General features: G+C 44.4%; 3 protein-coding genes and 1 long non-coding RNA gene across 12 annotated transcripts; 2 read left to right on the top strand and 2 right to left on the bottom strand.

The window, feature by feature from the left end:
- Positions 1-64,525: 64,525 nt before the first annotated feature.
- On the bottom strand, positions 64,526-69,672 carry LOC110524517 (biogenesis of lysosome-related organelles complex 1 subunit 2). Of its 4 annotated transcripts, none has more exons than XM_021604245.2 (6): positions 69,619-69,672; positions 66,851-67,035; positions 66,182-66,298; positions 65,906-66,025; positions 65,685-65,789; positions 64,526-65,250 (listed from the first exon to the last, which is right to left on the bottom strand). In XM_021604245.2, the coding sequence occupies exons 1-6, from the start codon at positions 69,639-69,641 to the stop codon at positions 65,219-65,221; spliced, it is 582 nt and encodes a 193-aa protein (XP_021459920.1). In that variant the 5' UTR covers positions 69,642-69,672; the 3' UTR covers positions 64,526-65,218. The 4 variants fall into 4 exon arrangements, with proteins under 4 accessions (XP_021459920.1, XP_021459918.2, XP_021459919.2 ...); XM_021604243.2 differs by having other exon boundaries at positions 65,634-65,789; XM_021604244.2 differs by having other exon boundaries at positions 66,170-66,298.
- On the top strand, positions 67,128-111,821 carry LOC110524519 (ubiquitin carboxyl-terminal hydrolase 24-like). 5 transcript variants are annotated; one of them, XM_036978330.1, is made up of 57 exons: positions 67,128-67,844; positions 76,619-76,787; positions 76,929-76,996; positions 77,207-77,350; positions 77,448-77,570; positions 77,650-77,685; positions 77,807-77,872; positions 78,166-78,231; positions 78,323-78,397; positions 78,622-78,780; positions 78,893-79,007; positions 80,135-80,346; positions 80,434-80,691; positions 80,815-80,913; positions 83,417-83,524; positions 87,879-88,031; positions 88,185-88,316; positions 88,397-88,508; positions 88,817-88,893; positions 89,065-89,205; positions 89,281-89,334; positions 89,468-89,650; positions 89,819-90,028; positions 90,157-90,330; positions 90,422-90,507; positions 90,596-90,704; positions 90,825-90,980; positions 91,068-91,261; positions 91,586-91,808; positions 94,833-94,995; positions 95,177-95,338; positions 99,691-99,761; positions 99,866-100,026; positions 100,279-100,340; positions 100,448-100,639; positions 100,755-101,014; positions 101,364-101,609; positions 101,724-101,822; positions 102,253-102,335; positions 102,431-102,572; positions 102,659-102,987; positions 103,145-103,263; positions 103,780-103,921; positions 104,019-104,169; positions 104,346-104,441; positions 104,556-104,773; positions 104,904-105,111; positions 105,195-105,284; positions 105,443-105,545; positions 105,636-105,754; positions 105,838-105,951; positions 106,049-106,114; positions 106,214-106,280; positions 110,286-110,364; positions 110,559-110,634; positions 110,916-111,113; positions 111,342-111,821. In XM_036978330.1, exons 1-57 carry the CDS (start codon positions 67,572-67,574, stop codon positions 111,402-111,404), a joined length of 7,854 nt encoding a protein of 2,617 aa, XP_036834225.1. In that variant the 5' UTR covers positions 67,128-67,571; the 3' UTR covers positions 111,405-111,821. The 5 variants fall into 5 exon arrangements, with proteins under 5 accessions (XP_036834225.1, XP_036834223.1, XP_036834224.1 ...); XM_036978328.1 differs by having other exon boundaries at positions 67,130-67,844; positions 103,142-103,263; XM_036978329.1 differs by having other exon boundaries at positions 67,130-67,844; positions 87,882-88,031; positions 103,142-103,263.
- On the top strand, positions 96,550-99,673 carry LOC118964641. Of its 2 annotated transcripts, XR_005051855.1 has the most exons (4): positions 96,550-96,894; positions 98,627-98,948; positions 99,283-99,552; positions 99,621-99,673. It is a non-coding gene; the product is annotated as an uncharacterized LOC118964641 (long non-coding RNA). The 2 variants fall into 2 exon arrangements; XR_005051854.1 differs by having other exon boundaries at positions 99,283-99,625.
- Positions 111,822-113,114: 1,293 nt separating the features above from the next.
- On the bottom strand, positions 113,115-121,685 carry LOC110524518. The gene is made up of 4 exons (XM_021604246.2): positions 121,302-121,685; positions 121,054-121,197; positions 120,731-120,939; positions 113,115-116,127 (listed from the first exon to the last, which is right to left on the bottom strand). The coding sequence occupies exons 2-4, from the start codon at positions 121,177-121,179 to the stop codon at positions 115,971-115,973; spliced, it is 492 nt and encodes a 163-aa protein (XP_021459921.2). The 5' UTR covers positions 121,180-121,197; positions 121,302-121,685; the 3' UTR covers positions 113,115-115,970.
- Positions 121,686-124,473: the final 2,788 nt, after the last annotated feature.

A 124,473-nucleotide genomic window follows, 5' to 3' on the forward strand; every position in this document is an offset into this window, starting at 1 on the left:
TGGTGGGGGGGATGTCACTTCTTGTTTTTTGGTGGGGGGGATGTCACTTCTTGCAATGGGGGCAGTAATACATAAAGTGATGGGTCAGGTTAGGTTAGGTTTAAATAATACATTCAATCCCAATGTGACTTGGATTTAAAAGGAATACTGCCAAGACTGGAGCAAAAAATATGGTGGAATGAAACTCTTGCCTATGTTCACATGAATCCAATGCTTTTTAACTTGGCAGAGGCTACAGTTGTGTCAAGTTGGCTGGATGTCCTTTGAGTGGTGGACCATTCTTGATACACACAAGAAACTGTTGAGCATGAAAAACCCAGCAACATTACAGTTCTTGACACACTCAAACCGGTGCGCCTGGTACCTATGTTTCTTTACCTCTACGCACACATTTATGTGGTCACCCCCCCTTCACATTTCTCACAATTGTGAATAATAATTCTTCAAGCTTTACAGGTGAAACGTCCATGCAGCAGCATCGGCATTCCAACCATTTGATCTCAGTCAGTTTAATGGGGATATACATTTAGATCTTCTTAGATATACAGTGCTGTTTCAAAGTAGCCTACAGTATTGTTTTGAATGATGTACAGTGAGAGAATTGTAGAGCAGATGCTGTTAGCCTACCTGTGTTTAGTTTAAATCAAAACCCATATTTTGCCTAGTGGTGCTAGGGCCACATGAGAGAAAATCACCCTGAAATCTCATAAGAAATGAGGTGGTGTTTTTTGTCTTACAGTAACTTTATATATACTATGATATTATATTTGGTTATGTTATGTAGAATACTATCATTATTTTATCTAGCAGAAATGGATTCAGCTTTTATCTACAGTGTCATCAGAAAGTATTCATACCCCTGGACTTATTCCACATGTTGTTGTGTTACAGCCTGAATACAAAATGGATTCAATTGATTATTTTTTCTCACCCATCTACACACAATACCCCATAATGTATGTTTGCCAATGTATGGATAATGAAATACAGAAATATCAAAATTACGACAGCATTCACACAATACAGTCAATACAAACAGTTAGTATCACATTTGGCAGTGAATACAGCTATAACTCTTTCTGGGTAAATCTCTAAGAGCTTTGCACATCTGGATTAAAGGATATTTGCCCATTGTTCTTTTCAAAATTCTTCAAATTCTGTCAAATGGTTGATGATCATTGCTAGACAACTATTTTCAAGTCTAGATTTAAGTAAAAACTCTAACTCGTCCACTCAGGAACATTCACTGCCTTCTTGGTAAACAACTCCAGTGTAGATTTGGCCTTGTGTTGAAGGTTATTGTCCTGCTCAAAGGTGAATCCATCTCCCAGGATTTGGTGGAAAGCAGATTGAACCAGGTTTTCCTCTAGGATATTGCCTGTGCATGGCCCCATTCCGTAAATGTTATATCCTGAAAAACTCCCCAGTTCTTATCGATTACAAGCATACCTGTCACACCCTGATCTGTTTCACCTGTTCTTTGTGATTGTCTCCACCCCCCTCCAGGTGTCACCCATCTTCCCCATTATCCCCTGTGTATTTATACCTGTGTTCTCTGTTTGTCTGTTGCCAGTTTGTCTTGTTAACCAGTGGTTTTGTGTCTCAGCGCCTGCTTTTCCCAGTCACTCTTTTTCTCGCCGTCCTGGTTTTTGACTGTTGCCTGTCCTGACACTGAGCCTGCCTGCCTGACCACTCTGCCTGTCCCTGAGCCTGCCTGCCGACCTGTACCTTTGCCCCACCTCTGGATTATTGACCTCTGCCTGCTCTGAGCCTGTCTGCTGTCTGATACCGTTGCCCCACCTCTGGTTTACTGACCCCAGCCTGCCTTGACCTGTCTATTGCCTATCCCTGTTGGATTATTAAAGCATTGTTAATTCGATTTTGTCTGGGTCTTACCTTCATACCTGATAGTACGAACTGGCCATGATTAACCTAGCAGATCCGGGCAGTGAGGAGCCAGAGTCTGGTGGCGGTCTGCTTGTTGACGATACCTGGAGGTGGTCTTGAGAAGAACCGCCCTAGCTCTTTTCCAGGTACGACCACAGTGGTGGACGAACATCTGGGCTGAAGGTACAATGACTTCAACTTCTTGCTCTGGGAAGAGTAGGGGCCGATACCCCATGGAGCATTCGAAAGGGGATAGTCCATTAGCCGAGCAAGGGAGAGTGTTCCTGGCACATTCCACCCAGACCAGTTACTGACTCCAGGTGGTGGGGTTACTGGCAACCAGACACCAGAGTGCCGTCTTCATATCTTGATTGGCTCGCTCTGACTGTCCGTCAGATTGGGGTTGAAACCCAGAGGACAGGCTGGCTGACTACCCAATAAGAGTGCAGAACGTCTTCCAGAATTGTGACGAGAACTGAGGACCCCGATCCGAAACAATGTCAACTGGGAGTCCATGGATACGGAAGACGTGCTGCACCATAATCTGGGCCATCTCATGGGTTGAAAGTAACTTAGGAAGAGGGATGAAATGGGCGGCCTTGGAGAATCTGTCCACCACTGTCAGAATGATGGTGTTGCCATCTGACGGAGGCAGCCCAGTGACGGAAGTGGCTGTAGGAGGGCAGACGTGGAGCTTGCCACGGAGTCTTGCTTTGCGCGCATACCATGCATGCGGCGACGAAGGCCGAGACATCAGGAACCATGGTAGGCCACCAGAAGCGTTGACGGAGGAAAGCCAGGGTCCGGCGAGTACCAGGATGACAGGTAAGCCTGGAGGAGTGAGCCCATTCCAGGACCTTAGACCGGAACGCATCAGGCACAAACAGATGGTTAGTCGGGCCCCCCCCAAGAGTCCGACTGGGAACGCTGAGCCTTGGGGACCAGAGCCTCAATTCCCCAAACAATTGAAGCCACCAAACAAGAGGCAGGGAGGATGGTCTCAGATTCAGAGGGAGTGGCAGAGGAACTGGATAGAAGAGAGAGAGCGTCCGGCTTCAACCTCAACCACAAATTGATGGGACGGGTCTGGATCCATAAAACTCTCAGGAACACAAAGGCTTTGTTGACAGCTGGAGACCATGTAAACGGTACTTTGGGAGAGGTGAGTACAGAGAGGGGGGCCACCAGGGTACTGTAACCCTGAAAGAAACGGCAGTAGAAGTTAGCAAAACGAGTAAACGTTGCAACTGCACCTTGGATGTGGGTGGAGGCCAATCCACCATTGCTTTCACCTTTCCAGGATCCATCTGGACATTTCCCTCAGCAATGACATATCCCAGAAAGGAGATGGTAGAGTGGTGGAACTCACAATTCTCGGCTTTTACGAACAATTGGTTTTCCAGGAGGCGCTGAAGGACCTGTCTGACATGCAGAACATGTTCTTGGGCAGACCGGGAAAAAACAGGATGTCGTCAAGGTATATGAACACAAACTGTTTTAGCATGTCCCAGAGCACATAATTTACCAGGACCTGGAAGACAGCAGGGGCGTTGGTGAGTCCAATCGGCATGACCTGGTACTCATAATGTCCGCTGGCTGTGTTGAATGCTGTCTTCCACTCATCTCCTTTGCGTATCCGAACCAGGTGGTAAGCATTCTGAAGGCCCAGCTTGGAAAAAATGATGGCCCCCTGGAGAGGTTCAAAAGCCGAGGAGAGGAGTGGTAGGGGGTAACGATTCTTAATCATAATATCATTAAGACCCCAGTAGTCAATGGATGGAATTTAAATTCAGGCTGTAACACAACAATGTGGAAAAAGTCAAGTTGTGTGAGTGCTTTCTGAAGACACTAACTTTATTAAACATTTGCCAGAGTGGCCTGTTTTCTACGAGTAGAGCAGAGACTGTGCGTAAAGTAGAGAAGCTTTGGAACCTTTAGTTGTCAGATCAGCAGCCACTCCGTTTTAGATTTAGTAGTACATTTAAGAATCAAGTTAACTACCTAGATTAGTTTTTGATAGTGATAGTGATTCACAAGCTAGGCCTATTTGAAACATTGCCATCTCCTGGCTGCATTTACCCACCAGATTCAGTTGCTTGAAAATCCCTTTGAAACCCCAATTAGATTTTTGCCAAAGTTTTAGAAAACTAATACTGAACATAATTCATGATGGATTTTATTTTAGTTTGTTTTGGACTCAAAGATAATACTCTCAGAGTTTTAGTTTTTCAAACAGGTTTGTTAATTATTTTATTTCAGTTAACTAAATAGTTTTTTTCATGATTTTAGTTTTAGTTTACTATAATCATTTTGACACACACAAACATTCAACAATCCCCTCTTCCGCTCACTGGCGCAAAACATTTAAGACAGCGTGAGAGAGAAAGACTTCACTTACAGGTGTAGGATCTCAATTTGACCTTAATCCACAGCAAAATAATCCTGCAGCAACAGGATTTGAACTTTTAGTCCATAATGTTGCTTGATCGGTGCTATTAACTGTGCAAAAGTAGGCTACATGAAAAGTTAAATAGGCCTACTGTATAAATAACAGTATGTTAGTGTGGGTTTTCAGTGAATTTATGTAAATCAAGAAGCTCATCTGCATTTCCTGCTGTGCGGGAGAATTCTCAGCAACAAAAGAGTGATCAAATGAAGATCCTACATCTGTAAACAGATTTAAAGGGTTGTGATGTGTAAACAGAATGTGTGGGTGTGAGGGACTGGGAAGGGATGGGGGGATCGTAATAGAGGAGAAGAAGGGATAGGGGATCGTAATTAAGGAGTGTTAATCTCATCCTGCGGGGGAGTTGATCTAATCAGAGATTTACTCTCTAATCTCCTAATCCTGAATCTACGCACACATACACATGTACACAAGCACCGACACGCACACTTGCACGCACACACACCACGAGAGCCGGATAGATTATTGGGTTTGGAGCAGAGAATAAGTATTTCTACAGAAATAAAGAGAGAAATAGCTGTCTATGTTTATAGCTTCATATGCCACACACTTGAGGATTTTATTTGGATCTGCAATGACACATTGCCTACAAGGACAATTGCAGAGGTCTATATACGACATGTACAAACACACACACACGCACAGACACACACACACCAGGCTGAGCGGTGAGAGAGTGGTGAAGGCCGTCCCCCTCTCTTCCTGTTTGAAGCTTCCTGATTCCTGTGTTCTAGGAAATGCCACTCCACTGTTTTACATTTTACACGTTTATATTTATCATGAAATATGGCTCTAATATAAATACATGTAACCCTGGAAGTCTGATCATCCTTCCACTCAACACACACACACACACGCACACACACGCGCACACATATTGCACGCACACACACTTGCGTTCACCATTCATAAAGTGTGATGTGAGAGGATATGAATGCTGGTCTGACTGTCTGCCAGGGTTTGTGTATTTCTGGATGTATCATTCACCTGCCTGACGCCAACACACTCCTGTGCCCTGACATGGGCATCTGACGTTACATTTCTAATAGTGATAGAAGAGTATTATAAGAGGGAGGGTCAGTAAGTCTCCAGACTAGCTGGGGTTGGAGTGAGTGTGGGGACACGCATGCACACAAATCCACATGCTGTAAACATTTAAACACAACCACACTTTTTACAGCCATTTCCATTGAGGTGACATAGGCTGTCTATATGCCAGGACTGTGATTTCCAAAAACATTCCAACAACCCAAACTCTGGAGCTCCTCAGAACCATTGACAGCCCATAAAACCACTGACTCCGGTTGGGCTTCATTCAAACACACAACTCAACAACAACAAGTCTATTTGGTTGGCTAAGAGAGACCGAGTTCAATAATAGTTCTCTAGGCTCACACACTCACACACACACACACATGCTCCAATGCACACACACACAAACACAGACACACCCACACACATTAAAATGCTGGAGCCATTATCATGCATGGGGCAGTCATTTAGATTCCCCCTAATGTTGTCAGTTGCACCACAGAACAGTTTCTCAGAGAGAGAGATTTCTCATTGAAGTTGGAATCCTTAATGGTGAAACTCCAACGTCCTTTTGCGCTATTACAACAACAAAGACGTTACAGCAAACAATGAACACAGTTTTTTTCCATTGGACATCATTGCACGTTAGACAGAACAGCAGAATATGTACTGCATTTTATTTTTACCCAATGCTCCTCACCTCTGCTTTGGTAACAAAAAAAAACAATAACAACGGCCATGGGGCGGACAGTGGTGTAGTTTCCCCGACTGCGTATTCGATCTTTAAAAGGCAACTGCACTTCCAGATTTGGCCTCGTTTTTCATCAATTCTGATTAAGAAATGCTAGCAGACATGACTTAAGGCAAACAAGAGTCGTTTTGAGGGTGTGGGTGTTTCTTGGCTGTGTCTGTCATTCTACCACAACAAACAAGGGCAGTAGTGAGTACAGCGAGGTAAACTAAGCTAGCTTTGCTATGGATTGAACAAAGTTTTGAAGTTGAGGACTTCTCCCCTCTCAAAATGATCAGCTAATTCAGTTCTGTGTAGGCTAAACCCAAATCATGCTGTTTGTCACATGCGCTAAATACAACAAGTGTAGACTTTACCTTGAAATGCTTACTTATGAGGCCTTTCCCAACAATGCAGAAAAAAAATATTAGAATAACAATAACGAGACTATATGCAAGAATATATGCAAGGGTAGTTGAGGTAATTCAAGTAATATGTACAAGTAGGTGGGGGTGAAGGTGACTAGGCAATCAGGATAGATAATAAACAGAGTGGCAGCAGTGTATGTGAAGATTGTGAAAGAGTGCAAAAGTGTGTACATGTGTGAGTGTGTGGCATCAATATGCATGTTTTTATGTGTTTTGTGTGTGAGTGTTTGTAGTCTACACTGAGTGTACAAAACATTAGGAACAGCCTCAATTCGTCAGGGCATGGACTCTACAAGGTGTCGAAAGCAATCTACAGGGATGCTGGCCCATGTTGACTCTAATTGCTTCCCACAGTTGTGTCAAGTTCACTGCAGAGTATGTGTGCGGAGTTGCCTAGTCGGAAATCAGAGTGCTCCACATCCTTTCAAACCAAAACCACTCCTCACTCAAAGGAAAAAGAACTGCTGCTCCAAATATTAAAATCCCAATTTAACCAACACCCATCTATTTTTATGACTTTTTTTATTGAACCTTTATTTAAGTAGGCAAGTCAGTTAAGAACAAATTCTTATTTACAATGACAGCCTACCCCGGCAATGCTGGGCTAATTGTGAGACGCCCTATGGGACTCCCAATCACAGCCGGATGTGATACAGCCTGGATTCAAACCAGGTACTATAGTGACACCTCTTGCACTGAGATGCAGTGCCTTAGACCGCTGTGCCACTCGGAAGCCCAACTACCTGGAGCTACCATTTGGTTCTGAAGTATTAAACCCCTTACCCTACCCCTCTCATAAGCTTCAATGCCATACAACATTCCTTCCGTGGCCTCCGACTGCTCTTAAACGCTAGTAAAGCCAAATGCATGCTTTTCAACCGATCGCTGCCTGCACCCGCATGCCCGCCTAGCATCACCACCCTGGATGGTTCCGACCTAGAATATGTGGACATCTATAAGTACCTAGGTGTCTGGCTAGACTGCAAACTCTCCTTCCAGACTCATATCAAACATCTCCAATCGAAAATCAAATCAAGAGTCGGCTTTCTATTCCGCAACAAAGCCTCCTTCACTCACGCCGCCAAGCTTACCCTAGTAAAACTGACTATCCTACCGATCCTCGACTTCGGCGATGTCATCTACAAAATGGCTTCCAACACTCTACTCAGCAAACTGGATGCAGTCTATCACAGTGCCATCCGTTTTGTCACTAAAGCACCTTATACCACCCACCACTGCGACTTGTATGCGCTAGTCGGCTGGCCCTCGCTACATATTCGTCGCCAGACCCACTGGCTCCAGGTCATCTACAAGTCCATGCTAGGTAAAGCTCCGCCTTATCTCAGCTCACTGGTCACGATGGCAACACCCATCCGTAGCACGCGCTCCAGCAGGTGTATCTCACTGATCATCCCTAAAGCCAACACCTCATTTGGCCGCCTTTCGTTCCAGTACTCTGCTGCCTGTGACTGGAACGAATTGCAAAAATCGCTGAAGTTGGAGACTTTTATCTCCCTCACCAACTTCAAACATCAGCTATCTGAGCAGCTAACCGATCGCTGCAGCTGTACATAGTCTATTGGTAAATAGCCCACCCATTTTCACCTACCTCATCCCCATACTGTTTTTATTTATTTATTTTTCTGCTCTTTTGCACACCAATATCTCTACCTGTACATGACCATCTGATCATTTATCACTCCAGTGTTAATCTGCAAAATTGTAATTATTCGCCTACCTCATGCCTTTTGCACACATTGTATATAGACTCCCCCTTTGTTTTCTACTGTTTTATTGACTTGTTAATTGTTTACTCCATGTGTAACTCTGTGTTGTCTGCTCATACTGCTATGCTTTATCTTGGCCAGGTCGCAGTTGCAAATGAGAACTTGTTCTCAACTAGCCTACCTGGTTAAATAAAGGTGAAATAAAATAAATAAATAAAAATAATTAATGTCTTGTTTAGTCTGATGTTTTGTTTTGACTCCTGTTTTGTTGTTTTCCTTCTTAATTTATTTAATTGTAAAGTGACCATGGGTGCTTGAAAAGCGCTATTTAAGTCCCATTTATTATACTTATTACCAAACCATATGAAATGAATGAAAGACATGTTAATAAAAAACAGGGAAAGGTGACTGTAAAATATCTCATCATTTCAAAAAGGCTACATGTCGTATTAAACAGCATATAAACACTCTAAATAGGTCAGGAGCCGGACAGGGAGCCTAAAAAGAAACAAAAATGAATTATTTAGGCTATATTATTTCTATTATTTCAAGGCTATAAATAAATAAATTGTGAAGCATTTGTGAGTACAACACACTAGGCTGGCAGGGACATTTTGTTGTATTTATCAGGTGTTGAAGTAACAATGTGTATTGAAATAATTTTTAGAAACATTAGCTTGGCCAGAGTACGTTGCTTCAGGCTCATGTGATGGTGTCTGGAGAGCAGGCCAGCAGTGGAGAATACCCTCTCAGCGCTTGCCAGGCTGAGCAAGGATCCGTATTAGTATTTTCTTTTTTATGTAGGTAGGCCTGAAGGATTTTTGGTCAAATAAGGAAAGTTCCTTGAAAGAGGGAATATACCAGGCTTATTGGGCCAAAATCAATGATGAACAAAACTTTTAAGAGATCTAATTTTGTTTATAAATACTTTGCTACAATGACAACATAGCTAGCTACCGGCCTCATTCCTTTCTGTTAGCATGTGCACGTACTAAGTACACCATCATGCTTTCAGGATATCAGTCTTTTCAGATTCCACAATGATTTTTTATTTGTGGACACAACATCACTGCTCTCCCTCTCTTGTATTTGGTCCTCCTGATCTTTGTAAGTCACCTTGATCTTCACCTGTGTGTTTTATCAGTTTCTTTATGAAAATATTTAGCATACTGGATGACAGTAGTTAAAGCAAGGGGCTAAAGCAACACCAGTGGCAACCCGTCATTCAGGACAGGTGGAGTTGTTTTGAGCCCCACATTTTTAGCAAAAAAAGTGTACTTTTACTTTTTGGGGCGCTTGCCTGTTGCATGTTATTTTGGCATTAATACGTGTCACATATCAGTTTGCAAACAATGTAAAAAAATATATATGTCATTGAGTTAATACAGCCGCATAAAAACATCTATTTTTTGTTTTCTTGAGTAGGGCAGCTCCAAAATGTAGGTGTTTCAGCCTAGCTCAGTGCTTACTGTGGTGGTGGGGCAAGTCAGCAGAAAATACAGAACATTGTGCTGTGATTGGCTCAGTGTTCTGTCACTCATGGGGACACTACATCATCGCCAAGTCTAAGGGTAGAGCTAGAATATTAAAGTCCCTTGGGTGCTGCCATGGAGTTACATTAGAAGTGCCCATCCAAGAAGGCTCAAGCTCATTGGCCACAGATAAAATTATGTCAAATCACGTTATATCTACAGTAGCTTTGATTGGACTGATCATGTTAACATCATACTTTCAAAATCTTAGCTAGCAAGCAGTCATCATCATGAATCAAGTAGACAATCTACTGACAAATCCTTTTTAATCCTTGTCATATGGAGAGAAATAATGAAGAGAAATGATAGATAAAACATATCGGTGCTCATCGGTCATTGAACATAAACATTACACAACAAGTTGGAAGTCGCAAATTCAACAATTAGTGGTTTGGAAAGAATCAGTGACAAAGGCTGTGTTGCCCCAAATCTGGGATTAAGGGGGCTCTTTTCCAAGTTTAAAATGTTAAACATTCAACATTGGCCATGCTGTCAATGAAGCATGATTTGTGCCGCGCTCAAAATAACCTTTAACTCGAAGGACCGCCGCCCCACCTTCCTGTTCAAGTGAGCAGAGTACAACAATATGAGTCCAACAATGTATTGTATGCTGCTTCATAAATTATGTAATATGCCAGGGAAATATGTATACTGTAGCTAAGAAAGTAATACTATGTGTATATTGTGTAGTAAGACGTTAGTAGCCCATGTGCCTCAACCTAATAATTTGGTCTATTTACCCCTCTTAATTTCTCCTACTGCTCTGACTGTTCTACTGTAGCCTATAACCTGTTTTAAGGAAATATCATCATCAAATCTTGTAAGAGCTTTCATTGTCTGTTTATACGCCCCCTTTATCTATCCTACGGATACAAATTAAATGAAAAATGCCTTATTAGGCTCAGTCTACAATGCCTTTGAATTCATGCTTCTGGCTTCAGGCTCATGCGATGGTGACTGGAAAACAGGCCAGGAGAGGAGGATACCCTATCAGAGCCACTGGGGATTCTAACACCCTTAAGGACACTCTTGCCAGGCTGGGTAGGGTTGCAGAGTTTTTTATTTTTTTATTTTTCATACTATAGGTAGACCAAAAGGTTTTAGGCAAAATAACCCTATCAAAACGGAAAGCTAATTGAAAGAGGTAACACAGTTGAAGTCGGAAGTTTACGGAAGTTTACATACACTTATGCTGCGTTTTAACTTCCGGCGCCGACAGAGATGGCCGCCTCGCTTCGCGTTCCTAGGAAACTATGCAGTTTTTTGTTTTTTTACGTGTTATTTCTTACATTAGTACCCCAGGTCATCTTAGGTCTCATTACATACAGTCGAGAAGAACTACTGAATATAAGATCAGCATCAACTCACCATCAGTACTACCAAGAATATGTTTTTCGCGACGCGGATCCTGTGTTCTGCCTTACAAACAGGACAACGGAGTGGATTACATGCAGCGACCCCAAAAAAAAAACAACTCCGAAAAAGAGGGAAACAAGGCGGTCTTCTGGTCAGACTCTGGAGACGGGCACACCGTGCACCACTCCCTAGCATTCTTCTTGCCAATGTCCAGTCTCTTGACAACAAGGTTGATGAAATCCGAGCAAGGGTAGCATTCCAGAGGGACATCAGAGACTGTAACGTTCTTTGCTTCACGGAAACGTGGCTCACTGGAGAGACTCTATCCGAAGCGGTGCAGCCAACGGGTTTCTCCACGCATCGCGCAGACAGAAACAAACATCTTTCTGGTAAGAAGAGGGGCGGGGGCGTATGCCTTATGACTAACGCGACATGGTGTGATGAAAGAAACATACAGGAACTCAAATCCTTCTGTTCACCTGATTTAGAATTCCTCACAATCAAATGTAGACCGCATTATCTACCAAGAGAATTCTCTTCGATTATAATCACAGCCGTATATATCCCCCCCCAAGCAGACACATCGATGGCTCTGAACGAACTTTATTTAACTCTTTGCAAACTGGAAACCATTCATCCGGAGGCTGCATTCATTGTAGCTGGGGATTTTAACAAGGCTAATCTGAAAACAAGACTCCCTAAATTTTATCAGCATATCGATTGCGCAACCAGGGGTGGAAAGACCTTGGATCATTGTTACTCTAACTTCCGCGACGCATATAAGGCCCTGCCCCGCCCCCCTTTCGGAAAAGCTGACCACGACTCCATTTTGTTGATCCCTGCCTACAGACAGAAACTAAAACAAGAGGCTCCCACGCTGAGGTCTGTCCAACGCTGGTCCGACCAAGCTGACTCCACACTCCAAGACTGCTTCCACCACGTGGACTGGGACATGTTTCGTATTGCGTCAGACAACAACATTGACGAATACGCTGATTCGGTGTGTGAGTTCATTAGAACGTGCGTTGAAGATGTCGTTCCCATAGCAACGATTAAAACATTCCCTAACCAGAAACCGTGGATTGATGGCAGCATTCGCGTGAAACTGAAAGCGCGAACCACTGCTTTTAATCAGGGCAAGGTGTCTGGTAACATGACCGAATACAAACAGTGCAGCTATTCCCTCCGCAAGGCTATCAAACAAGCTAAGCGTCAGTACAGAGACAAAGTAGAATCTCAATTCAACGGCTCAGACACAAGAGGCATGTGGCAGGGTCTACAGTCAATCACGGACTACAGGAAGAAATCCAGCCCAGTCACGGACCAGGATGTCCTGCTCCCAGGCAGACTAAATAACTTTTTTGCCCGCTTTGAGGACAATACAGTGCCACTGACACGGCCTGCAACGAAAACATGCGGTCTCTCCTTCACTGCAGCCGAGGTGAGTAAGACATTTAAACGTGTTAACCCTCGCAAGGCTGCAGGCCCAGACGGCATCCCCAGCCGCGCCCTCAGAGCATGCGCAGACCAGCTGGCCGGTGTGTTTACGGACATATTCAATCAATCCCTATACCAGTCTGCTGTTCCCACATGCTTCAAGAGGGCCACCATTGTTCCTGTTCCCAAGAAAGCTAAGGTAACTGAGCTAAATGACTACCGCCCCGTAGCACTCACTTCCGTCATCATGAAGTGCTTTGAGAGACTAGTCAAGGACCATATCACCTCCACCCTACCTGACACCCTAGACCCACTCCAATTTGCTTACCGCCCAAATAGGTCCACAGACGATGCAATCTCAACCACACTGCACACCGCCCTAACCCATCTGGACAAGAGGAATACCTATGTGAGAATGCTGTTCATTGACTACAGCTCGGCATTCAACACCATAGTACCCTCCAAGCTCGTCATCAAGCTCGAGACCCTGGGTCTCGACTCCGCCCTGTGCAACTGGGTACTGGACTTCCTGACGGGCTGCCCCCAGGTGGTGAGGGTAGGCAACAACATCTCCTCCCCGCTGATCCTCAACACTGGGGCCCCACAAGGGTGCGTTCTGAGCCCTCTCCTGTACTCCCTGTTCACCCACGACTGCGTGGCAACGCACGCCTCCAACTCAATCATCAAGTTTGCGGACGACACAACAGTGGTAGGCTTGATTACCAACAACGACGAGACGGCCTACAGGGAGGAGGTGAGGGCCCTCGGAGTGTGGTGTCAGGAAAATAACCTCACACTCAACGTCAACAAAACTAAGGAGATGATTGTGGACTTCAGGAAACAGCAGAGGGAACACCCCCCTATCCACATCGATGGAACAGTAGTGGAGAGGGTAGCAAGTTTTAAGTTCCTCGGCATACACATCACAGACAAACTGAATTGGTCCACTCACACAGACAGCATTGTGAAGAAGGCGCAGCAGCGCCTCTTCAACCTCAGGAGGCTGAAGAAATTCGGCTTGTCACCAAAAGCACTCACAAACTTCTACAGATGCACAATCGAGAGCATCCTGGCGGGCTGTATCACCGCCTGGTACGGCAACTGCTCCGCCCTCAACCGTAAGGCTCTCCAGAGGGTGGTGAGGTCTGCACAACGCATCACCGGGGGCAAACTACCTGCCCTCCAGGACACCTACACCACCCGATGTCACAGGAAGGCCATAAAGATCATCAAGGACATCAACCACCCGAGCCACTGCCTGTTCACCCCGCTATCATCCAGAAGGCGAGGTCAGTACAGGTGCATCAAAGCTGGGACCGAGAGACTGAAAAACAGCTTCTATCTCAAGGCCATCAGACTGTTAAACAGCCACCACTAACATTGAGTGGCTGCTGCCAACACACTGACGCTGACTCAACTCCAGCCACTTTAATAATGGGAATTGATGGGAAATGATGTAAATATATCACTAGCCACTTTAAACAATGCTACCTTATATAATGTTACTTACCCTACATTATTCATCTCATAGGCATACGTATATACTGTACTCTATATCATCGACTGTATCCTTATGTAATACATGTATCACTAGCCACTTTAACTATGCCACTTTGTTTACATACTCATCTCATATGTATATACTGTACTCGATACCATCTACTGTATCTTGCCTATGCTGCTCTGTACCATCACTCATTCATATATCCTTATGTACATATTCTTTATCCCCTTACACTGTGTACAAGACAGTAGTTTTGGAATTGTTAGTTAGATTACTTGTTGGTTATTACTGCATTGTCGGAACTAGAAGCACAAGCATTTCGCTACACTCGCATTAACATCTGCTAACCATGTGTATGTGACAAATAAAATTTGATTTGATTTGATTTGATTTGGAGTCATTAAAACTTGTTTTTCAACCACTCCACAAATTTATTTTTAACAAACTATAGTTTTGGCAAGTCGGTTAGGACATCTACTTTGTGCATGACACAAGTCATTTTTCCAACTATTGTTTACAGACAGATTATTTCATTTATAATTCCCTGTGTCACAATTCCAGTGGGTCAGAAGTTTACATACACTGAGTTGACTGAGCCTTTAAACAGTTTGGAAAATTCCAGAAAATGATGTCATGGCTTTAGAAGCTTCTGATAGGCTAATTGACATCATTTGAGTATATTGGAGGTGTACCTGCGGATGTATTTCAAAGCCTACCTTCAAACTCAGTGCCTCTTTGCTTGACATCATGGGAAAATCAAAATAAATCAGCCAAGAACTCAGAAAGAAAATTGTAGACCTCCACAAGTCTGGTTCCTACTAGGGAGAAATGTCCAAATGCCTGAAGGTACCATGTTCATCTGTACAAACAATAGTACGCAAGTATAAATACCATGGGACCACGCAGCTGTCATACCCCTCAGAAAGGAAACGCGTTCTGTCTCCTAGAGATGAACGTACTTTGGTGTGAAAAGTGCAAATCAATCCCAGAACAACAGCAAAGGACCTTGTGAAGATGCTGGAGGAAACAGGTACAAAGTATCTATATCCACATTAAAACGAGTCATATGTCGACATAACCTGAACCTTGCAAGCCAAAGAACACCATCCCAACCATGAAGCACGGGGGCGGCAGCATCATGTTGTAGGGGTGCTTTGCTGCAGGAGGGACTTGTGCACTTCACAAAATAGATGGCATCATGAGGTAGGAAAAATATGCAGATTTATTGAAGCAACATCTCAAGACATCAGTCAGGAAGTTAAAGCTTGGTCGCAAATGGGTCTCCAAATGAACAATGACCCCTATCATACTTCCAAAGTTGTGGCAAAATGGCTTAAGGACAACAAAGTTAAGGTATTGGAGTGGCCATCACAAAGCCCTGACTTCAACCCTAAGGGGCGGCAGGTAGCCTAGCGGTTAGAGTGTTGGACTAGTAACCAAAAGGTGGAAAGATCAAATCCCCGAGCTGACAAGGTAAAAATCTGTAGTTATGCCCCTGAACAGAGAACCCACTGTTCCTATGCCGTCATTGAAAATAAGAATTTTCAGAGTTAAATTAAATTTGTGGGCTGAACTGAAAAAGTGTGTGCAAGCAAGGAGGCCCACAAACCTAACTCAGTTACACCAGCTCTGTCAGGAGGAATGGGCCAAAATTCACCCAACTTATTATGGACGGCTACCTGAAACGTTTGACACTGTCAACGGTTGGATTAGCTGGTGCATGGAAGTTAGACGCAGGAGAGTTGAGATGAGTGAACACAAAGTACTTTAATGAGGCAAATAGTAAGACCAGAACGCAACAGCGTCTCTAACACCAAATGCCCAAAACAAGTAAGACAGTACCACAAAACAAAGTACAAAGTACCAGCTGCCACAAAACACAGGTATACATAAAAACCTGGTGCTAACCACCCGGAAGTGTGCCAACCTCGACAATAAACAATACCCACACAGACATGGAGGGAACAGAGGGCTAAATACACATAGTAATTATGAGGAGACGTAAACCAGGTGTGCAGGAAAACAAGACAAAACAAATGGAAAATGAAAGCTGGAGCAGCGATGGCTAGAAGACCGGTGACGCCGAACACCGCCCGAACAAGGAGAGGGACCAACTTCGGCGGAAGTCGTGACAGTACCCCCCCCCCCCCCCCCCCCCTTGACGCGTCGCTCGCAGCATTGAAGGGTCCAATACGTCCTCCACCGGGACCCAACATCTCTCCTCTGGACCGTATCCCTCCCAGTCCACGAGGTACTGAAGGCCCCTCGAATCCGGTATGGAGCAAACAGAGTACGCCAGGACCCCCTGGATGTCCAGAGTGGGCGGAGGAACCTCCCGCACCTTACACTCCTGAAGCGGACCAGCCACCACCGGCCTGAGGAGAGACACATGGAACGAGGGGTTAACACGGTAATCGGGGGGAAGCTGTAACCTGTAACTCACCTCGTTCAGTCTCCTCAGGACTTTAAATGGCCCCACAAACCACGGTCTGCGCTGGCTTTCTGGCACAGCACGGCCCGCTGAAGGTGAACATGAGCGGCGTCCCATGTCACCTCCACGCGCCTGAACCAGTCGTCCACCGCAGGAGCCTCTGTCTGACCCTGATGCCAAGGCGCCAGAACCGGCTGGTACCCCAGTACACATTGGAATGGGGAGAGGTTAGTGGAGGAGTGGCGGAGTGGCAGAGCGAGTTCTGGGCCATCTCTGCCCAGGGCACAAACGTCGCCATCTCCCCCGGCCGGTCCTGGCAATAAGACCTCAGAAACCTACCCACATCCTGGTTCACTCTCTCCACTTGCCCGTTACGCTTGGGGTGAAAACCAGAGGTAAGGCTGATCGAGACCCCCCGACGTAGTATAACTTTTAAGAGATCAGATTTTATGTTCATAAGTACGTCATCATGCTTTTGGGATAAGTGTATTTTCAGATCCCACAACGATTATTTAGTTGTACATTACCTCACTCCCTCTCTTGCTCTTGGTCCTCCACATCTTCGTAAGTCACCTTGATTTTTCACCTGTGTGTTTTATCAGTTTCTTTATGAAAATATTTTGCGAACTCCATGACTGTAGCCTTAAGTAAGGGACTATAGCAGCACACAAGTAGCCTACAAATGCATGCTGGGCCATGCATGCCGTGAGCTCATGAAATGAGCAGTACGAGAGCTGTACTGGAGCGAAATTGGAGCGGGTGAATATGCAAACGCTCCAAGCTCCAGTCAATTTTGTGTACACACCGCTCCTCGCTCTGCTCCAGCTTCGCTACACTCACATACTCTGGTTCAAACCAAAAGAGTCGTCAGAGACAACTTCTAGTAGCTGGTATAAAAACTACACTCTCAGCCTTTATGTTCACTAACACAGAGTGAAAGCCACTGTACTCCTATGTCCTGTTGCATAACTTACATAGTTTAAGTATGGATGATTGATTTTCTCTGTAGTTGAATGTAAAGCTGCTTTATTGATACGGAGGATGTACATTAGTGTTCTGGTATACGTTCCGGCATTATGGACACAGTGTTTTTTGTCTAGATGTCCCATTAGGGTTTATGAGAAACCAATACTCTCAGCATCTCCATCTGACAGCTGCACTTACTGATGCTACTGTTGGTCTGCCTGGTGGTTCACACATGCACACAAGTACCTACTTAGCACACAACCCATCACAGAGGAGACATAAAGTCGCTCCCATCAGATAGCCCCACTCCTCCACCATCCCACTCTCCATGAGTGTATTTCTCTTGGTGCTAGTGAAGGACCATGGTAATCTACAGCCATGGACAATAGAGTGATATATAGGCTTCTATAAATAATAGGCTCTTGGGCAGGTTAAATACTGTATATCAGGCTAGGAGGTAGAGGGAGAGGAAGTGAGGTGACAAATAAAATCCAGGATCCCCTGTCTTGGCTTGGAGAGCAGAGAGCTGTGCCAGCTGACTGGAGGGCGACATCCTCTTCCTCACTTGGTGAGTGTGTGTTTGCGTGTGTGTGTGTGCATGTGCTTGTTTGTCTATAGAAATAGAAGTGACTGGCGACATACTCTTTCTCCGCTTCCTCTCTGGTCTTCCTCGATAGAGGACAGCTTCCATCTCTCAATGTTGTTTTGTTCCCACACATGTCTCTATAATGAGTCAGGGGTCTGTTCAGGGTTTCCATCCTACGTGCTGAGTTCTGGAAAGATGATTGAAGATATTCCATCAAGTAGAGAGAGATACCTGGATACTCTCGCTCCGCTCTGTCCCTCTCCCCCTCTCCCTTTCTCTCTGCTCTGTTCACACACCCAGTGCCAGACCTCCCTTCCTCATCCTACTGTATGAATGATGAGATATGGAAATACCTGTCAGAGCGAGCGCTGACTGGCTCTTTAATAAAGCTGTCTAGGATAGTGATTTCAACTGGTCACTACACGGTCAATGGAGTTCATTTCAGCATTATTCACATCTGTAACCACCTAACGACCACTCTGATACAACCATAATTATCTTTACAATTAATTAGATAACGAAGAAACAGAGGACTGACCTGAGGAAACAACCTATAGTTCAATGTAGAGGTCAGAGGTCACCAGGATAAGATGTGTCACCAGAAGTGGAGGTTAAATTCTCTGTTGTTCATGTTTAGATTGTAAGCAGTGTTGGTATAGAAGGAGAGAGAGAGGGAGAGAGAGGGAGAGAGAGAGAGAGAGAGAGAAAGTGAGAGAAAAAGAGAGCGAGTAAGTTACTGAAGGGGTGAGTGAGAGTGAGAGAGTGAGTGAGAGAGACATTCTGGGTACACCTGCATTCTACCAGGAACACATCTCTACAGAGGAGACTAACCACAAACTGTGACTTGGAGTGAATAGCACACACAGTTGCTCTCTCTCTCGCTCTCTTTCGTACACTCACACTCTCTCACACACGCACACACACGCACACACAAACTCTTCTCAGCAATGAGTGATGTTCCCAGAACCCAGCCTGGTGATCTGGGTCCAATCAACATGACTCAGTCTTCTAGTGAGATTTACTGATGTTTGCTCTCAGTTCACTCATTGTTCTACAAGATTCATCTACAACCAAAGAACAGTTTTAAGATTCCCTCCCAGCATTTCACAGCAGCACAATGTTCTTCACAGATGCTCACAGCTCTCTCTTTCTTGCAGCAATGTTCTTCATTTGAATTCTAGTGTTCTGCTATTCTCCTATCACAAATGTAGATGTTAATACATGTTGGAAATACAATAATTATACAGTATTCTTGTTTTATTGTAACACAAATTGAATTGTGAAATGTTAAAAATATATGAATTATATTAACACCTGAAAGGCTAGTTTGGGGTACATTTTTTGTTCCTAAATACATGTGTATTGGAAACATGTTAATCAAGTAATTTCACATCCCATGGAACATGAAAGAATTGTAAACGGAATGTGTTACTCTTGTGTAAAAAATCCCATTGTTTCTAGCCGTGTTGCTGGACAGACACAAACCCTGACCCCTGACCTCGGGGGTGGTCAACATTCCTTGTGGAGAACTACCTTTCCAGCAGGGTGGTAGGCCATCCCTGTCCCTGGGGTGTCGGTGTAAGACATTAGATACAGTTCTCTCACTTACGATAGAAGAAAAAAAACATCTGACGCTCTACCACCCCACCTATCCCCTTCAAACAGTATCAACAACCATCTGTTTGCTTAGTAAAACAATTTGAATCCTCAGAAAGACACTGTGTACGTGCTTGTGCATGCCTGTGTATCTGTGTGAATGTGTGCCTTCCTACCTGCCTGGTTGTGTACGTATGTGTGCCTGCCATTCAGCCTGTGCATGCATGTCTACCTGTGTGTGTTTTAGCGTGCTACCTCTCTTTGATCAGGTTCTATGGGTTTCCTAGAAGTGTGGACCTCCCCAGGGGTACACTACACATTACCAACATAGGAAACCAGACACACATGTAGAGATAGAACCTGATTGATTCTGAGATAATTGGCTTTAACAACCCCCTAGAGTCGATGTCTGCGACCCCGCAGAAATCGAATTACCATAATAAAAAAATCCCCATAAAAATCAGTCCGTTTAAGCTACAGATATCTATTTTGTTTGCATGGGCTGTGTCCTAATCCACCACATAGCTGATGGCGGCCTTCCATGTTTGTCAAACCATGAGACATCCCGAAAATCAGTCTTCTCACAAAATGTCTGTAGCGTCTGAACGGTTAGGTCAATAAACTAATATGACCACTAGATGAGACTCTCACAAACATTTTCCGTCTACAACGTTTGAAGTCGGTCCAACTGATCTGCCATCTTCTCTCTGTAGCGTATCAAGAACAAGATGAAACTATCTGAAACGAGCCACTTACGATTCCCCACATGGTAGTTTCTTGTCATTGCTGGTAGCTATCTGGCCATCCAGAATCACAACAACTCATGGACTTCTGCCCCATTGAAGCATGTGCATAGTTTTTGTGACATTGTCTTCTTTCTCTAGGACATCCTCACAATGTCCTAGAGACCTCACAAGACTCGTCTGAAGGTAGCCCGTTTTAAAAAATGATTTGAAGTACACATTGATTATATCAAACATTAGGAACACCTTCCTAATATTGAGTTGCACTCTCCTGCCTATTGCCTTCAGAACAGTCTCAGTTAGTCGTGGCATGAACTCTACAAGGTGTCGAAGGCGTTCCACATAGATGTTGGCCCATGTTGACTCTAATGCAGCTGTGTCAAGTTGGCTGGACGTCCTGTGGTGGACCATTCTTTTTATTTATTTATTTATTTTTAATTTTACCCCTTTTTCTCCCCAATTTCGTGGTATCCAATTGTTTAGTAGCTACTATCTTGTCTCATCGCAACAACTCCCGTACGGGCTCGGGAGAGACGAAGGTTGAAAGTCATGCGTCCTCCGATTGTCATGTATTGTCATGTTGTGTCCTGTTCCTGTTCTTTCTCTTCACCCTGTCTCCCTCTGCTGGTCGTATTAGGTTACCTTTTCTTCCCCTCTTTCCCCCAGCTGTTCCTTGTCTTCTCTAACTACCTCGTTCACCCCTTTTCCCACCTGTTCCCTTTTTCCCTCTGATTAGGTCTCTATATCTCTCTCTGTTTCTGCTTCTGTCTTTGTCGGATTCTCGTTTGTGTTTCTCATGCCTGAACCAGACTATCGTCGTGTTTGCTGCAACCTTGTCCTGTCCTGTCGGAATCTGCCAGTTCATCTAACCTTGTCCTGTCCTGTCGGAATCTGCCTGTCCATCTGAGCCTACGTGTGTTTCGTCATTAAAGAAACTCTGTTTTGTTAATTCGCTTTTGGGTCCTCATTCACGCACCTGACACCGATACACAACCCAAGCCGCACTGCTTCTTAACACAGCGCCATCCAACCCGGAAGCCAGCCACACCAATGTGTCGGAGGAAACACCGTGCACCTGGCAACCTTGGCTAGCGCGCACTGCGCCCGGCCCGTCACGGGAGTCGCTGGTGCGCAATGAGACAAGGATTTCCCTACCGGCCAAACCCTCCCTAACCCGGACGACGCTAGGCCAATTGTGCGTCGCCCCACGGACCTCCCGGTCGTGGCCGGTTACGACAGAGCTTCGGCGCGAACCCAGAGTCTCTGGTGGCACAGCTGGCGCTGCAGTACAGCACCCTTAACCGCTGCGCCACCCGGGAGGCCCATGTGGTGGACCATTCTTGATACACACAGGAAACTGTTGAGCGGGACAAACCCAGCAGCGTTGCTGTTCTTGACACAAAGCAGTGTGTCTGCGACCTACTACCATACGCTATTCAAAGGCACCTAAATATTTTGTCTTGCCCATTCACCCTCTGAATGGCACACATACAAATCCTTAAGGCTTTAACCTGTCTCTTCCCTGTCATCTACACTGATTGAAGTGGATTTAACAAGTGACATCAATAAGGGATCATAGCTTTCACCTGAATTGGCCTGGTCAGTCTATGACATGGAAGAGCAGGTGTTCCAAATCATGGTATCAGAAATGTAATATCTAGTTGTTGTGAAGAGCAGGGTGTGCCCGGACTACACAAGCGGTAATGAGTAAACACACAACAAAAGAGTTTCAGGTGCTTTTACTTTAGCTTTTAGTGTCTCTGGCGTTCTAGTCGACAAGCCGTTCAGGCAATAGGGTGGTTAAAGACGGCTGCCACCTGTAGTCTTTTGAGTAGAGTCAGCAACTCTCCTTCGGAGGAGTCTGTGGAAGAGTAGGCATGCTGAAGCGATCTTCCTAACTGCTCCACTTGAGTAAGGTCCAGCCTGCACTCTTGTGCCAATCAGGTAATTTATAAGTCTTTGCTAGGTAAAGCCCCGCCTTATCTCAGCTCACTTGTAACCATAGCAGCACCAACCCATAGCACGCCCTCCAGCAGGTATATTTCACTGGTTATCCCCAAAGCCAACTCCTCATTTGGCCTCCTTTCCTTCCAGTTCTCTGCTGCCAATGACTGGAACGAATTGCAAAAATCAGTGAAGCTGGAGTCGTATATCTCCCTCACTAACTTTAAGCATCAGCTGTCAGAGCAGCTTACCGATCATTGCACATGTACACAGCCCATCTGTAAATGCCCACCCAACTACCTCATCCCCATATTGTTATTTTTTTTAATTCTCCTTTGCACCCCAGTATCTCTACTTGCACATTCATCTTCTGCACATCTATTACTACAGTGTTTAATTGCTAAATTGTCATTATTTTGCCACTATGGCCTATTTATTGCCTTACCTCCCTAATCTTACTACATTTGCACACACTGTATATATATTTAATGTGTTGTGTTATTGTGTTATTTACTGTATGTTTGTTCATTCCATGTGTAACTCTATGTTGTTGTTTGTGTCGCACTGCTTTGCTTTATCTTGGCCAGGTCACAGTTGTAAATGAGAACTTGTTCTCAACTGGCCTACCTAGTTAAATAAAGGTGAAATAAAATAAATACAAATAAAAAGTTGATTAGGGAATGCCTTGCAGGTGTGCTGATTAGTAATCCTGCACAGGTGTGTTTGGTGAGCAGAGCTATGGTGCTGCCTTTGACTGGTCTGATGCTGAAGGTAGCCAGCTTTCCAAAGTGCTGAACTGAGTGAACTGTGCTGCAACCAGTGCCACTGTACATGGTGCTGAAGTGAGCGTACCTGTCTCCTGTGCTGAGGTGGGTGGGTCTGTCCATGGTGCTGAAGTGAGCGTACCTGTCTCCTGTGCTGAGGTGGGTGGGTCTGTCCCTGGTGCTGAAGTGAGCGTACCTGTCTCCTGTGCTGAGGTGGGTGGGTCTGTCCCTGGTGCTGAAGTGAGCGTACCTGTCTCCTGTGCTGAGGTGGGTGGGTCTGTCCCTGGTGCTGAAGTGAGCGTACCTGTCTCCTGTGCTGAGGTGGGTGGGTCTGTCCATGGTGCTGAAGTGAGCGTACCTGTCTCCTGTGCTGAGGTGGGTGGGTCTGTCCATGGTGCTGAAGTGAGCGTACCTGTCTCCTGTGCTGAGGTGGGTGGGTCTGTCCCTGGTGCTGAAGTGAGCGTACCTGTCTCCTGTGCTGAGGTGGGTGGGTCTGTCCCTGGTGCTGACGTGAGCGTACCTGTCTCCTGTGCTGAGGTGGGTGGGTCTGTCCCTGGTGCTGAAGTGAGCGTACCTGTCTCCTGTGCTGAGGTGGGTGGGTCTGTCCATGGTGCTGAAGTGAGCGTACCTGTCTCCTGTGCTGAGGTGGGTGGGTCTGTCCATGGTGCTGAAGTGAGCGTACCTGTCTCCTGTGCTGAGGTGGGTGGGTCTGTCCCTGGTTCTGAAGTGAGCGTACCTGTCTCCTGTGCTGAGGTGGGTGGGTCTGTCCATGGTGCTGCATCTTGAGTCCTTCAGCCACACCTATGCTAATGCCCCTCACGGTACCACACTTGTATTATTTTGACAACATGAATTGGGGGTATTTAGAGTACTATATAGGTAGAGAACAGTGAACAGAACAAGGCTATGTCAATAACTCAATTTTGACTCAAATGTAGATAAAAGAATTGAGCTGTCGAGATGGTTTACTCTAGAGAGTACACATCTCTGCATTTGATGGCCCAGTATAAGAGACACATATATACCTCTCTCACAACAATTTAACATTAATATATAGCCTGAGCTAAGCTAATGTATTAGTTCTAAGTATTTATTCTGAGAAAGCGGTGAATATTGTGGCCTGGTTTTGATAAGCAGGTGATAATCTGCTAACATCGTTAGCAGCGTGACTAACTGCCCCAACACCCCCCACACCCACCCCATACACACACACACCTCATACACACACACCCACCCCATACACACACACCCACCCCATACACACACACACACACCCCATACACACACACACACCTCTTACACACATCTCTAGTGTGACTGACTGATGAAGACAGTTGGTATTAACATCTGTGACTTAGAGGACTTTACTGCAGAATGACCAAGTCTAAAAGTATTCACTGCTAGCATGACTCATACTAGAGGATGGAAAATGGAAATTAGTCTGAGTGTGTACATGAGAGAAAATGTCAAGTTTAATTAGTCCCTGGGTTGCAGAAGACTGTTTAGGTGGTAAAATGCTACTTGGTTACAAAGTGATAATGTAATAAAGTGAGTTACAGTACTTCTCTTTCATGTTGCTTTTCTTCTCTGAGCCAGAGGTAGCTGTAATCAATTGTACAACACACCCAATGTGCCGTAGCCCAGTTTGGTCTATAAAGACCTGTGTGTGTCTGTGTGTGTCTGTGTGTGTGTGTGTGTGTGTGTGTGTGTGTGTGTGTGTGTGTGTGTGTTTGAAATCCCTTGGCAGGAAGGGGGATCAGTTGTTTCATTTTGCATCGGGAAGCCTTTAACTAAAACCAGAACCTGAGACCTGCAGTATACTTACAGTATGTGTGTTTGTGTGCAAAGATCCACAGCTCCACAGTAAAGTCAGGGAATAGAATGTATGGATGACTGATAAACTCTTGTCTTGAGGACAAACACATGACGCCTCTGACAGAGGTAAACGCACACACACTCACACAGACACACTTGCCTGACAGTGCTTCTAACGCTGGTGAGATCTGTGGTTGGAGAAACACTATCACTTCCTTATGTTTAATATATTCTCTCTCTTTGTGCTCTGGGGTGGTGGGGGGTGTAATTAGAAAGCTTCTGACTGTCGATGCTGTAATGTTTTTTACTTAACCATGCCCTATCCTCTCCCTCCCTCCTTGTCAAAGTTAAAACAGCATTGGTGGGTTTTTTGTGTGTATTTTTACTCATGTCACTGATCTATTGGCATTCAGTATTTTATCCATATTTCTCTCTCTCTACGGGAAACTCTTCAGAGAGAATGGGACCGCTCAGCTTGGTGTTACAGTTAGTTAACAACCTCTCCTCACCTTTTCCCTCCTCCCCTCCTCCCCTTCCCTCCTCACCCTCTCACTCTCTCCTGCCCTACAAGCCATCAAAATCCATAAGTGTTCCAGATGTAAGTTGAGCTGTACTGTTGCTGTATCCCCTCTCTCTAACCCTCCACTCCTCTTATCTAATCTACCCCTCTCCTTCTCCTCCTCTCCTCTTTTCTACCCCTCTCCTCTTATCAAATATATCCCTCTCCTTCTCCTCTCCCCCTATCCCCCCTTCCACTCTAGCCCTGTCCGTACCAGATAGTCTCCCTCCTCTGTATCTCTCTCTCTCGCCCCTCTGCTCCCCTCTCAGCCCCTAGGTTTCCTGTAACTTTAGCCTGTCACATGACTGTTTTTCTCTCTGTAAACTAGATGCATGGGAACAATGAAAAACAAACGTTTGCAATTAGCTTGAATATGTTGATAAAGAAGGAGAGAGAGCGAGCATGTGAGAGAAAGTCAACATTGGAAATTAGAAACATGTTTACAGTTCTCTCAAGAGGGAGTGATGACTAGGCTTGGGTGAAGGGGGGTGGAGATGTAATGAAATGAATAAAGAAAATAGGCTCTACAGTTGAACAAACTCTCCATACAGTATAAAGGATTCTGCCAATCTGGGTTCAAACACTGCTTGTCAGTTGGTATTAGGTATTATAAACTGGGTGGTTTGATCCCTGAACGCTGATTGGCAGATACAAAGGGTATGACAAAACATGTATTTATACTGCTCTAATTACGTTGGTAACCAGTTGATAATAGCATTAAGGCCCGGGGGTGTGGTATATGGCCAATATACCACGGCTAAGGGCTGTTCTTAGGCACGACGCAACCCAAAAGTCGAATTTAAAACGTTATTTGGCATTGCTGAATTTGATTTCATAATAGCAAGCTAGGACTGGTGGTTTGGTTAGCTAAACTAGCAAGTATGTTTGTTTGGTTACCAAGGCAACTACTGTCGCTATCTAGTAAACTTGCAAGCTACTTCAGTGGATGTTGAACACATTTATACCAGAAAATGAACACATGAACATACAGTGCCTTGCGAAAGTATTCGGCCCCCTTGAGCTTTGCGAACTTTTGCCACATTTCAGGCTTCAAACATAAAGTTATAAAACTGTAATTTTTTGTGAAGAATCAACAACAAGTGGGACACAATCATGAAGTGGAACGACATTTATTGGATATTTCAAACTTTTTTAACAAATCAAAAACTGAAAAATTGGGCGTGCAAAATTATTCAGCCCCTTTACTTTCAGTGCAGCAAACTCTCTCCAGAAGTTCAGTGAGGATCTCTGAATGATCCAATGTTGACCTAAATGACTAATGATGATAAATACAATCCACCTGTGTGTAATCAAGTCTCCGTATAAATGCACCTGCACTGTGATAGTCTCAGAGGTCCGTCAAAAGCGCAGAGAGCATCATGAAGAACAAGGAACACACCAGGCAGGTCCGAGATACTGTTGTGAAGAAGTTTAAAGCCGGATTTGGATACAAAAAGATTTCCCAAGCTTTAAACATCCCAAGGAGCACTGTGCAAGTGATAATATTGAAATGGAAGGAGTATCAGACCACTGCAAATCTACCAAGACCTGGCCGTCCCTCTAAACGTTCAGCTCATACAAGGAGAAGACTGATCAGAGATGCAGCCAAGAGGCCCATGATCACTCTGGATGAACTGCAGAGATCTACAGCTGAGGTGGGAGACTCTGTCCATAGGACAACAATCAGTCGTATATTGCACAAATCTGGCCTTTATGGAAGAGTGGCAAGAAGAAAGACATTTCTTAAAGATATCCATAAAAAGTGTTGTTTAAAGTTTGCCACAAGCCACCTGGGAGACACACCAAACATGTGGAAGAAGGTGCTCTGGTCAGATGAAACCAAAATTGAACTTTTTGGCAACAATGCAAAACGTTATGTTTGGCGTAAAAGCAACACAGCTGAACACACCATCCCCACTGTCAAACATGGTGGTGGCAGCATCATGGTTTGGGCCTGCTTTTCTTCAGCAGGGACATGGAAGATGGTTAAAATTGATGGGAAGATGGATGGAGCCAAATACAGGACCATTCTGGAAGAAAACCTGATGGAGTCTGCAAAAGACCTGAGACTGGGACGGAGATTTGTCTTCCAACAAGACAATGATCCAAAACATAAAGCAAAATCTACAATGGAATGGTTCAAAAATAAACATATCCAGGTGTTAGAATGGCCAAGTCAAAGTCCAGACCTGAATCCAATCGAGAATCTGTGGAAAGAACTGAAAACTGCTGTTCACAAATGCTCTCCATCAACCTCACTGAGCTCGAGCTGTTTTGCAAGGAGGAATGGGAAAAAATGTCAGTCTCTCGATGTGCAAAACTGATAGAGGCATACCCCAAGCGACTTACAGCTGTAATCGCAGCAAAAGGTGGCGCTACAAAGTATTAACTTAAGGGGGCTGAATAATTTTGCACGCCCAATTTTTCAGTTTTTGATTTGTTAAAAAAGTTTGAAATATCCAATAAATGTTGTTCCACTTCATGATTGTGTCCCACTTGTTGTTGATTCTTCACAAAAAAATACAGTTTTATATCTTTATGTTTGAAGCCTGAAATGTGGCAAAAGGTTGCAAAGTTCAAGGGGGCCGAATACTTTCGCAAGGCACTGTATCTACCAGCATTCTGACTATGTGTGTTTTCTGGTTTCTCCTCAGAAACATGTGGAGACAATCTTACAGAATGTAGAAACAGAGAGGGCAGGGGGAGACAGTGGAGAGACAGGCGGAGACAGTGGAGAGACAGGGGGGAAACAGTCGAGAGACAGGGGGAGATAGTGGAGAGACAAGGGGAGACAGTGGAGAGACGGGGGGAGACAGTGGAGAGACAGGGGGAGACAGTGGAGAGACAGGGGGAGACAGTGGAGAGACAGGGGGAGCCCGCGGAGAGACAGGGGGGAGACCGTGGAGAGACAGGGGGAGACAGTGGAGAGACAGGGGGAGACAGAGGAGAGACAGGGGGAGACCGTGGAGAGACAGGGGGAGACAGTGGAGAGACAGGGGGAGACAGAGGAGAGACAGGGGGAGACAGTGGAGAGACAGGGGAGACAGTGGAGAGACAGGGGGAGACAGAGGAGAGACAGGGAGAGACAGAGGAGAGACAGGGGGAGACAGTGGAGAGACAGGGGGAGACAGTGGAGAGACAGGGGGAGACAGTTGGGAGACAGGGGGAGACAGTGAAGAGACAGGGGGAGACAGTGGAGAGACAGGGGGAGACAGAGGAGAGACAGGGGGAGACAGTGGAGAGACAGGGGGAGACAGTGGAGAGACAGGGGGAGACAGTTGGGAGACAGGGGGAGACAGTGAAGAGACAGGGGGAGACAGTGGAGAGACAGGGGGAGACAGAGGAGAGACAGGGGGAGACAGTGGAGAGACCGGGAGAGACAGAGGAGAGACAGGGGGAGACAGTGGAGAGACAGGGGGAGACAGAGGAAAGACAGGGGGAGACAGAGGGGAGACATCAATAGCAGTCAATATTCAATCCTCACCTTATTTAGTCTCATGTGAAAGTTGTAAATTCTGAAAAAAATCTTCACGAACCCTGGCTAACAAGTTGAATCAGCAATACAACATTTGGTTTAATTATTTATTTACTAAATACCTAAATAATCACACATAATTACATATACACAGAATGTATCATACATTGATTACAAATTATGTCATAAAGGAAACGTCCCTAGCGGACGGAACAGACATGACAGCTGGCTACATAAAGAAAGGGTGTTGGGTTTTGAATGAAAGAGCGGGAAGACTGGGGAGCAAAACGGTTTTGTGTGTCTCTATCGTGCCGTAGGCAGCTATGCTATTGTAAATACAGTATCTTATGCATTCTAAATTTCCGCCCATTTGGAAAAGGAAAATGCAATAAATATTGACTCTGAGCTGCACTTCGATTGGTTGGTCGAAGATGGGAGGCCGGGTTGTCCTTTGAAGAATGTCTGGTGGTAGAAAGGATACTTGGTAGTACCGTTGTCATGTGGTAGACAGATACTCTGTCCGTTCTCTCCTAGCCCACGTTGTCACGGCTGGCTAGGTGTGTTGCGAGGAGTCAGGAGTAGAGAGCAGAGAGGTCCAGGGGAAAGATGCACTTTAATGCGGCACCAAAATGAAATGCCCAAACACGCAGGGCACAAAACTCTGACCAACCCAAAACAACGGGTAACAAGGTCCAGAGCACTAACAACACCAACGACACAACGTGAACATCAAAATAATCCCGCACAACAAGGGGCAGGTTCCATACACTAAATATGGAAGCAAATCAAGCACACACAAAATAGGAACAGGTGTAAGAAATGAGACAAAACTAACCGAAAAGAAAAAGGGAACGGTGGCGGCTGGTATGTCAGTGACGACGACCGCCGAGCGCCACCCGAACAGGCGGGGGAGCCAACTTCGGCGGGAGTCGTGACACACGTCTACAGTTGCTGAGCTAACGCAACGGCTAGGAGATATCACTTCTTTAGCAAATAAGGGTTGAAAGTTCTTACCAAGTTGCCATGCTATATGCTCATGCTATATTCTGGCTGGTATAGTCGAAATTCATCCTTCTGGCGTGTAGGTCGTCACCTTCACATTGAAATTCGATGCTAACTTCGTTAGGTTCTTGCTGAGGTTGGCTTAGTTCTGTAGGTGGTCTTTGTCCTTTCAACGTGGGGACCTTAAGTCCACACGTCATCGGAACAGGAAGTTACATTTTCGGAAAGGTGCTTAAATAGGGTTGGGAGAGAGGGCTGTGTTTCATAGTTTACAACCAGTGTCTGTTCACATGGGCGGGGCCACTGAGTTGAGCATAGTTCACTCATGAAAACCAATTCTCTCATTTAGGAGCTAAAATTACATTTAATCTTTTCACAAATAGTTTAATATTTAAAATGTTTAAATGCACAACAATTCCATGTGTGTAGACTTGTGTAGAATGTGTAGACTTTCCAAGATACAGTTTATGTTGTCCTGTCATCAGTCATAATGTCTCAGATGACAACTGATCTGACATCATATTCATTAAGTACCAACGCATATTTCCTGGTTGGATTACCGAAATATGGTTCAGTTTCTCACCTTTTGATGTTACCAGAATCTCCATGTTAACAAAGGGATTTTCAATAGTCTCATCGGTAGAGTAGAGAGGAAAAAGAGGAAAGGTATTTATGGGGGTCATAAACCTCCCCCATCAGGCCAACGTCATGACACCTCCCAGACCCACCCATGGCTGTGCCCCTGCCCAGTCATGTGGAATCCATAGATTAGAGCCTAATAAATCTATTTCAATTGACTGATTTCCTTATATGAACTGTAACTCAGTCAAATCTTTGAAATTGTTGCATGTTGCGTTTATATTTTTGTTCAGTATAACTTATGTAGTAACTTTTGGTACTGTTCATGTTTCCACATATGAGTGTGTTTTGCTCTCAGCACATTAAAGGAACACAGAGAGAGGGAGACAAAGAGAGGCACAGAGAAAGGGAAAGAGAGAGCGGGCACACAAACACACGCACACACACACACACACACACACACACACACACACACACACACACACACACACACACACACACACACACAGCGGTAATAGCAGGGATCCAGCTCATGATCCTTACAGAGCCCCAATGTAATCAGGCCCCCCAGGCAGAGAGGCTTCTGGGAAGGAGGAGGACCAACGCAGAGAAGCTGAATGATTCAATGTGTGTGTGCGAGAAAGCCCTGGAGAAAGTGTGTGTGAGAACCCTGGGGTAGAGCTGGTTCTGGGTCAGCCAGGGGCGGAAGTTACCTCCTTGATCCAACTGAGGTTATAGGAGATCTGTGTGTCCAAGTCCAAGTGTGTGTGTGTGTGTGTGCTCCATTATTATACCTACATAAGGTTGTCATAAGCATGACTTAGAGCGCATATTAAAGCTAATGACAGGATATGACACACTGAAATGCCACTAGCACTCAAATAGTCTCTCAATTCGATTAAACTGCTTTGCTAGCATAACATTTAGTACATGCACTCTTTCTTGCTCTCTCTCTCTCTCTCTGAAAGGTTAGAGTGATGAGTGCTGTCGCAGAGTTCTGACTGCATTCAAAAAGAATGCATGAATCTGATCTGAAATACATGCACACTAGCAGTAGCACACACACACACAAACACACAAACACACAAACACACGCGCACGCGCACAGCTGTCATGGAAGCTGTGATATCTAGGAGCAGCAGGTCTCTCCCTCACTCAGGTTTGAAACAGTTACTGGAAGTATCGTCACTGGCACACTAAGACCGTGATGCAACTGGTGTAAGACACGAAGCCAGTAGTTCTAATCAGGAAGAAAAGCAGGAGCTGACCTGTAGAAAAGTACAGAATCTTGACTACGTCTGAAATTAATTATCCCTATTCCCTTAAACACTGTTTATCTCAGTGATTTCTTGGCAACAATCAGCAAGTGGATCAGTTTTCAGACCAGGAGTGCCTGGTGGTAAGGAGAGAGGGTGTGAAGGCTGGCAGATATAGACTGGCCTGGGATGTGTGTGTGTGTGTGTGTGTGTGTGTGTGTGTGTGTGTGTGTGTGTGTGTGTGTGTGTGTGTGTGTTTGTGCGTGTGCGTGTGCGTGTGCGTTTGCGCGTGTGCGCGTGTGTGTGTGTGTGTGTGTGTGCGTGTGTGCCTGCGTAAGCAGGGAGCTTGCATAACCCTCGTTATCACAGTCATATATAGCATGTTTATTTGAGCAGTGTCAGTGAGATGAGATGGGACCTGCACCATGCAGCTTCTTCCTTCTACCTCCAGAGTCTAGAACCCTGCACATACTGACCCTAGGGACCAGTGATGGACTGCACATATAAAAGCTACTTACACAGAAAGAAAGCGAGAGAGATAGAGTAATAGAGAGAAAGAGACTATGAAAGAGAGAGTAATAGAGAGAGTGATACAGGGAGAGGGAGGAAGAGTGGTTCCTGTTGCTTGATGGGTAGCAGGAGGGGTGGGGGGGGGCTTCTGTCTGGAACAGCTGAGTTGGTGGCGTCAGTCAGGACAGGAAGCACCAGGACAGAATCATGTGTAGGTGCAAGCTTGTGTGTATGTGTGTGTGTGTGTGTGTGTGTGTGTGTGTGTGTGTGTGTGTGTGTGTGTGTGTGTGTGTGTGTGTGTGTGTGTGTGTGTGTGTGTGCGTGTGCGTGTGTCTGTGTGTGTGTGTGCGTGTGTCTGTGTGTGTGTGCGTGTGCGTGTTCGTGTGTCTGTGTGTGTGCGTGTGTCTGTGTGTGTGTCTGGTGTCTTTTGTCTTAATGGTTAAACCTGAGAACAGTAGAGAGTGTACAGGACACATTACTTCCTGATTTAAACCTCATAAATTCACAGGGCAGCTTACAACATTACAAGAAGCCAAAAGAGCAGCAGGATAGAAAAGCCATCCTACCCCGACTATTCCTAAACTCTATCCTTGATATTTCAACATGTAATTGTGATAAGGCCATATGTAACTTATTTTGTACATAATCTTGGTTGCATCACTGACTGGTTGCATCACTGCCTGGTATGGCAATTGCTCAGCCTCCGACCGCAAGGCACTTCAGAGGGTAGTGCGTATGGCCCAGTACATCACTGGGGCAAAGCTGCCTGCCATCTAGGACCTCTACACCAGGCGTTGTCAGAGGAAGGCCCCAGTCATAGACTGTTCTCTCTACTACCGCATGGCAAGCGGTACCGGAGTGCCAAGTCTAGGACAAAAACAGTTTTTACCCCCAAGCCATAAGACTCCTAAACAGGTAACCAAATGGTTACCCGGACTATTTGCATTGTGTGCCCCTCCCAACCCCTCTTTTGCGCTGCTGCTACTCTCTGTTTGTCATATTTGCATAGTCACTTTAACGATACATTCATGTATATTCTACCTCAATTGGCTCAACCAACCAGTGCTCCAGCACATTGGCTAACCGGGCTACCTGCATTGTGTCCCACCACCTGCCAATCCCTCTTTTACACTACTACTACTCTCTGTTCATCATATATACATAGTCACTAACCATACCTACATGTACATACTACCTCAATAAGCCTGACTAACCGGTGTCTGTATATTGCCTTGCTACTGTTATTTTCAAATGTCTTTTTACTGTTGTTTTATGTCTTTACCTACCTACACACACATACCTTTTTTTCACACTATTGGTTAGAGCCTGTAAGTAAGTATTTCACTGTAAGATCTACTACACCGGTTGTATTCGGCGCATGTGACAAATAAACTTTGATTTGATTTGAGGTCAATGTAATTTAAGCACATACACACGTATACATACTCATGCACACACACCCGCACACCCTCACACACACTCAGATTGTTACTACAGAATATAATGTGTTCTCAATGACTTTCCTGGTTAAATAAAGGCAACACAATACAATTATAACACACACACACACACATACACAAACACAGCAAGACCACTGAAGCACCCACAGGGAGATCCAATATAAATGTTTGTTTGGCTTGATCCTCTGGAGTTGTGATTACTTGGTGCTTATTTTAGAGAAATGGTCTGTATTTCCCAACAAGCTGCTTTGTGTAGACAGACGTAGTTATACTGTAATATGTGGAGTGGAGTCATTGTGAAGGTCAGGAGACATCCATCATTACCTTCAGGTCTGAGTTGTTTGGCAACAGCTGAAATGTGACCATGCAATTAGACATCATCTGAAATTAAATATTGTCATAATACTGAAGACATAATACTGAAGACCTCCTTTCTAACGTTCAATGTTTAGTGGGGTTTTTTTTTTCATTTGAATGAGTCACACTAAGAAAACAAATAGTATTTCTTAATGTGAACACAATGTAGTGTAGAAACCTCATCTGGGTTACATCTACAATTGTGTGCGCATGTGCATGTGTGTGTGTGTGCATATGTTTGTGATTCCAGAGAAATGTTTCTGAGATGGAGTCAGTTCTTTAGGTGGACAGAGTGTACCCTACGTGTCATACACACACATACATAATGTATATTCTACGTTATGGTGCGATGAGAACTTGGCCACCAGCTCCATTTGGCAACGTTAAGCAGAACTAACCAGCATCATGCAGTCTGACAGCTCTTCTCTTTCTCTGGGGAAGTTGACAGGAGGGATGTGCTCTGGCCTGATTACACTAATGCTCTCACCTCAGACACAGACTAACATAGACACACACACGCACAAGTACAGACACAGGACTTCCTGATCCCCTAGTCGGCGATGGTAGGAAACAACACACCCGCCACGCTGACCCTCAACACGAGGTCCCCTCAGGGGTGTGTTCTTAGTCCACTCCTGTACTCCCTGTTCACCCATGACTGCATGGCCGCCACGACTCCAACACCATAATCAAGGTTGCACGATGGTGGTAGGACTGATCACAGGCGACGATGAGGCAGCCTACACGGAGGTCAGAGAGCCAGGACAACAACCTCTCCCTTAGCGTCAGTAAGACAAAGGAGTTGATCATGGACTACGGGAAAAGGGCGGGGCGAGCACAGCCCCCATTCACATCGACGGGATTTGTTATTTTTCTATTTACTTCTTTTTACTTTTTAATTTTTTTAAATGTTTTACTTCAGTTTATTTGAGTAAATACTTTCTTTACACATATTTTTCTTAAAACTGCATTGTTGGTTAAGGGCTTGTAAGTAAGCATTCCACTGTAAGGTTGGAATGTTTTTTTCAGCTCATGTGACAAATAAAAATGGATTTGATTTGAATCTAGTACTGAAAGCATAAGCTACAGGTAACTAACACTGCGGTGCATAAAATGTGGTGAGTATTTGACTCAAAGAAAGACAACAGTTGAACAGTTTTGAACAAAAAATTAAGGGGAAGCGAGCGAGAGAGTGAGAGAGAAAGAGGGAGAGAGTGCGCTACATTTCATAGTATATATATATTTATTTTACCTTCACTTACTTAGCTAGCGAATGCAGCTAGCTAGTTAGCCTACTCAAACACCAAGTTCAAACAGAGGGATGCTATATTAGCTAGCTGGCTATGGTTATCCAACACTGGAACTCTTCCAAGTCAAGGTAAGTTTTTGGTTTTATAAATGTATTGCCACGGGGCCTGCCGGTGTAACTTCTAAACTGCTTGCTGTACACTGTACTGCATGATTCTAGCGGGTTGACTAATGTGTTAGTTCTAGTAACTATGTTAACTATAACATTAATATGTTGACAATAATGTAGGCTGTGTGTAGATTTTAGCGGTTATGGTAAGAAAGTTTGGCTTGGAAAGTTTTTTTTTGCTTGGTCACAGACAGTTGTTGTATTGTGCACTGAAGTCCACAAGCGAAAGGAAAAGGTGAGAGGAGCAGAGCGTAGATGTGATAAGGAATTATATATACAACGAATAAAGTGATCGTGCGGTTTATATGTGCCTGCTAGTTCTCTGTTTGCGTGTGATCAGGGGTGTATTAATTCTGCAGATTCTTCTCCAAGAGAGCCATTTGAAGGTAAACTTTTTTTTAAATCAAAATGCGTTTTTTTGGCAGAAATGCCTTCTGGAACATGTGAACTTTCAAGTGCCATAATAACAAACTTGTATGCCATCTGTAAATGCAAATAAAAATGTTAAATTACGAGTCTAGTTGGTTTAGCCACAGAAAAATACACCTTCCCGCTAGCCATGATTGGCTGAGATAATGAGCGGGATGGACATGCCGAGAGATGAGTTCGGATTTGTCTGCCATGTAGCTCACATCCGTCTATTTGAGCTGGTCAGTATGTGTAGGTAATCTTGTCTAACGCGGCTTTTTGGGAAATATATTGCGTAGTAGAACTGCATAAGTGTTGCTCTCCACTTTGTGGAGGACCGAGTTTTGAAATCAGTGGAATTAGAGTATGATAGCTAAGGAGATGGAGAATAAACCTGTCTCCGGATTACATCTTCAAACTAAGGGCAACCATGGCATCTGTGACAGAGAGGGTGAAACGTCCATCCATGTATTCAGGTAACATAGTCTAGCTAGCTACATTTTCAGTTATTACACATTTCTAATTTTGTCGGAAAGTCATTTTCATTTCAAGTTAGTGTATTGTTAGCTAGCTAAATAACATTAGCTGGCTCGATAGCTAACGTTACGTGTATGGTTTATGTAGTAATATTATTTGTATCTCAGAGCCATTAGCTTTGCTAGATATAGCCTAATGTTAGCTAGCTAACATTGAACCTGGTTGGTTAGCTACCTGAAGATTCATCCAGGGTAGTAATGTTATTAATAGGGATTATGGTTAATTGTTTAGCTAGCTAACTACATGTCTTAACAAAACACTCCACTATGCAAGTAATAGAATGTTAATGATGTCACTGAGAAAACTGTTGATAGACGTAGCTGGTAAATTCGCTCTGGCTGTCTACTCCAATTTCAGAGCTCTCTCATCTGAGTGTGCCAGAGCGCAGAATAACTGACGAATTTACGAGCGCTCAACACCCATTGAATATGGCCGGTGTCAGTAAGCGTTAGCAAAAAAAGTCACAGTCACCAACGCCCTGGATAACATAAAACAGCCTAACCAGCTCTGCTAGAGCGGATAAAATGGTCAGAGTGAGCTGTTCTCTCATTTGTGTCTGGAAGTAGCTAGCAAGCTAGCCAACGTTAGTCAGTTAGTTTGGGTGTTTGACTGCTGTTAGAACAGAACGCTCGGCTCAAACCTTAAAGAGATGGGTGGGGCTAAAGCGTAAGAGGGTGTGAACGATGTCGAATGGGTGTAGTAGACAAAGAAGAACTCTCCAGTAGTAGTACCAAAACCCTTCAAAGGCCATTTTCTCAAAAGTAAGTTTACAAGTTGATCAACTTTCAAAGCAGAATTACTTTCCCATTGTTCCTCAACTGATGTGTATGATATACCATTATTTAGCTCGGTGTCTCTACTCTTATCCAATGTAATGAACTCCATTTTAAATTTTGGTACATTAGACCGAACCGAGCTGGTCGATCACATATAGAAAAATTTGAGTATCCTCAACCTATCGATGTTACATTGAGCTGGGTGAATGGAATATGAATTTACAGTCTTCCAATGTGCTGTAATAGAAATAAGACCATACTCACTAAAAAAATTGTCCTCCCTAATCTTAAACGACCCCACCCGCCACTGACGTCCACACACACATAACACGGACACACATGCATACTGACGCCACACACACTTTCACACTCACCACATACGATGCTTGTTATTGTCTGTTATGTATCCGGTTACCTAGTCACTTTACGCCTACCTACATATACAGTACATAGCCACCTCAATTACCTCGTACCCTGCACATTGACACGGTACTGGTATTCCCTGCATATAACCATGTTATTACCTCGTACCCTGCACATTGACACGGTACTGGTATTCCCTGTATATAGCCATGTTATTACCTCGTACCCTGCACATTGACACGGTACTGGTATTCCCTGTATAGAGCCATGTTATTACCTCGTACCCTGCACATTGACACGGTACTGGTATTCCCTGTATATAGCCATGTTATTACCTCGTACCCTGCACATTGACACGGTACTGGTATTCCCTGTATAGAGCCATGTTATTACCTCGTACCCTGCACATTGACACGGTACTGGTATTCCCTGTATATAGCCATGTTATTACCTCGTACCCTGCACATTGACACGGTACTGGTATTCCCTGTATAGAGCCATGTTATTACCTCGTACCCTGCACATTGACACGGTACTGGTATTCCCTGTATATAACCATGTTATTACCTCGTACCCTGCACATTGACACGGTACTGGTATTCCCTGTATATAGCCATGTTATTACCTCGTACCCTGCACATTGACACGGTACTGGTATTCCCTGTATATAGCCATGTTATTACCTCGTACCCTGCACATTGACACGGTACTGGTATTCCCTGTATATAGCCATGTTATTACCTCGTACCCTGCACATTGACACGGTACTGGTATTCCCTGTATATAGCCATGTTATTACCTCGTACCCTGCACATTGACACGGTACTGGTATTCCCTGTATATAGCCATGTTATTTTAACTTGTTGTTTTTATTTGTTATTTATTCACTGTGTATTTATTCCAAGTATCACTATTTCTATTTGTTTAATCATTTGGATGCTTTTATTTTGAATTCTGCATTGCGGGAAAAGGACCCGTAAGTAAGCATTTTACTGTAAGTCTACACCTGTTGTTTACGAAGCATGTGACAAATAAAATGTGATTTGACTAACATACGTATTCACCAATTCCCTGGAGTATAAGAAGGAAAACAGTCTAACTTGGTCAGGTTTCAGACAAAACAAGGAAGCAAAGTTCCTGAAGGTTGCGTGTGTGTTTGTGTTCTTAGAGGTTTTGAGGAATGCAGCTTTACGTACCAGAAGATGTTTTAAAAACGTTAGTGTAATCTCAAATGTCCTCCCACTTCCCATCCAAAACACGCACCCTCCCTCCCCTCCTTCCCAGGATGGGATGCTGTCCCCTGCTCTCTCTGCTGGTCCTTTATTGAAAACACAAGACAGTGAGACTGTATTTGTCCTAGTATTTTCAGTGTTGGGAAATGAGAGGAGAAAACTGATCGTGAAGGGAATGACTAACCAGCTGGATGCAGACAGGGAGATCCACCAGGGGAGGGAATACTTATTGACTATTGTTGACTGGCACCTCCTGTTATGTAGCGTTTCCCAAGGGGTGCACATTTTGTTTTTGCACTAGCACTACACAGCTGATTCAAATAATCAAAGCTTGATGAGTTCATTATTTGAATCAGCTGTGAAGTGCTAGGGCAAAAAGCTAAATTAGCACACTTTAGGGTCCCCAGGACCGAGTTTATGAAATGCTGTGTTAAAGGATCCTCTAAACTCTCTGATGATCTGACTCTACAGTGGGGAGGCAGGAGTGGGAAGGAAGGAGAGAAAATGAGAGATGGAGGGGCAAGAGGGAGAAAATGGAGACAGGGCAACAGGGGAGAAATAAGGGAGAGGAAAAGTTCAGTAGAAGGAGGGACTAGAGGATAAGGAAGAGAGAAAGAGAGCGAGGGAGAGAGAGATGGACCCCAACACTTACAGGAAGCTGCTCTACTGCTGGGCTCTTGAAGTTCCCATGAAGATCAGGTCATGACTTGTTCACCTTTCAACCTTGACCCTAACCATAACCCATATGGACCCTCAATGCTAGGAGTGTGTGAGGAATGTCTATCAGTCTGGAAACCCAGCGAGTATCCACAAACACACCACGTCATACAGCGGATCTAAAGAGTTAATTGACGGGGATTAAAATACACTGGGAAACCTGCTGAATCTTTATTAGATCAAGTGACAGAGTTGCAGCTATGGTACTGTATAGTATTTCATGTTGACATTTGCTGATGAAAGGCAATGTGATTTCTTATTGGACGAAAACACTGCATTTTCTCTTTTTTGAGAAATTATTAGATTTTGGGGGGAATTAGTTCCTAGAAATTAGGAGAGTAACTGTAAAAAGGACAGGAAAAAGGCTGTTTGGGCTAAAGAGACAGGGCAGATTTTTAAGGGTTAGTTTAGGGTTAAGATTCAGGAGGTAGTTACAGAGTGAGACTGAGGGGGCTGACGTTTAGGGTGTTAGGTTAGGGGTCAGGTGGTTCGGGGTTAGAGACAGAGTGAGACTGTGGGCTGAGTTTGAGGCCTGAGCGGCCAGATGTAACCAGTGTGCAGGATGTCTGATTTGGAGCAGTCCATCCATCCATGGGCCTCAGGGAGTGAAGTTTCTAAAGCCTCTAAACTGGTTCATTATTTTGTTTCCTCTCACAAAGCCTGCTCTGTCTGTGAAGTCTGCTATCTCTCCCCTCCCCTCCCCTCCCCTCCCCTCCCCTCCCCTCCCCTCCCCTCCCCTCCCCCTCTCCTTCCACTCTCCTCTTTCCTTCTGCAGCAGTCAAGCTCTCTCACTGAGTTCTTTCAACTTCAGGTTAATCCCTTTTTGTCATAATATTAGCCGTAATAGATCATCATTTTGTGGATTTACTGTACATATTGTATACGATGGAAGCATATTGTATACAATGGAAGTTTCCTAACTCATTTTTTCTTCTACAAAAACAAACTAGAAGCCAACTGTCTTACATACACACTCTAATGTCTGTGTGTGCTGCTATTATGAAATGGTGGCTTTGAAAAAGCATTAAGAAATCAAAATAAGTTCTGCAACTATATCAAGTTACTTATACACAGTGAAGGCCTGGACACAGAGTTCCAGAGTTCCACAGGGATTTTATGCAACGGGGTGGCCTTAGTGTGGCCAGAGAAGTGGTCTGTTTTCTCACTTTCAACCAGAGGTTTGTTATCTTTACTTTGAGCTAGGGTGTGTGTGTGTGCGTGTGTGTGTGTGTGTGCGTGTGCGTGTGCGTGTGCGTGTGCATGTGTGTGTGTGTGTGTGCGTGCGTGCGTGCGTGTGTATGTGTGTACGTGTGTACGTGCGTGCGTGCGTGTGTGCGGGTGTGTGTGTGTGAGAGATTGTGTGTGATAATGGAGTTGGAAGAAATGCTGTGCATGTTTACTCTCAACTTCCCCGAGCTCTGTGTCACACACACACACACACACACACACACACACTTACACACTCCTGACCCCCCAGTCCCCATCTCAAATCTTCAAAGGGCCTAAATGTGTGAGGCACACACACACACACACACTTCTACAAAGGGCCTTAGACGTGTGAGAGAACCAGGGGAGCGGATGTTTCCTCTCAGAGCCTGACTGTACTGAGTGATCCCAGTCATTTATAGCTAGCTATATGTCCTCTCTCTGGCCCAACAGAAAAAGAGACATTTTCAATTTTTCATTTACATTTTTCCCAAACTGCTGACTGAGCATGGTAAGAGTCCTGTGTTCAGATGTGTCCTGTGCTACACATTACCTACAGAATGTAAAGTGAATTAGCTGAGTTATGTGTTATGTTGTGCTCATGTCTTTGAGGTCAATGGGTCTCCATGGTGAGGACAGCCTAATTCTCTTCAATGTGCCGCTTCCTTAGTTCTTACTTCCCTTTGGAGAGAGGGTTGTTTGCACACCTTATGTAGTCCGCCATGGCAAAGCTGAACCATGTTATATGTGCAGGGTGCCTCTCTTTAGGTGATTTCCATTGTAAAAGAGTGTTGTTGTCTAATGAAGTTCCACTATGTGTTTCATGGATATGGTGCTGATGAAGTTTGGATGGCTAATTTAGCGTGGTTCTGCTTGTAGCTAAATGTACATTCCCAGTGAGATATACAGTATGACTCTGCTCGTAATCACAGTGAGATATTGTATACTGAATGACTGCTGGTAATCACAGTGAGATATACAGTATGACTCTGCTCGTAATCACAGTGAGATATTGTATACTGAATGACTGCTGGTAATCACAGTGAGATATATATACAGTTATACTCTTATTACTTTTTATTACTTACTAGTAAAACTAAATGCATGCTCTTCAACCGATTGCTGCCCGCACCCGCCCGCCCGACTAGCATCACAAACTCTGGATGGGTCTCACTTAGAATATGTGGACAACTACAAATACTTAGGTGTCTGGTTAGACTGTAAACTCTCTTTCCAGACTCCCAGTAAGCATCTCCAATCTCAAATTAAATCTAGAATGTAAATGAGAACTTGTTCTCAACTGGCCTACCTGGTTAAATAAAGGGGAAATAAATAAAATTTTAAAAAACTCTGCTGGTAATAGCAGTGATATACTGTATACTGAATGACTGCTGGTAGTCACAGTGAGATATACAGTATGACTCTGCTGGTAATCATAGTGAGATATACAGTATTACTGCTCGTAATCACAGTGAGATATACAGTATGACTGCTCGTAATCACAGTGAGATATACAGTATGACTCTGCTGGTAATCATAGTGAGATATACAGTATGACTGCTCGTAATCACAGTGAGATATACAGTATGACTCTGCTGGTAATCATAGTGAGATATACAGTATGACTCTGCTGGTAATCACAGTGAGATATACAGTATGACTGCTCGTAATCACAGTGAGATATACAGTATGACTCTGCTGGTAATCACAGTGAGATATAATGTACGGCTCTGCTGGTAATCATAGTGAGATATAATGTATGGCTCTGCTTTGCACTGCTAATAACCATCATCTGATGCTGTTCTCTCTGTTCCCTCTGAGGAACCGAAACTGATCCGGAACAGAACCCCAGCTGAGTAAGAACAGCCGTGTGTGTGTGATCATAGCGGAGTTAGAACCTCTTTAGACACAGAGATCAGTAACACACACCAGACGCCAAGAATTACACGCCTGCCCCAGCTGGCCAATGAAAACCCAGCAAGGCTTCGTCTCCCACTGAGGCCCCTGACACACATACACACACACACACATTTAGAGCCTTGCAAAATGTTGTTCTCGGCCTCCCGGCCAATGACGCAAGGCAGATCCATAAAAACAAAACCAGAGAAGATCCCACTAATTACACAATCTCCCTCTCTTTATTCTCTCCCCATTCTCTCTTTCCTTCTACCCCTCATTCTCTTTCCATTCCTCTCTCCCTCTCTACCCCTCTCTTAACCCCCAGCCCTCTCCCCTCTCTCTGAGAAAGCTCCCCTCATGGACCCTACTCTGTGCATAATGTCTGGACCCTGCAGTATTTCATCATTATGGCGCCCCCTAGGAAGCTATGACTTATAGCCCCATCAACACTCACTCTGTCAAATATATATTTCAACCTTCTGTCAGATACACAGTACCAGTCAAAAGTTTGGACACACCTACTTATTCCAGGGTTTTTCTTTATTTTTTCTATTTTCTACATTGTAGAATAATAGTGAAGACATCAAACCTATGAAATAACACATATGGAATCATGGAGTAACTAATAAAGTGTTAACCAAATCAAAATATAGTTTTTACTTTAGAGTCTTCAAAATAGCCAACCTTTGCCTTGATGACAGATTTGCACACTCTTGGCATTCTCTCAACCAGCTTCACCTGGAATAATTTTCCAACAGTCTTAAAGGAGTTCCCAGATATCCTGAGCATTTGTTGGTTGCTTTTCCTTCACTCTGCAGTCCAACTCATCCCAAACCATCTCAATTGGGTTGAGGTTGGGTGATTGTGGAGGCCAGGTCATCTGATGCAGCACGCCATCACTCTCCTTCTTGGTCAAATCGCCCTTACACATCCTGGAGGTGTGTTTTGGGTCATTGTCCTGTTGAAAAACAAATGATAGTCCCACTAAGCGCAAACCAGATGGGATGGCATATTGCTGCAGAATGCTGTGGTAGCCATACTGGTTAAGTGTGCCTTGAATTCTAAATAAATCATGAGCAAAGCACCCCCACACCATCACACCTCCTCCTCCATGGTTCACAGGGGGGAACCACACATGCAGAGATCATCTGTTCACCTACTCTGCATCTCACAAAGACATGGCGGTTAGAATCAAAAATCTCAAATTTGGACTCATCAGACCAAAGGACAGATTTCCACCGGTCTAATGTCCATTGCTTGTGTTTCTTGGCCCAAGCAAGTTTTTTCCTCTTATTGGTGTCCTTTAGTAGTAGTTTCTTAGTAGCAATTCGACCATGAAGGCCTGATTCACGCAGTCTCCTCTGAGTTGATGTTGAGATGTGTCTGTTACTTGAACTCTGTGAAGCATTCGTTTGGGCTGCAATGAGACTGGTAACTCAAATGAACTTGTCCTCTGCAGCAGATGTAACTCTGGGTCTTCCTTGATGATGGACTGTCATTTCTCTTTGCTTATTTGAGCTGTTCTTGCCAAAATATGGACTTGGTCTTTTACCAAATAATGCTATCTTCTGTCTACCAACCCTACCTTGTCACAACACAACTGATTGGCTCAGACTTATAGGTGGCTATATTGAAGAATCTAAAATCTAAAATATATTTTGATTTGTTTAACACTTTTCTGTTTACTACATGATTCCACATGTGTTATTTCATAGTTTAAATGTCTTCACTATTATTCTACAATGTAGAAAGTAGTCAAAATAAAGAAAAACCCTTGGATGAGTAGCCGTGTCCAAACTTTTGACTGGTACTGTATGTTTCACCCATTAGATCGACTGTGTGGCAATGTGGGTAGTTTATTTCAGTCTTTTCAGAACTAAGCAACTAACTTGTTGCTGTACCATGTTTGTATCAGGACTAGTTAGCCTACAGAGGTTGTATAAACCTACAGGTAGTATCAAGCCTGATTAGTATGTACATCAGGCCGGGTTAGTTGGTATAGAGGTTAGCCTGAGAGTCTGCAGCAGGCAGGATGTTCCCACTGTTCAGGCTATCAGGGCGGAAAATGTGTGTTTGTCACCCAGCTCAGTCACACAACTCACAGCTCAGTCATGGCTCAGTCATGGTCTCCACAGACGTACACAAATCGCCATACACATCCCTCTGCAGTCAAGAAGAAAGATAAGTCTGTTTAACCAGCACAGCTTTATACAGCCTCCAGACCTGCAGACTACTATGGCACTACGGCTGTTATCATTGTTCTGATCCAACTGTAGTTAGATGATTAGCTGGTGATTAGGTTCTTATACTCATGTTTTTTCTTGGTGTATTTTATGTTGACAGATAGATCTTTCATTTAGCAATGACCTCAGACTTAGTTTGGGAGGAAAATAATGGAGATTTTCATGTCAAAAAGGAAACCCTGTTCCAGCTGTCCAGAAGGCATGAAATATGACTGTGACATTAACAACGGTAAAACGGTGGTGGTAAAGCAGTCACGTCAACCCATAGGCCTAACTCATATCTCTCTCTCAGTGGTGAATGAGTTTTGTGTTTTTCATTCCTGAGTTATGATCGTTCCATGACTCAGAACTCTCGGCTTGGTTCTGTTGTCCTCTCACTGCTCCCTGACCAGCAGAGTAACCCCCTATGGAACCTGGTTCCACATCTACACTCAAATTCAAAGAGAGAGCAAAGAGAGAGAGGAGGAGAGAAGGAAGGGGAGAGACCACACTGGCTCTCCCTGAGACTGGGCACAACATCCAGGAATGTTCTGTGCTGTCAAGTCCCTGACGGCACACACACACAGATCTGTATTGTAAAGTCCCTTGGGCAGGCCTCGCATAACTTTCCCTCTTCAGAGTGTTAAATAATGGTTAAATAAAATACAAGAGAAGAGCAGAGGAGGAGTGGGAGATTTAAAGAGAGATAGTAGACGGAGATTTAAAGAGAGATAGGAGAGGGAGATTTATAGAGCAATAGGAGAGGGAGATTTAAAGAGAGAGAAGAGGGAGAGAAAGAGAGTAAGAGAGTAAGTGAGGAAGGAAGGAAGGAAGGAAGGAAGGAAGGAAGGAAGGAAGGAAGGAAGGAAGGAAGGAAGGAAGGAAGGAAGGAAGGAAGGAAGGAAGGAAGGAACCGAGAAAGAGATAGTAAGTGAGGAAGGAAGGGAGAAATAGAGATAGTAAGTGAGGAAGGAAGGGAGAAAGAGAGAGTAAGGAAGGAAGGGAGAAAGAGAGAGTAAGGAAGGAAGGGAGAGAGAGAGATAGTAAGTGAGGAAGGAAGGGAGAAATAGAGAGATAAAGTGGATATACAGATAATGTATTGTGTACAGAGTAAGAGACGGTGAACCTGAGACTTTAAGACTTGTGTTGGCTTACAGAGTTAATGGCTTTAGTTCAACAGGCTAATACAGTCTTGTGGCACACAGACCTGGATTAACATTGATAAAAAATTACCACAACTATGACCCTTCATATTAATATGCCCAATGAGTTGTCAATATTACTCCCTTCTTCCTCTTCAGACATGTATCTATGGGATATATTGGCTGACCTGATTAGACATTGACATGACAATGATTTGATCTCTTAGAACACAGGTATAATGCTTTGCCAGTCATTTTCCAATGGAACTATGTAAAATTGTCTTGCATGTTTCCGAAAAAGAAACAGTAAATCGTACATTCTTTCATAGATTGAAAATGTTGACAAGACCTGCTCAGTTTATTTCAAGTCATGCATACAAATGAGCTTGCCTTTAATATTTTTTTGTTCAATGTCTGTTTCTACAGGTCGTACCTAGGGTCTGAATTATAGTGAGGTCGGGAGGCTTCGACTCCAGTAAAGAAGTTCAAGCTCATTTATTGCATTTCGATACAACGCAAAAATACTATTTGGAGAACAGCAAAAACAAGCATAAATTACCCTAGCCATTATCACACATTGATTGCTGCATGTAGCTTCATTCACAGTCAATCTCAAATCAAATCAAATTTTATTAGTCACATACGCTAAATTCAACAGGTGTCACCTTACAGTGAAATGCTTATTTACGAGCCCCTAACCAACAATGCAGTTTTAAAAAAGTAAACAAATATGGATAAGAAAAAGAAATAAAAATAACAAGTAATTAAAGAGCAGCAGTAAAATAACAATAGCGAGACTATCCACAGGGGGTACCAGTACAGAGTCAATGTGTGGGGGCACCGGTTAGTTGAGGTAATACAGTATGTACATGTGGGTAGAGTTATTAAAGTGACTATGCATAGATGATAACAACAGCAGTGGTGTAAAAGGGAGGGGGGCAATGGAAATAGTCTGGGTAGACATTTAATTAGGTGTACAGGAATCTTATGGCTTGGGGGTAGAAGCTGTTTAGAAGCCTCTTGGACCTAGACTTGGCGCTCCGGTACCGCTTGCCGTGCGGTAGCAGAGAGAACAGTCTATGACTAGGGTGACTGGAGTCATTGACAATTTTTAGGGCCTTCCTCTGACACTGCCTGGTATAGAGGTCCTGGTCAGCAGGAAGCTTGGCCCCGGTGATGTACTGGGCCGTAAGCACTACCCTCTGTAGTGCCTTGTGGTCAGAGTCCGAGCAGTTGCCATACCAGGCAGTGATGCAACCAGTCAGGATGCTCTCGATGGTGCAGCTGTAGAACCTTTTGAGGAGCTGAGGACCCATGCCAAATCTTTTCAGTCACCTGAGGGGGGAAAGGTTTTGTCGAGCCCTTTTCACAAACACATAAACTATTAACTTTACAATTAGCCGTCACACATGAACTGTGAGCAGGAAAACTGATGTGGAGACCTTGATCTGTTAGCAGAAATGGTACTTTACAGAACCTTTTTTCAAAAACAAAAATCTAACTTACAGAACATTTCCTGAAATTGTACACATTTTGCCACGGGGTGGGGAGAAAATATTGTGCCCTGCGTACCTGATCGGGATTCGGCCATGATTATTACAAGTTTTGATAGCTGGCGAAGTTAACTAACCAATCTAAAAAATGTTAACTGACATGGGCTAATGCACAACCAAGTTTCTAACTCTCAACAGTAAGTTGAGACACCGACTGAGTCCCTGAAAAAAGAAAAAAGATATATATTTGAAAACACTTACCAGGTTCGGACCTCTGTTTACTCATATGTAGCTATGGCCCTGTATTGCTATAATTTTTTTAACTCACTTCTCATTCTGAGGATGAAAAAAATCTACATGTTTGGGAAATATTTGTCAAAGGAATCAGATCCACATGTGATCTGGAAACAAACCGCCATTCATTTTACACTGAGAGGAACACAACCCACGTCTCTTGCGCTGCCTCCCCATCTCCCCCTTTGCGTTACAGTAATGAGTTTATCCATACTGTGGCGTCTAATTCAACACAGATGCACTAATTTCCACATCTGCTTTATTTATACTCTGTCCAATGAGGGCCTGAGGGTGGGTGGGTGTGTGTGTGTGTGTGTATGAGCTAAATACTTGGGTGCGTGTCTGATTCTGCGATGACTGAGAAGCTGACCTACAAATGTAATTGAATTGAAAACATTTCAAACCATTTTTGGAGACAAATACAACACAGCCTCACTGCAACTTCATTCACTGTCCCCAATGGCAGTAGCAAGAGTTCAAGCCAAGCTTTTATCAGGGCAGTGTGTGTTCATTCGTACGTGCAACATGTGTTTGGGAGTTGTTTTTTTGTTCGTTTTTTTGTTCGTTGCTTCAGATATATTCTAGGGGGCTTTTTCACCATATTACCATATTGGTTTGGAGTGTTTTTCCCCATCCCTGGTGTGTTTACCCCCTTAGTTCGGTATGTTTGGGCTGGTGTGAACACTATCCACACTCTGGAGTGCACTAAACAATGCAAAGTGGTTCCCTCAAAATAGGTGGTCTTGGTTCGATTCAATTTGTACCATGGTGGGGTCCACTGTAGGTGAGAACGCTGTCTGGACCAAACACAGGAAAAGAACCAGAGTCGCGCAGTCTTATTGGTTGTTCGACTGGGAGCATTTGATGAAATGCAGCATGCAGCATCAGAACTTGAGATCTGTGCAACATTCTGAGTATAACAACACATTTATGCAGAATAGGGGAGACGGGGGCTATACCGGGGATACAGGCTACTGAATATAGCCTATTCAAGTCACAGGCAGTTTCCTCTCGCATTTGTTGTTTGAAGACCAGAGCCACAGTACTATGAAGATTGGTACACACAAGTGATGCTTCATGATAATCATAGATTATTTAACATGAGCATTTCTGTCCAATAAACAAATGAATTGCATAAACATGGGTTTGTTTAGGCGTTTTAGTTCGTTTGACATTTGGCAATGTGAAATCAACTGGACCAAAAAAAAAAGAAGCTATGTAACAAATAATCTAATTCTGATTCAAACTATAGCTCAAATCTATGTGTGAAAATACACTTAATTCTCTCTATTCCCTTTGCACCCATCTGTCTCTCCCACTCATCCCTCTGCACCTCTCATCCCGCTGTACTCTGACTCATCTGCTGACCTCATGATTACTCATCATACTGTTGGCAGTTTTAACGATCATTTCCAGAAACCTCCACATTACCTCTTCCTGCTGGAGATTCTGACCACAGATCAACCAGTCTCACACTGACCAACATCGATCACAGCCTGGGGAGTGATGAAAGGGTTTGGACCATATGGTTATCAGGGTTAGTTGATACGAAAAAGGAGAAAACGTTTTAAAATGAGGTGAAACTTGTCCAATAAGAAACACTTGTTTTTTTTGTTCTATGTTGTGTCCTGCTGAACACACTTAGGTCAAACAGGACAATGGAGGAGATTCTCTCTGGGGTGGAACAGCAGGAGGAGGAGATTCTCTCTGGGGTGAAACAGCAGGAGGAGGAGATTCTCTCTGGGGTGGAACAGCAGGTGAAGGAGATTCTCTCTGGGTGGAACAGCAGGAGGAAGAGAAGATTCTCTCTGGGGTAGAACAGCAGGAGGAGGAGGAGATTCTCTCTGGGGTAGAACAGCAGGAGGAGGATATTCTCTCTGGGGTGGAACAGCAGGAGGAAGAGGAGATTCTCTCTGGGGTAGAACAACAGGAGGAGGAGATTATCTCTAGGGTGGAACAGCAGGATGAGGTTCTTTCTGGGGTGGAACAGCAGGAGGAGGAGGTTATTTCTGGTGTGGAACAGCAGGAGGAGGAGGAGATTCTCTCTGGGGTGGAACAGCAGGAGGAGGAGGATATTCTCTCTGGGGTGGAACAGCAGGAGGAAGAGGAGATTCTCTCTGGGGTAGAACAACAGGAGGAGGAGATTCTCTCTAGGGTGGAACAGCAGGAGGAGGTGGTTCTTTCTGGGGTGGAACAGCAGGAGGAGGAGGTACTTTCTGGTGTGGAACAGCAGGAGGAGGAGGAGATTCACTCTGGGGTGGAACAGCAGGAGAAGGAGGAGATTCTCTCTGGGGTGGAAAAGCAGGAGGAGGAGGAGGAGGATATTCTCTCTGGGGTGGAACAGCAGGAGGAAGAGGATATTCTCTCTGGGGTAGAACAACAGGAGGAGGAGATTCTCTCTAGGGTGGAACAGCAGGAGGAGGAGGTTATTTCTGGGGTGGAACAGCAGGAGGAGGAGGATATTCTCTCTGGGGTGGAACAGCAGGAGGAAGAGGAGATTCTCTCTGGGGTAGAACAACAGGAGGAGGAGATTCTCTCTAGGGTGGAACAGCAGGAGGAGGTGGTTCTTTCTGGGGTGGAACAGCAGGAGGAGGAGGTACTTTCTGGTGTGGAACAGCAGGAGGAGGAGGAGATTCACTCTGGGGTGGAACAGCAGGAGAAGGAGGAGATTCTCTTTGGGGTGGAACAGCAGGAGGAGGGGGCGATTCTCTCTGGGGTGGAACAGCAGCAGGAGGAGGAGATTCTCTCTGTGGTGGAACAGCAGGAGGAGGGTGAGATTCTCTCTGGGGTGGAACAGCAGGACAGTGTGCTGCTCTGATGGTAATGTCAACATGACTTCATACACTGGACATTAATACACATCACAACAGGCAGGCTGGAGAATGGGTTATTGATAGACATTTGGCTCTCATACATTTACATCATTCCCATTCTCCCTCCCCCAACCCGTTGAAACATACACCCTATCTCAATGGTGAGGAGAGATTGCCCAGGAAATTCAGGGATCAAGGAAGGTAGGGAGAGGCAGATGACTCAGCCTTTAGTGTGGATGAGAGAGAGAAGGGGGGACAAGTGAAGGGAGGAGGGAGAAGGGGATGTTAAATGAAAACCACATGCAGGTTGAATCACTCTTATTGTCTTGAACTCAAACCAGCTGGCTGCTCCTGGTTCATCCTTCAATATAAACATCCCTGCAGTCTCCCACGTGCGCGCGCGCGCGCACACACACACACACACACACACACACACACACACACACACACACACACACACACACACACACACACACACACACACACACACACACACACACACACACACACACACACACACACACACCTCTGATCAATACTCAACCCAAACCCTGCAATGCCAACTTGAACCTCAGGGGCTAGCCATCTTCTGACGTTGGACCCCTGATATCACTATGCAATGCCTCTCTCAAGTCGGTGGGGGGTTGTGGGGGCAGGAAATAGCCTCTCCAGCTCCAAAGCCTCTGCTGTTGATCTTGGAACACTGCAAAGCATGCTGGGGGATACACTGCAGCTGAGTGCACTAACAGGCCTGCCCTGGCCAACACACACACACAGAATGTAGAGTGTTTTATTGATTATTGCTGAGTCACATATCACTATTCCCCTTTTCCTCTTCTCCTTCCGTTTCATCCTTATCCTTTAATGACTCCATTCCCCCTTTCATTTCCCACTCTCTCCTTTTAACACTCTCCTACTCTCTTCCTGTATTCCCACTCTCTGTTTCCTCCCTCTCTCCTTTCCCTTTCTCACAGTCTGCCACGTTGTTACATGTGCCATGAATATACACTGTTCTCCTTTTCTCTTTGTCACTTTTTGTTCTCTCTCCCCCTCTCTCGTTATCTCTCTGTGCATTGAGCTGACACCCCCGATTCCTCCAAGGCTCCAGGTAAACAGCCCTGCCCACAGGACATCCTTTCTGTCAGACACTACAGAGACTGACGTCACTACCCTGCCCCCAGTAGTGACACACTCACGCAAACATGCAACACGCAGTAACACACACTCGCACCACACATTCACACACACACGCACAAGGGACTGACACACACATGGACGTGCATGCACGCACACAAGGAGGCAGGCAAGCATGGACGTGCACGCAAGCGCACAAACACACACACAATAACTTGTGTGTGGCAGGAGTGTGGCCAGAAAGTTGATTGTGGTTTTCCCCATCCTACGGTAATGGTTAGCAGACCGTAATACTGAAAAACTGTGAAAGAAAGGAAGAGGTTGCAGTATGTTTCTGTTGTTGAGTCATTAGACAGCCTGTTGTTTGTCCAGACTGATCAAAGACCAGACACTCTCTCCATTTATGACTGCTGGGGAGTGTGTATGTGCGCGACTGCATGCGTGTGTGTGAGCGTGCGTGTACTGGCTCAATCCTCCTACCAGATGCTGTTGATCTAAATGTTACTGTTAGTACAGCTCTCTGTTTCTGAGCCAGGCACACACGCCAGTTCTCTCTCTCTCTGTCTCTCTCTCTGTCTGTCTGTCTGTCTGTCTGTCTGTCTGTCTGTCTGTCTGTCTGTCTGTCTGTCTGTCTGTCTGTCTGTTGCCAGGAGATGTGACAGCAGGAAGAACCATCAGCAGGACAGAGTAGGGGGCCGGCGATGGTATACAGCTTTCGTGGCCATGAACTCAGCTGTAGACACATCAAGGGTGTTCTCGTTTCCTATATATGATGATGCCCCTTTGAGAGAGTGGGTCAGTTCATGGCAGTGGGTAAGGAGAAGGGGGAGAAAGGTGTTGAGGCTGACAGAGACGTGTGTGTCTGGTGTCACTCTGGCTCGCTCGCACACACGTTCACACACAGATAGGACTGTAAATAGAGCTGATGGACTCTTGATGGTCTTGTTCCTGGGGAGAGAGGAGCAGGAAGAGGAGAGAAGAGAAGATGATACCGCATGAATGTGCTGCCATGTTGTTGGTACTCAATGCCTGAACCTCCACACAAACACACACACAAACGCACACACACACACACACACACACACACACACACACACACACACACACACACGACAGGTCTGTTTGATTAATCAGTGTTCCCAGATAGATCTGTCAGGCATGTGGATTATCCCTGGAGGACGAGTATCAGCACTCTGACCTATGCAAAACTCTGAAGTACCGACTCATGACTCTCTGTCATTGTTGTTCTGCTACTGCAGGCCTGTGCAAAGGCTGGCCCGGGGACTGTATGCGGCAGACAGTGACTGACAGGCTGACACACACCTCACAGTTACAAATTGCGCAAAAATGAGTTTTCAAAGATTTAAAAGAAAAGGAAAGTAGACGATGAATGTAGGTTGTTCCAGTGAGAGTTGACATCCAAATGTTTCTTTATTGAGGTATCAGGGAAAGCTGTGTACTTATCGTGCAAAGAGAGCATCGCTGTCTTGAAAGACTACAACGTGTCCCGAATCTTTCAGACAAAGCATGCAGAGAAACATAGGAATGTCTTCTGAGCAGAGGGCAAGTGCATTGAAAGAGTTGCTTTCTCAGTTGCAAAAGCAGCAAGGACTTTTCACAAAACTGCATTCAGCAAACATCGGAATTGCGAGAGCTAGCTATGTAATGTCCCACAAAATTGCAAAACATTGCAAGCCATTAAATTAATAAAATAACGTTTAATTGACTCTGCAGCAATACTTCCCTGTCAAGACGAACAGTGACGCGGCGTGTTGAGGACATAGCAGAGAATATGGATCAACAGTTGAAAGACAAGGTAAAGGATTTCTCCTTGGCCCTGGATAAGAGCAGTGATGCACGTGACACAGTGTAGTTGTTGATATTCTTACGAGGCATAACCCCAGACTTGGAAATTACAGAGGAGCTTGCTTCAGTGCTGTCAATGAAGAGAACAACCACAGGGAAAGATTTATTGGAGGAGGTTAATAAGTATGTGGCAAAGCTGGGACTGAGTTTTGAAAAGTGATCCAGTGTGACCACTGATGGGTGCCCAAACTTGACAGGAAGTAACCTTGGCCTTTTGAAAAGGATACAAGATCACATAATCTTGCATTGCATTATTCATCAGGAGGTGATCTGTAAATGTGTTCTGAAAATGAGCCATGTTGTGGATACAGTCACTAAAGTGGTAAACTTCATAAGAGCAAATTCTTTAAACCACAGGCAGTTTGTCTCACTGTTGAAAGAGAGAGTTGGGTCATGCAGATCTCCCCTACCACACAAACGTGAGATGGCTGAGTTTGGGGAAGGTGCTTAAAAGGGTGTGGGACCTGAAGTCGGAGATTGCTGAGTTTTTGAAAATGAAAGGAAAATATGTGTATTTCCCTCAATTGCAAGATAAAGAATGGTTGGCTGATTTTGCCTTCACCGTGGAAACCATGGCCCTCATGAATAAACTGAATTCTAAACTACAAAGCCTTCAAGGGCAAATTACTTCTCCTGACCCGCCAAGTCGAAGCCAACAATTTCACCCACCTTCCGAACCTACTAGTCTGTTCGCTATCAGATGACCAGCGGGAAAAGTATACATCACTGCTGTGTGCTTTGAACGGTGAGTTTACTCATCGTTTTGAGGATTTCAAAGTATTGGAAAATGACATGCTGTTGGTTTCCTCTCCTTTCACCTTCATTGTGGATAACTTTCCCACTGACCTGCAACTTGATAACCTGATCACCGACAACGATGAGATAGCCTATAGAGAGGAGGTCAGAGAACTGTCAGTGTGGTGCCAGGACAACAACCTCTCCCTCAATTTGAGCAAGACAAAGGAGTTGATCGTGGACTACAGGAAAAGGCGGGCCGAACAGGCCCCCATTAACATCGATGGGGCTGTAGTGGAGCAGGTCGAGAGTGTCAAGTTCCTTGGTGTCCACATCACCAACAAACTATCATGGTCCAAACACACCAAGACAGTCGTAAAGAGAACACGACAAAACCTTTTCCTCCCCAGGAGACTGAAAAGATTTGTCATGGGTCCCCAGATCCTCAAAAAGTTCTACAGCTGCACCATCGAGAGCATCCTGACCGGTTACATCATGGCCTGGTATGGCAACTGCTTGGCATCCGACCGTAAGGCGCTACAGACGGTAGTGCATACGGCCCAGTACATCACTGCGGCAAAGCTTCCTGCCATCCAGGGCCTGTATACTAGGCGGTGTCAGAGGAAAGCCCATAATATTGTCAGAGACCCCGGTCACCCATGTCATAGACTGTTTTCTCTGCTACCCAATGGCAAGCGGTACCAGAGCGCCAAGTCTAGGACCAAAAGGCTCCTTAACAGCTTCTACCCCCAAGTCATAAGACTGCTGAACAATTAATCAAATGGCCACTGGACTATTTACATTCACCCCTACCTACATGTACAAATTATCTCAATTAACCTGTAACCCACACACTGACTCTGTACCGGTACCCCCTGTATATAGCCTCGTTATTGTTATTTTATTGTGTTACTTTTATTATTTTTTACTTTAGTTTATTTGGTAAATATTTTCTTAACTCTTCTAGAACTGCACTGTTGGTTAAGGGCTTGTAAGTAAGCATTTCACAGTAAGGTCTACAGTTGTTGTATTCGGCACATGTGACAAATAAAGTTTGATTTGAACTTGAGCTTATCGATCTTCAGTCTGATGCAGTGATAGGAAAGCTATTCAAAACAATGTCACTGACGAGGTTCTACGCATCTCTCGATGACCATAACTTTCCAAAGATTAGGAGTCATGCTCAGAAGATGTTTGTACTGTTGAGTCAACGTATGTATGTGAACTGACACTTTCAGTGATGAAATATAACAAGTCAAAGCACAGATCATCTCTTACTGACCCTCACCTCAGTAATCCTGCGCATAGCGACGTCAGAAACTATACCTGACTTCACTGCTCTAGTCAATGCCCATTAGAGACTTCACTCCCCACACTGATTGAGTAGTTTAAATGTAATGTTGAGCTCTCTCTTCTTTGTTGTGTTTTTGTACCCATTAACAAGAGTTCTGTCCGTGGTGCTGAATGCACAGTGTACTTTTCCCTCTGTGTCGTTCATTGCATGTTTAATAATGAAAATACCTACCAAAAGGAGAGCATGGATGTGGTTTATTTCTGTGCATGTTTTAAAAGTAAAATAAGTAGCATATCTGGACGTGATTTACAGTAGATTTACAGTAGATATATCTGTCAACACAGTCATACACATGATGTATAATCCTGTAATCTGATTCTGGCCCACGAGGACAAAAATATACTCTAATGTGGCCCTCCATGGAAAATAATTGCCCAGGTCTGTGCTACTGGCTCAGTGTTTACTGGAAAACTCCAATTTACCTGGCTGAGCACTGAGGAGAAACGCATGTGTGTTTCCGCTGTTGGAAAGCTCTGTGTATGTTGGGTGTGTGTGCGTGTGAGACTGGTGAGCAGTTATTCATAAAAGGCAATCAACCTCACAGAACTGTGATTAACACAACTCTTTCACACTACAATCTAAGAAAAAAAAGTTATATCTAGAACCTAAAAGGGTTGTTCAGTTGCCCCTATAGGAGCACCCTTTGAAGAACCCTTTTCGGTTGCAGATAAAACCCTTTTGGGTTCCATGTAGAACCCTTTCCACATACACAATTATTTCACTACGTAACTACAACGGTTTAACAATGTAACCACAACTATCACATCATAGGAGTAACTACATCGCTTTCACAATGTCAATGCAACCATTCCATAATAGTTTCTAAACAACAGATACATTGTGTTTGCTGAAACGCAGTGAGAACATAACTTCACGGTTGCTAATGACCCCCCAGGGAAAATAAATCCCATAATGCTTGTGGTTGTCTGGGTCAGAGTTTACTCTTTACAGAGGTAAGACCATGCATCTAAGACCTCAGAAATATTTGGGTGCTTTGCACCTGTAATGCCTGACTGCGGGTCTAAATATAGTATTGTTAATGGGTGTGCGTCAATACAAGCTGGACAGACCTCCACGGGGACACAAAGTTATGAAACATGTATAAATACCATATAAATAAAGTATAAATAATATCAGAGAGGAAGACTCACACCCTTCCTCATCCTCGCCTATTTCCTTATGGTTCCTGTTTTCAGGAAGTACTTTATAGAGCATCAATAATGCACACACACACTCCACAGCCCTACTCAAGAGGAAACAGGGCTGTTGTGAACGTTTAAACAAAAAGACCATTTTAGAAAGTTCCTCCTGAGCAGGGAAACAAAGGAGGGAAGAGAGATGACGTCGCACAGCGGGAACTAGAGGGTCAACTTGTGGCACGAACGACACACCCAGGGACTTCACAGTACAAGGTTTACACACACACACACTTAATGTAACCTTTCACACACGAAATACACCCACATTAATAAACACACACACCCAAGGTCTTCTGTGCCGGTCTTCTTATAGCCGTTTCCTTTTCCTCTATGCTTCGGTGGGAAGGATATTTACTGTATTGATCATGAGGATGTTGTATCTGTGTGTATACTGTGTTATTATAGCTATATTGGGATGCATTTACAGTTGAAGTCGGAAGTTTACATACACCTTAGCCATATACATTTAAACTCAGATTTTCACAATTCCTGATATTTAATCCTCGTAAAAAATCCCTGTCTTAGGTCAGTTAGGATCACCACTTTATTTTAAGAATGTGAAATGTCAGAATGATAGTAAAGAGAATTATTTATTTCAGCTTTAATTTCTTTTATCACATTCCCAGTGGGTCAGAAGTTAACATACACTCAATTAGTATTTGGTAGCATTGCCTTTAAATAGTTAACTTGGGTCAAACGTTTCGGGTAGCCTTCCACAAGCTTCCCACAACAAGTTGGGTGAATTTTGGCCCATTCCTCCTGACAGAGCTGGAGTAACTGAGTCAGGATTGAAGGCCTCCTTGCTCTCACACGCTTTTTCAATTCTGCCCACACATTTTCTATAGGATTGAGGTCAGGGCTTTGTGATGGCCACTCCAATACCTTGACTTTGTTGTCCTTAAGCCATTTTGCCACAACTTTGGAAGTATGCTTGGGGTCATTGTCCATTTGGAAGACCCATTTGCGACCAAGCTTTAGCTTCCTGACTGATGTCTTGAGATGTTGCTTCAATATATCCTCATAATTGTCTTTCCTCATGATGCCATCTATTTTGTGAAGTGCACCAGTCCCTCCTGCAGCGAAGCACCCCTACAACATGTTGCTGCCACCCCCGTGCCTCACGGTTGGGATGGTGATCTTCGGCTTGCAAGCATCCCCCTTTTTCCTCCAAACATAACGATGGTCATTGTGGCCAAACAGTTCTATTTTTGTTTCATCAGACCAGAGGACATTTCTCCAAAAGTTTGTTAACAAGAAATATGTGGAGTGGTTGAAAACGAGTTTTATTGGCCCCAACCTAAGTGTATGTAAACTTCCGACTTCAACTGTATGTGCATAGATATAAGCACATCAATCCACTTTACAACGGGTGTAGAGACTAACTGGTATAAATACACAGTGAGTGAGTTTCAAGTTGGGGAAGATCATTTTCACCATAAAAATGCAACTTTATAATAAAAGCATTACATGCATAATATATATATACAGTGTATGTGTGTTTAGTTATAGCTGCTGAGAAGCGGTCTTATTGCTGATATTACCTAACCCTATTGCAACTAGCTATAAAGATGACTGTATAACCTACCGAGTCATGAGGGCAGTCAAATGCCACGTGACCTTTTAGTCACGGTAATTAGGCTTCTCCAAGCTCTGATGCTGCTGATGGTCATTAGTAGCCTACCAAACTTGATAACTGCCTGGTACTCCAGACTCTATTGTCCCTCTAATCACTCTGACATCAATGTAAATGTAGTTGAAAATCTAATCAAACACTTCATGAGAGCCCATGAGCTCATGTTGCGCAACATTTCTATAGGCAATGCAATTGTGTGAGAAAAGAGAGTTTTGATTGTCTCTATTTAAAAGAGGATCCCATCAGCTTTCTATAGGCTTACCTACTATACTTATTTCTCAACTTTCCTAATATTAAGCACATTAATTATATTTACAACAAGAGTATAGCCTACCTGGCTGGTATGAAAATGAACCACGTGAAAAGCGTCCTCCATTCACTATTTAAGTGCATCGATGCCCTGTTTCAAGAAAGGTACATGATAATGGTCCATTCTAAATCAATACTAATTTCACACATATATTATTTAGTATATGTAAAGGCAAGACTAAATCAAGAATAGTGTGATGGGTGACAATATTATATTGTGAATGATATATTATCACTTGTGAATTATATATTATCACTTGTGAATTATATATTATCACTTGTGAATGATATATTATCACTTGTGAATGATGCCCAGCTTAAAGGCAAGAAATTGCGCATGCATTTTTCAAATCATAGTCACACACCTCATGTAGCCTAGCCCATAGGCCTATATGTTTTGATAAGGTTTCTATCACAACTGAAGTGGCCAAGTAACTTCTTTAAAATTAAGCACATTAATCCACTTTACAACGGGTGTAGAGACTAACTGGTATAAATACACAGTGAGTGAATTTAAGTATGGGGAAGATCATTTTCACCATAAAAATGCACCTTTATAATAAAAGCATTACATGCATAATCACATTAGTGGTCACTTTTGAGAATGGTGTTTTCCTGCTATTGGAACATTTGTATTTATAGCCTAATGCATTGCTGCATTTATAATGAGATGAAACAGCCTAATACAGTGTATTCGGGAAAGTATTCTGACCTCTTGACTTTTTCCACATTTTGTTACATTGCAGCCTTATTCTAAAATGGATTCAATTGTTTTTTCCCTTCATCAATCTTTACACAATACCCCATAATGACAAAGCAAGAACAGGTTTGAACATTTTTGCAAATGTATTAAAAATATAAAACTGAAATATTACATTTACATAAGTATTCAGACCCTTTACTCAGTACTTTGTTGAAACACCTTTGGCAGTGATTACAGGCCAGAGTCTTCTTGGGAATGACCCTACAAGCTTGGCACACCTGTATTTGGGGAGTTTCTCCCATTCTTCTCTGCAGATCCTGTCAAGATCTGTCATGTTGGATGGTGAGCTTCGCTGCACAGCTATTTTTAGGCCTCTCCAAAGATGTTCAATCAGGTTCAAATCTGACTGTGGCCACTCAAGGACATTCAGAGACTTGTCCCGAAGCCCCTCCTGCGTTGTCTTGGCTGTGTGCTTAGGGTCATTGTTCTGTTGGAAGGTGAACCTTCGCCCCAGTCTGAGGTCTTGAGCACCCTGGAGCAGGTTTTCATCAAGGATCTCTCTGTACTTTGCTCTGTTCATCTTTCCCTCGATCCTGACTAGTCTCCCAGTCCATGCCACTGAAAAACATCCACAAAGCATGATGCTGCCACCACCATGCTTCACCTTAGGGATGGTGCCAGGTTTCCTCCAGACGTGACGCTTGGCATTCAGGCCAAAGAGTTCAATCTTGGTTTCATCAAACCAGATAAACTTGTTTCTCATGGTCTGAGAGTCCTTTAGGTGCCTTTTGGCAAACTCCAAGCAGGCTGTCATGTGCCTTTTACTCTACCAGCTGACAAAATGTAATGACCGCCACAGACCTAAATCTCAACCTATTTGTTCCTGTATGAAGCCACCATGCTGTGGGGGTCAGAGACACAGAGAGGAGGCATGGAGGTCAATACAGTTGGTCTCTGTCTCTCTCTTTACCTTTTACACAGATATCATCTCTTTCTCTCTTTTATGGCTGGACCAGCAACAGCAACATTACAGTATAGCTGTCCAGTCTAGCCCTGTTGTCAGAGTGCACAAGAATGTCCAGAACCACACACACACACACACACACACACACACGCCCACCTGCACGACGCACACACACACATGCCCGCCTGCATGATGCGCACACACACACAAACTCTGCTTCGGTTCCAAAACATCTTTATGAAGTTAGGAGTCACCCTATGAAGGTGGTTGTTTTGTGGCACACACACACACACGCGCACACACACACACACACACACACACACACACACACACACACACACACACACACACACACACACACTCCTTGCTGTGGCCTGCAGGTAGGGGGAGGTTTTTGCCTACTTCTGACAGAGTAGCTTCCAACTCTAACTCAGGACAGAGAGAATGGAGGGGAGTGTGGTGGGAGGGGGGAGTTATTGGTAAACATAGCTCTAAATCATTTATCACATGTTGGTTTGAGGTCTGAAAACAGAAAACAACCAACAAAGACAAAGAAGAGTTCTGTGTTTCTCCGTCAGCCATATTACGTGTCAACCACAACAATGATGTGACCACTGACTGACCAGCACTAATTATCTGGACAGAAGATGGCTGCTAGAAACTCTAGAAAGTTCTGCAGGCCAAGCAAGGCACCGTACTGTTCACTCTGGGGTTAGTGGTGTTCAGTATTTGTCACCATTGGTTGGTGTCTTGGTATGAGACATTTTAGAGCATTTAATTTCACACAAACATGCATGTGGTGGAGATGAACACTATGCAAAAGTCCATCTGACCCCTCCCCAGTCTCACACAGAGGGACTCAGGTGCCTGTAGGTCTGAAAGACCTGCTGTGTGTGAGATCCTTTCCCAGTTAGACATGGTGCTCGGACCAGAGATCAAATCATATATCAAATCAGAAAACACACACAAACACAAAGAATACAACTGAGCTTTCTAAGAATTCCTCACTTACCCAACAGTGTGGTGTGGGGTCCCTAAGGATAGGTCTGAAAGCCACTGTCCTAGAGTGTGTGATTGTCAGGCTGTGTTGTCTGTCGATGGGTACACAGATTCATATAAAAGCGTAAACTGTATGGGCACTTAAAGGGACAGCCCCGTGGTGCGCAGACAACCGAGTTGAAACCCAGTTGGTCATATATTCTACCCCCTGAAGAAAGTATGTTGTAGCAAAAAGAGAGAATACCATGTTGAAGTGTTTATCAACTAGGAGAGAGAGCAAGAGAGAGAGAGAGAGTTACAGTATGAATAATGAGCTTGGCCTCCACTGCCTAATGATAGAGACCTGCTTTACGTTAAATTAACCCATTCAAAAAACACACTCAATACAGCAAACACACACACAGGATAGCAGTGCAGGAGGCCATATCTGCTCTGATAATCTGTTGCCCCTGGCAATGGGATCAGATGTGCTTTGCTCCAGGACAGCTAATCAACAACAGAGAGAGAGAGAGCGAGAGCGAGAGCGAGAGCGAGAGCGAGAGCGAGAGAGAGAGAGAGAAAGCAACATAGAAAGAGAGGAACATGTATAGTCTATAGAAAGCTTGTCCGATATTTAAGTTCAGCGAGCAGCTGTGGTAATGGTGCAGAGGTGTGTCCCTGTTCTCTCTACACTGTTCTCTCTGCTACTGCACGGAAAGCGGTACAGAGGCACCAAGTCTGGAACCAACAGGACCCTAAACAGTTTCTACCCCAGTTTATAAGCCATAAGACTGTTAAATAGTCGGTTAAATAGTTAACCAAACAACTACCCAGACTACCTGCACTGACCATTTTTGCACTAACTTTGACTCATCACATATGCTGCTGCTACTGTTTATGATTTATTCTGTTGCCTAGTCACTTTATTCCTAATTCCTATTCATACCACTTAAATTCTAAATGGATTACATGTATTTTTTCCTCACCCATCTACCCACAATGCCCCATAAGGACAAAGTGGGAACATGTTGAGACATTTTTGAAATACAGAAATATCTCATTTACATATATATTCACACCCCTTTGCTATGACACTCCAAGCTGAGCTCAGGTGCATCCATTTTCCTTTGATCATCCTTGATACGTCACTACAGCTTGATTGGAGTCCCCTTGTGGCCAATTCATTTGTTTGGACATGATTAAGAAAGAAACACACCAGTCTATATAAAGGTCCCACAGTTGACAGTGCATGTCAGAGCAGAAACTATACACTGAAGTCAGCGTAGATCTCCGTGAGAGAACTGTGATGAGGCACACAGTCCCAGTCAAAACATTTGGACACTTACTCATTCAACAGTTTTTCTTTATTTTTTACTATTGTCTACATTGTAGAATAGTGAAGACACCAAATCTATGAAATAACACATATGGAATCATGTAGTAACCAAAAAAGTGTTAAACAAATCTAAATATATTTGACATTCTTCAAAGTAGGTGTGCCTTGTTAAAAGTTCATTTGTGTAATTTCTTTCCTTCTTAATGTGTTCGAGCTAATCAGTTGTGATGTGACATGGTAGGGGTGGTATACAGAAGCAAGTCCTATTTGGCAAAATAACAAGTCCATATTATGGCAAGAACAGATCAAATAAGCAAAGAGAAATGACAGTCCATCATTACTTTAAGACATGAAGGTCAATCAGTCAAATTTCAAGAACTGAAAGCTTCAAGTGCAGTCGCAAAAAACATCAAGCGTTATGATGAAACTGGCTCTCATGAGGACCGCTACAGGAAAGGAAGACCCAAAGTTACCTCTGCTGCAGAGGATAAGTTCATTAGTTAACTGCACCTCAAATAAATCCTTCACAGAGTTCAAGTAAGACACATGTCAACATCAACTTTTCAAAGGAGACTGCGTGAATCAGTCTTTTATGGTTGAATTGCTTGAAAAAAAACACTACTAAAGGACACCAATAAGAAGAGACTTGCTTGGGCCAAGAAACACGAGCAATGGACATTACACCGGTGGAAATCTGTCCTTTGGTCTGATGAGTCCAAATTTGAGATTTTTGGTTCCAACCGACATATCTTTGTGAGATGCAGAGTAGATGAACAGATCTCTCTGCATGTGTGATTCCCACCATGAAGCATGGAGGAGGAGGTGAGATGGTGCTTTGCTGCTGACACTGTCAGTGATTTTTTTTAAAATTCAAGGCACACTTAACCAGCATGGCTACCACAGCATTCTGCAGTGATACGAGAAAAAGGGGTAAAATTCAAAAAAAAAATGTAAATCTAATTTAAGCCCTAGACAACCAGGTGAGGGGAGTTCCTTAGTGACCTTAATTCAAGGGAGGAGCGTTTGACACCTGTGATCTAACAGAACGTGATTAGAACTACTCCAGGGAGACAAAGCATGGGTGAACTACACGCTAGTTATCTAGCGTGTAGTTCTGGCTGGCTTAAACCTGAACAACCAACTCAGTAGCACTCCAACCTGTCCTGCCCTGCCAGTCACATGCTGTTAAAGGTCCCCAAAGCACACACACATCCCTGGGCTCCTCCTCTTTTCAGTAATCTGCAGCTAGCGACTAGAACAAGCTGCAAAAATCACTCAAACTGGACCATTTTATCTCCATCTCTTCACTCAATCATGGACACTTACTGACAGTTGTGGCTGCTTCCAGTGATGTATTGTCTCTACCTTCTTGCCCAATAATGTTTGAACCATGTTGTCATGTGTTACTGCTATGCTATGTCACCTTAGGTCTTTATGTAGTGTTGTCTCTTGTCCTATATTTTTAATCCCAGCACCCATAGGCTATTGTAAATAAGAATTTGTTCTTAACTGACTTACCTCGTTAAATAAAATAAATACAAGTAGGGTGGTTATCTGTGTGTTGATTAAGTTCCGGGGCATGTTTCTGTGTAAATGTCATGTGAATCAATAATGTTCTCTGGGAGATCACACTGTCTCTGATTAATAAAATGTACCCCGAATCTTACACACACACACACAGAATTGCAGTATGAACATGGAGTACCGCTGCCATCTGCTGGTGAAATGACATCAGTTTCTTTGATAAATGTATTTTCAGTTCAAAGTTAATGTTTTTAAATTATACATTTTACACAAGCTACAATCACGTGTATGACGATCTTAAGAGACAGTAGTATTCACACAAAACATAAAGGTAATTTTGTCATGTTAATTCAGTGATGCCAGCAGCACAGGAAAACATTTAAAGAAGCTAATGTCCTTCAGTCAAAGTGAATTTGGTTGTCATCTGTGTAACTAACTTCTAGGTTAGGAGGGTGGTGATTCTACAGTAGTGTGCACCCAGCAGGGGACAATTCAGGATAAACTCAGTAAATCCAGGAAGTGAATAGCAATTTTGACAGGACTGACAGAGTGACCTGGAATGTTAACAGGAATATGGACACAAACTACCCAAAGCGCCATCTACACCTGGTATTAAGATGCAACTTAAATGATCCAACCAAAATGATAATGCTAGGTGTAACATCTGGGATATTCCTCCGACCAACCCCAGGCTGCCCCATTCCTCTCTATATCAGGCTGATGTAGAGGTGTGGGTCTGCTTCCTCAGATCGTATATGTTAGGTTTGGTCTACAGCTTGGGTGAAGGAGGACCAGTACCCCTATTCCTCCTTCCATAATCCTCATCGCTTCTCCAGTTTTTTGAACTTGGCCTCTGCAGAGAGACAGAAAAAGAGATGAACTCACTCACCTTCCTGCAGTTAGTCACACACAGGAGAAGTGTATTTTTAGCTGTTGATTTGGGACAGTGTGCTAGCGCTCTCTGCTGTTGGAGCTCAGGATGGAGAGGTAAACTCAAATAGCAGAGGGCGCTCTCAGGCTGTCCTAAATCAAATCCCTAACATTAATGTTGAGCTGAACACTGGATCATGGCTATTATTAGTACATCTGCAATAGAGACTAATAAAGATGTCCTAGAAACTCAGAATGAAAATACAGATATTTATTTCTATCGACCACTTCAGTCAGTCTGGTGAAGGTTACACACTGGAACTCAGTAGTCTCTTCTCCCCTTACAGCCCTGGTATAAATATAGACCTGCAATATGACGATATGGCCTGTCTCTCCACAGCCGTGTGTGTGTGTTACCCAGCTTCTTGGAGTAGGTGTCCAGTTTGTAAGCAGCCTGCTCCAGAGAAGACACTTGTTCCTCTATTTGATTTATCTGGTCTAAGTAGGGCTGCAGACTGGCGTCTGCAACACACACAATACCATTTTTTAAAAGTCAGCTAAATTAAGGTTATACTTTGTTTTCGTAAAGACCTACGAGAATTTCGTCCCTGTCACATCTGAAGGACTAATAAACATACACTTATGGTTGAGGTCCTGCAGGTTCCTGCTGATGTTGATGCTGATGTCTTTCATCTCCATGTACTTCAGACTTGTCAGCTTGTTCATGTTCTCCAGTAGATGGTAGTCCTCACAGGTGCCTGGGAATAGGACAACAGGGGAGCATGAGAATGACATTTTCTCTACAACAGGAGATTCTTATGACAGGTGTTGTTGTCCTGAAGACAAGACAGTATATAGTATGTGACTATATAGGCCTGTATAGACAACAAATGGAGACAGACAGAAATTCAGACCAGTGAGTTCTCCTTGTAGGAAGACAGCCATCTTATCGAACATGTCTGTACAGAGTTCATTGATGTCTGGCTCTGCTGGCTCTACGGCCTCCTCTGCAGTCTCCACCCCACCGTCACCTACACACAGACGTATAGTAGTTACACCACTTTCATTTCTGAGAAACATCCCACCTCCTGATGTTGCTGGCCACTCCCTCAGATTTTAACTAACAGGTCTCTAAGTTCTCCAAGGAGGAAGGATGAATTTGCCACTCCCTTAGTAGGGCTACTGCATTCTAATGTGTTGATACTAACACCAAATTCATCTCAGCAGATAGATAAATGGTCACAGAGCTATAAAATAGTTAGATAGCTAAGTTGCTAATCTTCTTCCTTTCAATAACTAAAACAGCGCATCAACTTGCAGTTAGGACTGGTCTTTTCGTCCATTTGAGGGCAAATTTGCTCTTGAAGCCAAAACAGCCAACTCAATCTTTAAACGTGAATCAATTAAATTGTAGTACGCTTCTCGAAACATAAATCCCTCTTTCATATCACATCAAAAAGTAAATGCAAAAACACAATTCAGACCGAGCGTATGTGCTCTTAGCGAAGACCCCTAAATCCAATTACGTATGTGTAATGGAACTGAGAGTCATGAACAAGGGCTAGCTAGCAAGCACCACTCACTGCTGTTGGTGGGCTTCTTGGGCGCCGTAGTCACAACCTCCTGGCCCTCAGAGGCAGTCTCGCCAGGCTCTCCCCGGGGTTCTGAGCTCCCTCCCAGGCTGAGGGCGGTGGGATGGGCCAAGGAAACTCTTGAGATGCAGTCCATCTCAGCAGCCTCCTCTCCCGTGGCCGCCATTTTGCATCTACTACAGTCACATGATACAGAGCTTCACGTGACATTGATTCTTTCCTCCCCCTACAATTCCAAATTCGAGCCACACCCTTTTCCTTGACAGGTGCTTTACCACCACACAAACAATAATACCATGATTAATGTAGCTATAGTGTTCCTATTCATATTGATTGATAGTTTTGTATTCTATTGTTTTCAGATTGTTCGAGTGTAACGTTAGTGAGCTCGAGTTTTCCATGCTGTTTTGCCTGTATTCATTTTGCATTATTAACACTTCGAATCGGTGTGAATCATGTTAGTTTGACAAGTGTTTGCAGAGTTAGTCAACCTTACGTTATATGTTTTGGGCTAAAAAAGGGGGAAAGAGGGCTCTTCTGTCCTCTGGTCTTGTAATGGGTGGGTCAGGGTGGTGACGCTCTACACAGGAAGCGTCCAGTGAACCATCGTGACAGCCTGTGTGTGACTGTAAACATGGCGCCGTGCACGGTTACAGGGCTGTGCTGTTTTACACTCCGTTTCTAGCTAGCCTGAGACGCACACAACCTAACTATGGAGACAGAAGAGGAGCAACACATGACGACCCTCCTCTGCATGGGTTTCCCAGATCCTGTGGCTATACGCAAGGCGCTACGCCTGGCGAAAAACGACATCAACGAGGCTGTGGCGCTCCTGACCAACGAAAGCCCCGGGCTTGGGTATGGATATGAGCCGATGGAGAGTGGCCCTGCCCCGGGCCCATGTGGAGACGGGGAGACCACAGGGCGGACTGGGACTGGAGGGTTCGACCCACCCCCCGCTTACCACGATGTGGTGGAGAGCGAGGTAAGGCTGAGGATGGTAGCTCGCTGGCTACGTTAGTTAGCGAGAACACCAAGCTAGTTAGCATCAAAGCTACTAGCTAGCGATGCCGGCTAAATGGGGAGAAAGAGCTCGCTCATAGCATTCCATAGCGCGCTATACTCATGCCTTGCTGTCAAAATAGGGAGGGAAAACCCGCGGCATGCGGGACGTAATTTCTCAATCTCGGGCTACAAAATTCGACAGACCTCGGCTAGCTGAGTTGCAAATTCAGTACTTTGATGATCAATATTGAAAATGGGTGCACTAGCCAACATCAGGAACGTAGATTTGCCTAGCTTGTTGGTTACTGTATGTAGCTAGCTAGTCCAACGCTTGGGGGAGGGGATATGGTCGTTGCGCGAATCTACATTGGGCAAACCAGCGGGTTAGTTTACTTTAACAACTAGTTAGTGTTTTGCAATAGTTGCCGATAAAGGTCTGCAGAGAGTGAATGTGGTGATCTCCGCACTCTTGGGGAAAATGCACGTCTGCATACAGCTGAGCAGATTGTAATGGAGCTACGCTAGCTGGATATATAGCTGTACTAGTGGAGTGAGACGGTGCGATTTCGCAACCGCCTGTGGCTAACCTGATATGGCCATTTTGTGCTAAACATTTTATAATCAAAGCTCTTTAAATGGTTTGTAGTTCACTGACAACTTGATGTCTCACATACCCGTCAGAACCACAAGTTTAAATGTCTGAACATCAGCTTGCCAGAAGATACCGACCCTACCTTTAAGCTAGTTTACAATGAGTTGCACTGGTGTTGGAACACAGTCATGGTTACATTAAAGTGGAACTGACAGCGTTTTAGCAACATTACATCTCATACCATATGTTAATATAACCCCCTTCTTTTACATTTCAAAAAATAAACAACATTTTCTGACAAGTGAGAACTTGAAAATGACCATATTTAAGTGTTCATAAATTCATAGAATGTTTGGAAATCAAATATAGTAAGACGTTTGTGAAAATTCTATAGCAATATAGAATGGGAATGCGGCTGTGCATTTGTACAATGAATTAATTAATAAATAAAACCTAATAAAAACATCTGTCTTGTCCAGGACCAGAGTTTACGCAGACCGGTGCATCATAGCCAATCAGAGCTACAAGTAGGCCCATATGCAAATAAACCATTTGCCACACAGGCCTGCCATCATTCACTTTGAACTGGACTGTCTTTACATGAAGTTACAACAGCACGATTATAGATCATTAGAACGCATTTGCCAAAAGCCACCTGAATGAATTTCTGCAAATATGTAAATAACACAGGAGTCCTCTTGGGAACTTCAGAGTCCTATTGATCAAACCATGAAAATGTAGGATCTCTCCCTCAGTTGCATATGCACATAAACAACAACAAGATCAAAACTAATGCTAGCTAGAGCGATATGAGGTCAAATCTAATGAGGGAACATTGGATAAACCCTCAAACTTTTTCAGCTAGTTGTCCCTCAAAATTGCACTGATTAACGATGGGGAATAGCCTGCTCGTTCTTCTGCAGCGTGCCTACCAATGCATGCTTGTCCCAACCCACTTTTTGACAACTGAATGGGAACTTGCCTTCCCACCCATTTGATCGATGACAAATACATTTGATATGCTAACTGTGGATAAGTTGTTCAAGTTCAGCATAACTAGCTAGCAAAGTGATTCACATTTCTTGATATCTAACCAAATGACACCTGCAGCTCTAGCTATAGCCACCGAAAAACGATATGAGGGGGAAAAAGTCGCACTCACCCACTCCTCCAATGACATGACATCCTCCCAGAAGCTAACGTTAGGCTCTGGGTTTTTAGCTTGCTAAATAAGTAGCTAGCTACATAAATAAATACGGTAGCCCAGTGGTGTCAAACTCAATCAGCGCATGGGCCATATTTGACCCCCCAAAAAAACAACCCAACCCAAACTGGTCATTGTTTTATTAGAAAAAAATGTGTAGCATTTTAACATATTAATACAAAAGTAGAAATAAATAATATTCGTCCAGCCTTTGCTCCTTTGCTTGCAGATGTGCATAATCAAAAAGTATTTCATAACTCCAAATAGCAAATGTACCTATAGGTTGTTGTAACATTTAAACGTAGTGTCAATATGTAACGACCCAACCAAATTCACATAGAAATGTGAGTTATAGATCTAACATTCTACTTGAAAGGACGTCTAAAATTCTCAACACTACACTAGCTTAGTATAGTACTACGGGCTATAAACGGGACACACTAAAGCAGCGCAATTGAAGTTGAATTCACTGATGCGAGCGCATTAGGCTGTAATTTTAGAAAGTAGAAACTGTTGACTCATTTATACTCACTTTTTTGTCCTATTCGGCCCGTGATCCGTGATTTTGACACATGCGCTAGCCTATTAGCCACCAAATGAATGACTTGTGATTATTGCCCTTGCTAGTTTGATTGTATTGACATTCCCAGCCTTAGTTACAGTCGTCCGTTTTTGTTCAAAATATTGATTAATTGAAACCGTGCATCTCCAATGGGTGGAGGCAGCAAACGATGTACCAGGCCAGCTGTGATTTACAACCTGATAGCAATATTTTTTGGACTACCAAGAAATGTATTGGTGAATTATATTAACAACAATGCCTTACTGTACATCATGGAAGTTTGAGTAAAATCAAACCTATTTTTTAAACCGCTTATAAAGTTTGTTTTGAAGCATAAAGTACATATTTTTGACTGATGTTATGATTGACTGATTGTTTCATATCTGCAAAGTATTTTTGTAACGTTGTAATTTCCGCTTTAAATGCGTGGTTTATCCCATGTCTGCAGTGGCCATACAATGGCCATGTACCATCTCCACCCTGCACAGCCAGAAGAGGACTGGCCACCCCTCAGAGCCTGATTCCTCTAGGTTTCATCCTAGGGTCCTGCCTTTCTAGAGAGTTTTCCTAGCCGCCGTGCTTCTACATCTGCATTGCTTGCTGTTTGGGGTTTTAGGCTGTGTTTCTGTACAGCATTTTATGACATCTGCTAATGTAAAAAGTGCTTTATAAATACATTTTATTGGTACAGTATTTACTGTGATGGGTCCTCCACAGAAGTCAGAGCAGTCATACTTCTTGCGCTACGGGGAGCTGTCATACACATCCAATAAATTGGTCTTTACCGCACCACTCGTAGTGATTCAGGGCTAATCTCTACAACCATCCAGCTAATTACAAGCAACTGGCTAGATGAAAAGACAAGACCTTACCTCTTCTGAGATATTGGAGTCCCTTTCCCAGTGGTTAAAATAGGAGCTCAGCCAAGATAGCATGAAGTAAAAAGACAGCACTGTTTCCCCACCTGCCTCTCCATCCCAAGTCTCCCCATTGCCCCCCCCAGCAAAATTAGCCTACATTTAGGCTATTATTTATGTGTATTTCACACTGTCGAGGTACAAATCAGAATATAATGCTTGTATGGATGTCAACCTCAATACATGTTCATGTCAGCAATCAACTGCATTACAGTTAAAAACTACTTTGACTACCACACCGATTTAATGTATGCTAGCTATGCTACCAGCTTATACAAATGGGAGTCATCATTTAGCAGTCACTTTTTCTAAACCTGAAAAGAGGCAACTTCTAAATGTTATGCAGCAATAACAGCCAAATATATCCAAATCTGAATTCAGTGATCATATTGTGGGCCTGTTACAACGCATCAATCATGACGAATTTGACAAATATCCACTTTGTTAGATCAGATTTGGTAAATGTTCTATCCCCACGGTCTACATTCCATTGACCTCTTTACCACAACTATTCCCGTCACCTCCCGATCTCTTTCCAGGAGTTACCTCATGTAGGGATTTCAAAGACATGAAAATGAGTGATTATAAAGATCTTTTGTTATTTGTGAACTTGTTATGATATCCTGTTGTCAAAGTTCTCCATGTTTGCTGTCAAGGAAGTGAGTTTGTGTTATATAGGATATACCGCCCCCACCTACCGTCTACCAATCATGTCAATGCGGAGCTATACAGAACCCCCTCATTGTTACAAAATTTGGGAGGCGCACGGCATCATTTTGAGCTCATTTTGGCCTTCGCATGCCTCTGGATGCTCCGCAATTGCATCACACCCTTTCTATGGAGCCTCCGGACTGCATTGCAGGATCAAACATAAATTGGCCTTTAGACACGGTGGAGCTGGCGCAAGATATGGGTTGGAAACTTACCTCAATGCAGGAAGGGATTAACCCAATATTGGATTAAAGTGTTACTAGTGTTACTCCTTAGACCATGTTCTGTTTAAAGGGGACATTTCTCTGGATGCCAAAACAGACAAATACTCCATCTAAACATGAATAGATTCTCAATTATGGTTCTAGAGACATAAATCCCTCTACTTTCATATCACATCAAAATTATTTCGAAATACACACTTACTGTGCACTGTTTTCACCGATTTTAACACAGTTGCAGCCGACAGTATATTTCAGTGACAACAGGTTTGTGGCTTCCTTTTTGTTTCAGAGATGCAGATACAGTGCCTTCAGAAAGTATTCATACTCTTGACTTATTCCACATTTTCTTTTGTTACAGCCTGAATTCAAAATGGATTCATATTTTTTTTTCCTACACGTTTTTAGAAATGTTTGCTAATTTATTGAAAATGAAATACAGAAATATCTCATTTCCGTAAGTATTCACAACCCTGAGTCACATGTTAGAATCACCTTTGGCAGCGACTACAGATATCAGTCTTTCTGGGTAAGTCTTTAAGAGCTTTGCACACCTGGATTGTACAACATTTTTCAAGCTCTGTCAAGTTGGTTGTTGATCATTGCTAGACAGCTATTTTAAAATCTTGCCATAGATTCGATTTAAGTCAAAACTGTAACTAGGCGACTTAGGAACATCCAATGTCATCTTGGTAAACAACTCCAGTGTATATTTGGCTTTGTCTTTTAGGTTATTGTCCTGCTGAAAGGGGAATTTTAGTGTCTGTTGGAAAGCAGACTGAACCAGGTTTTCCTCTAGGAATTTGCCTGTGCTTAGACCTAGCCCGTTTCCATTTATTCTTAAAATATACTCCCTAGTCCTTGCCGATGAAAAGCATACCCAAGAGTGGTACTCAGTGACGTGTTCTGTTGGATTTGCCCCAAACAGCACTTTGTATTCAGGACAAAAAGTCAATTTCTTTGCCACATTTTCTACAGTTTTACTTTAGTGCCTTTATTGCAAACATAATTCGTAGGCCGTCAATGTAAATAAGAATTTGTTCTTAACTGACTTTCCTAGTTAAATAAAGGTTAAATCAATTAAATATTTTTATTCTGTACAGGCTTCCTTCTTTTTACTCTGTCATAAGGTTACTATTGTGTAGTAACTACAATGTTGTTAATCCATCCTCAGTTTTCTCATATTACAGTCAACAAACTAACTGTTGTAAAGTCACCATTGGCCTTGTTGTGTAATCCCTGAGCGGTTTCTTTCCTCTCCGGTAACTGAGCTAGGAAAGACGTCTTTGTAGTGATTGGGTGTATTGATACATCATCCAAAGTGTAATTAGTAACTTCACCATGCTCAATTCAATGTCTGCTTTTTTTTACCCATCTACCAATACGTGTTCTTTTTTGCGAGGAGTTAGAAAACCTTCCTGATCTTTGTGGTTGAATCTGTTTGAAATTCACTGCTTGACTGTGTGGGGTACAGAGATGAGGTGTTCATTCAAAAGTAATGTTATTAAACACTATTATTGCACGCACAGTGAGTCCATACAACTTATTATGTGACATGTTAAGCAATTGTTTTTCATTTGAACTTATTTAGGCATGTTATAACAAAGGGGTTGACTCAAGACATTTCAGCTTTTCATTCTTTATTATTTTGTAAACATTTCTTAAACAACTCCACTTTGATGTTATGGGCTATTGGGTGTAGGCCAGTGACCAAATATCTCATTTGAATTCATTTTAAATTCAGGCTGTAACACAAGAAAATGTGTAAAAAGTCAAGGGGAGTGAAGACTTTCTGAAGGCCCTGTATCTAATTGGCACAGGTAGTCCACTCTGTCTCCACTCTGTCTCCACTCTGTCTCCACTCTGTCTCCACTCTGTCTCCACTCTGTCTCCTGTCTGTCTCCACTCTGTCTCCTGTCTGTCTCCTGTCTGTCTCCTGTCTGTCTCCTGTCTGTCTCCTGTCTGTCTCCACTCTGTCTCCACTCTGTCTCCACTTCTGTCTCCACTCTGTCTCCTGTCTGTCTCCTGTCTGTCTCCACTCTGTCTCCTGTCTGTCTCCTGTCTGGCTCCTGTCTGTCTCCACTCTGGCTCCTGTCTGTCTCCACTCTGTCTCCACTCTGTCTCCTTTCTGGCTCCTGTCTGTCTCCACTCTGGCTCCTGTCTGTCTCCACTCTGTCTCCACTCTGTCTCCACTCTGTCTCCATTCTGTCTCCTGTCTGTCTCCTGTCTGTCTCTTCTCTGTCTCCACTCTGTCTCTTCTCTGTCTCCACTCTGTCTCTTCTCTGTCTCCACTCTGTCTCCTCTGTCTCTTGTCTGTCTCCACTCTGTCTCCTGTCTGTCTCCACTCTGTCTCCTGTCTGTCTCCACTCTGTCTCCTCTCTGTCTCCACTCCTCTCTGTCTCCTGTCTGTCTCCTGTCTGTCTCCTGTCTGTAACATGGAAATATGGCCGTGTGGAAATACTAATCCTATAAAAGTGTGTAGCGATTGAACCTTTTTTAGTTTTTAGAAAATTATTTCTCAGTGATATGAAAGGTAAAGTCCATATGCTTCCGAAACCGTACCGCAAGTGATGCTTGGCAATGTTCAGGCCGTAGGGTCGGTATATTCTGGAAAAGCACCAGCATAGGTGCAGTCTTAGCCAGCTAGCATCAAGTGTTTCCCGCTAGCTATTTTCTAAACATTAACATTACAATGCCTGCAAAGACAACTAGCTATCTATGTAAGCGCTGTTCAATAAGCAGCTATCTAGTTAAGATACATGCTGATTCAACACATCACCATGCATTTATGAATCTCAATGGATCACTAGAGTTTTGCATCTAGTGCATTGATTCAGTATCATATACAATATCACTGGTTCATCAATTATGACTTCATTTGATTGGTTGTTTGACACTTGTCGTGTGATGAACTCAGATGGAGGACAGCTGGAGGACAGCTGTCAATCATGTACAGAATAGAGGGAGGGGGTGGGTGCTTCCACAGCAAGTCAACAGTTGTCTGTTTTCACTCAGTAAATGCCGTGCATAGAGAATGCACACCTGGAGATAAAATTATTTGCAAAACTGCATTTCCAAACTGGACTGGTGAAGGTGAATGGTATTGGCTCTCACTATTCCAGTTCGCTCAGATAAGTGCTAATGAAGGAGTTAATGGCTCAGTAGACTATTGAAAAGAAGGAGAGGAGAGGAAGCCACTGTAGTACAGATTAATCTAGGGGAGGATTGTTGAAGGACGAGGTGGAGAGGAAGCCTAATGTGTAGCGGCCACCAGGTGTGTATCTCTCTAGGGTTCGGGTGGGTACGTCTCTGTTCGCTACACACAGTAGATCATGTCAGATGTCTTCATTGCTGTGGGAAATGGTGTGTAGGGTGACGTTGCTCACCAGGGTGTGTCTGGTGTTGTTGATTTAGTGGGATGTTGAGGTGCTGAAGACAAGCGGTCCCTAAGAAGGAACACGACACCGGGGTTGCATTCAGTAGGGCACAGTGTTGCGAAATGTTTTTAAATGTACCCCATTTTCCAGGAACAGTGCACTGACATCAAAGCAGCCTTGTTTTGTTTTTAAATTAAACGTGTCCATCCAGGTTAAAATAATATTTCACATTCAGACCATTGTACCAGACACCCTCCCTCCCTCTATCCCATTCTTTGTCCTCCATCCTCTCCAGCTTGTTATGTGTCTCTGCTGTTTGTGCCTTAGGATGCATGTCACAGGTCTGTGGCCCTGTGTTCCCATCCTAATTATAGCTCTACACACACACACACACACAGCCCTGCAGTCTCATATGCCAGACATACTAGGGGCTCAGTTACTTAGCTGCCCTGTGCAACACACACACACACACACACACATAAAAACACACACACCGGAAAGACACAGACACCACACCCTGTCCCCCTGAGAGAAGCCCAGAGCTCCAGTCCTCCCCTTCTCCTCATGCAGGAAAACAACACTAGTCCTGTTATCATTACTGTGTTAATATGCCTAATGCTGACAGGAAACAGTGCTAACTGTCTATTGGATCAGCAGCAGCTAGTTACTACCTGGAGCTGTTTTTCTATCTATTAACCCAGATCAGTTTATTTCTAGACTAAAACATCATTCTATGGAGATTCTCCTATAAACATGCTTAGTGATCCTGGAGTTGACTCAGTCTGGGGAAACTGGCCACTTGTTAATCCACAGTTATTCTGTAAGTGGTAGGTCAACAGTTGTCCATACTGTCTTAACCTCAGAGGTATCTGATTGGACTGTGCTGTTCGGAGGTTTCTGATTGGTAGGTGCTTCCCAACCGTGGAATGTTTGCCTGTTGACCTTTGCGTCTTAGAGAAAAGCTCATCTCCATCCAGACTTTAACACTTCTTTCTATGAAGGAGGAGCGCTGAAACCTGACGCTTCTCTCTCTCTCCTTCCATCCATCATATATTGGAATGCATTACTGAATGGGCAAAACACACACACACACCCTCCTCTCCATCATCCTGTTAACACTGTCATAAAGCATCATAAGTACAGTAGAACTATAAAGTGTTTGTGTTTCAGAGGAGTAATGATGAGAATGGGAACTGTTCTGGGGGCAGTATGGAGTTCCCCACCACTAACCTGTATGAACTGGAGAGCCGAGTGTTCACTGACCACTGGTCCATCCCCTACAAGAGAGAGGAGTCACTGGGCAAATGTCTGGTCGCAGCCACCTGCTTAGCCAAACACGGTAAGAGAGAGTGATTGTGTGGATTTTGTGTCATGTTGTCCCTGTTGAATGCTTTTCACACATTTATTATTTTGCACCCAGTTGTCAAACAATAACTACAGTCTCTCTCGCTTTCTCTTCCGCTCACACTTTCTCTCTCAGGTCTGGCAGATGCAGATGAGAACTGTAAGCGGTTTATGGACCGGTGTATGCACGAGGCCTTTAAGAAGGTGAGTCGTGTGTGTGTGTGTGTGCATGCATGAACCTTTAAGAAGACGAGGTGTGTGTATAAATATAACACTTATGAGTGAGCGCTGTATAACCTGTTTATAACACCAGTTTCAAGAAAGGAATACTTTTTTTAACAGGACTGTTTAGTGTAATTTTGCCGCTTTCACTGACTCTACTTCCTCCTGCCCTCGCTCTCTCCCTTCTTGTAGCTCCTGACCAGTAGTGCTGTCCATAAGTGGGGGACAGAGATCCATGAGGGGATCTATAACATGTTGATGTTACTGGTGGAACTGGTGGCTGAGAGGGTCAAACAGGAACCCATACCCGTTGGGCTAATGGGAGTACTGGCTATGGTGGGTATACAAACACCTGTTACATATAGTACACACATGCTACTCCATCACATCACACCACCCTTACAAAGGATAACCTCTCTGTCTCTGTGTGCAGGCCTTCAACCCAGACAATGAGTACCACTTTAAGAACCGTATGAAGGCGTGTCAGAGGAACTGGAGCGAGGTGTTTGGAGAGGAAGCCATGTTCGCTGTGTCGCCTAGCAACAACTACCAGAAGGTGAGGTCACATGGTTGTTGCTCTAGGACAAAAACATGACTGACTGATCACCTATGTATGTGTGCCTTTGTTTCTACAGGAGCCTCATGGCTGGCTGGTAGACTTGGTCAATCTGGTAAGCCCCACCTACACACACACACGCACACACACATATCGGTGATAGTTCAGTGTTGCTGTATTTAGTGATGTGACTGTGTTTCTCTCTTCATGTCCTTTTTTTCTTGCTCTCTCTCTAGTTTGGAGAGATGGGAGGGTTCACTGCTATCCAGGCTAAACTCAATACCGAGGAGATAGAGATTGGGGTAAGGACACACACACACACACACACAGTCCTGAAGCCTCGCTCAGATAAATGCTCCGTTGTGTGCCTACTCTTAGGCCTCCTTGTGTGAATCGCTCCTTTTGACGATCCTAACCGGAACCACACACATATTTGATCCCTCTCACAGCCCAGATGATCTCCACCATTAGCATGTTAATCTCTCTCTGGCACCGGAGAATGCAGCTGCCCAAGCCCCCCACCCCCTCGCCCGTGGGAGACGACCACTCTGGTTTTTGAGACTATGTGTGTTTGTAACTGTGTGTGTCTCTGCAGTGTGTGTCTGCTCTGGTCCAGCCCCTAGCTGTGTGTGCAGAATACCTCAACTCCAGCCTTGTGCAGGTAACATCTTTTCCTCCACCATGCGTCAAATGTTACATCCTCAGCATTGTTGATTAGTTAATGAGGCTAATAATTACGTTTGTGTATGTAGCCCATGTTGGATCCTGTTATCCATAAGATGATCACCTACGTTCAGAACCTTGAGGAGAAAGACCTCAAAGACAAGGTACCACAATACCCCCTGCTCTATATACCCACAATTCCCTGTTCTACATACCCTGGAAAGCTCCCGGAAACTTTAGAAATATAAGTGTCCAACGTCCAAAATCGTTCCTTATGCGCTTCCATGTCTGAAGCGAATCTTTGTTTCCCAGACTGACTGTTCAGAGTTTCCTATGAATGCAGTGTAAGGTGATGGCTCATCATTTATATTTCCCTCACCTCCTGTAGAGGCTGGTGAGCATCCCAGAGCTGCTGTCGGCCATCAAGCTGCTGTGTATGAGGTTCCAGACTGCCCTGGTAACTGTTGTGGACGACCTACGCCTGGACACTCTGCTACGCATGTTGAAGACTCCTCACTTTTCCACCAAAATGAACTCCCTCAAAGAGGTGAGAGGTCAGGGGTTACAATGTCAAGAGTTAGAGGTCAAACCGCTCTCCTTATTATTATGTTACTCTGCATGTGGATGTTTCTTGTTATATAAAATGTGTTTGTGTCTAGGTAACTAAGCTGATCGAGGAGAGTACTGTGTCTAAGACGGTGAAGAATGCCATTGACACAGACAGACTGCTGGACTGGCTGGTGGAAAACTCTGTCCTCTCAATAGCACTGGAGGGTAAAGACGATGTTAACGTTAACAATGGAACAACATATTACTATTTATGTTATTCTATTATCTTGACTAGTGATTCCAGGTAACATAGACCAGTAATATAACTGTGGAGTGTGTATTCCAGGTAACATAGACCAGTAATATAACTGTGGAGTGTGTATTCCAGGTAACATAGACCAGTAATATAACTGTGGAGTGTGTATTCCAGGTAACATAGACCAGTAATATAACTGTGGAGTGTGTATTCCAGGTAACATAGACCAGTAATATAACTGTGGAGTGTGTATTCCAGGTAACAGACCAGTAATATAACTGTGGAGTGTGTATTCCAGGTAACATAGACCTGTAATATAACTGTGGAGTGTGTATTCCAGGTAACATAGACCTGTAATATAACTGTGGAGTGTGTATTCCAGGTAACATAGACCAGTAATATAACTGTGGAGTGTGTATTCCAGGTAACATAGACCTGTAATATAACTGTGGAGTGTGTATTCCAGGTAACATAGACCAGTAATATAACTGTGGAGTGTGTATTCCAGGTAACATAGACCAGTAATATAACTGTGGAGTGTGTATTCCAGGTAACATAGACCAGTAATATAACTGTGGAGTGTGTATTCCAGGTAACATAGACCAGTAATATAACTGTGGAGTGTGTATTCCAGGTAACATAGACCAGTAATATAACTGTGGAGTGTGTATTCCAGGTAACATAGACCAGTAATATAACTGTGGAGTGTGTATTCCAGGTAACATAGACCAGTAATATAACTGTGGAGTGTGTATTCCAGGTAACATAGACCAGTAATATAACTGTGGAGTGTGTATTCCAGGTAACATAGACCAGTAATATAACTGTGGAGTGTGTATTCCAGGTAACATAGACCAGTAATATAACTGTGGAGTGTGTATTCCAGGTAACATAGACCAGTAATATAACTGTGGAGTGTGTATTCCAGGTAACATAGACCAGTAATATAACTGTGGAGTGTGTATTCCAGGTAACATAGACCAGTAATATAACTGTGGTGTGTGTATTCCAGGTAACATAGACCAGTAATATAACTGTGGTGTGTGTATTCCAGGTAACATAGACCAGTAATATAACTGTGGTGTGTGTATTCCAGGTAACATAGACCAGGCCCAGTATTGTGATCGAATAAAAGGTATCATTGAGTTGCTGGGCAGTAAACTGTCTCTGGACGAGCTCTCCAAGATCTGGATGATACAGGCAGGACAGTCGTCCACGGTGATTGAGAACATCCACACCATCATGGCTGCGGCTGCCGTCAAGTTCAACTTCGAGCAGCTCAGCCACCTGTTTGTCCTTATACAGAAGGTCTGTATGTGTGCTTAGGAACGTTTCTGTGGGACAGTAAATTGTGTGTGTTTGTATGTGTTAGTAATGTGTGTGTGTGTGTTCCAGAGCTGGGAGGTAGAGAGTGACCGTGTGAGGCAGAAGCTGCTCAGTCTGATTGGGAGGATCGGTAGAGAGGCCCGCTCTGAGGCCACCACAGGGAAGGTGCTGGAGGTGCTGTGGGAGTTAGCCCACCTGCCAACCCTGCCCACCTCCCTGGTACAGCAGGCGTCTGAGGAACACCTGGCCATCCTCACTGACGCGTACGCTGTGAAGGAGACTGTCAAACGCTGCTACATCATCAAATGTATAGAGGACATCAAGAAGGTGAGAAACACACACACTTTCTCTCAAGGTTGAAGCGCCGCTATGTCACTCACAGCTTTCGAGTTCAAGTCTAATATCAATTGAACACACACACAACCTGAATAAGCCAGTTTATGTTTATAGACTCAGACTGAGGAGGAGGGTAAAACCAGCGACATTCAGACCTCATTTCTTACTGGCTCCTGGGGCAAGAAGAAAGCCAAAGAAAACTCATTGGCCAAAGTAAGAGAAGCCCCTCTCCTTAAAACTCTAATGACCAATCAGCATTCACCTACAATCTTCTCACTGCTCACACACCAATCCTGGAGGAGGGCTGGATGGGGGGGGGGGGGGGGGGGTTGATTTGTAACTGAATGATTGCTGTATTGTTGATTTTAAAGAGCTGTTCCAGTACTACAGTGGGTGTCTAATTCTCTGTGGGTTGGGCCAGTCTTCATTGAGGTTGTAAGGGGTATGTGTGTGAGTCAAGGTGTGAGGGGTGAGTTATTGGATAAGTGATGTGCATGTATAGTAGGAATGTAACGACTCACCGATACACAAATGTTAAGATCTGAGTGCATCGGTCCATAGAACCTCAAACCGATCCAAGTGTACCTTGCATCAGTCAGAAAATCCATTCCGACATTATGAATAGTTGGTTCATGTTTTGCTCAAAAAACATTCTTTCTACCTTCCGAAAATATGTGGACACCTGCTCGTTGAACATCTCATTGCAAAATCAGGGGCATTAATGTTGTTTCACATTCTCCAGTCGTTGTTTTCCTTTACACCATAGTCACACACACAGTTCATTCCCTTGTTCTCATGCTTACCAGGCAGGGTGTGCATGAACGCAGCATCACAGAACACAACAAACTGGACAACAACAGCCTGTGGGGGGGGGGGGAAAGACAATGTCCCTGTACTATTAGACACCTTGCTTTATCCTCCTCTCCTTCCTTCATCTGCTCTATATTACAGCAGTCACAAAGGAGAGGAGGAAGGAATGCCTTTGTTTTATTCAAATTGGAATGTGTTTAGTGAAGCCTGCAGAGAAGTTCTGGCCCGACAGCACATCTTGTTGATTCTAAAGTCAATACGTCATGAGTTCTAGCAGACAGTCTTCACGTTGGGTAGCATTTGCATCAGAAAAAGGCTATTCAATGTTTGCCATTGTGATTGTTTCAAGGGTTATAGTATTATATGTGTGTGCACGTGCCTGGCTGTGTGAATATGCAGTATGTTTGTGCCCGTGTGGACATGTCTCCATGTCTTTCAGTGTGCAGAGACTTGTATTTGTTTTGTGTGTGTCAAGTGTTGGTCAACTCTGACTCAGTCCTTCCTCAGCTCTGAGGACATTGATTTCCCCTCTTAATCATCTACAGCTTCTGAGTTCATTCGCTCCCACAGAAAAACTATTCTGACATGCTGGAACACTCCTACACTACATGACCAATAGTATGTGGACACCTGCTCGTCGAACATCTCATTCCAAAATCATGGGCATTAATATGGAGTTGGTCCCCCTTTGCTGCTATAACAGCCTCCACTCTTCTGGGAGACTTTCCACTAGATGTTGGAACATTGCTGCGGGGACTTGCTTCCATTCAGCCACGAGCGTTACTGAGGTCGGGCACTGATGTTGTGCGATTAGGCCTGACTCCCAGTCGGTGGTCCAATTCATCCCAAAGGTGTTCGATGGGGTTGAGGTCAGGGCTGTGTGCAAGCCCATCAAGTTCTTCCACACCGATCTCGATAACCCATTTCTGTATTTCTGTAATTGTCATGCGGAAACAGGAAATGGCCTTCCACAAACTGTTGCCACAAAGTTGGAAACACAGAATTGTCTAGAATGTCATTGTATGCTTTAGCTTTAAGATTTTCCTTCACCGGAACTAAGGGGCCTGAACCATGAAAAATAGCCCCAGACCATTATTCCTCCTCCACCAAACTTTACAATTGGGACTATGCATTGGAGCAGGTTGTGTTCTCCAGCTCCAGTCCAATAGTGGCGAGCATTACACCACGCCAGCTGACGCTTGGGATTGCACATGGTGATCTTAGGCTTGTGTGCGGCTGCTTGACCATGGAAACCCATTTTCATGAAGCTCCCGACTGACAGTGCTTCGAGAGGCAGTTTGGAACTCGGTAGTGAGTGTTGCAACCGAGGACAGACGATTTTTACTCGCTTCAGCATTCGGCGGTCCCGTTCTGTGAGCTTATGTGGCATACCACTTCGTGGCTGAGCCGTTGTTGCTCCTAAACATTTCTACTTCACAATAACAGCACTTACAGTTGACCGGGGCTGCAAGGCAGAAATTTGACGAACTGACTCGTTGGGAAGGTGGCATCCTATGACGATGCCACGTTGAAATTCACTGAGCACTTCAGTATGGGCCATTCTACAATATTTGTCTATGGAGATTGCATGGCTGTGTGCTCGATTTTATACACCTGTCAGCAAAGGGTGTGGCTGAAATAGCCGCATGCACTAATTTAAAGGGGTGTCCATGTAGTTTTAAATATATATTTTGTGACAACTGCTTATATTCATTGGCTATGTCATAGCAAATGTTTTAAGATAAATATTGATCCATTGCAAGCTCTAACAAATGAATTAGTGTGTGATGGTGATTTCTAAACAAAAGTGGGGGTGGCAAACATTGTGGGGTAGTAGATGCCCGGTGGGGGCGGGGGTGCTGGGGGTGCTACTCATCTAGTGTCTAACCTGTGTGGGTGCATGTAGTCTTCTCAACAGGGCAGTCCCCAGGCGGTCTGGGTGGTTCCAGCTCTGCGGCAGCTCCATGAGATCACACGCTCCTTCATCAAACAGACCTACCAGAAACAGGACAAGGTACACACTCACACACACATTACCCCTCACCCCCTATCTCGCAAGAGAGCACTTGTCCAAGATGTCAGCAGTCGACAGCATTAAAAAAACATGAATACAGCACATTAACGTAATGCATTTAAAACTAGCAGACTAGAGCCGGACCGATATGTGATTTTTGTATTCCGGTTTGTTTTTTGTTTTTATGGAAATTTTCACAGATAACTGATATATATATCTGAAATAAAAAATAAAGTCTATATGGACTGTGCTTAAAGCAGCCCTACAAAGATACTCAAAGTTGATTTCTTACATTTGAGGAAAGAAAATGAATGTAAGGCCCACAGAATTTAGGAGCACTGAGAAAGATTAGATGTTTTATTTATTGACAAATTGTGTATTACTCTAGTAAAAATTGGATAAACTGCACGGATTCCAGCTAAAGATTTGATTTGGCTCTGAAGAATGTGCTGCCTCATACTAGCCAGCTGGAAAACAACGACATGGGACACATTTTCAATGTATTAGTATTTCGTGATGTTTTCTTCGATTGTAGGGCTTTAGCCACTAAATTCTGGTAGTTGTCACTTTAAGGAAAAACCTCAGTCACAAAATTACCCGCTAGCACAGCGCTGCCTCTCGCACCAAGTATTGCCTTAGTGCTATCTGGAATCTGTGGGACGTTCCCTACAAATGGTTACGCTAAGGTTTGGGTTAGGGTCCCAAGGATTCTGGATAGCACTAACCCTCCGTGAAAGGCGTCAACTACTCTCTCGCACAGCTAGTTAGCTAGCTAGCACACGTCATGGAAATGGGGGGGATGACTGGCGAAACGTGACTTTGGACCAGTCCCTATCAAGTGGCAATGAATCCATACATCAAAACATAGCTACGAAGTTCTACTTTGTTTCCGTGTCTCTGAAAACATTTGAATGACAGTGGTTGAGGAATAACCTTCGCAATGAGAAAATATAACACCCCAGATTTCACTGGCTTCACTAAAGGGCTGTAACCGCACTTACTTTACATTTGGGCAAAGCATCAATTGTTGTTTCATGACACTCTACGTTACAGTATATGGCCGTGTGCATTTTTGGCACTTTGCTCCGCACTCACAATAGTTCACTCTCCTCCCAGGTTGCCAGGAATAGCTAAAATTTCTAACCCAATGACTACTCAAAACCTGCCCACAAAGCCTGAAAACTAGCCTCCCAAAAAATGTTCCTGCTTTTTCCTGCAGCAAGAGAGGAGTTTTCCACATTTGGGCAATAAACCCTGTTTCCATAAGGTTGATGTAACGACGTAAGAAGCAAAATGCAGTTTTCCATCAAAATAATAATTGTCAGCTAACGTGACTAATAATGGAATTTGAATATGCCGCAAGAGAGAAGATGATTTGCCCTTATTAAACTCGCCAGATGTTTTCCATCAATGGATGTTGATTTAACTTGTTTGACTGATATGATTACGCAATAAGGCCCGAGGGAGTGTGGTATATGAACAATATATACCACGGCTAAGGGCTGCTCTTATGCACGACGCACCACAAAGTGCTAGGACACAGCCCTTAGCCGTGGTATATTGGCCATAACCACAATCCCCCAAGGTGCCTTATTGCTATTATAAACTGGTTACCAATGTAATTAGAGGGGTACAAATAAATGTTTTGTCATACCCATGGTATACAGTCTGATATACCATGGCTTTCAGCCAATCAGCATTCGGGGCTCGAACCACCCAGTTTATAATTGTAAAAAAAATCCCTTATGTGCATGTCCATAACAATAGATATATCCAACCGGAGAGTTTGAGGGATGAAAGTTTGACAGAGGATCTCAAAATCTCTGTTCAAAAAGCACTTTTCAAAATAATGTTTGGCTATTTTCTGACAATTGTGCTGTTATTATGGGTGAGATGTTAAGACTACGAACTGTTATAAATGGCCTATTTGCAAGATTGACTTATGATTTCAATAGGCATAGGCTAGGCCTACTAAAATCAGGGTTCATGATTGTAATTCAACTTGGTTTAGTTATGCTAATTGCAGGTAGCCTATAGCCCCTGATGACCTACATTAGCTTAGGCAAGATGTAAGATGAACGATTTACCAGCTTGCTTCGTTCAAATTGACAGATGTATTTAACATGAATAGTGAGGTGATTTTGAGGTAAGAAGTGCTTCTGTTGCCCAATAGCCTGCTGGAGGAGGCTACTGAGGATGGGGTCTTCAATCACTGAATCGTATATTAATAATATGAATATGAACTGAAAAGGCTTGTCAACAGCCATTGTTTTTAAAAATATTAGTAGCCTAATCTGACTGATTTACCTTCAATCTAATGCATTGTAACAACAGCTGATCTGCAGTTGTGATAGAATTGTGACCCATGATCACAATTGATAACTTCCAATTTCATTAACTAAACTTGGCAATTAATAATTGCATAATAACACAAGGCTACAACAACAATAAGTTAAAGGCTATTTATTAAGTCAGTTTGCCAGCTCCAGGTGGGCTACACAAGTGCCACATTGGTTTGCAACGACTCCAGTGATATCGTCATTTCAACCTAGCCTCCCGGGTTGTGCAGCGGTCTAAGGCACTGCATCTCAGTGCTAGAGGCATCGCTCCAGACCCTGGTTCGATTCCAGGCTGTATCACAACCGGCCGTGATTGGGAGTCCCATAGGGCGGTGCACAATTGGCCCAGCGTTGTCCAGGTTACGGTTTGTCAGGAGTAAGCCGTCATTTTAAATAAATGACTTGCCTAGTTAAGTAAAAATAATAAAATAAAACATGGCATAGAAATGAATGTATCAGATTTATCACTCTCCACATTCAATGTCAGTTTCATTGTGTAGCACTCGAGACCCAAGAACGAAGCATGCATAAAACCCTTCACTTGTAATGGCTTTCCATAAGCAAAGTCAACATTAGAGTGCAGTTTAAACCACTTCCGATCAAATTTATCTAATGTGCTGTAGAAGTATGAATGCCCTGACTTTAGCAGAGGCCGTATCACTGTAAATGCTGCAGGGCCAATGCAGATGTCGGATTGACCATGGAGCACCTTTAAGAAACAGTAGTTAGTTCACAATAGTTCACTCTCCTCCCGGGTTGCCAGGTATTCAAAACCTGCCCACAAAGCCTGAAAACTAGCCCAAAATGTTTTTCCCTGCTTTTTCCTGCAGCAAGAGAAGAGTTTGCCACATTTGGCCAATAAACCCTTTTTCCATAAGGTTGATGTAACGGCGTAAGAAGCTAAATTCAGTTTTCCATCAAAATAATAATTATTGTCGGCTAACGTGACTAAAGTAGTTTTCCTTTGCGTTGTCGCCTTATTTCAGTTCTAGCACATTAAGATGTTTTATATAAAAAGGGTTGGAAATAGGTGTCTCCATAATGACAATCCAAATAGCCTACCTACAACTGGTAAAAAGTTGTCATGACATGCGCGCGTGCTGCTCATGTGACTCCTGCCTGCTGCGGCGCTCAGTCTCAACATACACACACCCCTCCGCCCCCTCCCCACCACTCACACACTCAGCAACAGGCTGCCTTACGACCTGATAGTGAGCAGCAGTAGGTCACAGGGAAATATTTATTTTTAATTCATTTTTACCCACAACATCGTTTTGAAAGTAACCCAATTTGTAGTAAAACCGCAGACATGGCAACCCTGCTCTCCTCTGACTGGTGTAGTTGAGTTGGCCCATTGGTAGTGTCCCGTCTTAAAAGGTGCTCCATGGTCAATCCGACGTCTGCATTGGCCCTGCAGCATTTACAGTGATACGGCCTCTGCAGAAGTCAGGGCATTCATACTTCTTGTGCTTCACGGAGCAGCACAGAGCTGTTGTGGAGGAAGTTGTTAAGGAAGTGATTTTCTGTTTATTGAAGACCTCCCACCTTCAACTACCATCAACCAATCATGTCAATGTGGAGCCATACGGACCCCAAACATTGTTACAAAACTTGAGGCACGTGGCGAAGGGGTACGGAGCTGGATTTGGCCTCCGTATGTCTCCAGAAGCTCCGTAGTTGTGTCGCACCCTCCATACAAAGCCTCCGACCACATTTCAGGATCAAGCATAAATTGGCTTTTAGTGTAGCGTGCCAAGGCAATATAGGCTTATGGCTATTTAAAGAGCGACATCTTCAGTACAAATAATGAAATGCACAAAACGTCAACTTCTACGAAGAACAGTGTTTTCTCCACATCTTATATCAGTCCTTTTCAATCGATTAAACGCTGATGCAAATACATCGGTAAAAGGCTAATATCGGCCGACAGTATCGGTCAACTGATAAATCGGTCGGGCTCTATTACAGACATTCAAAGCCACAGACACATCTTCATAGCACATGTGCTCCCCCAGCAGAGCATCATCCAGGACTTGAAGAAGAACTTTGAGATCGTCAAACTGATTACAGGATCTCTGGTGGTCTGCCATCGACTAGCGGTGTCTGCAGCTGGGAACAACGGACTGACCGGACACACACTAGTGGACGGACGATACACCTACCAGGAGGTACAGTTCTGTCTGTCTCTCTCCTGTCTGTCTGTCTGATTTGCTTTGGTAGAAGTTTATGTGGTTGAGATGATGGATTGAGGATTTTGATATCTGTGAGATAAACACATGAAGTCTTTGCTGGTTCCTGACTCACTCTCCCTCCCCCTCCAGTATCTAGATGGCCACCTGAGGTTCCTGGCCTTCTTCCTCCAGGAGGCCAGCCTCTACCTGGTCTGGAACAGAGCCAAAGAACTATGGGACTGCCTGGTCTCTGGACCCGAAGTCTGCGAGCTGGACAGAGAGGTACACACACATGTTACATACTCTATTACATAGTCTACTCCATCTATATGTATACACTAACTTTAACTGTGTGTGTGTAGATGTGTTTTGAGTGGTTCACTAAGGGCCAGCATGATCTGGAGAGTGATGTTCAGCAGCAGCTCTTTAAAGAGAAGATCCTCAAACTGGAGCCCTACGAGATTACTATGAATGGTGAAACACAGATAATCACACACACATTTCATATATTATTTTGTTAGCATTTTTGATGGCCCACTCTTTTAATATTAAATACAGTGCCTTCGGAAAGTATTCAGACCCCTTGACTTTTTCCACATTTTGGTATGTTACAGCCTTATTCTAAAATATGGGGTATTGTGTGTAGATTGAAGAGAAAAAAATATCTAATTTAATCAATTTTAGAATAAGGCTAACGTAACAAAATGTCTGGTTACTTTCCGAATGCACTGTAGAGCTTACATAGTGGCTTTAACCAGTGTTTTTTATTTGGGATATTTCAGGCTTTAATCTGTTTAAGACCTTCTTTGAGAATGTCAACTTGTGTGACCATCGCTTGAAACGCCAGGGGACTCAACTGGTGAGTCATTCCACACTAGGGTTGCCAATGGAGAAGATATAACTAGTAACCTGTTAACTATACGATTTTTTGTTACTTTCCAGGATTTTATGAAATGTTATCACATGACTACATTTAGTGGCATCATGTGTGGGACTTACAAACCCTAACCCTGTTTGTGTGTGTGTGTAGTGTGTGGAGCGGCTAGACCTGGCTGGGATGGACTTTATCTGGCGTATCGCCATGGAAACACCTGATGAGGAGATCGCTAACGAGGCCATACAGCTAATCATCACATACAGCTACACCAACCTCAACCCCAAAATGAAGAAGGTGTGTGTGTGTGTTGGGGGGGGTTATGTGTAGCAGGACTACAGTCTCTGGTATTCACTCTTTGTGTCTGTGTAGGATTCTGTGTCTTTACACAAGAAGTTCATTGCTGATTGTTACAAACGACTGGAGGTAAATTCTTCATTCATCACAACTATCAGATGTAATGTGTTTAACTTATTATATAAGATAATTACATACTATGCTAATAAAGCTTACTGACTTGATGAAATGAAGTCTCCTTGCCTTGTTCTTTCTCTCTCAGGCAGCCAGTTCAGCTCTAGGAGGGCCCACGTTGACTCATGCTGTTACCAGGGCAACCAAGATGCTGACCGCCACCACCATGCCGACTGTAGCCACGTCTGTCCAATCACCTTCCAGGTCCACCAAGCTGGTGATCATTGAGAGGCTGCTGCTATTGGCTGAGCGTTATGTCATCACTATCGAGGTAATCCCCTCTCTCTGGCTCTGACATCACACTGAGCAAGCAATTTCAACTGGTTTTCACCCTCAACGTATTCACCCGTAGTTACAAACTATTTGCATTTGAGTGATGAGAAGGGGGGTGAAAGAACGAGATGGACACATGAAAAGATGACTCTGTTTCTATGTGTAGGACCTGTATTCTGTGCCTCGTACCATTCTACCTCACGGAGCGTCGTTCAATGGCCACCCTGTCTCTCTACATGTCACCTATGAGTCCACCAAAGACACCTTCACCTTGGAGGCCCACAGTAACGAGACTATAGGCAGCATCCGCTGGAAGATTGCTGAGCATCTCAACTGTCCAGTCGACAACGTTCAGATCTTTGCCAACGACAGCGTGGTGAGTGTATTATTTGTGTCTCTGTAAGCCAAAAGATGGGTGTGGGGTGTGTGTGTGTGTGTGTGAGACTGTGTATCATATGTAACTAAATGTGTGTGTTTTGTGTAACTCTCTCTCTCTGTCTGTAGTTGACTATGAACCGGGACCAGAAGCTGCTGTCCCAGCTGGGGTTCAGTGATGAGCAGTCTCTGACAGTGAAGAGCTCTGGCACAGGGACACCCTCTGGTGGCAGCTCAGAGTCCTCTGTCTCTGCTTCCTCCTCCAGCTCCGCTGTCTTCAACTCAGCTTATGCTATGGAACAGGTACAGCACACACATACACGCCCATGTATATGCAAACACATTGAGTTCATGTTTGAGTTAGATTATGTGCTAACGGTGTATGTTTGTGTAGGAGAAGTCCCTTCCAGGTGTTGTCATGGCGTTGGTGTGTAATGTGTTTGAGATGCTCTACCAGCTGGCCAACCTGGACGAACCACGGTGAGTTACTCACTCAGATACTTCAAGGATCTGGACCTGACTCCCGAATGGTCAAAAATGTATGACGTTCTGTGTGTGTGTATTCCAGGATAACTCTGCGTGTACGTAAGCTGCTGCTGCTGATCCCAACAGACCCAGAGGTTCAGGACGCTCTAGATAACTTTGTTCCCAAAGAGTCCAGTGTCTGGAGTCACCAGGTACATATTATATATATATATATATATATATATGCGCTGTGCTTAGGTTGAAATTATGATGAGGAGAGTTCAACTGCTCTGACCTGAGCCAGTGTGATAATGTGTGTGTGTCTCCTGTAGAAGACATTGTTCACCCTGGGTCAGGGGTCAGGCTCTCGGTCTCCGTCTCTGGGTTCTAAGCAACAGCACCAGCCCAGTGCTGCCTCCATCTTGGAATCACTCTTCAGATCCTCTGCTCCCGGGATGTCCACCTTCAGAGTCCTCTACAACCTGGAGGTGTGCGCACACACACACACACACATTTGTGCACGGACACACTTCACACATTTCTTCCTTTTGAAATCTCTCTTTCTCTCTCATTAGGTGTTGAGTTCTAAGTTGATGCCGACCTCAGATGATGAGATGGCTAAGACCAGTGTCAAGTCTTTCTGTGAGAACTTCCTGAAAGCTGGAGGTCTCAGTTTGGTGGTGAACGTGATGCAGCGGGACTCTATTCCCTCCGAGGTGGACTATGAGACCAGACAGGGAGTCTACTCCATCTGTCTACAACTGGCCAGGTATACATACACACACACACACACACACACACACAGCACATGTGTTTTTCTAGCCTTGTGGGGAGCTAACATTTATTTCCATTCAAAATCCTATTTTCCCTAACATTAACCCCTAACTCCTAAACTTAACCCCTAAGCCTAAAATAGCTTTTGCCCTCATGGGCACATGGGAAATGAGGGAGAGGTTTTCCTTGTTTTGCTATCCTTGTGGAGACTTCTGGGGATTTCTGTGATCCACGAGGACAGCAATACAAGACCACACATCCACAAATAAATATACATTGTTAGAGGTTGAATGTGATTGGATCTTCCTTTTCCCTGCAGGTTCTTATTGGTTGGCCAAAGTATGCCGTCGTTGCTGGATGATGATGTCATCCGAGAGGGTGACACGCTATCTAGTCGGCCATTCCGTAACGCAGGGCGTCCAGGGAGACAGCTGTCGCTGTGTGGAACGCCTGAGAAGAGCTCCTATAGACAGATGTCTCTGTCTGAACGCTCCTCCATCAGAGTAGAGGAGATCATCCCTGCTGCACGTGTAGCTATACAGGTACACACACACACCTCTAATGTATACCTAACACACGCACACACACCTCTAATGTATACCTAACACACGCACACACACCTCTAATGTATACCTAACACACACCTATTACATACACACACAACTCTAATGCATACCTAACACACACACATCTCTAATGTATACCTAACACACACCTAATACACACACACACACACCTCTAATGCATACCTAACACACACCTAATACATACACACACACCTCTAATGCATACCTAACACACACCTAATACACACACACACACCTCTAATGTATACCTAACACACACACACACCTCTAATGCATACCTAACACACACCTAATACATACACACACACCTCTAATGCATACCTAACACACACACCTCTAATGCATACCTAACACACACCTAATACACACACACACACCTCTAATGCATACCTAACACACACCTAATACATACACACACACCTCTAATGCATACCTAACACACACCTAATACATACACACACACCTCTAATGCATACCTAACACACACACACACCTAATACACACACACACACTTCTAATGCATACCTAACACACACTTAATACATACACACCTCCTAATGCATACCTAAAACACACCTAATACCCCCATACCTTTAATGTATACCGAACACACACATAATACACACACATACCTCTAATGCATACCTAACACACACCTAATACACATACAGTGCCTTGCGAAAGTATTCGGCCCCCTTGAACTTTGCGACCTTTTGCCACATTTCTTGGCTTCAAACATAAAGATATAAAACTGTATTTTTTTGTGAAGAATCAACAACAAGTGGGACACAATCATGAAGTGGAACGACATTTATTGGATATTTCAAACTTTTTTAACAAATCAAAAACTGAAAAATTGGGCGTGCAAAATTATTCAGCCCCCTTAAGTTAATACTTTGTAGCGCCACCTTTTGCTGCGATTACAGCTGTAAGTCGCTTGGCGTATGTCTCTATCAGTTTTGCACATCGAGAGACTGAAATTCTTTCCCATTCCTCCTTGCAAAACAGCTCGAGTTCAGTGAGGTTGGATGGGAGAGCATTTGTGAACAGCAGTTTTCAGTTCTTTCCACAGATTCTCGATTGGATTCAGGTCTGGACTTTGACTTGGCCATTCTAACACCTGGATATGTTTGTTTTTGAACCATTCCATTGTAGATTTTGCTTTATGTTTTGGATCATTGTCTTGTTGGAAGACAAATCTCCGTCCCAGTCTCAGGTCTTTTGCAGACTCCATCAGGTTTTCTTCCAGAATGGTCCTGTATTTGGCTCCATCCATCTTCCCATCAATTTTAACCATCTTCCCTGTCCCTGCTGAAGAAAAGCAGGCCCAAACCATGATGCTGCCACCACCATGTTTGACAGTGGGGATGGTGTGTTCAGGGTGATGAGCTGTGTTGCTTTTACCCCAAACATAACGTCTTGCATTGTTGCCAAAAAGTTCAATTTTGGTTTCATCTGACCAGAGCACCGTCTCCCAGGTGGCTTGTGGCAAACTTTAAACAACACTTTTTATGGATATCTTTAAGAAATGGCTTTCTTCTTGCCACTCTTCCATAAAGGCCAGATTTGTGCAATATACAACTGATTGTTGTCCTATGGACAGAGTCTCCCACCTCAGCTGTAGATCTCTGCAGTTCATCCAGAGTGATCATGGGCCCCTTGGCTGCATCTCTGATCAGTCTTCTCCTTGTATGAGCTGAAAGTTTAGAGGGACGGCCAGGTCTTGGTAAATTTGCAGTGGTCTGATACTCCTTCCATTTCAATATTATCGCTTGCACAGTGCTCCTTGGGATGTTTAAAGCTTGGGAAATCTTGTTGTATCCAAATCCTGCTTTAACATTCTTCACAACAGTATCTCGGACCTGCCTGGGGTGTTCCTTGTTCTTCATGATGCTCTCTGCGCTTTTAACGGACCTCTGAGACTATCACAGTGCAGGTGCATTTATACGGAGACTTGATTACACACAGGTGGATTGTATTTATCATCATTAGTCATTTAGGTCAACATTGGATCATTCAGAGATCCTCACTGAACTTCTGGAGAGAGTTTGCTGCACTGAAAGTAAAGGGGCTGAATAATTTTGCACGCCCAATTTTTCAGTTTTTGATTTGTTAAAAAAGTTTGAAATATCCAATAAATGCCGTTCCACTTCATGATTGTGTCCCACTTGTTGTTGATTCTTCACAAAAAAATACAGTTTTATATCTTTATGTTTGAAGCCTGAAATGTGGCAAAAGGTCGCAAAGTTCAAGGGGGCCGAATACTTTCGCAAGGCACTGTACCTCTAATGCATACCTAATACACACACCTCTAATGCATACCTAACACACACCTAATACACACACCTCTAATGCATACCTAACACACACCTAATACACACACCTCTAATGCATACCTAACACACACCTAATACACACACCTCTAATGCATACCTAACACACACCTAATACACACACCTCTAATGCATACCTAACACACACCTAATACACACACTTCTAATGCATACCTAACACACACCTAATACACACACACACACACCTCTAATGCATACCTAACATACACCTAAAACACACACACACACACCTCTAATGCATACCTAGCACACACCTAATACACACACACACCTCTAATGCATACCAGACACACACCTAGTACACACACACATTGCGTACCTAATACACACACACACACTCCTCTAATGCAAACCTAACACACACCTAATGCATACCTAACAGACGCATACACCTCTATTGCATACCTAACACACGCATACACCTATAATGCATACCTAATACACGCATACACCTATAATGCATACCTAATACACACACCTCTAACGCATTCCTAATACACACACCTATAATGCCACCTAACACACACCTAATACACACACACACATACATACACACACACACCTACCTCTAATGCATACCTAATAATCACACACGCACACCTCTAACCCGGTCTCTCCTCTGTAGACGATGGAGGTGGGGGACTTCACCTCGACGGTGGCGTGTTTCATGCGTCTAACCTGGGCGGCAGCTGCCGGCCGATTGGATCTCGTCGGCAGTCCTCAGCCAATCAGACCTGAACACAGCTCACTTCTCCCCCTCGTGGTCCGCAGCCGTGTCAGCAGCACTGGTGAGACACACACACACACACACACACACACACACACACACACACACACACACACACACACACACACACACACACAAGAAACTGATGGATAATAATGGCACCGACAGCCTGAATTATCAGCCTGTTTCTCTGGTGTTCTGATTGTTTTGCCTTCTACTGATGTCTGTCTCTCTTTCTACAGGAAGTAACTGCAGCTCCAGCAGTGAGGGCGAGGCGCCGCCCACAGCGTTGCATGCTGGGATATGTGTGAAGCAGCAGAGTGTTTCTATTAAAGACTGCATCATTGCTAGAGAGGCCCTGTCTCTACTGGTCACCTGTCTACAGCTACGGACACAGCAGCTAGGTAACACACACCCTGTCTCTACTGGTCACCTGTCTACAGCTACGGACACAGCAGCTAGGTAACACACACCCTGTCTCTACTAGTCACCTGTCTACAGCTACGGACACAGCAGCTAGGTAACACACACCCTGTCACTACTGGTCACCTGTCTACAGCTACGGACACAGCAGCTAGGTAACACACACCCTGTCACTACTGGTCACCTGTCTACAGCTACGAACACAGCAGCTAGGTAACACACACACACACACACCCTGTCTCTACTGGTCACCTGTCTACAGCTACGGACACAGCAGCTAGGTAACACACACACACACACACCCTGTCACTACTGGTCACCTGTCTACAGCTACGGACACAGCAGCTAGGTAACACACACACACACACACACACCCTGTCACTACTGGTCACCTGTCTACAGCTACGGACACAGCAGCTAGGTAACACACACACACACCCTGTCTCTACTGGTCACCTGTCTACAGCTACGAACACAGCAGCTAGGTAACACACACACACACACCCTGTCTCTACTGGTCACCTGTCTACAGCTACGGACACAGCAGCTAGGTAACACACACACACACACCCTGTCTCTACTGGTCACCTGTCTACAGCTACGAACACAGCAGCTAGGTAACACACACACACACACCCTGTCTCTACTGGTCACCTGTCTACAGCTACGAACACAGCAGCTAGGTAACACACACACACACACACCCTGTCTCTACTGGTCACCTGTCTACAGCTACGAACACAGCAGCTAGGTAACACACACACCCTGTCACTACTGGTCACCTGTCTACAGCTACGGACACAGCAGCTAGGTAACACACACACACACACACCCTGTCTCTACTGGTCACCTGCCTACAGCTACGGACACAGCAGCTAGGTAACACACACACACACACACCCTGTCTCTACTGGTCACCTGTCTACAGCTACGAACACAGCAGCTAGGTAACACACACACACACACCCTGTCTCTACTGGTCACCTGTCTACAGCTACGAACACAGCAGCTAGGTAACACACACACACACACCCTGTCACTACTGGTCACCTGTCTACAGCTACGAACACAGCAGCTAGGTAACACACACACACACACACCCTGTCACTACTGGTCACCTGTCTACAGCTACGAACACAGCAGCTAGGTAACACACACACACACACACCCTGTCACTACTGGTCACCTGTCTACAGCTACGGACACAGCAGCTAGGTAACACACACACACCCTGTCTCTACTGGTCACCTGTCTACAGCTACGGACACAGCAGCTAGGTAACACACACACACACACCCTGTCTCTACTGGTCACCTGCCTACAGCTACGGACACAGCAGCTAGGTAACACACACACTGTCACTACTGGTCACCTGTCTACAGCTACGAACACAGCAGCTAGGTAACACACACACACACACACCCTGTCTCTACTGGTCACCTGCCTACAGCTACGGACACAGCAGCTAGGTAACACACACACACACACACCCTGTCTCTACTGGTCAGCTGTCTACAGCTACGGACACAGCAGCTAGGTAACACACACACTGTCACTACTGGTCACCTGTCTACAGCTACGAACACAGCAGCTAGGTAACACACACACACACACACCCTGTCACTACTGGTCACCTGTCTACAGCTACGAACACAGCAGCTAGGTAACACACACACACACACACCCTGTCTCTACTGGTCACCTGTCTACAGCTACGAACACAGCAGCTAGGTAACACACACACACACACACACACCCTGTCACTACTGGTCACCTGTCTACAGCTACGAACACAGCAGCTAGGTAACACACACACACACACACCCTGTCACTACTGGTCACCTGTCTACAGCTACGAACACAGCAGCTAGGTAACACACACACACACACCCTGTCTCTACTGGTCACCTGCCTACAGCTACGGACACAGCAGCTAGGTAACACACACACACACACACCCTGTCTCTACTGGTCACCTGTCTACAGCTACGAACACAGCAGCTAGGTAACACACACACACACACACCCTGTCTCTACTGGTCACCTGCCTACAGCTACGGACACAGCAGCTAGGTAACACACACACACACACACCCTGTCTCTACTGGTCACCTGCCTACAGCTACGGACACAGCAGCTAGGTAACACACACACACACACACCCTGTCTCTACTGGTCACCTGCCTACAGCTACGGACACAGCAGCTAGGTAACACACACCCTGTCACTACTGGTCACCTGTCTACAGCTACGAACACAGCAGCTAGGTAACACACACACACACACACCCTGTCTCTACTGGTCACCTGTCTACAGCTACGGACACAGCAGCTAGGTAACACACACACACACACACCCTGTCACTACTGGTCACCTGTCTACAGCTACGGACACAGCAGCTAGGTAACACACACACACACACACACACCCTGTCACTACTGGTCACCTGTCTACAGCTACGGACACAGCAGCTAGGTAACACACACACACACCCTGTCTCTACTGGTCACCTGTCTACAGCTACGAACACAGCAGCTAGGTAACACACACACACACACCCTGTCTCTACTGGTCACCTGTCTACAGCTACGGACACAGCAGCTAGGTAACACACACACACACACCCTGTCTCTACTGGTCACCTGTCTACAGCTACGAACACAGCAGCTAGGTAACACACACACACACACCCTGTCTCTACTGGTCACCTGTCTACAGCTACGAACACAGCAGCTAGGTAACACACACACACACACACCCTGTCTCTACTGGTCACCTGTCTACAGCTACGAACACAGCAGCTAGGTAACACACACACCCTGTCACTACTGGTCACCTGTCTACAGCTACGGACACAGCAGCTAGGTAACACACACACACACACACCCTGTCTCTACTGGTCACCTGCCTACAGCTACGGACACAGCAGCTAGGTAACACACACACACACACACCCTGTCTCTACTGGTCACCTGTCTACAGCTACGAACACAGCAGCTAGGTAACACACACACACACACCCTGTCTCTACTGGTCACCTGTCTACAGCTACGAACACAGCAGCTAGGTAACACACACACACACACCCTGTCACTACTGGTCACCTGTCTACAGCTACGAACACAGCAGCTAGGTAACACACACACACACACACCCTGTCACTACTGGTCACCTGTCTACAGCTACGAACACAGCAGCTAGGTAACACACACACACACACACCCTGTCACTACTGGTCACCTGTCTACAGCTACGGACACAGCAGCTAGGTAACACACACACACCCTGTCTCTACTGGTCACCTGTCTACAGCTACGGACACAGCAGCTAGGTAACACACACACACACACCCTGTCTCTACTGGTCACCTGCCTACAGCTACGGACACAGCAGCTAGGTAACACACACACTGTCACTACTGGTCACCTGTCTACAGCTACGAACACAGCAGCTAGGTAACACACACACACACACACCCTGTCTCTACTGGTCACCTGCCTACAGCTACGGACACAGCAGCTAGGTAACACACACACACACACACCCTGTCTCTACTGGTCAGCTGTCTACAGCTACGGACACAGCAGCTAGGTAACACACACACTGTCACTACTGGTCACCTGTCTACAGCTACGAACACAGCAGCTAGGTAACACACACACACACACACCCTGTCACTACTGGTCACCTGTCTACAGCTACGAACACAGCAGCTAGGTAACACACACACACACACACCCTGTCTCTACTGGTCACCTGTCTACAGCTACGAACACAGCAGCTAGGTAACACACACACACACACACACACCCTGTCACTACTGGTCACCTGTCTACAGCTACGAACACAGCAGCTAGGTAACACACACACACACACACCCTGTCACTACTGGTCACCTGTCTACAGCTACGAACACAGCAGCTAGGTAACACACACACACACACCCTGTCTCTACTGGTCACCTGCCTACAGCTACGGACACAGCAGCTAGGTAACACACACACACACACACCCTGTCTCTACTGGTCACCTGTCTACAGCTACGAACACAGCAGCTAGGTAACACACACACACACACACCCTGTCTCTACTGGTCACCTGCCTACAGCTACGGACACAGCAGCTAGGTAACACACACACACACACACCCTGTCTCTACTGGTCACCTGCCTACAGCTACGGACACAGCAGCTAGGTAACACACACACACACACACCCTGTCTCTACTGGTCACCTGCCTACAGCTACGGACACAGCAGCTAGGTAACACGTGTTACACACACACACACTATCTTGTGAAGACCGAATGCTAACAGTGTTTGTCTCTATCCAGGGTCATTCTACAACCTCCCCTGTGTCAGCGACTTCATCATCGACATCCTGCTGGGATCAGCCAGTGGGGAGGTAGCTAGGGTGTGGGAAGTGTGTGTGTGTGTGTGTGTGTGTGTGTGTGTGTGGGGGGGGGTTGAGCCTGAGTGTGTGTCTTATAACCCGTGTCTCTATGTCAGATCCGGCGCGTGGCGTGTGACCAGCTGTACACTCTGAGCCAATCAGACACGTCTGCGTTCCCTGAGATCATCAAGCCCAACGTGTTCCTGCTGCGAGTCGTCCTCACCTCCCAGCTGCCCCTCTGGAGCCCCACGTCTGTCATGAGAGGAGTCAACCAGAGGTACACACACACGTGTTGTTGTTGTCGTTGCTGCTGGGAGGCAGTAGGAAGTTCATTTACCGCCATCTGCTGTCAAACATATCTGTGACCAATGATAGATTGACTAAATTGAAAATATAATTGGAAGCTGATATGTAGCGTCATAGTTGGTTCTAAATGTATTTGGATGTATAGCGCCAGGGCCCATTTTGTTCAGTGTGTGCCTGTCTATCTGTCTGTATCTGAGTGTATAAGATTGTTCTATCTGTCCAGGTTGCTGTCTCAGTGTACTGAATACTTTGAACTGCGATGTCAACTACTGGATGACCTGACCAGTGAGTTTACACACACACACACACACACACACACACACACACACGCACCAACAGTTTTCCAACACTGTCATTGACCCATGAGGAATGTTCCTGTCCCCCTCCCTCAGGTTCAGAGATGGAGGTGTTGTCAGTGAGTGCGGCAGCCATGTTGGAAGATGAGATCAGCTGGTTGGATAACTTTGAGCCCAGCTGGAGCTCTGAGATGGAGACTAGCGAGGCTGACAACATCCTGCAGGCTGGACACCTCCGCCTCATCAAAACACTACTGTCACTTTGTGGCACCGAGAAGGAACACCTGGGTGAGAACACACATAAGCATTTTTTGAGATTTTGATCTGGAGCTCGTAGACGGTGTGTATTCTGATGTCTGTCTGTCTGTCTGTCTGTCTGTCTGTGTTTGTTCTTTCTCCGCAGGTCCTTCTCTGATCCAGCAGCTGTTGGATGACTTCCTGTTCCGAGCGTCCCGCATCATCCTGAACACGTCTGACCCCGCCTCTAGCTCCCCCCCCAGCCACGACTTCCACCCCAAGTGCAGCACGGCCAGCAGCAGACTGGCAGCCTACGAGGTGCTGGTGATGCTAGCAGACAGCTCTGTGGCAAACCTACAGCTCATCACCAGAGAACTGCTGTCCATGCACCACCAGTCAGACCCCTCGCTCAGCAAGGAGTTTGACGTGAGTCTCTCACACATGCTTGAAACACACACACACAACAAAGAAACAGAGGTGAATGGAGAATTGCGTGATAGTACTGAGGTGTTACAGGTGCGTGATGGAACTGAGGTGTTACAGGTGCGTGATGGAACTGAGGTGTTACAGGTGCGTGATAGAACTGAGGTGTTACAGGTGCGTGATAGAACTGAGGTGTTACAGGTGCGTGATAGAACTGAGGTGTTACAGGTGCGTGATAGAACTGAGGTGTTACAGGTGCGTGACCATATAAGAAAGGCTAATAGGTCTTCTTGATATACAGTCTACCTTCAACGTGTCTCTCTCTTCTGTTCGCTCCGTGCCCCTCTCCCAGTTCCTCCCGCCGGTGGACAGTCGCTCTGTGTCGGGGTTTGTGGGGTTAAAGAACGGTGGAGCCACCTGCTATATGAATGCTGTGTTCCAGCAGCTGTACATGCAGCCTGGCCTGGCTGAGGCCTTTCTGTCTATAGAGGACGACACGGAGCAGCCAGACGAGAGTGTTTTCTGTCAGGTCCAGTCTCTGTTCGGACACCTGATGGAGAGCAAGCTGCAGTACTATGTCCCTGAGAACTTCTGGAAGGTATCTAAACATGCGCACACACTACACACACACATACTTATTCTGATACACTGCACATACCCAACTGACTACCCGCGTTTCGGTCAGAAATAACAGGTGTATGTGTTTCTGTAGATCTTTAAGATGTGGAATAAGGAGCTGTATGTACGGGAGCAGCAGGATGCCTATGAGTTCTTCACTTCACTGGTGGACCAGTTGGACGAGCACCTCAAGGTAACACACAATAACAAAAGGCACTTGTCTTGTCCCACTGGCACCGTCTTGTCCCACTAGCACCGTCTTGTCCCACTGGCACCGTCTTGTCCCACTGGCACCGTCTTGTCCCACTGGCACCGTCTTGTCCCACTGGCACCGTCTTGTCCCACTGGCACCGTCTTGTCCCACTGGCACCGTCTTGTCCCACTGGCACCGTCTTGTCCCACTGGCACCGTCTTATCCCACTGGCACCGTCTTTGCTGATAAATACTTTGTGGAGGAAAAATGTACTTGATACGATTGTGATGTCTTGTCTCACCAGTTTGACTAAAATGTCAAATGTAATGTAACACACACTCTCCATCAACTTAACACATGTGTGTACTACAATGTAACACAACACACACCTTTATAATGCTAGAGATGTTGGGTCTGTCTTGTTTTTCAGAAAATTGGCCGTGAGCAGATCTTCAAGAATACTTTCCAGGGAATCTTCTCTGATCAGAAGATCTGCAAAGACTGCCCTCACCGGTGAGCTCACACACACACACACACACACACACACACAAACAAAGGCAGCCATCACGTATAAACTCCTAACTATAACCTGTGATCCCTGATCATAGGTATGAGCGAGAGGAGACGTTTATGGCGCTGAACCTGGGTGTGACTTCCTGTCAGAGTCTGGAGATCTCATTGGACCAGTTTGTCAGGGGGGAGGTGCTAGAAGGAACCAACGCCTACTACTGCGAAAAGTGCAAGGAGAAGGTGTGTGTATAAAGAGGGTGTTTATTAAGTCGCTGTCCAGGGTTTTTGTGTACATTTATGTTAACGCAGTGTGCACATCTCTCCAGCGTACCACAGTGAAGCGGACCTGCATAAAGTCCCTGCCCAGTGTTCTCTGTATCCATCTGATGCGCTTCGGCTTCGACTGGGAGAGCGGACGCTCCATCAAATACGACGAGCAGATCAGGTTTCCCTGGGTGCTGAACATGGAGCCCTACACAGTGTCTGGCATGGCTCGTCAGGATGGGGGAGCGGAGGGGGGAGATGGCCGGGGCGAGGCAGGGGGCTCACCCAGGAAGAAAGTGACCATCTCGGAGAACTACGAACTGGTGGGAGTTGTAGTCCACAGTGGACAGGCACACGCTGGACACTACTACTCCTTCATCAAGGACAGACGGTAAGAGACACACACACACACACACACACACACACACACACACACATGTATATCTCACGTTTAAGACAGGTACTTGTACTTTTAACACAAATTATCAACTTATCATCCTGTCCTCTCCTTCTCTGCTCTCCCTCCTTTCCTCTACTGTCCTCAGCAGTGCTAGGGGAAGGTGGTATAAGTTTAATGACAACGTGGTCGAGGAGTTTGATATGAATGACGAGACTCTGGAGTACGAGTGCTTTGGAGGAGAGTACCGGCCTAAAGTCTACGACCAGTGTAAGTCCTATTTAACAGGTAGACCAAGTAGTGGATGTCAACAAAACATTCTCAGCAGCAAAAGTTGTGATGTCCCTCGGGTAGTGTCCTTGGTCCCCCTCTCTTCCAGTTCCTTCTGTACATTAGTGGTAATATGTAACTTTTTTTGGCTACCTGACCAAATTCACATAGAAATGGGAGTTATAGATCAATCATTCCACTTGAAAGCAAGTCTAAGAAGCGGTATCTGTTCTATGTGCAGTATTTCTATGCTTCCCTTAAGTTTTGTTTTTGTGTCTTTTACTTTCGGTTTTGTACACCAGCTGGAACAAGAATATTTTTCACAGGGGTTTAGATGGTACAATGATTCTCTACACTATACTAGCTTATTTTGTAAACATAAACTGAAATTTGGCAAACTATTAGTGTTAGCAACCAGTAAATGGCAGAGCAAGTTCTGCGTAGTGCTTTAATGACATGAAAGATCAAACATCCCATTCTAGGTGTGTGTGTTGGTCTGTATCTGTGTGTGTGTAGCTAACCCCTACCCTGACGTGCGGCGGCGGTATTGGAACGCCTACATGTTGTTCTACCAGAGGATCAGTGACCAGAACTCTCCTGTTCTCCCTAAGAAGAGCAGAGTCAGTGCCATGAGGCAAGAGGCAGAAGACCTCACACTGTGAGTCTCACACACACACACACACACACATACACACACACACAGTCTAAATATACACCCACACAACTCGCACTTTAACCCTCTCTCTCCCATGTAGTTCAGCACCCTCTAGCCCAGATGTCAGTCCCCAGTCGTCCCCACGGCCCCCCAGGGCCAACAATGACCGTCTCTCTGTCCTGACCCGCCTTGTACGGAAGGGAGAGAAGAAAGGACTGTTTGTGGAGAAGATGCCTGCTAGGATCTACCAGGTAAATACACTGGTTCTGTAGACCACGTTTTTTTTAATCAATAACCTTACTTTAATAGCACACTGTGTTCATGCTTAGGCTTTGGCTAAGAAAGCTAACAGACTCTCTTGTGGCACACAGACAAACTTCTTTCTCTCTCTATCCATCTCTGTCTCTCTGTCTTTGTGTGTGTGTAGATGGTGAGAGATGAGAACCTGAAGTTTATGAAGAACAGAGATGTGTACAACAGCGACTACTTCAACTTCACTCTGTCACTGGCCTCCGTCAACGCGGTACGTGTTTGTGACTGTTTGTGTGTGTAGGATAAACAGAGACGTGTCAGCATAATTCAAGGTTGTGCCTGCCTCTCCAAACTGTTCTTATAAGCAATGTGTGTTGTATTGCAGACAAAGCTGAAGCACCCAGCCTACCAGGCCATGGCCAGAGAGAGTCTCCAGTTGGCGGTCCACTTCCTGTTCCACACCTACCTCCACACCAAGAAGAAGCTGCGGGTGGACACAGAGGAGTGGATGGCTACGGTGGAGGTGCTGCTGTCTAAAAGCAGTGAAGCCTGTCACTGGATGGCTCAGTACCTGGTGGGACCTGAGGGACGAGAGATCACCAAGTCAGTACAAACTATAATACTACTACACTCCACACGGAACCACTGCAGTACTAACATAACACTACTGCTTATAGTACTTACATTACTACTCATCAATCCAACTGATCTTCTCTTTCTCTCCTCGCCCCAGGGTGTGTCTGTTGGAGTGTGGGGTGAGGGAGGTGAGGGTCGTAGTGGCAGCCATCTTGGAGAAAACCTTAGAGAGTGCTCTCCACTTCGCTGACGCTGGATTGGACAGCCTGACCGATGCGCTCCTCTCCCTATTGGACAAAGACGTTCCTGAGAACGTCAAACACTGCAACCAATACTTCAGCCTCTTCAGCAACTTTGCTCAGAGGGTAACACACACAAGCACCATGTGAACACATTACATGCACACATAGACAGATCCACTCTGATATCCAGTATCTCTTTCTCCCAGGGCTCTGGTCCGTGCCAGTTGTTGTTGAAACACTCAGCATATCGCAGGATGCTCATCTTCCTCCTCGGACCCAACAGACAGAACAACCAGGTACACACACACACACACTCACACACTCAATTCCTGCTCATCTGCAGAGAAATGAATATGACAGGATGTTGTTGTTGATGGTTCTGGAAGCTCATAACCTTTTTCCCACTCCCTCTATCTTGCGTCCTCTCTATCTCTCTTTCGTTCTCTCGCTCTAGAATCGGAGGTGGAGTCCAGCCCAGGCCAGAGAGTTCCTACACCTGCACTCCACTCTGGCCCTGATGACTCTCCACTCAGACCTCAACACACAGCACACACATGGTAACACACACAAACACACATTACTACAGTTAGGATGCTTCCATAATACGCTGATGTGTGTAACCTGGCGTGATTGTGTGTGTTTCTCAGATCAAGGTGTCTGTAAGCTGAATGTGAGCAGTGTCCCTGCCTCCTCCACCCTCCTCCAGCTCGACGCTGACATCATGGCCTCGCTCTTCACCCACGAGGGACAGCCTTACCTGCTGGAGGTAACATAAAGTATCATGCACACACACACATTGACACATCTATATGGAAGAGGTTGTATTTGTAACTTTTTCCATGTGTGTAGGTGATGTTTGCGGTGCGGGAGTTGTCCGGCCCTCTGACTGTGCTGATAGAGATGGTGACGTACTGCTCCTTCTGTAATGAACCCTTCTCCCTGGGAGTACTACAGCTGCTCAAGGTAAGAACTACAACTCCCAGCACTAAACAAATCCATTATCACAGATAACTAAAAATCCCAGCACAAAACGCATCCAATACCATTCATGTGTGTTTAGACTCAGTTGGAGACCGCTCCACCCCATGAGCTGAAGAACGTGTTCCAGCTACTGCAGGAGCTGCTGGTGAGTGACAGCTGGCAATCAAACCTTTCTGCGTGTCCTTGGAAACACAGTAAATAATGCCAGCTCCAGACTGCATGTGTAATGTGTGTGTGTTCTCAGGTGGTGGAGGATCCTCTTCAGACTCAGAGACTGAAGTACGCCTTTGAGTCAGAGAAAGGTCTGCTAGGTAGGCTACCTTCCACTCTTCACTGGGCTTTTGTGTGTGTGTGTTAAGTTCATGTTTTAAGTATGCCTATATTTCTGTTATTATGGGGCTATCACTCAGTCAAGAGTGCGCCTGCGCAGGGAGTATTGTTGTTGATGGACCTAGCCTTGAGCGGAATGGCTACCTTATAGTGTGTTCATAAAGTATAGTAAACTTTGTTAAACTGGAACCTTGTCGTGGTGTCATTTCGAGTTAACATTGGTAGCAGACGATGGCTAATAACTACAATGTGCCACCTCACTTCGACGAGGTCGTACGAAAGTTGGTAAAATGAACTTGGAATCGACACGGGTTACTCATCTGACGTGAAAAAGCAAGCACTTGCGGTGGTATTATCGCTCGAGGGAAGCGCGAGAGATACAGTACTGGAAATATCCGTTGAGGATTTGAACAAGGATGACGGTATGGGAACTTTGATCAGAGCACTGGATTCTGTATTTCTTAAAGAAGAGAAAGACCGTGCCTACGAGGCATATTCAAACTTTGACAGTGTTACGAGAGATATTTCGGTTGCAATGACCGACTGTTCGAAATCAATGATGTAGAGGTACAATATGATGCGCAAGTACGACATGGTTCTCCCGGATGCAGTGTTAGCTTTCAAGTTGGCTAGATACTGCCTGTCTAGATGGTAGGGAGAAACTGTGCTGACTTTTGCGTCAATGAAGTCGGCACTTAAAATTATTTTTGGTGAAAAGACGTCTGTCGCGCCAATAACAGATGGAATGCAAGTGAGTGACGCAGCATATTACACTGAGCAGCAGAGAAAAGGCAAGTCACGTTCTCAAGACAACCAGAAGAGGGCGCCATTTCCCGGCACAAATCCACTGGACAAATATGGAAGGAGATCAAAATGTGCCATTTGTCAAAGCACTTACCATTGCGTTAAAGACTGTCCTCATAAAAATGAACAAGTTAAACTAACATAGGAAAATGTAAACACAAAGATAGATCAGTGTAACATTACACTGTTTTCAAATGAATCTGCTTCTGATACTGAGATTTGTATAGTTGAATCCTTAGGATCTGCTGTGATTGATACTGCATGTACACGGACAGTGTGTGGTGCAAAATGGCTTGATAGCGATGTCAGCGAACTAAATATGAAAGAAGTACACAATATGATTGACACACCAAGCAACAGAGCTTTCAAATTTGGAGATGGGAGAATTGTCCATTCTACCAAGAGAGTTAAGATACCAGCAAAAATTGGTCAGACAAAGTGTCACATTGAAACAGAGGTGGTCCCTACAGATATCCCCTTACTATTAAGCAAAGCTTCCCTCAAGAAGGCAGAGGCTGTACTAGACATTAAAAAAAGGCAGTGATGTTTAAACAACCAGTGACTCTTGAACTTACTACCTCAGGCCACTATTGTGTAAACATTTTAGACAAAAACATCACACAGAGTCCATGTAAAAATGAGATTCTGATGGACACAGAGCACATGAACACAAAAGAAAAACACAAAGTATTGTTAAAGCTTCACAAACAGTTTGGACATGCTACAGTTGTCAGACTTCAGAAGTTACTCAGCAGTTCAGCGAATAATGATGATGAGAAGTACGAAACTGGAAACAAAGTGTACTACAAACGAGTTGACTGTCAAGAGTGGAAAGGACCGGGAGTAGTCATTGGCCAAGATGGTGTGATGGTATTTGTAAGGCACGGAGGCATCATTGTCAGGGTGCATCACTCAAGATTGTGGAAAGTAAATGATCAACAAGATAGAGGGGCTGTTGCTGAGAATCAGTCTCCTAATGAAAATGACAAAAAGGACACAGTAACAGACACAAACCTACCAGATGTCGCATCCAATGATATGGACACTGAAACTGACACAGGAAATGGAGCAGAGACCTTCAACCATGCCACAGATAATACTGTTGAGCGTTCAAATGAGGAAAACATTCAACAACAGCCACATGTGTTAAGAGAACATGGTTGTTCCAATCTGAAAACTGGACAAACTGTTAAATACATGGACAGAGAAAGTGGTATTCCACACACAGCAACCGTCATTGGACGAGCAGAAAAAGCCAAAGGAAAACACCAGAACTGGTACAACTTGCAGTAATCTGAACCAGCTACACTTTCTGGTATAGCAGGGTCAGCTGACCTGTCACTTGTAGATAATATCAGAATTGAACCAATGGAAAATCGAGAAACAGAATGACATTCAAAATGATGATGTACTTCAAACAAAGGACGTGTCATTTGACTCAGCTAAGCTAGATGAGCTCAGTAATTGGAGGAAAAATTGAGTGTTTGAGGAAGTCCAAGACATTGGCCAAAAATGCGTCTCAACAAGGTGGGTGTGTACCCTTAAAGAATCCTTAACTGGAATAGTGCCTAAAGCACGTCTAGTGGCTAGAGGTTTTGAGGAGCTGGCTGCTAAACAACTCCCAAAAGATTCACCAACATGCTCCTCACTCACTCAGATTGCTGATGTCAGTGATCTGCCAGAAAAAAATGGAAACTTAATTCCATAGACATCAAATCTGCATTTTTGCAGGGAACAGACCTGTCAAGGGACATTCACATCCGACCTCCGCCTGAAGCTAAAAGCGAAGGAACACTGTGGAAACTAAAGTGTGTGTATGGACTGGTAGATGCATCACTCTACTGGTACAACAAAGTCAAGGCAACAATGCTGAATACAGGTGGAAACATTTCACAAGTGGATCCTGCAGTCTTCTATTGGCTTGATCAAGACTGCAATGTGACTGGAGTACTTGCCTGTCATGTTGATGACTTTATCTGGGGTGGCTCACAGACCTTTGCTTCAACTGGGATTCCACACCTCAAAGCTGTTTTCTAGGTCGGCCGTGAGGAGCATGATCATTTTTGTTATGTTGGCATAGAGTTTATTACAGTTGATGGAAAAATACTGATGCAACAGGAGAGCTATATCAAGAATCTTCAACCCATTCACCTGGATTCTTCAAGAGCTGTACAAAGGAATTCCCCTCTGTGGAATTGAAGCTGATCAATTGAGGTCAAAGATAGGACAAATTTTATGGGTTGCTAGACATAGTAGACCTGATGTAATGTTTGATGGTTGCAACTTGGCATCTATCACAAAACACGCCACTGTACAAACCATTCATGAGGCACACAAAGTTGTTTGTAAACTGAAATCACAACAAGTGACTTTAAAGTTTCAGCATGTTGGAAAAGATGATTCTTTGAAACTAGTTGTCTTCAGTGATGCTTCGCTAGGGAACCTTACAGATGGAGGCACACAAGGTGGACATCTAATCGTGTTAATGGGTGAAGGAGGAAGATTCTCACCCATCCGTTGGCAGTCAAAAAGAATCAGAAGGGTTGTCCGAAGCACACTGGCTGGAGAAACACTTGCTCTTGCGGATGGAATTGACAATGAGATCTTTCTTGCAATTCTGTTCTCAGAGCTTTCCACTGGTGAGACAAAATGGCACATTCTACCTGTAGTTTGTGTCACTGACAACTACTCATTAGTGGATGCTGTGAAGTCAACCAAGTCTGTCACAGAGAAAAGACTTCGTCTGGAGATTAGCAGCATCAAGGAACTTATTCAAGCACAGAGAATCCAGTGGATTCTGTGGTCGACCACAAAGGAACAGCTGGCTGACTGTCTGACTAAAAAAGGAGCATCTGGTCTTACAGGCTCTCAGTAATGGAAAGTGGCAGCTTGAATAATACTTGGACATTTAATTATGTTGTTGATGTTTTTTATTTGTCTTTAAAGAAAGAAAAGGGGGAGATTAAGTTCATGTTTTAAGTATCCCTATATTTCTGTTATTACAGGGCTATCACTCAGTCAAGTGTGCGCCTGCGCAGGGAGTCTTGTTGTTGATGGACCTAGCCTTGAGTGGAATGGCTACCTTATAGTGTGTTCATAAAGTATAGTAAACTTTGTTAAACTGGAACCTTGTCGTGGTGTCATTTCCAGTTAACATTGTGACTCTGTTCTCTTGTTTGCAGCATTGATGCACCAGAGTAACAATGTGGACAGCAGCCGCTGCTATCAGTGTGTCAAGTTCCTGGTTACCCTGGCACAGAAGTGAGTTTCTCCAGAGACCGTTTTGAGAAATATGTTCATGTCGCCACAATTGTGTCTCAGGCTGAAAATATTGAATGGGGGTAGATTTGACCGTTGTGGCAAATACATCAAAGTATTGCACATTTTTCAGTTCTGTGAAAACCTCTCATTTCACACTTCCTGGTTTCACATAACGTGTACATGTGTGTCTCCAGGTGTGTTCCTGCTAAGGACTATTTTAAAGATCTGTCTGGTCACTGGAGCTGGGCAGTGCAATGGCTGCAGAAAAAGGTAAGCAGCAAGCACAAATAACACACACAATCCAGCAGTGTGAGTCACAGGAGGCTGCTGAGGGGAGGACAGATCATAATGCCTGGAACAGAGCAAATGGAATGGCATCAAACACCTGAACTATGAGTGATGTATATGATACCATTGCACTTACTTCAGTCATTACCACGAGCTCGTCCTCCCCAATTAAGGTGCCACAAACCTCCTGTGGTGTGAGGCATGTTTGTGTGTGTGTGGGAAAGTAGAGTATGCGTTAGAGTAACAGTGTGTTTCTCTGTCAGATGTCAGAACACTACTGGACTCCTCAGAGCAACGTGTCCAATGAGACGTCCACAGCCAAAACATTCCAGCGCACCATCTCAGCCCAGGACACGCTGGCCTACGCCACAGCACTGCTCAACGAGAAGGAGCCATCTGGCAGCAGCAACGGCTCTGACGGTAGTCCAGCCAACGAGAACGCCGACCGCAGCCTCCGACAGGTACGCACCGTCTGACAGTGTGTTTATGGAAAACTTCAGAGGTAGAATGTATAAAGAGAACAGTAACAGCCCAAGAATAGAGATATTGCCACTTCTCAGAACGGGGCTTTAAATCTAGGCTGGAGAGTTTCCTATGAATCGATTTCATAAAAACTATATCTACATATCTCTTTACTCTGAAATGACACGTCTCATGTAATCCTTCTCTCCCCTCTCTCTTTATCTCAGGGTTCTGAGTCTCCCATGATGCTTGGTGATTCAAAGAGTGATCTGGAGGATGTTGACCCTTAGATCCTCCTATAAGACAATCCCTATAATGGCAAGACCGCACGGCTCCATACAGCCAATCAAAGACTGCTTTTCACCTCTGATTGGTCAGAATATGGAGGGAGGGTCCCGCTACAGCCAATCAGAACACTTATTCTCCTGGTTGCTGGGGCAACAAAGGATGCGTGAATAATCATGTGTCTTTCTGCCAGACCAGACTAATGGAATCAGAGCTGGAGGAGAGTTTAGAGACCTGACTAATGGATTACAAAGCAGTTTGTTCTCTTACTGGGAGTCTGAAATATCACCTAGTGGAGACTGGTGGGAGGAGCTATAGGAGGACAGGCTTATTGTAATTGCTGAAATGGAACGGAGTCAAACGTGATTTCCATATGTTTGATACCGTTCCATAGATTCCTTTCCAGCCATTACAATGAGCCGCTCCTCCTATTGCTCCTCCCACCAGCCTCCACTGACGTCACCCTGTTGCTTATAGTCCACTACTTTTGACCAAAGGTTCAGTGACATATATAGTGCACTATATATAGGCAGTAGGGTGTCTTCAGATGTAGCCAGTGTTTTCTCACAAGGAAGGGACGGGGTTGTTTGTTTTTTAAGTTGTTGCTCATATTTGCCTACGTAACTAAATAGACATTCATTATTGTAAAGAGCTGTTCCATAGCTGTAATTTCAAATGTAAGATATTTTAAAGTGTCCTGTGCTCCACTCTGTAGAGGTGTGTATGTGTGAGGCTGTGGTATAAGGTATAACCTGCTCTGGAGGAACTCAGACACACACGTCTAACCGGGGTTTTTAAGTATGCACTTTATAGTCCACCCCAGTCTATAGTGAAGTAGAGAAGCAGTGATTAGGTCTGCTAGACCAGCTTAACCACCCTCCTCACACCTCTTTTTATCACATCAAACTGAGTTGTCAGTGCTTTACACACACAGACACAGCTGATACCTCCTCCATAGAGAACACATGCTCCTATGGCTGTGTCTGTTACTCCACTAACCACAGTGATATTTATGGTAATGCAGTCTATGGAGGGTTCTAGAACACAAACGGAACCAAGCCAAGGAACCAATCTGCGCTCTCCTCCCCGTCCAGCTGATGAACAGTGACTCACAGTGCTGGATTTTATTTTTAAAATATTTTTTCCATTTGTTTATCAGTTGACATCACTGTACTCATGCCTTATGCCACCACAGCTGCCCTTTGACACAGACACACACAAGACAGCAGAGGGTCAACGTGCCAACCAGAGGAGAGATCAGAAGCAAGTTTAATTTTAGGTGCCAATGAAATACACTCCCTCTTATATACACACACACACAGCGTACCCTCTGTGCTTGATCATTACATTATCATTATTCAGGAGCTTGTTTGCAAACTGGGTTTCTCTTTGCCTTTGTTTATCTTTGCCATTGGGGCGCATGACCTCTGACACCTAAACCCCTCTTATTGACACCACAAAGTTCAAGGCTGACCACGGTACTGCAGGCATTGTTCGCTGAAAACAGGATCCCCATTATAGTGAATGGGAATATGGCAATCTTCATGTAATAAAAAATGGAAGACAATCATAGTACCAATAATTGCTTCTATTACACTAGATGTATGTCCTTGAACCGATTTATTTTAAAATTGTATAATAGCCTGCAATACCCTGTTCTGCCTTCAACTTGAGTCAATGAGAGGGGGCAGCACTGAGCTAGCCTGCAATGTAACTCAAACTGCACATGTTATGTCTACATAAATCTCCCACATGAGACACCATCTTAACGACTTCCTTGGCTTCAAATGCACTATTGAATCTTCACATAGGAATGAATAGTGTCATGTGATCGATTGCTTTGTCCATTCATATACATATATAGTCATTGCTCTGACATCAAACAACCCCACTCTGACCACTAACCTCTTGACCTAACCCAACCCCTGGGAGAATTCAAGTGCCTTCATCTCCCAACTCCCCTCACCTCTCATCCCTCCTCACACCTCGGGCCCTTGTCCCTCCTCTCACCCCAATCCCATACCTGTCCACAGATGACTTGCTATAATGAACTGTGTGAATGTGTGACCATGCTGCATATTGTCCTGGTCTCAGAAGACTGTGTCAGATGTCAGAGTGGTCAGGTGTGCCAGTGACACAGCACTCCCCACTCACAGTGCAGAATGTTGTTTGACCCTCAGCAGCGCCTGTAGTCCTTCTCAACAGTACCAACTAATCAATAATTTATTTTTATCTGAGTGATAAGGGAGGGGTGAGGAAGGAGGGAAGGAATGACATGGATCCAGGATTTTATTCTGTCAGTTTGTCTGCTTTGAGCATTACTCCTGCTGAAGGCCAGTCTGCTGAGGCAGAACCCTGCATGTTGAATCCCAGTTTTCATTTGTACATCAGAGTTTGATTATGGGGAAATTTGATATAAAATAAACTGGAATGCACAGCCTTTTGTACACTTTGTGTTCTTTGTGTGTAGCAGGAGTGATCACAGTAAAATATAAAATCACTTTATTTCAGGTCCAGCTAGTTGCAGTATGGAATAGTTGTGGGAGGAATGGAGGACCAGAAGCACAGAACCAGAGTCAGTAATCTGGTTGGTCAGGCGCTCAGAGAGGGCAGGGCCACGGATGCTGACCTTGTCGTCAGTGGAACACAGAGTGAAGGCTGAGAAAAGGGAGACAAATCAGTCTAGAAGATTATCTCTCCCTGAAGCTCCATCACATCGTCAATATACAGTCATGATCACATTACTTCCTAGTAATACTACATATTAGTATATTACGAGTGTGTTTACAGTACATGGTGTTCTCCCCTGCAGCAGCATCAATGCTGTCTTCAGTTCCTCTCCTCTGGGGTCTGAGAGATCAACACCACCTGACACAGAAACACACGCTAAGATTTGATTATGCGATTTGTTTACCCTGTGCACACTCATTTTGTGTTTGTTATGTCTCTGGGAAAGACAGTGGAGACAAAGACCACACACGCTGCTACTACATCACAGTTGTATAAACCTCCATCCTATTCAACACTTTCTCTCTTTTATCAGTGTTTGCTTGATGGGTAACCTTACCTGAGACTTGAAAACTTGTGTTTGCTGCCTCCTCGAGGTAAGTTATTGTTTTACCTTTGCCTAAACGCACACCTGTATGTCCTTACCTTAGGGTAGCACTGGAATAGGCTCAATCCTGAGTCATAACAAACAGACCAACTAATGACACAGCCCCGCCATACTGGTATGGCTTCCCTTACGCCATACTGCTACCCTAAACCTGACCCCTGACATCTAACCGTAACCCACTATCAGGGACAGCCTTAAGATGCAGCTTAGTTAACCCAGGGTTAAACACAGCTGCTGTATTAGCTAAGATTTGATCTATTAGAGTTAGCTAAGCTATACTAATGTATGTGTTAGTTCTAAGTTAGACTGTTGTCTCTGGGTCAAACACTGAAGGTGAGGGAGAGGAGAAAAGGAAGAGGGGGAGAGAGGGTAGACTGAGTTCCACTCTGCTGGTTCTCACAGCCTGCAGACGACTGTAGAGCAGGGGGTTTTGTGTGTGTGTGTGTGTGTGTGTGTATGTTGGCAAGTGTGTCACCGTGCCCACAGCTCAGCTCCTCAACTCTCTGTCCTATTTTCCTCTCTTCTCCTGCACATCTTCATCTCTCTGTCCTTGAGAAAGCATTTACTTCAAGTGTAAGTGAGGTTAGAACAGAACAAAGAAACAGAGTAATAACACACTGTACTTAGTCCAACTGAGACAAGAACCACTGAGATCTTTGGCTATTAATTTACTAAAGTTGATCATGACATCCCAGTCAAACAGGAAGTGCAACAGTGGATAGAATGGAACCCTGCAGCAGTGGGGCAGAGAGAGCGAGAATAATGCTGTGGATAACCGTGTGCTGTGACAACAAGGCACTTCTGGTTGAGATCATCTGTCTATCCTGATGTCAGCTGTGTGAATAGAAAGAATCCGTGGTGCATGCATGACCACAGAGACACACCCGCACTCACACACTGGAGAATGACACAACCTCCCCAAGCAGTCACAGCACAAACAGCTAATGGAGTCCAAAGCAGCAAAAAAGTCTGACAGTGGTTTTAAAGGCTGGGTTATCCATTTGGACTGGTAATAAAGGCTGAGTGCTTCTGGATAGTGAATGCTTAGTGCTGGGTAGATGCTGGCAGCTGGCCTCGCTGCCTGGTGTAGCTCAGTGTTCCACTACAAATATATGGGCGTCGGGCGGACTTGAAAAGTGACATCAACAACTTCAGGTGGTGGAAAGTAAAAAAAAATATATATATATATATTTGTTATATATGTCTTTATAGGAGTGCAGTGTATCACACTATAGTAGTCTTAATAGTAGCATTATAAACACACTCCTCATTCTTCAAACAAATATGTAAACCTGTCATGTTAACATGTAAACAACGCTGAGGCCACCAACCCCTTACAGCCCCTCCATTCCAGAACAACGTCTCTCCCAGCACGGGTGTGCTTGATTTAGTTCACTGTAATGGCACAAAGGGAATTGTCCAAAGTTACAGAACAGTACAGTAGTCTCCTCAGCCCTCAGAGGTCAGAGGGACCCCGGCTCTTCATGACAGAATCGTAGGAGGGGGGTGCCTCCAGGTCCCAGGGAGGCGGGGTGGGGGGCAAGGGGAGGGGTGGAGAGGGGGGCACTTGCACAGAGTCCTCAGACATCTCTCTGCGTATCCGGTCCAACCTCCTAGAGTGAGAGAGAGGGAAGGATTATTTGGACAAAGTACACTACATGACCAAAAGTATGTAGACACATGCTCGACGAACATCTCATTCCAAAATCATGGGCATTAATATGGAGATGGTCCCCCTTTGCTGCTCGGAAGGCTTTCTACTAGATGTTGGAACATTGCTGCGGGGACTTGCTTGCACGAGCATTAGTGAGGTCGGACACCGATGTTGGGCGATTAGGCCTGGCTCGCATGTTGGCATTCCAATTCATCCCAAAGGTGTTTGATGAGGTTGATGTCAGGGCTCTGTGCAGTTCTTCCACACCGATCTTGACAAACCATTTATGTAAGTACCTCGCTTTGTGCATGGGGGCATTGTAATGCTGAAACAGGAAAGGGTCTTCCCAAAACTGTTTCCACAAAGTTGGAATCACAGAATCGTCTAGAATATCATTGTATCCTGTAGCGTCAAGGTTTCCCTTCACGGGAACTAAGGGGCCTAGCCCGAACAATGAAAAACAGCCCCAGACCGTTATTCCTCCTCCACCAAACTTTACAGTTGGCACTATGCATTCGAGCAGGTGACACTCTCCTGGCGTCCGCCAAACCCAGATTCGCCCGTCGCAAGATTCATCACTCTAAAGTCACTCTTCCATTTAGGAATGATGGCGGCAACTGTGTTCTTGGGGACCTTCAATGCTGCAGAAATGTTTTGGTACCCTTCCCCAGATCTGTGCCTCGACACAATCATGTCTAGGAGCTCTACGGACAATTCCTTCGACCTCATGGCTTGGTTTTTGCTCTGATATGCACTGTCAACTGTGGGACCTTATATAGATAGGTGTGTGCCTTTCCAAATCATGTCCAATCAATTGAATTTACCACAGGTGGACTCCAATCAAGTTGTAGAAACATGTCAAGGATGACCAATGGAAACAGGATGCACCTGAGCTCAATTTCGAGTCTCAGAGCAAAAGGTCTGAATATTTATGTAAATAAGGTATTTCTGTTGTTGACTTTTAATACATTTGCAAAAATGTCTAAAAACCTGTTTTCACTTTGTCATTATGGCGTATTGTGTGTAGATTGATGAGGAAAAAAACTATTTAATCCATTTTAGAATAAGGCTGTAACAACAAAATGTGGAAAAAGTCAAGGGGTCTGAATACTTCCCGAATGCACTGTATAGCGGATCTCCATTTACTGTACAGGGAGTCAACCAAATCCATACTGCGCTTTAATAGCAACCATTCCTTGTCTCCCATATTAATTTTATTGTCTCCTGTCCATCCTGCTCAGTGATGTAATAAAGCTTGAGGCTGAAGCCAAACGGTGGGATTATCTAGTTAGCTTTTATGTTATCTCTGAACTAACCAGGCTGAAAAAAGCAATGTGAGTGACTGAGCCATAGTATAGACAGGTTGGTTGTTTAGCAAAAAGAACGACGCGTGCAAAACTATGGGGCAAAACAGAAGGGGTTGGCTTAGAATGTTGACAACATGTAAACGATAATTTGGAAATGATATTTTGCAATAAATGTGTACAATGACCACTTGTTGTCTCTCAAATACATCGTTACAGTTGTTGGTTAGCTAGATAGCGAATTTTAGCCATATTAGTATTGACATGAAATCAGTCAAAACACCTCAAAACAAGACATGGTATCAAGAACAAGATGAAACTAGATGAAACAAGCCACGATTCCCCACATGATAGTTTATTGTCATTGTTGCTAGCCATCTGGCCACCCAGAATCACAACACCTCTTCTGCCCCTTTAAGGCATGCGCATTGTTTTCGGGAAATTGTCAGCTAACCCCTCTATGTACCCACTGAATAGCTTGAAAGATACAGTTTATTAGTGTTGAGCTCCTCTGGTCAACATCTGCTTCAGTAATAATAACCGGATGGCTCAGTGTTCCTGGCTGCTACTCTGCTCTCTTTATCTCTCTCTGTGTGTATGTGTGTGTGAGCGGTCATGCATGTATGTGTTCGTGTCTGAGTTGGACACTGAGCAGAACTAACCTTGTTTAAACTTACTGACAGTTACAACAGAGCAGAGCAGGCGAGACTAGGGGAGTGTGTGTGTCAGGATTTCCCTAAGGTTGGACACTGAGCAGAACTAACCTTGTTTAAACGTACTGACAGTTACAACAGAGCAGAGCAGGCGAGACTAGGGGAGTGTGTGTGTCAGGATTTCCCTAAGGTTGGACACTGAGCAGAACTAACCTTGTTTAAACGCACTGACAGTTACAACAGAGCAGAGCAGGCGAGACTAGGGGAGTGTGTGTGTCAGGATTTCCCTAAGGTTGGACACTGAGCAGAACTAACCTTGTTTAAACGCACTGACAGTTACAACAGAGCAGAGCAGGCGAGACTAGGGGAGTGTGTGTGTCAGGATTTCCCTAAGGTTGGACACTGAGCAGAACTAACCTTGTTTAAACTTACTGACAGTTACAACAGAGCAGAGCAGGCGAGACTAGGGGAGTGTGTGTGTCAGGATTTCCCTAAGGTTGGACACTGAGCAGAACTAACCTTGTTTAAACGCACTGACAGTTACAACAGAGCAGAGCAGGCGAGGCTAGGGGAGTGTGTGTGTCAGGATTTCCCTAAGGTTGGACACTGAGCAGAACTAACCTTGTTTAAACGTACTGACAATTACAACAGAGCAGAGCAGGCGAGGCTATGGGAGTGTGTGTGTCAGGATTTCCGTAAGGAAAATGTGGCGCCTGACATTTGACGGGCAGCATTTTACTTTTCCAGACATTTGAGACATTTACCAGACCTATATGCATTGTGTACATAACCTGATTAGGGTGTCCACCCACGGTGCTCAGAATGACAAAAATAACATCTATATTATGCTAATTCATAATTCCAGGATGCAATTGTGTGTGGACCTTCTTACCGAATTATGATGCGCACTTTGACGATATTAGAATAAGTGACCAATGAGTCTGATGCAACCTATTAGAACATTTAGCTTAAAACGTTGATAAACTATTATTTATTCACATTAAAACCGCAGGAGTGCGCACAAGGCAGTAGGCTATGTGCGAATGTTTGTTCCATAATTCAATTAGCGGAACAACACCATTGTCAAAAGCGCACCGCACATGCGAGCGGTTTAATGTGACAGATTAAAATATCAGTTTCAAATGTTTAAATTGGGGAGATCTAATATGCAACAACTAGCATGGGTGGCTATATTACTAGGATTGTGCCTTTGGCTATTGGACAATGAAAGAATGTTTAAATAATTGCCTCCACGGATATGGTCTGCTTTTTGCTAGGCTACTTTGAAGCAAGGTAAGACATACCTCATAATATGTAGTAAAACGTTCAGGTTTCAAACAATTAAGTATATGTTTTCATAATGCATACTGCCTCTAGCTTAAGTAAGCGTGTGATACATAAAATACATAACGAATATACTGTACAGACGCGATAATTTAATTCCACTAAATTAGTACGGGATAATCAACAAGTGTCTATGCGTTCTATAGAAACTAACCTTTCACGGAGTTGCATTATTTTCCAGAGAACGCATAAAGCCCCGAGTTGATTATCCCTGGCTATAGTTTAACACATTTGCCGCTAAAAACGTGTTCATTTGCTGGTAGAAATGTGTTCATCATCCACTGAAGTAGCTGTCGAGTTTACTAGATCGCTACAGTAGTTGCTGTGGTAACTAAACAACCAGACTTGTTAGTTTAGCTAACCAAACCATCAGTCCTAGCTTGCCATTATGAAAATTGAATTCAATAATGACAATGTTTTCAATTCGACTTTTGCTTTAAAAAGTAGCTCAAACATTATTATTATTTTTACCTTTATTTAACTAGGCAAGTCAGTTTAAGAACAAATTATTATTTTCAATGAAGGCCTAGGAACAGTGGGTTAACTGCCTGTTCAGGGGCAGAACGACAGATTTGTACCTTGTCAGGGGTTTGAACTTGCAACCTTCCAGTTACTAGTCCAACGCTCTAACCACTAGGCTACCCTAGTAGAACATGCATAGAACATGTATGAATTACATGAACTGTAAGGTGTAATTATACTGTGCCTTATAGGGAAATAATACACTCTAGAATGCCCTTCAAGCCAATCAAAAACAAGTATTCAACAATGCCATGGTATAATTAAGCAATAAGGCCAGAGGCGTGTAGTATATGGCCAATATACCACGGCTAAGGGCTGTTCTTATGCAGGATGCAACACAGAGTGCCTAGATACAGCCCTTAGCTGTGGTATATCGGCCATTTACCACACTCCGAGGTGCCTTATTGCTATTATAAACTGGTTACCAACTTAATTATAACAGTAAAAAGTATTTTTTTTGTCATACCCATGGTATCAGCCAATCAGCATTCAGGGCTCAAACCACCCAATTTATAATGCAAATGGACCTATTGACCGATAAGCTTGATAAGTCAAATGTATTTACATCGACTGGTATTTACATAAATGAATAGGCTAAAAGGCATTATTTCGCAATGGGATATTTTTCTTCTTCTCCCAGACTGTTGGCCGGTGCAAATTTTACTAATCAGCGTTTCTATTTTTCTATCGTCCAAAAGCCGGCTATTACAGGCTAACAGAAACCCTGGTGTGTTTGTACCTCTGGATGGCTAGGGCCTGGTGTGGACTATAGCGCGTTCCTGTGCGGGGGTGTAACAGGAAGTGTCCAGGTACATCCGACACCTGTAGCGTTGTCATTAAAATACAGAGCCCAGCGATGGTCAGTGTTGCCCCGGTAACAGCCATCAGCACCCCCATCCAGAGCCCTGGACCTTGCAGAGTCAGGAAAGTCAGGAAACCCCCTACTACCTACACACACACACACACACACAGTAAGTCAGGACACCATCTACAATTTAGTTAACATATTATTTTGGTAGTAAACACACACACACACACATCTAGAATGAGGCCCCTTCCTACCATCATCACCGGGCCTAGAGATAGAAGCACACCCTGGGGAGATGGACGCTTTCTCTCCTCCTGCCTGCATGGTGCTACCCCCTGGCTTGGCTCACACACACCTCCACACTCCTCCTCCAACACCATCACACCATTATTCACAATCTGCAGGAAAGAGAGAGAGGGATCAAAGACAAAGGGTTGAGAGTTATCAGATGATCACGTGTTGACTGAACTGTCAGAGGGCAAATACAATCTCACTACTGTACCTTCTGAAGAGGCTTCTCCAGTGCCGAGCCAGGGATAAAGGTGATTATTTAGTTTCTAAACCTCTCCGTGTTCTTTTTACTCCATTTTTCCTCAGCTTGTTGCACTTCCTTTTTGCTTTCCATGTGGCGTGCGGGGATCTGATTATCTAAACAAAAATGAAGAATCTCAAGAATCAAAATGTTTCAAACAACCGAGCAAGCAACAACTTAAAACTCATCCCGCTGGCTTTGCCAGAGAGCCGTTAAATCCGTTATAACTGGACATCGCGGTCGACATATTGAATTTGTTTTGCTGTGTGGGCAGGGTAGTCACACAGCCCCGTTCTGCGCGTGGTCAGAGGAAGTCAGTTTCTGACAGTTATTCAGGAGGAGGAAAGGAGGGAACAGAGAGAGGAAGGGGTAGGCAGGGCAGGGCAGGGCAGTGGCGGAGAAGAGAAGAGAAGAGAAGGATCTGAATGTCGTCAGTGTTTGTCAGAAATATGTTTGGATGTTGTCTGAACTAGAGGACGCTGCAAAGAACCCAGATGAAGCTGGCTGTGTCATCCCACAGGCACAAACGGATTAAATCAATGTTGTTTCAACATAATTTTACAGTTTATTGTGTAGTGGAATACACGTGGAAAATACATTGGATTTGAAAAAAGTAATCAACATAAACTGTTGTTTTAGGGACAGTTTTCAGCACCGATGTAAAGACAGTTTCAAGTTGGATATTCGACGAATATTCGCCTGTAGTTTTCCTTACCTCCACCAACAGCAGTTAGGGACCGTCAACATAGTGACAAATCACATTTTTCAAATGTCAATAGCTCTTTAACCATTACTCCAAACACTTTCGAATCTGGTTGTTGCTAACCCGATGGCATAGACACACATTGCACACCCTTTAGTTTGTCAATTTTTATCTCACATGGTTTTACACAAATTTTTCCAAATGTAGAATTTCAATAGCTCCTTGGTCATGTGACCTGGTGACTTCAAACAAGGTTCAGAATGTCCAACACAGTGGGCCTACATATTGCACACCCTTTAGTTTGTCCATTTTCATCTCATGGTTTTCCATAAATTTTTCAAAATGTTGAATTTCAATCGCTCCTTGGTCATGTGACTTAGTGACTTCAAACAAGGTTCAGAATGTCCACTGACTACTAGTTTTCAGCACCGATGTAAAGACAGTTTCAAGTTGGATATTCGACTAATATTTGCCTGTAGTTTTCCTTACCTCCACCAACACCAGTTAGGGACCGTCAACATAGTGACAAATCACATTTTTCAAATGTCAATAGCTCTTTAACCATTACTCCAAACACTTTCAAATCTGGTTGTTGCTAACCCGATGGCATAGACACACATTGCACACCCTTTAGTTTGTCCATTTTTATCTCACATGGTTTTACACAAATTTTTCAAAATGTAGAATTTCAATAGCTCCTTGGTCATGTGACCTGGTGACTTCAAACAAGGTTCAGAATGTCCAACACAGTGGGCCTACATATTGCACACCCTTTAGTTTGTCCATTTTCATCTCATAAGATTTTAAAATAATTTTTCAAAATGTAGAATTTCAATAGCTCCTAATGTCCGCTGACTACCCTTCTATATTGCACACTCTTGTTTGTGTACTGTAAAATCATGCGGTGTAACATACATTTTTCATAGTTACAAATTTGCAATAGCTCCTTGGTCATGTCAATTACACACCTAAGAAGCATACAGTGGATATACACCCATATTGCATAACCTCGAGTCAGGTTATGCGAGGTTATGCAGGTTTTGCGAAAGTATTCGGCCCCCTTGAACTTTGCGACCTTTTGCCACATTTTAGGCTTCAAACATAGAGATATAAAACTGTATTTTTTTGTGAAGAATCAACAACTAGTGGGACACAATCATGAAGTGGAACGACATTTATTGGAAATTTCAAACTTTTTTAACAAATCAAAAACTGAAAAATTGGGCGTGCAAAATTATTCAGCCCCCTTAAGTTAATACTTTGTAGCGCCACCTTTTGCTGCGATTACAGCTGTAAGTCGCTTGGGGTATGTCTCTATCAGTTTTGCACATCGAGAGACTGAATTTTTTTCCCATTCCTCCTTGCAAAACAGCTCGAGCTCAGTGAGGTTGGATGAAGAGCATTTGTGAACAGCAGTTTTCAGTTCTTTCCACAGATTCTCGATTGTATTCAGGTCTGGACTTTGACTTGGCCATTCTAACACCTGGATATGTTTATTTTTGAACCATTCCATTGTAGATTTTGCTTTATGTTTTGGATCATTGTCTTGTTGGAAGACAAATCTCCGTCCCAGTCTCAGGTCTTTTGCAGACTCCATCAGGTTTTCTTCCAGAATGGTCCTGTATTTGGCTCCATCCATCTTCCCATCAATTTTAACCATCTTCCCTGTCCCTACTGAAGAAAAGCAGGCCCAAACCATGATGCTGCCACCACCATGTTTGACAGTGGGGATGGTGTGTTCAGCTGTGTTGCTTTTACGCCAAACATAACGTTTTGCATTGTTGCCAGAAAGTTCAATTTTGGTTTCATCTGACCAGAGCACCTTCTTCCACATGTTTGGTGTGTCTCCCAGGTGGCTTGTGGCAAACTTTAAACAACACTTTTTATGGATATCTTTAAGAAATGACTTTCTTCTTGCCACTCTTCCATAAAGGCCAGATTTGTGCAATATACGACTGATTGTTGTCCTATGGACAGAGTCTCCCACCTCAGCTGTAGATCTCTGCAGTTCATCCAGAGTGATCATGGGCCTCTTGGCTGCATCTCTGATCAGTCTTCTCCTTGTATGAGCTGAAAGTTTAGAGGGACGGCCAGGTCTTGGTAGATTTGCAGTGGTCTGATACTCCTTCCATTTCAATATTATCGCTTGCACAGTGCTCCTTGGGATGTTTAAAGCTTGGGAAATCTTTTTGTATCCAAATCCGGCTTTAAACTTCTTCACAACAGTATCTCGGACCTGCCTGGTGTGTTCCTTGTTCTTCATGATGCTCTCTGCGCTTTTAACGGACCTCTGAGACTATCACAGTGCAGGTGCATTTATACGGAGACTTGATTACACACAGGTGGATTGTATTTATCATCATTAGTCATTTAGGTCAACATTGGATCATTCAGAGATCCTCACTGAACTTCTGGAGAGAGTTTGCTGCACTGAAAGTA

Source organism: Oncorhynchus mykiss, chromosome 5 (genome assembly GCF_013265735.2).
Source record: "Oncorhynchus mykiss isolate Arlee chromosome 5, USDA_OmykA_1.1, whole genome shotgun sequence".
Classification (NCBI taxonomy): Eukaryota; Metazoa; Chordata; class Actinopteri; order Salmoniformes; family Salmonidae; genus Oncorhynchus; species Oncorhynchus mykiss.

Excerpts from the sequence above, each read along its gene's own strand:
- LOC110524518 (XM_021604246.2), bottom strand. The coding sequence starts at position 121,179 with ATGGTGTTGGAGGAGGAGTGTGGAGGTGTGTGTGAGCCAAGCCAGGGG. Across the intron at positions 120,940-121,053 it reads CTCTAGGCCCGGTGATGATG|GTAGTAGGGGGTTTCCTGAC; the intron begins GTAGGAAGGGGC and ends GTGTGTGTGTAG. Across the intron at positions 116,128-120,730 it reads CAGGCCCTAGCCATCCAGAG|GAGGTTGGACCGGATACGCA; the intron begins GTACAAACACAC and ends CTCTCACTCTAG.
- LOC110524519 (XM_036978328.1), top strand. The coding sequence starts at position 67,572 with ATGGAGACAGAAGAGGAGCAACACATGACGACCCTCCTCTGCATGGGT. Across the intron at positions 76,788-76,928 it reads CACCTGCTTAGCCAAACACG|GTCTGGCAGATGCAGATGAG; the intron begins GTAAGAGAGAGT and ends TTTCTCTCTCAG. Across the intron at positions 105,952-106,048 it reads GAGTACTACAGCTGCTCAAG|ACTCAGTTGGAGACCGCTCC; the intron begins GTAAGAACTACA and ends ATGTGTGTTTAG.
- LOC110524517 (XM_021604242.2), bottom strand. The coding sequence starts at position 69,641 with ATGTCATGTCATTGGAGGAGTGG. Across the intron at positions 66,026-66,169 it reads ACTCACTGGTCTGAATTTCT|GCACCTGTGAGGACTACCAT; the intron begins GTCTGTCTCCAT and ends TCCTATTCCCAG. Across the intron at positions 65,790-65,905 it reads GCAGGACCTCAACCATAAGT|ACGCCAGTCTGCAGCCCTAC; the intron begins GTATGTTTATTA and ends TGTGTGTTGCAG.